The following is a 137,028-nucleotide window of genomic DNA, read 5'->3' as shown; positions in this document are numbered from 1 at the left end:
TTTGTCCTGAAAAGAAAGATGTTTATTAATTATACAAGCATTTTTACACAAGGAGATCAGGCAAACCAAAAACTAAGGATCTACTAGGGACCTAAAGAAAAACTGTATTAAAAGGTTTTTAGGTATATTGTTCTCTCACCACACTCACTCCTCTTTTCATCACCACTTGGCCAGCCTTGCCTTTCTAGGTTTTTCAGAGTGTTACTGCAGGATATTAATCCTGTTTCCTCCACATACTAAATTAACAGGGTACTGTATTAGATGATTCCCCTCTCTGCACAAAAGCCAATAATTCATGCACACGTATAGCCCTCATCTATGGAGCTTCAAAGAGTTCAATACTATATAAATAAATAATGTATACATGATCAAATAGCCTACATAAACATGAATAAATTGTGTAAAAATATATAAATTAACCAATAAATTGTGGAATAATTTTAAGAAACCATACAAACTCAATCTAATTATTATGAAATATAATGTGTCATGAAATAATTTCATTGGGAATAATACCATAATAGAATAAAAAACTTTAAGACAATACTTTTTTAAAGACAATTTTTCATGTGAATATTTATTTCAATATGTCTTATTTATATATTTAATACTGAAGACTTTTGGGCTCCATACTCAGCCAGCATCATCCACACCTCAGAGCTCATATTTTTTGGCAACTTAGGGGCAGCATTACCACCACAACGGGGAAATTTACATTTCTACAGCATAGACAAGAAAGTAAAATAAAATAATATAAGTACACATGTTTCCGGTCACCTGATGCATGTAATTCCAATATTCACTCTCCTTATAGCTTGGTTTAGGTCTCAACCAACTGCTGAGAGCATCAGAAATAATCAACAGCAAAGGAAAACAATTCCCCCAAATTCAAGGTATTGCCCATATAAAATGTAATCATGGGGGCAAAAACAATGTGTGGCTTTCAAATTTCAGTCACCGGGGCAAGAAATTGCCCAAAATTGCTGTGAGAAAATGCCCAGAATTAAAGGGGGAAAATGTTCTAAACCTCAGAGAGACTGAAGAGGGATCGGACAGACGGCAATAGATGACGTGTGTACAGAATAAACAACATAGTAAAAATACAACATGATGTGACAGAAATGATGATGTGATCGTAGGTTAAAAAGATGGATCCAGGAGGATGTTAAAACAAGCTTCACAGGGCCTCCAAAAAAATATATTAATGTTGGCGTCAGGCAGGACCAGAGCAGCAGGCGCAGCCACGATTCATGATCCAGACGTAAACTTTTTCAACTGGCAATCATCTTACATTGTCATTTTTTTTCTAATCTATATTACTATGCTCCCATCTCATGATCACCAGCAGCCTCAGTGAGCAGTCCTCTACCCTCTGGTTTCATCATATCTGTCCTCAGGTCTCTGTCTCCACCTGCAGGTGTGTCTCTGCTCTACAACTCTTTACACTCATTAATGTAACAATGCTCGCAAAGCTGCATCTGAATAATGTCATAAGGGAAGTGGTCAAAGAACTATTTAGATAATTTACTGAAAGAAAAAACTGTAATCTGAAAAGTAGCTAAATCAGACAAATGGAGTAATAAATTATAACATTTGCCGTTGAAATGTAGTGGAGTAGAAGTAGAAGTAGCATAAAAAGGAAACGCGTAAAAAGGAAACACTCAGTAGAGTAGAGGTACTTCCAATTACTCAAGAACACTACTTGAGTTAAGTTACACCCCACATGTGATGCGGTCCATGACAGATGAAAGTACACGGTCGGCACAGTAGGTATGCTCTAATATTTGAATGGTGTAATAAATATATGAATAAATTCATCAATCATAAGAAGAGTACACTGCACACTGTGATTTTTTTCAAACAACTTAAACATAAATATAGCTTCAAGCAGCAAGTATCAGGATAAAAACAACCATTCATTATTCCCTAGCTTTTTGTCAAGCTACTGGGGGATTTGAACCCTGGACCTGAGTCTTCCTACACAAGGTGATATACTGACACGGTATCTCACACACTTTTTCACATGTTTAGCATTCTTTTCTCAAAAATTGTACTAATTAAAAATGACACACATTGATCTAATGAGGGTATTGTTGTCAGTGGAGATTACCACAGGCAATTGAAACCCTCTAATGTACATCAATTCATTAATTTATCCATTAATTAACCTCAAATTTCCATCTTAATTGAAAACGTCAGGTCCTTCAATATACAAATTAAAGTGTAGTTACCTGTATTGTTATTTTTTTAATTTAAGAGAAAAATGTAAAGAAAAAAAATATATAATTTTTTGGAGGCCCTGTGAAGCTTGTTTTAACATCCTCCTGGATCCATCTTTTTTACATACGATCACATCATAATTTCTGTCACATCATTACTATGTTGTTATTCTGTACACGCGTCATCTATTAGAGTCTGTCCGTCCTGGGAGAGGGATCCCTCTTCAGTCTCTCTGAGGTTTAGAACATTTCCCCTTTAATTGTGGGGTTTCTTTTAGGGAGTTTTTCCTTGTGTGGTGCAAGGGTCTAAGGACAGAGGGGGTCGTATCCTGTAAAGCCCACAGTCACAAATGTGTAGTTTGTGGTATTGGCCTATAGTTGGCTAAAACCTCTGGATCAAGACAGGGTCATAGCGGAGAAGAATTCGGGAGAGTTGCTTTCCACTCTTAATAATAATAATAACAATACATTTTATTTGTAAAGCGCCTTTCCAAGCTAAAAGCAATCTCAAGGCAACTCTCTGTGCAGCGCTCAACGATGTAATGGTCGACGCGCTGAACCCTCCTGCTCCTGCGCCTGCTCCTGCGCCTGCTCCTGCGCCTGCTCCTGCGCCTGCTCCTGCGCCTGCTCCTGCCCTGCTCCTGCGCCTGCTCCTGCCCTGCTCCTGCCCTGCTCCTGCCCCTGCTCCTGCCCCTGCTCCTGCTCCTGCTGGGCTGGACTTGGACCTGGAACTCCTCCTGGGAGCAGATACTGATTTGTTTGAGCTGCTAAGTCAGGAAGACATTGTGCAGCAAGGTCACCTGCATGGTCAGGGACAGGTAAGATACTCAGAATAGTTGAGGGATGTTATCATTAGGAGTATATCAATCATTTTATTGATACAGATACTTGTCAATGTAAATTCGTCTTAAAATGTTCATTAGACTTATATCTTATAGACCAAACAATCAATCAAACAATCGAGGCAATGTATCGTTAGTCAGCTTTGTAATTATAAAATTAATTATTATGGCTGGTTAACCTTCCCTCTCTCTCCACAGAAGACGTATCAGCCGTAGTTTGTAATACTAGCTTCAAATCAATTAAATTGTATATTATTTAAAATAGTTTTACTCTTAGTGCATGCAAAGGCTTAATAAAAACGTTCTCTTGATATGTGTGTGTGTGTGTGTGTGTGTGTGTGTGTGTGTGTGTGTGTGTGTGTGTGTGTGCGTGCGTGTCTTTGTGTGTGTGTGTGTGTGTGTGTGTGTGTGTGTGTGTTTGTGTGTGTGTGTGTGTGTGTGTGTGTGTGTGTGTGTGTGTGTGTGTGTGTTCTGAATGCACTTTAAATGATCACTTTTCTCTTCATTTGCCTTTGATATTTTTGTTATGGTAAAGTTTTACTTTCAGCTAATTTAATTAATGTCAGTTGCATTGTTTTATATTCTGTGTGGTGCAAATAAAAAGTGTTAAATATCTTTCTATTACATTTCTCAGTGTTGTTCTCCCACATAACTAAGACTATAGTGTAAAAAATAGGCTACGTCAAATTATTCCAAGGGACATACATAAGAGTGACAGGATATTCTCTGTCCTGTAAGGGCTTCTTTGCAAACAATTGAGACCATCTATGTGCGCTGCTGTGACTGCCGTCCTGACCAGGGTGTGCAGTCTATGACCCTCGCCCAATGTCAGCTGGGATCGGCTCCAGCACCCTGCCACCCTGTGAAGGACAGCACAGCAGCTGCCACCAGGGGGCGCTATTGTAGCAGGGTAGCAGTACTGCAGCTAAAGAACACCCCGAGGCTCTGTGAACCTTTTGAATGTTCATCTTTGTCTGTATAATGAGCAAATGAGCAAATACGAACAAACCTTTTGATATTTTGGCATCAAATAAATCCTTAAAAATTAGTTTTGAGGTAGTATTCTCAAATTCTGCCTCGCACAACTTAACTGTTACACATAGAAACATTTTAAAGTTTGAACTGTGAGTTAAACTTTGCTCACTGACACACAACCAACACAAACTCCATTAGCAGCCTCTCTTAGTGCCGTCGCTTTATTTGGCATCAAAGACTCCCAGGGCAGTAAGTATTTAATTTGCACGAGGGAGAAAGAAAGTGTGTGTGTTTGTATGTGTGAGAGAGACAAGTGGATGGAATGTACCTCCTCCCTCATACCCACAACACACACACACACACACACACACACACACACACACACACACACACACACACACACACAGCGTTGTGCTCCCCTCTCTATTTGGCCTCTTTTTGAAGTTCCTCCTGCAGCTATGAGTGGGGGGGAACAAGCAGGAAGTGTGTGTGACGGTGACTAAATGTATGTACTAAAAAATATGCTGCTTGTTCACTATTACCTGTGGATAGTGGTCAGAAAGGCTAAGTCGGAGGCTATGTGTATCATGGGGTCTGTAGTGTTAGATCAAAGCTGTGGTCTCCATGGCTACAAAGAGACATCTGAAAAAAGTTGAGCTGCTCTTTAACACCGACATTCATTTCACACACAAACAAATACAAACAGCTCAGAGTAACCTCAAATACACCCCATCATCTTTTCCTTTTACTTTACCTCGTTGTCCTGGAAATTAAAATGTAACGTATACAGCAGAGCTCTCCAATCCTACAAAGGCGAAGGGCAGACACTATAGAAACAGAAGTTGAGGGAAAAAAGGGTTTAAAGTTTGGTTTCAATACCTTCATGTTATGCCATTTCAGGCTAATTATTTTACCCCTAAGAATTGACCACAGAACCTATATAATACATAAATAACGCAGATATTGATGCTATTATTTGATCATCTTTTTGGATTGCAGGGAGAAAATGCATTATATATAAACAAAATGTTCTTTCAGTTTCAGTCACTCTTCACTATTGAAATCAATACAATAAATCCATCTACAGGCTATCTACAGTATCACACACACACACACAATACATAGTTAAAAATTAAAGCACATAACCGAAATAAATAAAACTATAAGGCAAACAGCGAGTATTTATAAAAAAGCTAACCTTTAGAAATTAGGTTTTCCTTAAGGCTGTTTAAAAGTTTAGGCGCTACAATCACCTGTGGGTGACAGGGAACAGATGAAAGGCCACGATCAGATTATCGGAGTAGCCGACAGCTAGAATAGAGCCTCAACTACTCTGCTATATACGCAGGGGCCGGGCCATGCAAGGCCTTGTGTGCAATTATCAACATTTTGAAATGAATTCTGTGTTTTACTGGAAGCCAAAACAGGGAGGCAAGAATTGCGGTGATGTGGGACCCATGAATAGTTTTTTTTCACAGACCAGCCGCTACATTTTGCACCAATTGAAGAATAGAGAGAAAAGAAAAGGCTATAATGCGTCAATTAATTATGGAAGCCTATTTCCGCTGGTTAATAAAAAATATATATCCCTATCGAAAGTCATCGAAATTATGAGATAAAGTCATACTAATGAGATATTATTACACAACAGACAAACTAGCAGCTTGTTCTCCTATTTATCTTGACACGGAAATGGAGGACATTGAGGACTACTTTAAACGTGGATTTACAACAGATGAAATACTTAATTTGCTTTCTGATTCACATGCACATGAACTAAGCATTAAGCAGGAAGCAGCTGTGGCATCGACAGAATAAAACCGACGTGGCTGAGGTGGCAACTTTCATTGAACAGCAACTGGAAACATCTGGTCAGTGTCACGGTTATAGATGTTGGTTACATGAAATTGTGACTCACAGAGAAAAAGTGTGAATACTGCTACAGTTACAGGATGGTGAAGGTGTTGATCTGAGATCAAGAAACAGACTGTGAAGGTGCGTTTAGCACAGCTGTGGCACACTATGTATGGCACATTGATGGCTACGACAATCTGAAGCCATTTGGAATTGCAATCAATGGATGCATTGAGGGGTTTTCCAGAAAGATGATATGGCTTGAAGCTTACAAAACAAACAATGACCCAAAGATCATTGCTGGGTACTTCATTGACTTCACTTTGTTTTTTCTCATGATGCAAACCTCAACCGTCATGGCGAAGCAGAAGCACAACACCGCCATGCAGAACACGCCAAAGTGAACCGCTGTAGCTGGCACTGTGGGTTACCATGGCAATCACAGCACAGCCCATGGCTAGCTGACAGAGGCGGGCAGCACCCAAAGGTGAGCACAGGGCCCTCTTGTTGAGGTATGGACCACCCTGTTAATCCATAACTTGGTAAGTATTGTAGTGTATTTTAAGGATATTCCTCAAAGAGATTCTGGATATCCAGTAGCAGCACAGAGGATGATGTGGAGTTTAAAGTGTTAAAAATATAATAATAATATATATATATATACATTACCCCAAGTGAAGGAGTTCAAGTACCTCGGAGTCTTGTTCGCGAGTGAGGGGACAATGGAGCGAGAGATTGGCCGGAGAATCGGAGCAGCGGGGGCGGTATTACAGTCACTTTACCGCACCGTTGTGACGAAAAGAGAGCTGAGCCAGAAGGCAAAGCTCTCAATATACCGGTCGATCTTCGTTCCTACCCTCACCTATGGTCATGAAGGCTGGGTCATGACCGAAAGAACGAGATCATGGGTACAAGCGGCCGAAATGGGTTTTCTCAGACGGGTGGCTGGTGTCTCCCTTAGAGATAGGGTGAGAAGCTCAGCCATCCGTGAGAGACTCGGAGTAGAGCCGCTGCTCCTTTACGTTGAAAGGAGCCAGTTGAGGTGGTTCGGGTATCTAGTAAGGATGCCACCTGGGCGCCTCCCTAGGGAGGTGTTCCAGGCACGTCCAGCTGGGAGGAGACCCCGGGGAAGACCCAGGACTCGGTGGAGAGATTATATCTCCTCACTGGCCTGGGAACGCCTCAGGATCCCCCAGTCGGAGCTGGAGGATGTGGCCCGGAGAAGGGAAGATTGGGGTTCCTTACTGGAGCTGCTGCCCCCGCGACCCGATCCCGGATAAGCGGTAGACGATGGATGGATGGATGGATATATATACATACATATATACAGTATATATATGTATTTCTGTATGTAGCACTTACTTACATTGTTTGGCTTGTTTGAAGCTATTGTTCTGAACTTAAAATTATTTCACCTACGGTATATGTAGCTAATGTACTGTGTTCGGAGTTGTATCCTCATGATTGTTTGCGCTTATTGTAAGTCGCTTTGGACAAATCCGAGAGTCCGCACAAGCCCGGAGTCCAGGGCATCAGGTAAGAATCAAATTTGAACACCTCATTACCACTGATAGTCCACACAGAACCTTATTGACCTGTCAGACTTGCGTACCAGCACGACGGGGCATCACCAGTCACTTGTTTAACTCCTGTATTATCCCCATCTCTGGCATGGCCTTTAGCTACGCCTGAACAATTTTCCTTTTGTGCTCAGGCAGTCACTAGGGACGTGACCGCACCACTGCGCCTGGGGGCGTCTCTATGTGGTGGTGTATAAGAGTCGTGCACCCTGGCAGGGGGAGAACACCTCAGCAAATCACCTTTGCAACAGTGAAAGATGGCCGTCACAACAGACCAGGGCTGGTTTGTCCGTTTTTATTACCTTCGATCCCAGCTCATCTTTCTCAATCTCCGTAGTGGCCAGATAAGAAGGTAAATTTGTGTTGCCCTCTCTCCCATCCGACCGCACCACTTTGTGGTGGAAGGTTTTAATCAAGTCCTTAAACAAATGACCAGTGAAGTCTATAATACTGAAATGAAGATTCTTGAGAAATAAGCTTGTCTTTGGAATATTTATTCTTTGCAAAGAAGGATCATCAATCATACAGAGTGCAAGCAGTCTGCGTGAGGAAGAACCTCGATAAAAGTGTGTTCATGTATTTTACAGACAGTAAGGAGGAGCGGTGGAAGATTGCCACAGTTGGCCCACAAAGATAGGGAGTAGAGAAGGGGTGTGTGTGGAGAGTTCACACAGTTGCAGGTAGACAAAATAAAACAGTGAGGGGAGGGGAAGAAGATTCACCCATTTGGGATAAACACAAGAAGAATATGGTGGGTTACAAGTTACAGAGATATGCTGGGAAAGACAGAAGTTAATTGAAACTAGTTTTAAACAATACAGATTTAACATAGACATATGAAATGTTCTATTACAAACTCATAAGCAACGCCCCCCACTCGCCGTGTGACCATGAAGAGCCCTTGCCACTTGGCGAGTAATTTGGAGCTAGAGGATGAGAGCAATACAAGTACTTTATCTCCCTCTGTTGTACAGGTGCTGCTGACGTGTCTGGGCCTGGAGCAAATTCTCATGTGATAACTGCCCAACACTCGTTGCTTGGACACTCCCAATTTTCCTGACATAAAGGATGTGCTTTGGTCAGTCAAGATGTCTTTCGACAGCCCGACTCGGGAGATAATATGAAACGAGGACCAATACAAAGCAATATCGCGATGTAGTGGGGAGCCATCGATGCTTACAACCTGGTTAAAGAAAACTGGAAGGAGGGTCAGAGCACAAGTAAAAAATAAATTCAATACGTCCTGGAACCGAGAGCAAAACTCAATTCACTGGGACAGTTATCACGGGAGAATTTGCTCCAGGCCGAGCTTTACAGCCAATTAGCTTCAAGGTGATTCATAGGCCGGGTAACCGGATGGTCGTGGCTGACTATATAAGCATGGTGATGACCTTGTTCTGGTCTCTTGCAGTAGGCAGGGTCCAAGGAGAGACGTGGAGGCAACACAGAGCTGTAGCAGACTCAGAGACAGAGAGAAAGACTTTATGTGCGAACGCTTCGAATTGTGTGGAAGTGTGGTGGTTTTGTTTTTCCTGAAAAGGCTACCGGGAACATCATTAAACTAGTTTTTGTTCACCGAACATCCTTCTCCTTCCGTCATTTTATCTGGGTGAGAGCAGGTTTGTGTCACACTCGGCTTTGTGAAAAAAAGTTCTGACTTGATCAGTGAGCAACAGGAATTCACTACACATACTGCAATAATTCATGAATGAACCATCATGTGCAGGATTCATTAGTTAAGCATTGCACAACATGGATTGTGTAATTTTAAGAGAAGTTCAGCTCTTGAAAAATACTAAGATCACACACTGACAACTTCACATCAATCATTGGCAAATAAAAGTGATTACAATCATGGCTTCAGGTTTCACACAGACATGAAACAGAGCTGACGGGAAAGTGTGAGTAGGCTGGACTGGGGGGGGGGTCAAGGCTGCTGCAAGGAGTGACACGCCACTTTCCCAGGCTTTTGACGAGCCCAACAGCTGAGATACCCCACCCCCACCCCCAAAACCCATTCACTGCTCCCACACACAGATGTATGCATATATGAACTGTATGTGTGTGCATGTAAATACTTGTGAAGTTTTGCAAGTGAGGGAGAATTCTGTAATGAGAGAGAGAGAGAGAGAGAGAGAGAGAGAAAGAGAAAATTGAGAGACAGTGATTTCTTTCCCATCAGCAGCATGATGCTGAGAGTAAAACAGCTGCAGCTGTGCGCTCTCTCTTCACATTTCTGTTTTCACTGTCTGGAAAAAACACAACTACCTCTTTCTTAATTTTCACATTCTTTATTGCCGTAGGAGTTTGAGAGAAAGAATGTTGCCAAAGCATTGATGAATATCACATTATTCATAATATGAATATGGTGTTATTCTATATTCTGCTTATTGTCAAAACATGTCATGAAAAGACCAAAGCCAACAATGTCTGTCTCACTTTTTCGTAACTCATTTTCATAACCTCAGGGGGCAGTGTACAGTGTACAGTGCAAAGGTGGTCAGTGTTGATGCAAAACTGCAGTGCACTACTGAATGGAACACCACTTTACCAACTGAATGAATACACTGTGAATATGTTATCAAAAGATATAAAAGTGCATTTGCAAACCTGTGGTGATTTCACTGATCATTAAACATCAAGACACAAGTTCAGTGACCTGTGAAATCCACTTTTGCTGATACACTCAATTTGCATATTTTGTTAATTAACAGGCCTAAACACTGATCTATTTCTGTGATATATAAACATACAGTCTATTTAATTTACATTAATTTTCTCCATTACAACCTTTGTTATTAAAACCCACCTGTGCTATTGTACCGGCTTGCATATTTGGTAAGGAAAGAGAGAAAAACCTTGCATACGCTCACTGAAATGACACACAAACTGCGACTTTAGTCTTTGATAAATAAACCGCAGGTGTTTGGGGCATAACACTTTGCTAATTCAGAAAATGAACATTTACATTATTTTATAAGTACCTGGGTGTTCACCTGAACAGCAAACCGGACTGGTCAGATAACTGCTGCTCTGTTTAAGAAGGGACAGAGCAGCTTTACCTGCTGAGGAGACTGAGGTCTTCTGGAGTGCAGGGGGCACTCCTTAAGACCTTCTTTGACTCTGTGGTGGCATCAGCTATTTTTTATGGAGTGGTCTGCTGGGGCAGCAGCATCTCGGCTGCTGACAGGAAGAGACTGAACAGACTGGTGAAGAAGGTCAGCTCTGTCCTGGGGAGCCCTCTGGACACTGTGGAGGATGGTGGGAGACAGAAGAATGACGGCCAAGCTGTCATCTCTATTGGACAACATGTCTCACCCCCTCCAGGACATTTTGTCCACACTGTGCAGCTCCTTCAGTGACAGGCTGCTTTACTCGCGGTGTCTCACGGAGAGATACCGTAAGGTCCTTTCTTCCTGCAGACTGTACAATCACCATGGCCCCTGGTAGGCCACCACACCAAGAACAGACTATTTCACCACTGTGTGCAATTATCACTGCCATGTGCAATATTAACTTTTTATCATTTATTATTGTAAATTACTGGCCACTAGTCAACCACTTTTATACATTCACTACCTTTTTAATAGTGGTACTTATTTTAACATACGTACATGTGTACTTATATTATTTTTTATTCTATTAACGTGTGCTCGCCACTTTACTTTATATGTTTCACTTGTTCATTCTTGTCTTTCTAATTCTGATAAAACTGCATGCTGCTGACAATGCTGTCTTTTCTCTTTCCAAAAGGGACACACAATCAGTATTTAGAAGCTCGCAAAATGAACATGTTTCATGAGTAGAAAAAGGGAAGCCTCTGGGCTTACATCAGGCACACTTGCACCAACCTAAGGATGTAGTTAAAATGTCTTAGTTAGTTTAGGGCATATCAAAGTAAAAAATATACAAAAAGCTGGATGGAGCTTTCCTGTGAATTACCTGTTTTTCTTTCTTCTCTGCATGTTTTAGATGTGGGGATTGTGCTTGCAATGTAGGCCACTCTTCCTCCAAAAAAGATGATCTGGTAAACTGAGATGATGGTGAATCTTGTCCTTGCTGATGGTCAGGTTAAAGGACACCCTTATAATAATAATAATAATAATAATAATAATAATAACAATAATAATAAGCTTTATTTTTATAGCACCTTTCATACAAGAATTGCAGCCCAAAGTGCTTCACAGCAAAAAACATAACAATTAGTACAAGGACAGAGTAAGAGCATTTACAGTACAATAATCACAGTGTAGATGTAAATGAGTTTGAAGTACCATTATAGAAATAGCCAAATTAAAATAGTATAAAATAGCAGATAAAATTGCAGAATTAAAATAATATAATATAGCAGAATTAAAATTGTATAAAAATAGCTGAATTAAAATACCAGATAAAATAGCAGCCTTTACACATTCTTTGACATTTTCATAATCCCTTTGTCTGTACTTTCATCTACATTTGTCTTTGCAAATAATCCACATACTTTCTTCCTATCCCTGTTCTCTACTTCCTTCTCCCATAACATAAACTGTCTTTATGTTCTTCCATTATTTTCAACGCTTCAGATTTAATCTTTCTCTTTGACATTACTTTTTCCTCTTGCTCTCTCAACCTTACTTTTAACTTTCTTACTTCCTCAACACTAAATGATCCTCCTTCAGGAAAACCAAGCTTTAAAATGTATGAAATCATTTAAATTAGTTTAAAGTGGCTAAGATAAAAATATATAAAATATCACTATTAAAAGGCTAAAGTAAAGAGATATGTTTTTAGCTTACTTTTGAAGATATTGAGCGAGCTTGCCTCCCTAATGTCTGCAGGTAAAGTGTTCCATAGCTTTGGTGCATAATTGATAAAGGCTGCATCCCCAATTTTCTTTTGGATGTTTCTGGGAACATTTCATAAACCAGTAGTGGATGATCGTAATGTTCTTGGGGGCACATCATTTATTAGAGAGTTGGCAGTGTAACTTGGTGCGTTCAGTTTAGGGCTTTGTATACAAGTAAACTTTGTAAATTTGTATAAAATCAATTCTGAAAGTTACTGGAAGCCAGTGTATAGTGGCTAACACTGGACTGATGTGATCTCTCCTCTTGGTTCTAGTCAGTAGCCTCGCTGCAGCATTTTGGATGAGCTGAAGTCTCTCCGTTGTTTTTTTTGGGAGGCCGGTAAAGAGTACATTACAGTAATCGAGTCGGCTTGAGATAAAAGCATGGATTTGTTTTTCAGGATCCTTTTGATTTATAAATTGTCTGATTTGAGCTATATTTCTAAGGTGGAAGAATGATGTTTTTGTCACCTTGTTTATGGTGAATTTAAAGCTTAGATCTGAGTCTATGATAACACCAAGACTTGTAACTTCAGGTTTAATCCAAAGAGTAAGTTTCCCCATGTTATTAAGCATCATCTCTCTTTTTGTTACAGGACCTACTAGTAGGATTTCAGTTTTGTTCTCATTTAATTTTAAGAAATTATTGCTCATCCATTTATTTATTGCTGACAGACAGGTGGTGATGGAGTTAATAGCTGTAGTATCATTTATCATTATCATCAACTTATGTCCCTTGATGGGTGTTGAGAACGCTGGTGAGAGTGTGAGCATCTGGGTCGCTCATCACAACAGTAGACCTGGTCACGGTCTTCTTCATCCCTCTTGTGCATTTTCATCTGCTTAATATTGGACTCAAGTTTCTTGAAATTGCTAGTAGGTCTTTCTTCAAAAGGGAGTTGTTGAGTGTTCCTTATGTGGTCCATCAACGCACTTAAATCTCTTTCAAAGTGTCTCTCTCTGTCTTGGCCTCTTCAATGAGCAGCAGGATACGGTTCATGAAAGACTTATTTTATATAGGTTCCCCTTTTTCTTAAAAGCTGCATCATCGCTGCCGAAGAAGGTGAATTTAGCAATAATAAGTCCCCTGGGAATAAACCCTAACATTTTTTATTTTACAGCATGTCCTGAAGACCATTTTAGTGTGCAAAGACAGACTAAATTAAAAGATAACATATGTAACATGTCAGTGTTGTAGAGTGATATTAAACCAAGAATACCTTTATAAAGTTTTTTTTAATTTGATCTGAATATTCTTTTTTAATGGCCACTAAAAAAAACTAGTCTTCTGCTTAACTGCTTTCAAAATAAAAGCCTGATCTATGAACATTGTCCATTCTGATCAAAAGTTTCAGTCCTTTGTTTGAATGTTTCCTTCCTCATTCTTCATTGTTCATTATGTCTTCCTCGCATTTTTAGCTGTGATACTCCTGGAAGCATATTTTCTGTTTTGTTGTGCAGGGAAACATCTTGCATTCTCCTGATTTCTGCATCTTTCTGCATGCTTGATATCCATCTCTGGCATGTGCACAGATGGCTCTGGTTGAAGGATCCTCATTTTGGTTGATGGCTTCACTGTCTTCACTGCTGTCATCAAGTTCTTGACTATCTATCTGTAAAGCACACTAATGTATAATTTATGATATTGGGCTATATGAATATATTTGATTTGATTTGATTTGATTAGGGTCATCTGGTCTGTCAGGAAGCCCAGGTAGCTGCTCACCTGAGCCTCCTGCATCTTCTTCCCCTTCTTCTTCAAGCTCTTCTATCCCTGGTGTAAATTCCTCATCTCTCTCACCATCTGACAGCTCCAAATCTGAATCTCCCTCAACTATCTTGTACAGAATACGTTCTGCTTCAGTTCTGTCTCCTGCAACAATGTTGAGTCATTAAGTACATGAAGATGGTCTTGGTGTCCACTAGAATGGACATTAATAAAATGGCGGTTATTTAAAAAAACAAATTATTTAACTGCTTTCAGAACTAACAATATAATTCCTATCATGTAAACAAGAAGATATTTGATTTTCATAGTAAAAAAACCCCCAATAAAATGTTGTTGTTCTCCTAACCCTGCGTACCTGTGGTAGGAGAAACCATGAGAGTGAATGACAGAGCCAATTGAGTTGGTGTACAGTGAAAAGACCTGAGATGTCACAGTCTTGATTTTTGTATATCCTGTTTTATTTTGAAGTGTTCACTCCCCCTTATGTCATGTCTAGTTGTACTTCCTGTCTGTGTGTTTCCCCTCTGATTGTTGATTTGTTCCTCCTGTGGGGAAGAGGAGATGCCTCAGGAATTACTGGTAAATCCTTTGAGAAAACCAGGCAGCTAAAGGAAAACAATCAACTAAGATGTCAAAAATACTTTTATCTAGATTTTAATAATTGTTTTTTTGTAAAAAATAATGATGTGACTGAAAGTAGATCTATGATGATGTCTGGGGATGATGGGAATTGAACTACAGCAGTAAACCAGCAAAATGTTCTGTCTGGTCTGTCTGGTTTCCTCAGTTATTTACATAATCAAAGATCAACCCACAACACCCCCCCCCCCCCCCCCCCCCCCCCGCCCAAACACACACACATATTAGCAATAATGATGAGCAGATGAGCAAGTGACTGCTGTCTTTTTGTGCACTTTGACCCCTAAATTAATCTTTTCCTTTTTATTACTTTTTATTAAGTCACCAAACCCTGGTAATCCTTTCTCTTGAAACCTCTCACTGCTTGAATGGGAGTGATTATCATAAAGGCCTGTGATCTTCAAAAATGACATTCACCTCCCAGGTCTGGAGTTTTCTCATCCCAGCTGGAGACTGCAGAAACCTTCTAAGGAGCCACAATGGAGGGTGGGGTCTCACCATCCTGATACAAGGGTTTGTAATCCTAAACTGTAGTGTACATGAAATCCCACTGTAATTGCCTTCCTTCCAAAGGCAAGTCGGTTAAAGCTAAGATATTCACCATTCTCAAGACAGCTCACAAGGACAATGGAGGGGATTTAGTTCCTATGCAGATACTCACACATGCTGAATGTTTTTAGTGGAGGTGCTTTAGAAAGTCTCTCAATATTCTCACACTATACGCTGAGCCCAGGTGTGTCAAGTTAAGCACGAAAATCAAATATGAGCTGAAACTCTTTAGAGGACAAACAAGCTGGAACTGAAGACTGAAGATATTTCGACGAGGAGGTGAATGTGGTGGAGGAGGGTGGCATCGATCGACTCTAAAATGACAGCTGAGAGCAGAAATATATAATATATTTAGGGCTGCCAAATTAACGCGTTAGTTTCAATTAATTAATTATAAAAATAATAACGTGTAACCCTTCCCCCCACAAACTAACAAATGTGATACTGTTTTTTACATTGTTATGTTAATTGTTGATACAGATGTTACGGTCAGTTATTGTCAGTCGGTTGGCTCTGCATTTGAATGCAGTGCTTCTCATTTCTAAATGACAAGAGAGCACAGACACCAGGGAATTTATCTATGCACCTCTGACATAGTGCATTGCACACTTCCAACTGGTCAGTTGTGCATGGAAATAGTATGTTAAAGAGCCTACGAAATGCTACACATGAAATTCTAATGATGATAATAAATGCTATTTGTGGTGCAAAATAATGTGTTATTAATGACACTATGCCCGCTGTATTTAATAAATCACGATTTATTATGTCGACCACCGATGTTGACATCGCCGCTACCGAGCAAACAGCCGCCGCCATTTTATGATGTCACGATACGTCACAAGTAGAACACGACTCCACTTGTTGAATACACAGACAGCATGGCAGACGTGGCGATGTCGGACTCTGGCTCGGATATTTCGACAGAATCGAGTGACAGTGAGTCGTCAATAGACTCGTTGCACTTTCAAGAAGAGGAGGAGTTTATTGATGAGGGTGCCGGTGTCATGGAATCAGATCATGCAGGCGAGTTTAACGTGGTGGAAACAGACCAGCTTGAGCCACAGTATTCAAGATGGAGACACAGACGGGAGCAAACATGCGGATGATGGTGACGGTGATCCTGCATTTGGCGGAGATCCTCTGCGGCAACAGAAAACAGATAGGTATATACATTTGACTATAGTTCATAGAACTTCTCAATATATAGTAAATATATCATAATAAAACGTAACATTATTCTCGATCGTAAATAGATCGCAAGCTATCCAATATCGATTCAATAGCTTGGCTTCCTTGAATTGTTATGGAACCCGATTAGTTGTCCGCAAATTGCTCGATAGCTAAATATTAAATTATTTCTCAACTTAGACACATCGACGTCTGTAAAGCTTGATAACTTGATTCTTTCTCGAAGATTCTGCGGTTGAGGTGGGGTTCTATCATTGTATCTGATGTCAAACATCATATATTACAAGGCTGTATATAAAGCATTTGCTATTAGCTAACACACAGACCAGGAGGACAGCGTTGCTTTATAAAGTAAGTAAGTAAGTAGGCAGACTATACTGACTTGCATCTTACGGCTGCTTATAGTAGCCGTAACATTTACCAGATTTTCATGGAAGTTACGATGTCGAATTACGTGAAATGCATAAAAAGTTGCTACTTGGTAGATACGACCTCCGTACGACCATAATAGGCTTATGAGCTCCTTACGAGTGAAACGGGCCCCAGGCCTATAAATAGTATGAAATTAAGATGACGTTAATATTGTCCTTTTTTCTGGATATTGCCTATTTTGTATATTTCTTACCACTTTCCTTATATTTCCTTACCACTCTTTTTTTGTACATTTAGGTGTACATGTGAAAACTGTACAATTATGGAAGCAATTGAAGAGTGCCACTGCTACCAGGAAAAGGATGTCATGGAGGCCAAAATGGATCCTTTACACAGTGAAGTTGAGAGTGTGCTGAAGTTCAATGGTGGTCTGTGTGCTCCTTTTATAGTGTGTAGAGGCGTCCGGCAGGGGTGTGCTCTCTCGGGAATGCTCTCCCTTGAACCTCTCCTCAGAAAAATCTTAAGTCTGGGTGCCTTTCTAACCATAAAAGGTGCCTAAAGTTTGACTCTCTGCACTGGTTGTTAAATGAGCCTCTAATTCACAGAGCCAGGCTGGACATCAGCAGCAGCACCCACACACCCGGCCTGATAGTGGCACTGTGCAGGTCCAGGACCTTGTGCTTACAACAGCTGGTGGATGCAGTGGGGCCGGCGCTGAGAGATGCCAGGGGCCTGGGCTCTCTGCTGGGTCTGAACTCTGTCCGAGTGGCTCAGAGGATCCTGCAGTTCTGGAACCAGAGGCTCACTGGAGAGGAGAGGAACCTCCTCATCAAATTCAGCCAGGGAAAGACTGATCCAGACCCAACGGACCCATTTCCAGAAGTCTACCTGAGCCCAGGGTTGGGAGAACTGTCCGGCCCCCTGCTCAAGGTCCCTAACTCGGCAAAACTGTTGCTGCACAAAGCAGACAAAACAACTTTCTATGCGAATGGTGTAAAAAGCATCAACAGAAAAGGCCTGTGCAGCAGACCCTCTACTGTGTGGAGCAACATAATGGGTGGAGGAAGTGGACCGGGCCCACAGTGGAGGATTTTATACAAACCTCCCCTCACAAAATGTCCGGCAGTGGCTCAGTCAGTAGGGGCTTGGACTGTGAGCTGTAGGGTTGCTTGTTCAAGTCACCGACCAGACCTAAAATATGGGGTGTGACTGCTACTTGGAGAGGTCCCAGTTCACCTCCTGACCTGCAGTGGTGCCCTTGAGCAAGGCACAGGACATCACCCTTCCCCCATTGCTCCCCGAGTACTGTCCTATGAACCCACTGCTCCTAGTACTAGACTCCTGGTACTAGGATGGGTTAAAAGCAGAGAACAAATTTGCTATGTGCTCTGCATGTGTTACCATTAAAAAGGGGGTTTCATCCCTCCAAATCTTAAAAAAAAGCAAACTACTACCTTCAGTGGGATATTTTACATGGTGCTATCGCTTCCAATGCTTTTATCTCTGTTATTAATCTTTTTAACAATTGTCTGTTTTGTAATCTACGTGAGACTGTCTTCCATGTTTTTACTGAGTGTAGGAGACTCACATGTTTCTTCTTTCTTTTAACATTGGTTTTTAGTCTTTTTAATGTAGTTTTTACTAACAGTATTTCTATCATCGGAGCTGCCTACAAAAAAGATAACAAAGAAAGGTAGCAGCTCCTAAACTTCCTCTCAGGAGAAGCCAAAATGGCGATTTACATAAGCAGAAAGAACAGAGTGGAAAACAGAGAAGGGCAGGAGGTGAAAGCAGTGTGGCTATGCAACATTAGAGCAAAACTCTGGCTTGAGTTCAGGTTGTATAAACATATAGTAGATATAGACACTTTTAAACAATGTTGGTGTTTTAAAAATATTATCTGTTCCATCAGTGATGATGAATTACACTTTGCACTAGTTTTTATTAGATAACTTTTTTATTATTTTCTTTTAACCCTTTGATACACAAGCTATGCAAATCCCTTTCTGGGAATCAATGAGTTGATTTCCGTGGGTGTGGCGGGATGGCATTGTGGGTCGATGCGGGTCATTTTTGGCCCATGTAGTGCCTTAGAAGGGTAGTGATACAAAAAAGCTTTTTTTATTCAAAAAGCTGAAAAGGAAAAATTCAAATAGGAATTTGTGATGATCAAGGGTTAAATATATCGATTTCTTTATTTTATTTGAAGCACTTTATTTTAATTAAAGTAATTGTACAAGTAAAAAATATGTAAAAAAAAAAAAATCTCTCTCTTTCTCTCTCAATTCAATTTGTAATTATTTAATTTGATTGTTAATGTGTGTGTGTGTGTGTGTGTGTGTGTGTGTGTGTGTGTGTATGTGTGTGTGTGTGTGTGTGTGTGTGTGTGTGTGTGTGTGTGCACCAAAGGGGGAAAATAAGCAAGACTTGACTTGAAAATGAAACCTCTTGGTTGAGAGAATCAGGAAGCATCTGTATTTATAGAACAATCTTAGTATTCCCAGTATCCCCTCAATATAAAAAATCTACCCGGTGCTAAATCGTTTCTTGTTGTAGAACAAAACAATCAGAATGTTCAACTGATCCGTAGTCCAGAGAGATGATGAGTATGAGTAAAGAAACACAGACATGAAATTGAATTAGAATTGATAAAAGGGTGTAACTTTATTTTCTTTTGCAGAGCTTACAAGACACAAGGGGGATATTTGGGAGAAGCAACTTTGTATCTAAACCCTCAACAAAAGACATTTTCACCACACCACTTGTGTTGTCTGTAGTGGCCTGTTTTGTTTCCAGAAATAACTATTTTGTTTCTAGAAACAATAACAATTAAGTCTATAAGAAATTATAAATCTGTGTTGCCTATCTATCCATATATATATATATATATATATATATATATATATATATATATATATATATGTATATATATATATATATATATATATATATATATATATATATATATATATATATATATATATATATACATACATACATACATACATACCTCCTTCTCATTTTATCTGAGTGAGAGCAGGACTGTCTCACATTGGCACCTGAATAGGGACATGACGGAGGGAGAAGCTTCGTTAAGCCGGCTGGGGCAGGCACTCCAGCTCCTCGACGCAATGCAGGAGGGCACCGCCACCTTACAATGGCAACAGAGCCACGTCCTAGTGGACACCGCTGCTCCTGAATGCAACTTTACTGTGATTAGGGACAGGTTGTATCGTGTTAGCTGTGACACACAGACAGGAGAGGAAAGCACCCAGTTGTTAAAACCAAGGACTGCCCTACCGTGCTGTGAATGGATCAGCCCCTTCCTACATCCAGGCCATGGTCGAACCATACACCCCAGCATGTTCACTTCGCTCTGCATCTGCCAATCGGCTCGCCTCTCCCTAACTACGAGTGGGACCCAGATTCCCCTCAAACAAAGCCCGCCTGTTTGCTATCCTGGCTCAAAAATGTTGAACGACCTCCCCATTGATGTCAGGACAGCAGACAGTCTTCACACCTTCTGCCGCAGACTGAAAACTCACATGTTCCACCTGCACCTTGGCGAATGAAAAAAGAAAAGAAAAAACTGTTCTTTGTATGTTGCACTTATATTGGTTTAGTGGGAACTATTAAGGAAGAAGGTTAAGTTATCCCCCTGTAAATGTATAAAATGTATACATAACAAATACATAAGAGTTGTGGCAGTGCATGAACAATAGAGTTCCACCAAACCAAACTCTTTTGTATTGAAGCTGTTGACATTATGTTGCACAATGTTCATTGTCTTTAAATATTTCCACAATAAGTATTAATAAGTACTATATTCTTTAGGGTGCAAAAATGTATTTTTTCTTTGAGCACTGAAACCTGCTGCAAACACACCAAGCACATAGGTTTCCCATTCACCTCTGTGAATGAATAGGAAACGGTCCATTTTTCTTGGAAAACTCTACACTCTGTGTCCACTTTTCTCCTTTTTGACAAAGACATTTTGGGTAATGAGGGGGCCACAGAGTGTAATGTTGACAGCAAAAGAACACGTAGAATAGATTATAATAACGGCAAGATAAACTTGCCCTTTATGGAACCCCCCAGCTCCAGACATTTTTTACTTTCAGCATGAACAGTGTGCTTGCTTGACAGTGTTGTGTTCGACCCCCAGTGGACACATTTGAAATTGTAGTTACTTTTATTGAATAATTGCAGTTAATGACTTTTTTCTGTAATTTTGACACTATTCAAAGTCATCCCACGGACCCTCTGGCGGGCCGGTTTTGGCCCAGGGGATGTATGTTTGACACCGCTGGGTTAGACCCTCTGTAGTATGCCTGAGGTTCCCCAGGCCTCAACTTGATTTTCTTCCTTTGTACTGTTGTTCGGTAGGAAGCCACAGGGAGTCTTGGATCTGGTTAATGAAAACTGGGAAAAGGGTCCGAGCAAAAGTAAAAATAAAATTCAATACATCCTGGACCTGAGAGCAAAACTCCATTCATGGTTGTGGCTGAGACAATTTGCACCGGGAGATAAAGTACTTGTATTGCTCCCATCCTCTAACTCTAAATTACTTGCCCAGTGGCAATGACTCTTTGTGGTCACACGGCGAGTTGGGGACGTTGATTATGAGGTGGTGCAGTCGGACAGGGGGGCAACACAAATTTACCAAAAGTGACTGGTGCTGCCCTGTCGAGCTGGTACGCAAGTCTGACGGGTCAATACGATTCTGTGTGGACTATCGCAGGGTAAATGAGGTGTCTGAATCGATGCTTACCCGATGCCCCGGGTCGACGAACTCCTGGATCAGTTGGGCATGGCTCGTTTTTATACGACACTGGATTTAACCAAGGGCTACTGGCAGATCCCCCTGTCTCTACATTATTTCTCTACATATATTATTTCACATTATTTGTCTATATACAATATTTCACATTATTTCTCTATATACATTATTTCACATTATTACACAGTATTTCACATTGTTTCACATTATTTCACATTATTTAACATTATTTCACATTATTTAACATTATTTCTCTACATAAATTATGTCACAATATTTCTCTATATACCATATTTCACAGTATTTCACATTATTTCAAATGAATTCTCTACATACAGTATTTCCGATTATTTCAAATTACTTCTCTAAATACATTATTTCACATTATTTCACAGTATTTCACATTATTTCTCTACATACATTATTTCACATTATTTGTCTATAGACAATATTTCACAGTATTTCTCATTTCTCATTATTTCACAGTAGTTCACATTGTTTCACATTATTTCACAGTATTTCCCATTATTTCCCATTATTTCATAATATTTCTCTATATACCATATTTCCCAGTATTTCCCATTATTCCCATTATTTCCCAGTATTTCACATTGTTTCACATTATTTCACAGTATTTCACATTATTTCTCTGTACATTATTTCACATTATTTCGCTATATATATTATTTCACAGTATTTCACATTAGTTCTCTATATACAATATTTCATATAATTTCACAGTATTTCACATTATTTCACATTATTTCTCTGTACATTATTTCAGTATTTCACATTATTTCAAATTAATTCTCTATATACATTATTTCACATTATTTCACATTATTACAAATTATTTCACAATATTTCTCTATATACAATATGTCACAGTATTTCACATTATTTCACATTATTTCACATTATTTCTATACATACATTATTTCACATTATTTGTCGATATACAATATTTCACATTATTTCAAATTAATTCACTATATACATTATTTCACATTATTTCACATTATTTCTATACATACATTATTTCACATTATTTGTCGATATACAATATTTCACAGTATTTCTCTATATACATTATTTCTCATTATTTCACAGTATTTCTCATTTCTCATTATTTCACAGTAGTTCATATTATTTAACATTATTTCACATTATTTCACAGTATTTCACATTATTTCACGTTATTTCTCTATATACCATATTTTACAGTATTTCCCATTATTTCCCAATATTTCTCTATATACCATATTTTACAGTATTTCGCATTATTTCACAGTATTTCACATTGTTTCACATTATTTCACATTATTTCACATTATTTCAAATTATTTCTCTGTATACATTATTTCACAGTATTTCTGAATATATACCATATTTTACAGTATTTCCCATTATTTCACAATGATTCTCTATAAACATTATTTCACATTATTTCACAGTATTTCACAGTATTTCACATTATTTCACAGTATTTCACATTATTTCACAGTATTTCACATTATTGCTCTGTATAAATTATTTCACAGTATTTCACATTATTTAAAATAATTTCTCTTTATACATTATTTCACAAAATTTCACATTATTTCACATTATTGCTCTGTATTAATTATTTCACAGTATTTCACATTATTTCAAATTATTACTCTTTATACATTATTTCACATTTCACAGTATTTCACATTATTTCAAATTAGTTCTCTATATACATTATTTCACGTTATTTAACAGTATTTCACATTATTTCACAGTATTTCACATTATTTCACATTATTTCGAATTATTTCACATTAATTCTCTATATACATTATTTCACATTATTTCACATTATTTCACAGTATTTCACATTATTTCACATTAATTCTCTATATACATTATTTCACATTATTTCACATTATTTCACATTGTTTCACAGTATTTCAAATTATTTCACATTAATTCACATTATTTCACGTTACTTCTATATATACATAATTTATTACAGTATTTCACATTATTTAAAATTATTTCTCTTTATACATTATTTCACAAAATTTCACATTATTTCACATTATTGCTCTGTATTAATTATTTCACAGTATTTCACATTATTTCAAATTATTACTCTTTATACATTATTTCACATTTCACAGTATTTCGCATTATTTCAAATTAGTTCTCTATATACATTATTTCACGTTATTTAACAGTATTTCACATTATTTCACAGTATTTCACATTATTTAACATTATTTCGCATTATTTCACATTATTTCACAGTATTTCAAATTATTTCACATTAATTCTCTATATACATTATTTCACATTATTTCACATTATTTCACATTATTTCACAGTATTTCACATTATTTCACATTAATTCTCTATATACATTATTTCACATTATTTTGCATTATTTCACATTGTTTCACAGTATTTCAAATTATTTCACATTAATTCACATTATTTCACGTTACTTCTATATATACATAATTTCACAGTATTTCACATTATTTCAAATGAATTCTCTATAAACATTATTTCACATTATTTCACAGTATTTCACATTAATTCACATTATTTCACAGTATTTCACATTATTTCACATTATTTCTCTATCTACATTATTTCAAGGTATTTCACATTATTTCACAGTATTTCACATTATTCCATATTATTGCTCCATAAACATTATTTCAAAGCATTTCACATTATTTCACATTATTTCACATTATTTCACAGTATTTCACATGATTTCGATTATTTCAATTGAATTCTCTTTATACATTATTTCACGTTATTTAACAGTATTTCATCGTATTTCACATTATTTCACAGTATTTCACATTATTTCACAGTATTTCCCATTATTTCACAATATTTTTCTTTATACATTAATTCACATTATTTCACATTATTTTTCTGTATACTTTATTTCACAGTATTTCTCCATATATATTATTTCACATTATTTCACAGTATTTCTGATTATTTCACAGTATTTCACATTATTTCTCTGTATACATTATTTCACAGTATTTCACATTATTTCACATTATTTTACATTATTTCACATCATTTCTCTGTATACATTATTTCACAGTATTTCACATTATTTCACAGTATTTCACATTATTTCACGTCATTTCTCTGTATACATTATTTCACAGTATTTCTGAATATTTCAAATAATTCTCTATAAACATTATTAAACAGTATTTCACAGTATTTCACATTATTTCAAACTAATTCTATATATACATTATTTCACATTATTTCAGAGTATTACAAATTATTTCACAATATTTCTCTATATACAATATGTCACAGTATTTCACAGAATTTCACATTATTTCACATTATTTCTCTCTATATATTATTTCAAAGTATATCACATTATTTCACAGTATTTCACATTATTTCACATTATTTTACATTATTTCACATAATTTCTCTGTATACATTATTTCACATCATTTCTCTGTATACATTATTTCACAGTATTTCTGAATATTTCAAATAATTCTCTATAAACATTATTAAACAGTATTTCACAGTATTTCACATTATTTCAAACTAATTCTATATATACATTATTTCACATTATTTCAGAGTATTACAAATTATTTCACAATATTTCTCTATATACAATATGTCACAGTATTTCACAGAATTTCACATTATTTCACATTATTTCTCTATATATATTATTTCAAAGTATATCACATTATTTCACAGTATTTCACAGTATTTCACATTATTTCACATTAATTCTCTATATACATTATTTCACATTATTTGACAGTACTTCACATTATTTCACAGTATTTCACAGTATTTCACATTATTTTACATTTTTTCTCTACATACATTATTTCACAGTATTTCTGAATATTTCAAATGATTCTCTATAAACATTATTTCACATTATTTCACAGTATTTCACAGTATTTCACATTATTTCACAGTATTTCACATTATTTCACATTATTTCACAGTATTTCACATTATCTCACAGTATTTCACATTATTGCTCTGTATACATTAATTCACAGTATTTCACATTATTTAAAATTATTTCTCTTTATACATTATTTCACAAAATTTCACATTATTTCACATTATTGCTCAGTATTAATTATTTCACAGTATTTCACATTATTTCAAATTATTTCTCTTTATACATTATTTCTGATTTCACAGTATTTCATATTATTTCACGTTATTTCATATTATTTCACATTAATTATCTATATATATTATTTCACATTATTTCACAGTATTTCTCATTATTTCACAGTATTTCACATTAGTTCTCTATTTGCAGTATTTCACATTATTTCACATTATTTCACAGTGTTTTACATTATTTCAAATTAATTCTCTACATACATTATTTCACAGTATTTCGCATTATTTCACAGTATTTCACATTATTTCAAATTAATTCTCTACATACATTATTTCACAGTATTTCACATTATTTCACAGTATTTCACATTATTTCACAGTATTACACAGTATTACACAGTATTTCACAGTATTACAAAGTATTTCTCAGTATTACAAAGCATTTCACATTATTTCACAGTATTACACAGTATTTCACAGTATTACAAAGTATTTCACATTATTTCACAGTATTTCACATTATTTCACATTATTACACAGTATTTCACAGTATTACAAAGTACTTCACATTATTTCACAGTATTTCACATAATTTCACATTTTTTCACAGTATTTCACATAATTTCACATTATTTCTCTATATACATTATTTCACAGTATTTCACATTATCCATCCATCCATCGTCTACTGCTTATCCGGGATCGGGTCGCGGGGGCATCAGCTCCAGTAAGGAACCCCAATCTTCCCTTCTCCGGGCCATATTCTCCAGCTCACATTATTATTATTATTATTATATTATAGAGTATTTCACATTATTTCACATTATTTCACATTATTTCACAATATTTCACAGTATGTCACAGTATTTCACATTATTTCTCTGTATTAATTATTTCACAGTATTTCACATTATTTCTAATTATTTCTCCATTTACATTATTTCACATTATTTCACAGTATTTCAAATTATTTCAAATTATTTCAAATTAATTATCTATATACATTATTTCACGTTATTTAACAGTATTGCACATTATTTCACATTATTTCACAGTATTTCACATTATTTCACATTATTTCAAATTAATTCTCTATATACATTATTTCACAGTATTTCAGAGTATTTCACAGTATTGCACAGTATATCACATTATTTCTCAATATACATTATTTCACAGTATTTCACTTTATTTCACATTATTTCACAGTATTTCACATTATTTCACATTAATTCACATTATTTCACATTATTTTTCTATATACATTAATTCACATTATTTCACATTTTTTCTCTTTATACATTATTTCACAGTATTTCACATTATTGCTCTGTATACATTAATTCACAGTATTTCACATTATTTAAAATTATTTCTCTTTATACATTATTTCAGATTTCACAGTATTTCATATTATTTCACATTAATTCTCTATATATATTATTTCACATTATTTCACAGTATTTCTCATTATTTCACAGTATTTCACATTAGTTCTCTATTTGCAGTATTTCACATTATTTCACAGTGTTTCGCATTATTTCACAGTATTTTACATTATTTCAAATTAATTCTCTACATACATTATTTCACAGCATTTCACATTATTTCACAGTATTACACAGTATTTCACAGTATTACAAAGTATTTCTCAGTATTACACAGTATTACACAGTATTTCACAGTATTACAAAGCATTTCACATTATTTCACAGTATTACACAGTATTTCACAGTATTACAAAGTATTTCACATTATTTCACAGTATTTCACATTATTTCACATTATTACACAGTATTTCACTGTATTACAAAGTACTTCACATTATTTCACAGTATTTCACATAATTTCACATTTTTTCACAGTATTTCACATAATTTCACATAATTTCACATTATTTCTCTATATACATTATTTCACATTGTTTCACATTATTTCTCTTTATACATTATTTCACAGTATTTCACATTATCCATCCATCCATCGTCTACTGCTTATCCGGGATCGGGTCGCGGGGCATCAGCTCCAGTAAGGAACCCCAATCTTCCCTTCTCCGGGCCATATTCTCCAGCTCACATTATTATTATTATTATTATTATATTATTATTATTTCACATTATTTCACATTATTTCACATTATTTCACAATATTTCACAGTATGTCACAGTATTTCACATTATTTCTCTGTATTAATTATTTCACAGTATTTCACATTATTTCTAATTATTTCTCCATTTACATTATTTCACATTATTTCACAGTATTTCAAATTATTTCAAATTAATTATCTATATACATTATTTAACGTTATTTAACAGTATTGCACATTATTTCACATTATTTCACAGTATTTCACATTATTTCACATTATTTCAAATTAATTCTCTATATACATTATTTCACAGTATTTCAGAGTATTTCACAGTATTGCACAGTATATCACATTATTTCTCAATATACATTATTTCACAGTATTTCACTTTATTTCACAGTATTTCACATTATTTCACATTATTTCACATTAATTCACATTATTTCACATTATTTCTCTATATACATTAATTCACATTATTTCACATTTTTTCTCTTTATACATTATTTCACATTATTTCACATTATTTCACAATATTTCAAATTATTTCAAATTAATTATCTATATACATTATTTCACATTATTTCACAGTATTTCACATTATTTCACATTATTTCACAATATTTCAAATTATTTCAAATTAATTATCTATATACATTATTTCACGTTATTTAACAGTATTTCACATTATTTCGCAGTATTTCACAGTATTTCACAGTATTACACAGTATATCACATTATTTCTCAATATACATTATTTCACATTATTTCACAGTATTTCACTTTATTTCACATTATTTTACAGTATTTCACTTTATTTCACATTATTTCACAGTATTTCGCATTATTTCAAAGTATTTTACATTAGTTCTCTATATACAGTATTTCACATTATTTCACATTAATTCACATTATTTCACATTATTTCTCTGTATACATTATTTCACATTATTTCTGATTATTTAAAATTAATTCTCTATATACATTATTTCACGTTATTTCACAGTATTTCACAGTATTTCACATTATTTCATAGTATTTCACATTATTTCACATTATTTCACAGTATTTCACAGTATTTCACATTATTTCACAGTATTTCACAGTATTTCACATTATTTCTCTATATACATTATTTCACAGTATTTCACAGTATTGCACAGTATATCACATTATTTCTCAATATACATTATTTCACAGTATTTCACATTATTTCTCTATATACATTATTTCACAGTATTTCACAGCATTGCACAGTATATCACATTATTTCTCAATATACATTATTTCACAGTATTTCACTTTATTTCACATTATTTCACAGTATTTCACATTATTTCACATTATTTCACATTATTTATATAATTATTTTCACATTATTTCTCTATATCCATTATTTCACAGTATTTTACATTATTTCAAATTAATTCTCTATATACATTATTTCACAGTATTTCACAGTATTTCACATTATTTCACATTATTTCACATTATTTCACAATATTTCAAATTATTTCAAATTATTTCAAATTACTTTCAAATTATTTCAAATTAATTATCTATATACATTATTTCACATTATTTCACAGTATTTCACATTATTTCACATTATTTCACAATATTTCAAATTATTTCAAATTAATTATCTATATACATTATTTCACGTTATTTAACAGTATTTCACATTATTTCGCAGTATTTCACAGTATTTCACAGTATTACACAGTATATCACATTATTTCTCAATATACATTATTTCACATTATTTCACAGTATTTCACTTTATTTCACATTATTTTACAGTATTTCACTTTATTTCACATTATTTCACAGTATTTCGCATTATTTCAAAGTATTTTACATTAGTTCTTTATATACAGTATTTCACATTATTTCACATTAATTCACATTATTTCACATTATTTCTCTGTATACATTATTTCACATTATTTCTGATTATTTAAAATTAATTCTCTATATACATTATTTCACGTTATTTCACAGTATTTCACAGTATTTCACATTATTTCATAGTATTTCACATTATTTCTCAATATACATTATTTCACAGTATTTCACTTTATTTCACATTATTTCACAGTATTTCACATTATTTCACATTATTTCACATTATTTATATAATTATTTTCACATTATTTCTCTATATCCATTATTTCACAGTATTTTACATTATTTCAAATTAATTCTCTATATACATTATTTCACAGTATTTCACAGTATTTCACAGTTTTTCACAGTATTTCACATTATTTCTTATTATTTTTTTCTTCTCTGCACTGTTTTTTGTGTTTTAATAAACCAGTAATGCGTGAACCTTACTCTTGTCTCTGACTCTAAAGTGACGCATTAACCTACAATATAATAATAATATTTTAAAAAGTAAAATAAAATTTTTAGCAAGACAGTTTTTTTTAAAGGATTTACTTTGCAAGCCAAAATATGTTTCATACTGTCCGTTTGAGCTGATTTCATCATAACACTACATTTATGGAAAAGACACTATTTTTTGACATTTCAGCTGCACAGTTATTTATTAGTGTATAATTTCTTTCATTATCACGTAATTCTGCAGAAAAACGCACTATTATGTATTATCTTTCATTATTCTTTTTTTGTAAAACACCAATACAGATTGTTGTTTTTATGCATTATTTTCTGCATAAAAACAACAATCCGTTTCGGTGTTTTACAAAAAAAGCTTCAGCATAATATTGTCATGACCTGGTCATTACGATATGATCATGATATGATAATATTGATTAAAAGTATGTTCTGTGTTGGAAGCACATTTCCTCATGTCAAATATGATAAGATTATTTCCGCTGGAGTCAACTACATCAGCTACCATCACTGCTCCACCTGGTGGATAGTGAAGCCGTTGCAACTTATTTCCACATAATGCGCCATAGGAGCGTTACCAGTTGCCACGCGTTCACTATGTCATCCGCAGGGATTCCTTTTCAGCCAAGTACCTGGCGTTGCCCCAGCAGGGACCCCTTACGGACCTGCCAAGAAACCATTCAGGAGGGAGGAGAACTTCTAGGTGTCTGTACTTGTATAAGATGTTGTAATTTGGTTTGCAGAGATAACAGTGGGAGCTGGCTCAGGCAGAGCAATTTACCTTTGTTTTTTCTACTTTTCTTTCTACGCCTTTTCTTTCCTTTCTTTACTCATCCAATCCCCAGAAGGTGTTTTCAAGCTTTGAACAACACTAAGCGATATATCAAATATGTATTTAATGATAATTACATATAGTTTCATGGCCTATGTGATGTATTGATGCAATGTAAGAATGCTGAATAGAAATATTTCCATTGATGATATACAATGATATGTAATGATATTCTATGATATGTCATGCTATTATCTCAAAAATGCTCCCTGGGCCTTGATCCATGCCGATACTTCATGCTTATTAGAAAATGACTTCTGCTAAATGAAAGGTTGTATTGCCAATATTGAATACATTATCAGTGTTCCATTACCACATAATGTCCATTAACTGATCTGAAAGGGTAGCACCATTTATGGCAAACACAACAGTCAATAAGAAATGTACATAAACGATTTATCTGCATGTTTTTGCTTTGTGGAACCAGTTGGGCATCAGCAAGTCGTGTTGCTTTTTAAAGCCAAGGTTTACAGAGCGGCTGTCAGCTCAGACATGTTGACTCAGACGTGCTAAAGAATTTTTCCACAATGAGGCTGATTGAGGGCCTGGTGTCGGAGGAGAGAGGTTAGTAAGACACCCAGCCTCCTCCCAGCTTAATTTCAAAGTGCTACTGGCGTGAGGAGATTAGAATGAGTGGGATGCTGGGAATGAGGGGGCAGGGAGTGAGAGCGCGGCACCAAACAACAGAGGTTGCTACAGTAATCGTGCATTCAGGAGACTGCAGCGATAAGACATAAAAGACACCAGACTTAAGGAAAACCCTCACACTAAATGAAAGACGGGGAAGTGGTTACAAAAAAATATATTACCTCTCACTTTCTTTTGTTGTCGGGGAAAATGAAATCGACAAGGTAAAGAAAAGAGGGAACGCTAAGACCAACCACAGTGCAGATGGAGGTAGAGAGGATAGCAATTTATTTTATATTTGTCTTTTTATTCACACTGCTTAAGCACACTACTTACTGTAAAAGCTAATATTATTAGCCAATCATAGCAATCTGTCTCCTGTAAACTGACTGTAGAAAGTGCAATCCCATCACCGCGTGATCGGACAGCTGGGGCCCAGGTACATAATGTATCCTGGAATAATTATGGGATTTAGGGAGATATTAGGCTTTGTAAGTGCTTTCATTGTGACAGGGTTGAGCGTTTGAAACAGCAGCGTACAATACCCTGGGCTTGCTGCAGAGGGGGTATCGAACTTCTACAGACCTTTAATCACTGCATTCCTCACAGCACTCACTCACAGAGTGATGCCATTTGTTCTGACTGATAACGATCATTACTGATCGTGTAATCTTTCAATTGAGGTTAGATGCTCATTATGTTTTCCAAATGTTTGCCACTACCACTATTTCTTCTATTTTAACTGAAAAGTGTAAAAAACTAAATGTCTTATTTTAGTCCAAAAATAACATACTGCTGTTCATTGTTGCTCCATGAAATTACTTTGTGCACCTTCTCCTCTCCCACCACATAAGTATAAAAGAGGATAAGTTTACCTTCAATGTGTTTGAACCCTTTCTCACTATGAGAAGGTATTGCTACCATACATTTTCTGTGAAGAAATGTAAAATGAATCTGCATCGATCCTAAAATTGCAGGGAAAAAATGCACAGCTAAGCGAAAATATGAAGACGAACATAGGACGTTTTTAGTAGAGTGGGAGAGTTCATATTCATATAAAAATGCTGCCTGACCTAGTGCAAAGTGTATTTGCGTTTGTTAACAAACTGAAACTGTTTAAGACACATCTTCAAAAGGGAGAATTAGCAAATTTTCATCTCTGCTAAAAGCAAGCGGGCAAGCCACCGGTGCCACCCTGAAAAAGCAAGCAGACAAGCCGAAATGCAACATTGGTTGAAACCCTGCACGAAAACTTTGCGACCCGGTTCCATGATCTACAGCTGAAAAGGTCACAGATTACGTTCCTTGTCGACCCTTTTAATGCTGAGACGGACTGTTTGAAAGCCCCGCTAGTCACGGACGAGGCTGTAGCCAAGTTGGAGATGATTGAACTTTCTGAGGAAGACCAACTGAAACCTGTTCTGAGGGAAGGGACCCTTGAGTTCTGGAATATGTGGCAATGGAAAAATATCCCAATGTCAAACGAGCTGCGCTCAAGCTACTTTCAATGTTTGGGTCAACATACGTCTGTGAGTCGGTGTTTTCTACCCTGAAACACTTTTTCAAAAGAATTTACTGAGAGTTCGTGTGTGAGAGTGCACACAATGTTCATTGTTGATAATAACTGGCCTCTGAATACTGGTAGGAGAGGTTTAATTCAATTTCTCTCAATATTATGGTGTGTGACATTTACAATAAATCTGTCTGAGCAGAACTGTGTCTGTCTGTCTGTGTGAGGGTGTGTGTGTTTTTTGGGAGGGAGGGTGTGTGTTAGAGTTAGTGTTTTAGAGCAGGCCACCCCTGCTCTACAAGCTAACGTTCTAACATTCTGCACTGTGTGCGCTTCACATCCAGGTCACTTATGCGTATGAATGAGGGACTTTGTGCTTCCTTGATGACGTCTGCACAGCCATCATAACAAACACCAGCTTCATGTCAACAATCTGCTACAAGCAATTCTCACTACACTTATTCTGAACTTCAAGTGCCTCGACCACCTCACAAAACAGGAACAGGCTCATCACACGTATTACGCTGACCTCCCGCAGCTCCTGGTCTACTTGTCTGACAGTATTTTGACAGGTTGAAGGTAAATGTTAATGTTTACCTTGCACTGTCGTTGAAGAGCTGATCCTCAAAGATATCAGCGCCTATGTGGAAACTGGGATGGAGGTTGACTAGACCACTGATGTGTAGATTAAGAAGCAGCTTCATGTTCACGTATAATTGTATTCAGAGAATGAACACTATTAAGACTTAAAATATTTTTGATTTACATGTGCTTGTTTGTTTAATATGTCTCTTTGTTCATCATATACATGCACGAGGAGGGGCTGGTTTGCAGATACTTCAGGAACAGTGCTGCACAGCTGTACTCCAGAATGCAGCAGAGTGCTTGGGCCTGGATAACCTGAAGGTGAAGGTTTTATAAAGCTATGTTGCCTGTTTAGTCGTTTGTACATGGACCACAAAGTTTCAGTTCAATAATGTGTTGTTGCTGTGATTAGATGAAGGATGCATTTATGTAAAGCCTGCTGGAGAGGCTGGAGAGGAGGCTCCATGTTCTCAGTCCTCCGGGAGCGGCTGGCGATGAGGCAGTTCACCTGGATCCTTTGCAGGTGCTCGCCAGCACATTGGACAAAGTAACGTGGTGCTGCCAGAATGTCCTCTTTTAAACAGCAGATGCTAGTTGGGGCTTTCAATGTATAATGAAATTAATTGCAGTGAGTAACATTCTGTTTCAAGAGTTGTCTATCGATTGATGTTGTGTGTAATGTGTTTCAGGACATGGATGAGCAGCACCTGAGGCAGGGCCTGGCATTAGAGGTATTGAATGGGGCAGCTCATCACTGAGCCAGCTGGTTTTCATTGACCGGACCATCCCAGTCTCCAGCTTAAACTGTGAAAGGGATTGTGTTACAATTAAACTAACAGGGTAGGATACATGAGCAAGTAATGCCATTATTTGACTTTAGATTCAGGGAGAGAATTGAATAATCTGTTGATTACCATCTTGTATTTACAGGTGAGCATCCATTGCCCACCAATATGAGTCTCCTTTTGAGATTCTTCCGAGCCCTCACATGCTCTCAGGCAGGATGCCAACTGTGCCACCACTGAAGCTTTTACATTTTTTGGAGGTCAGAATGAATTGGTCCTTCTTCCCTCTTCATATTAGCCACTACTGTTTGTTTACATAAACTAGGCTTATTTATTACTGTGCATCTTGATATTAGTTTACATAAACAATCACAACCCAATTTACATAATTATGCACCTGAACAACTAGCACAACAGTAGAATGAAGTCCTTTCTAGTCCTGAATAAGGTTCACATTTAATATGTTTTTTCCCTCTTTCTTTCTACTGCCTGCAAACAACAACACGAGGGTCTGTTAAAAAAGAGCATCCAGCACAACCCTGTGGTCTTGGTCCAGTTGTAGAGCTTTAATGAACAGACAGTTACGCCAGTGTTACAGTTAACACACCAAGGGGCAGAGGGGGTAAATGCCAATACAAATTTGGCACTAGTCTAATACTTCATACAGGTAGAATAAATTATACTATGGTAACATACACACATGCCAAACAGAAAGCAGAACAAAACAAGCAGAGAAAGGACCAAGAGGTAAACAGGAGGGGTGAATGAGCATAACTGTACATTTGATTGTTTGCTGTCAGTAAAAAAAAAAATATATATACACAAGGTAGAAGGTCAACACAGCCAACGCCTAAAGAATTTCCATGGCTCTTGTGGAGATATGAGATTATTTAAGCCTCTGTATGAGACAGTGATTATGGCCCTCACCAGAGGCACACATGGACACCAGCATCCAGTAAACATGGAAATAAATTCATCAAGCTTGGATCAGTTTAATTTCATGGCATCATCTTTATATTCATGATGTGAGCGGAGGATTTAACACTGAGCGTCTCTTTGATCGGTCATCAAACACAGAACAAAGAGTGAATAAAAAAAGAAAGACAACTTCAATAATGCAAAAGCACGTTTAGATTGTTCAAGTATTTTTTTTGTATGGAATGATGCGATAGAGGGAATGATTCTCCGTTTGGTGTCTGTTTATCCTCCGAACCTTGAAGAGGTTTCCATCTTTGCAGCATTGTTGTTCCTCTCTGGAGCAGTGCAGTCGCTCTGTGGAGAGCATGTGGGAGGAACGAGCCCTTTGGTCCGTGATCGGAATCTGTTATGTTTATTTATCTCTATATATATTCTGAGTGGTAGATTGTTTGGATCCATGTTGTGACGCATAATCAGTTTTGATTATTTCACACATAAATTATATATATATCTCAAATCTCAAATGAGAGCCGGTATTCAAATAATGGCCAGGTTTAAACACAAATACTGTGTCGCTCAACAATTATTTATAGTCGCCTCGACTGTGCAACTGCTGTTAAGCTACTGTAAATGAAACAACAATTTCTGCAGATATTTTACATTAAGCTGGAGGATTATGCTCTTTGCTGGTAAATTTCCTGGAAGGTTTTAATTTGAAACATCTATGCTGGAAGTGAACTAAACTCTAACCTGCTTGGCGTCTCAACACATCAACAGTGGACTCAGGGGAAACTTTAGGATTTAAGACACAGGCACTATAGCTAATCTTTGCATCTGTAATCATCCTAAACATTTTAAATATTTTAGTGGTCATGGTTAGATGACATGAAAACATTGAGAGTAAACAATTTGCAGGTGTGCTCAATATGAACATTCACTTTGATATGTGGAAGAGAAAGATACTCCACTACACAGCATCATAATTCCTCAAGTAACACATTTAGCAAAAATGAAGGAGTTTCTTATGAAATTAAACAACACTGTTAATGTTCAGTTGGTAACTTTAATAAATATTTATATAAAATCTTTAATAAAAATCACTTTTTATCACATCTTCTGAAGATCTGTGAGAAACCTCAGGTTCCTCTGCTTCCTCGGCGCTGCCTGGCTGGACAGTTAGATCGGGTGTGTTTGAGACTCCTCGCCTCTGATTGGTTGTTTTCCTTCGGCCGTGGTGGAATCTTGCAAAAGCCGTTAGGCCACAAGGGGAGGCAGAGGAACAGGATGTGTTCACAGAGTATCTGTCTCATGCACTACTCAGGATAAAGTGACACTTTGGTCAAATGTGATGAAAAGTTATTTTTTATTAATTTACCAACTGAACCCAGTCCAATTGTAATTGCAGATATGCCTCATTAAAATCCATGTATCATCTAAAGAGTCATTAAGAACAGTTACACATGTTGGTGTGTCATAGTACAACCCAGTGGTTGTTTCCATAGATAAATGCAATGAGTAGACGTTAAACAAACTAGAAGAAGATATGAAGAATAGAAAGGTAAGGATCGGCACTGAGATGTCTGGCTGCAACCAAGTGGGAAGTGAAGGTCACACTGGATGTCAGTCAGGAGCTTGTCTATCGCCAAAGATCTGCAGGAGGTCTTGTTGTTGATAAGAGACAGCAGTGTCCGAACAGAGACATGTCCCTCACACACTAACACACTCAGGTTCCTGCAGGCGGACACATTTGTTTTTATTTTTAAGCTGCCAATATCTTGTGCTGATATTCAGTATCTATAAAGTTGACCAGTTTCACCTTAAAAATACAAAGTATTATGGGTTCTCCCTGCATTAAATTTTTCTCAAGGTGAAGAAAAAGTTGAAATAGGAACAATCTGTCTATTTAGGTCGCTATTTTTTAAAGATAGCAGGTCAACATTTCGCTGACCTAAGTGATTTAAATTCTCCCCGCCCGTCTGTGATGCTGTGTGTGGTCAGAAGTACAACACACTTGAATTTGAGGTAGAATTCATGATCCGTTATCAAATCACACGTGCAGTCGTCTTACAACCACAACATTTGTCAATGATTGAAACTCAGTATTATTGATCATGGAGGTGACGGAGCAGAGTAACTGGGCTGTGTTCACACAAGGGTTTACATAATCCGGTAATTACCGTTTTTGTCCCACATATTTAAATCTCTCCAGTCATAATGTCCGGTGAAAATGACTCCCTCTAAGCACAATTGGAATAGCATTAAAATAGGCATAAATGAAATGTGCACAAATCTTACGGTTTAAAAAAATGAATCTTCTTGAACACATTGGTTGTATAACGAGAAGATGTTTGTGAGTCTGAAGCTGATGCCTTGTGTAGCCTGCCTATTCGTTGTTTTGGTGACACTTTATATTAAGCTGATTGTAATAAGCATCATAATAATGTATTATAATAATAGCATTATAAACACATTTATTTTTAGATTCTAAACATTTAGAAGAAACTTGTTGACAGTTTATAGACTGCTTGGGAATGTTAATAAACGCCTTCTGAGTTTCTTATAATTGTTAATAATAGTATTACAAACATATGTATTGAGTTTAACTAACAAACCTTTTATATCATAGGTAAACCTTAACTTCTGAATGAAAACTGCATGTTGTCACGGTTGATAATATGTGATTAAAGAACTACATATTAATACATTGTTTGAGCGGTTAAGCACAAAATCACTTTTGTACTGTTAATCCTTTTCATGTGAATGGCCACAAAGAAATTCTATAAAACATAACCCCAGACAGACCTTTGAAAATAAAATACTATTATTTGTACAATTACAAATTAAATTGAATGTTGTAAAAACTAAATGTTACAAATATGTTACAATTACAAAAAGTTTTTGTTGATGATGTGATACGTGGTGTTTTACATCACGTTTTCAAAATGTCTTTTACAATCTCATTGTTTTTTACCTCAACGTTGAAAGATACTGTAATTGTACTTTTTTTTTCTCAATGAGGCTGCCATTGACGTCAAAATGATGGAAAGTAAAATTGGAAAAAAACGTCTTTATTCACATTTATCAACCTTGACAAGATGTAGTGCAGGAGCTGAGAGAAGCACAGCTCACGGGTTCCATCCCGGCCTCGGGACATTTATTGCATGTCTGATTTTAAATCTTAAGAAATCATCTTAACAAAAAGCATGCAAGTTAACTGCTAAAAAATGCAAAATAACATATGTATTAATGTTAATAAAGCAAAATAACTGTTTAGTAAAGGTTAAATAATTATAGAATAGGTAAGTTGGTTAGAATCAATAAAAGTGTATGTAATGCGGTTGTAATGAAGTATTATAACTCATAAGGCTTTCATTAATGTTCTTTGGCAGTCTAGAAACTGTTAACAAGTTTCTTATGAATGCCTATAAATGTCTTAAAATCTAACAATATTTGTGTTAATAATGCTATTATTAACACTTATATAGTCTTTATCAACACATAATAATGTTGAAAAGCAACTTATAAAGACTCAAAAGTGCCTTATTACCTATTAACTAACGCTTATTACAAGAACCTTATGTAAACCGATGTCTTTAAGCTCCATACACGCAGATACTTCTCCTTTGGTTCAGACTGAATGTGAAGGGAGCTCTTGACGTGAACAATTGTACTTTGTGACAGTTTAACGACACAATGGATGTAAACCATGGATCGAGACACAAGCGCATGCTGAGCATTTGGTCGGGATGCAGCATTACAGGCCGACCGTCATGCAGCATGTTGTGCTTTGCTGACCCACAGAAGAGCGGTTTGTGAAGTATATTTTAAATAGCATGTCCCAGGTTACACCCAGTCCAAGAGGATTGGCTCAGGGTTCACACAGTGGTTGCTTTTATCACTAGTTTATACTTATCCAGTAAAGTTATTTTATATCAATGCTGTGTACAACATCTAGAGCAATATGAACAACATTAAAAAAAAACAATTTTCCTAACAGTGGTCCCATGGGAAATGTTTAAAGCTTGGTCAGCTGCATCATTCATTCCTTAAACCCTGGATAACAGTAACATGAATAAAGTATAAAAAAGCTAAATATCAGCCCAATATACTGTATAGTCAATCTATGACACAAATGGTCTGTGGGAGATTTGTATGGAAGGTAACAGGAGATGCGGGTTGTGCTGGTGACAAGGTGTCATGTCGCATGCATGTCAGGTGACTACTAGTAGGCCTGGCCAGTTTCCACCTGCAGCAGTCCCAATACAGCTGAGTGGTCGGAAAGCTTCATCCTGCGCTGACTGGATAGGCTGACGTTCTTTGCCAGGTAATCCACAGCAGCTGAAGAAGATCAGAAGACAGGAGACAGAGTTAATGATGTATATAATATGTATATTTATATCTGTCTATATGTGTCAGTTTCTGTTATTCCAGTTCTTCATTGAAGCTAAATGTTGTTTACACTTGGAATATTTATATTGATGCTTCTCCTGATATTGTTGCATTGCAGATGAAAATAAGGAAGAAAATGGAGCTTTATGACAATTCTGACAAGGCACATGACATCTCCAAAGTTTTGCCAAAATCTCATTAGTTTCTGAGTTATTGCCTTCTACTCCCCTTGTGATCTCTGTGGGACTCGCTTGTATTGTATAGGATCACAATAGTTATTTTCAATCACTTAAGCTTCAGAAACATTGCATCCTACAAACAATAGCATTGTTCATTAGCCCTTCCCTGCCAGCTACATCTTTCCTTACCTAGCCCAAGCTCAGATAACGATGACATCACTAAGACTGGGCAGCCTACATGATACAACTTTTTTCACAGGCTCAATAGAGCTCTAAATCATGGCTATTTAACTGTTCTCTATAAGTCAAATCAGTGCAATGCCCATTTAAAGCTTTGGACCATTGTTCAGCCAACTGATCACTGACTTCCATCCACAGTTCTGAAGCTGGTTGCATCAACCCATCATCAGAGAGCATGGAGGATGCTGAGAGGCTGCGACAAGAGTACATTCTAGTCGTTCTCCAGCATCAGCATGACGTGAACCAAATGGCACTTTTCCAGCTCCGTTGGCCAGACGCTCTGATACGTTTTGTATAAGTAAGTGATGCGCTATCAATAAGTTTGACATACGTATAATAATTTGTTATGTATTCATTATGTATACGTCAGCTACACCACCTGCTGTGGAAAAGTTGGACATATTTGGACTTTTTACGCCGGCATACGTTTCTGCCATACGGAACTGTGTGACAGGGCCATATGTCTGGCGTGTTCGGCGTATCATCTGCGTCCTTCGAACGATCACAACTAACTCTTAATTTATATCAACGTATTGATGATATTTCGTATACGCCAGTATACATTTCTGCCATACGGATATGTGTGACAGGGCCTTTAGGGAAGATTCTTACTGCATGTATCTGCAACATGTTGACTAGCAGGATGTGTTTACTTTCTCTATATTCAACCAAATCCTACAGTTTTTCACTTCCCTTATCCAGCCTGATGCTAACTACACGCAGGACTCATGATATGAGCCTTTAGTGAGTATGTGGCAGCAAAATGCTATATGTGGGATTAAATGAAAATAAATGACAGAATGTCACCTAGTGCAACAGTGTGGCTCATTGATGTGCTTTAAATCGTTTTGGGACAACAATGGTGCTCTATGGCATAGGGGAATAAGATATATCAGGCTTTGGATACACACACAATACTTGTTAGTAAAAATATTGAATATTGCTAGACTTTAAAAAGCATTATATTGCTGCAGAATTGTTTGTTTTATGTCCAATCATACTGACTAACAAGAGAACACAATTTGACAGACAGACAAAAGGAGCCAACAGTTTGGCTCAACAGACAGAAAGACAGAGAGACAGTTAGTCATAGAATAACTGTGGTTCTTGGAAAGCTGGCATTAAGGCGTTGTGAATGTTGTCCCTCCCTGGTTCAGCTGGTGATAACTTCTCTTTTATAGGGCAGGAGAGAGGAGGGCTGACAGCAGATGGGATGTGACATGGTGTGTTTGGGTGTGCATGTGTGTGTTTTGGCTATCGAGGGGAGATAAGTAAGGCACGTCAGTTAGGATGCTTGCGTGCACAGAAAGGAAGCTGTCACTCAGTGCCGAGGAATGAGAGAAAGAAGAGCACCTATGGGTGGGCAGGTCTGTCTGCCAAGATGCCAGTCACCCAGACAGCAAGTGGGGGAGCATTGTGTGTGTGTGTGTGTGTGTGTGTGTGTGTGTGTGTGTGTGTGTGTGTGTGTGTGTGTGTGTGTGTGTGGGTGTGTGTGTGTGCGTGTGTGTGTGTGTGTGTGTGTATGTGTGTGTGTGTGTGTGTGTTTCACAAGGGTTTAGTAAGGCCCTCTAAAGGAAGCTGTTTTTCCTGTCAACCAGCTTTATACCTTAAATCCCTGTTGAGCAGTCACGGTGAGAGTCCTCTGCCTCCAAGATTAAGCCAATCTGATAACACACTAACACACATACACAAACATACACACACACACACACAGACGCCTCAGCTATTTTGACAGTATGTGCTTTAATCTGTCAGGAGCTTCCTGCACTAGAACAAGAGAAGAGTCAAATGTCTGAAGTAAACTGTTAAATCTGTCAGCAGGAGGGAGAGGTCGGGGTGGAGGCCACAGCACAAACTTCACATCCCAGAGGATCAGTTATAGCATCAGAGATGTTTTCTTATATGAGTTATAACGTGAGCAATCATATTGGTTATGAGACCTGAAGTAAGATCTCAGCCATTACTGTGGTGAGTACAATGTTATTATAACTGCTCAGAAGGATGTGTGGCAACATCGAAGGAATCACAGTCATATTGGACAATTTCACACCTCAGGATTTACACCCAATGCCAACATTCAGTGGCAATGCAGGGAGTCATGTGGAGCAGAGTGGTGCTCGTTCTTACGTCCAAATAAGATGGTTACAGATGCGAAAGCCACAATGTCACAAAGGAAAGCTTCATCCTGGGACTTTTTGCTACTGTGCTTTTCCCTTTGATATGGTCCTTGAGACTGTAGCTAACACTTGTATATAATAAAATAACATTTATTTATAAAAACCTCATCACAAAGTGACATGTCATGCTCTCGCAGTTAGTACCAGTGCACCGAGGATCTGCTGGCACACTTGGTATTTGGTATTTCTGCGCCACAGTGCAGGTTGGAAGCACTTGCTGATATAGGATGGGATAAGGAATAACTCACTGTCCTTGAATAAATCTAGATAAAAAAAGAACTCAGGACTCACTCTGGCCATACTGACTGTACTGGTAGCCGGCAGCAGGCCACAGCTGGGTCCATGCTGTAGCTGGTGGTGCTGTATGTGGGAGGGCAGTAGGACTGGGATGACGAAAGGCTGTCCACCGTTTTAATGGAGGCCTCAGCTGAACGCTTGGCTGCAGCTGGCTGAGATGGCGTTGGATGGAGAGGAGTCCAAGGCACTGTGGAGCGGTGAGATGGAGAAGTCATGTTGTGGCTGTGAGGAAACACCGCTGGGGTTACTCAGGATACTCATCACCTGCAAACACAGAGGAGTAGAAAATTGCTGTCAGACAGGCTTCTTCTGTCTAACATGTTGGAACAGAGCAAGATATCCCAACCACCACTGCTCTGAATATTAATCACAATAATTTTTCATCGCTTTGGTGAGTACCTGAGCTCTCCATTAGTGCCAAAATGTCAACATTTTCAGATGATGTCTCATAATCCTAGCAGGCAGATTACTCTAAAATGTTAAGAGAACTTGGATTCACCCCAGAGAACCTATCACAAACCTAAAACTTTAGCCACACATTCAACCAAGCTTTAATCATTATGTTGTTGATACTGTGGGCTGTAGTTATAAAATCAGCCAGTTACCTGATGTCACTGTGTTCCCAGATCTCAGCAATTACTTGAGTATAATATAATCATAACAGATAAAAACCCAAATCATCGTAAAGTCGGTTTACTGGAGAAGTTGAGTTCCAGGAGACTCGACAAGCTGCTACAACCTCCAGGTCAGCGACAAGGGTAGCAGAGCTATCACTACCACTAATGAGCTAATCTGCTAGCCCATTGAATACACTTCAACTTTATTTATATACATTTCATACTTAATAACATAAAACACAATGTGCTTCAAATAAAAATGGCATATAATAATAAAACAAGTGCATAATATACACAAATGCCGAAGTATATAAGACACACACACACACACAAACACACACACACACAAGTTCACACACATACAAATAAACAAACAAACACACAGACACACAAAAACACCCTCACCCACATATAAAGACACATACGCTAAAAAGGTTAGCCAAAGACTGTTTTAAAGAACATATATATATATATATACATATATATATATAAATATACACTGTATATATACACTGTGTGTGTGTGTTAAAAAAAGCATGACATCTGTAGCCAACATTCTTGTCACACATTGTGAATTGAATCAAAATTAAATATAGACCTATAAATTGTCATAAACACTGTTATGCTCATCTGACAGATGGACAGCTGTGCCACACGTAATATTTAATGGATAGCTTTAAAATGATTGCTCCGAGGAAAGGATGTCTCATTTTGATAAATGCCTGTTGCTTGGTCTCCTTTCTCCTCATGTCTCTTCCTCACCTCCTACACATACATCTCCTGTGGGCGGGATTAAGACGCAAGGGGCTTTTTTTTCCTGGGGGTTTTTCTGTGTTTTTAGTTTTTCTGGGTGCAATGTTGTCAATGATATTTCGTATCTTTGAGTTGATGCTGTTCACAGGATCCTCAGTTGACGATACTGTGAACAACTCAACTAATTTACAGTATTCATATAGGTTTCATAGTATTATTATTAATAGTAAGTTGTTGACACTGTTTGTGCACTCTTTTGTTGTAAAGTTAAAGCTGACACTTGAAAAAAGATGTATCAGAGAAGAGAGCAGCTATCCCACCACCTCTCTTATCGGATCTTGTGGTATGGATGTTTCCAGACATGCTTGTCAACATGATTTGGACAGATTGAAAGATTTGTTCTACAATTGAAATGTGTTTTGCTTATTCATTGAAGATATAGTTATTACAATTGTTCATGACAACTGTCAGAAATAATATTTGAACAGCCTTGTTTTCTTTGTTTTGGGACTGGATATTAGTTTTTAATTGAATAAGGGTCATCCTGGTAATGATGGTTCAGCTTTAGACATAGAAGTAAAGAGAGAGGCTGGGAAATGTCAAATCTTGACTTGGGCAAGCAGGTGAAGCGTTTTCAGCAACCTGACACTTCAGGACAATAATGACGGGGTTCCTGTCACTTCAGGGGCGCTCATTGTTGTGCTTGAAATAGAAAATTATTATTTATTTTTTTTCAAAATATTTTTATTCACATGAAAAAGTGTAACAGTGCATTACAGCAAATAAGGCATTTTCTTTTTTTTTTCTTTCTTTTTAACAAAAGAACCCTTACCCACTTTCCCTCAACCTAGCCCCATCCCAACTCATCCCAACTCATCCCACCGACCCCTCTCCCGGAGCAATAAGACAACAGTACATTAATTACATACCAAATGAAAGATACAATAATATACATGCACATATATACACATACCTGCATACACACACACATGTAAACCTACACATACTAACACATATATCAAGGGATGTCACATGGGCTGCATGTGTGGTGGACAGGGGAGTAAAAATATTGGAATTATAGGCGGATACAGGGAGAATCCCTACAGCGACACTCTATCAAGGGGGAAGACGGTCTACATTACTGATCAGTGGTCTCCAATGAGCATAAAACTTATCTGAAGAACCCCGAAAAGTTACTTTAGGCGAGACATAGTATCGCTCAGCCACATTTTAAAAGAGGGTGGTAAAGGAGATTTCCACAAGAGAAGGATTTTCCTATGAGCAATCAAGGAGGTAAAGGCAATGACATTGGTTTGGGTGTTTGTCAAGTTGATTCCATCTGGGGGCCTACCGAAAATAGCTACATGAGGGGATGGAGAGATTTTTAGACCTACAATTTCAGAAATACATTCGAAGAAAGATTGCCAGAAGGTAGATAATTTAGGGCACAACCAGAACATGTGAGTAAGGTCGCAGGGGGCCTGGGAGCATCTATCACACCTGTCATCCAATCTATCTGGATAAATCCTGGAGAGCTTAGCCTTGCTATAATGTAGTCTATGGAGAACTTTAAACTGTATTAGGCTAAGTCTAGCGCAACTGGAGGATGAGTTGACGGCTCTCAGGGCCTCCCTCCAAAAGTCATCAGAGAGGGTGATCTGTAGTTCCTTTTCCCAATGAGTTCTAATCTTATTAATGGCAGATTCATCAACCGGAGAAAAAAGATCATAAAAATAAGAAACATGGCACCTAGATAAAGTTCTTGCTTTAAGTACCAGATCCACTCCACTGGGAGGCAGAGTTTGGGGGAATTGTGGAGAGTGGGTCTTAACAAAATCCCTTAGTTGAAAGAATCTGAAAAAATCAGATCCTTTTAAATGAAAGGCAACCCGTAGTTGGTCAAAACTGGCAAACAGGCCATCAATGTATAACTCCCCTATGCAGCGGAGGCTTTCCCTCGCCAAGTAAGAGAATCGGGGGTCAATTGTGGCTGGTAGAAATAGATGGTTATTACAGGCAGGAGTTGCTTGAGGAAGAGTGAGCCAACCAAAGTGATGTCTAACTTGTGCCCAGATCTTTAGAGTGTTAATTACAACGGGGTTAGATGTGAACTGTGAGGGGGAAAGGGGCAGAGTGCTACACGCGAGGGCTTGAAGTGATGTGGATCGACATGAGTTGGCCTCCACAAGACACCAGTCACTCTGGGGCGAAGTGAACCAGAGCATGATCTTATGTGTGTTTGTGGCCCAGTAGTAGCCCATAAAGTTAGGTAAACCAAGCCCACCTAGGGACCTGTCCCTCTGCAGTAATGGTCTACTAGCTCTAACATGTTTACCAGCCCAAATAAATGAGGAAATAATATTATCAATAGCAGTGAAAAAAGATTTAGGCAAAGAAATAGGTAGGCATTGGAAGATGTATAGGTATCTGGGCAGTATGTTCATTTTTATCGTCTGAACTCTTCCTGCTAAAGAGAGTGACAGGTGGCCCCACCTTTGTAGGTCAGATTTGACTGTTGCCGTCAGGACAGTAAGAATTTGATCTCGTAACGCACTAAAAGACTGCGTGATTGCAATGCCTAGATATCTAAACCCTGAGTTGGATATTCTAAAAGGCAACAACAATGGAGGTAACTCTGTAGCCGATTGGTTGATAGGGAAACATTCACTCTTTTGGATGTTTAATTTGTATCTTGAAAATGAACCAAAAGTAGTCAAAAGTGAGAGTATGTGTGGATTACTAGCTATAGGATCGCACACATACAGAAGCAGGTCATCAGCATATAACGAGACCCTATGTTCGAAATCCCCCCTCTGTATCCCCTTAATTCCTCTCTCTGCTTTTAGAGCAATTGACAATGGCTTTCCCTCGGGAAAGAGGGAAGAATTTGGAGCGCTGGGTGTTCGTACATACAGAGGAGTGAGGAGAAGAGTACAGAAGTCTAACCCAAGAGATAAGGCCAGGACCGAAGCCCAGATGTCGAAGGACAGAAAACAGATAGGCCCACTCAACCCTGTCGAAGGCCTTCTCAGCATCAAGAGATATGACAACCTCCGGTTCGGCAGGAGAAGGCGGACTATGGATGATGCTGAGAAGTCTTCGGACATTTGTGAAGTAGTGCCTCCCCCTTATAAATCCCGTCTGATCTTCAGAGATAATGGAGGGTATAAAAGATTCTAACCGACGAGCAAAAATCTTCGCGAGTATTTTCACATCTACAGACAGGAGCGAGATTGGGCGATATGATGCACAGTTCAATGGGTCCTTGCCCTTCTTAAAGATCAGAGAGATAGAGGCTTGCATAAGGGTGGGTGGCAGTGAGCCTAGGTTGTACGACAAATTAAACATATCTAATAGTAATGGGGCCAGTTGATTTGAGAATTTTTTGTAAAATTCTACCGGGTATCCGTCTGGACCCGGTGATTTGTCACTATTCATGGCCTGTATTGCCTCTTTAATCTCAGCGAGCTGCAGGGGGGCATCTAGTATCTGTTGGTCATTAGTCGAAATCTTGGGCATATCTAGTTTATCAAAAAATGTAAGTAGCTGATCTTCGCTATCAGGGGATTCAGACGTGTAGAGACGAGAGTAGTATGATTTAAAGATGTTATTAATCTCTCCTGGGTTGGAAGTGTGAGAGCCCAACTCATCCCGAATCTGGGTGATTTGATTCGAGGCCACCCTAGCCTTTAATTGGTGGGCCAGGAGACGGCCAGCCTTATCTCCATGCTCATATATAGACCCTCGTGAATGTAGAAGGAGTCGTTCAGTCTCTCTTGTTAGGAGAAGGTCAAGTTCTGTTTGGAGCCCCATCCGTTCTTTAGATATATCAGGTGATTGAGTGGAAAAGAGTTGGTTGTCTAGATTAATGATAGCCTCCTCCAGCTCTCTTTGGCGTGCTCTACGAATTTTATTAACATGAGACGTATGCGGGATGATCTTACCCCTAAGAAAAGCTTTAAGGGTTTCCCAGAGTACGGACGCAGAGGTCTCTTCATTTTGGTTGGTCTCACAGAAGAATGCAATTGATTCCAAAATACACTCACAAAAGCCTGCATCAGATAGTAAAAGAGGGTCAAGACACCAGAATCTAAATTCCTTGGGTTTATGATCAAAGTGCAGGTCCAAGATTACAGATGAATGATCTGATACAGTTATCGGTGAGTAATGAACTGAGACAATCGACGAAATAAATGCTTTATCGACAATGAAATAATCTATGCGCGAGTATGAACGATGTGCATGGGAAAAGAAAGAATATTGCCTAACCGAGGGGTGTAAAAGTCTCCACGGGTCGACGTAGCCATAGTGATCCATAAAAGCAGAGAGTCTGTGCTATTTTAGAGGGCGCAACTGATCAGGAACTAGATTTGTCTAGTGTTGGGTCTATAACACAATTCATATCTCCTCCCAATATTAATAGATGGGAATTCAAATCCGGAATGGTGGAGAATAGCGATTTCACAAAATTATGATCATCCCAATTGGGAGCATACACAGATACTAAGATGACCGGCTTCTGATAGAGTATGCCAGAAATTATGACATAACGTCCATTTGGATCTAAAATTGTATTAGTAGGGGTGACATTTACATTTTTTCTAATGAAAATGGCTGTGCCCCTTGTCTTTAGGTTGAATTGCGAATGAAACATTTGTCCAATCCACGGCCTATTCAGCTTTCGCTGATCAGAGTTACAAAGATGTGTCTCCTGTATAAACATTATATCCGCATTCAAGTTTTTAAGATGGGTCATAATCTTTGTGCGTTTCACCGGAGCATTCAACCCACCAGTATTCAGAGATAGTATCCTGACCCCGTGTCCACCACCAGTCCCTGTACCAGTTACATTAGCCATGACACCACATATAGCATCGAAAGTGACAGGTCAGCCCTATAACATCCATAACTAAAAATGGAGAAAACAGTGTACATAAAAATGACAAAACAGAATGTAAACGAAATAGCTGCCTCCAACAAATGGATATCCATAGCCCCATCAAGATCAATGTCCCACCCTTTCCCGCCCTCTCCCTCCCATCCCGTACTTCACCTCTCTCTCTCACCTTCTAACATGGCTAGCTGCAAAGGCTACAGCCTCCACGGGCGAGGGAAATCTTTTATTAGCCCCATTTCCCAGTGTGATCTGCAGGCGAGCAGGGAACAGAAGAGCCGGTCTGAGGCCTAGGTTGTACAGCTTTGAAATGATGTCCCGATGCGGCACTGGTGTCCCGCGGTAGCGGAGATCCCCTCGTCTCTTGCGGGCCTCCCGGACAATCAGATCCTTGACCTGGTAGCGATGTAAACGCATTATCACAGGTCACGGCCTCATCCCCGGCTGCGGCTTAGCAGCTGGCGCTTTGTGTGCACGGACCAGCTCGGGAGGGGATTGAGAGTCTCAGCGCCTAGCAGCTCGACCAAAAGTTCTGAAAAGAAGGTTGTAGGCCGGGGTCCCTCAATAGACTCAGGAAGTCCAATGATTCTGATATTATTTCTGCGGCTCCGACCTTCCAGATCTGCGGTCTTCGCAGCTAGTTTGGCATTGCTATCTGCTAGCAATGCACACTTCTCCTCGAGTGACTCAAGAGAGTCAAAAAAATCAGCTGAAATGCTAGCTCTGTGCTCTTCAAGCAGGCTAATTATGGTAGCCATGTCCGGGCCAGCAACTGTACTGGCAGCTGAGACAGCAGTTTCGGCCTTTTTTGCCTTATTAGTCGCAGTTTTCGATGCAGTTTTCGACATCACATCGGCCTGTACTAATTTAGAGTCCAAATTATGTTCACAAATACTGTTTTAGCTCAAATTCGGTGGTTATAAATGAAATGTTCATAAAGTAGAGTCGTGGGAGAATGAGACAATGCTGCCCTCACATGTTTGCCCAACCGGAAGTCAAATAAGAAATTATTAATATTTAGCATGAAGTCAATTAACATTTTTTGGATTTTTGGATTTGGGCATCATTGTGGCTACAGAGACAATAATGGGCTCTTAATTTCTGTGTGTACAATGTACTCAGTAAAAAGGACATAATTATGTACACAAACAACAAACCATGTATAACTAGAAGGGCATTCATTGAGCTCAGACCATCATCAGACACCGTCTTCCATGATATGCAAATCTGCAAGTGAATATGTTTGGATATATTTCCTAAAACATTTCCCTTAATATCTCCGGTGGAGTTTATTGCAGACAATTCACATTTGGATGTGTGAAAAATAGTAGGCAATCTTTCGCTGCGTCTAGCTCAGGTGTGTTGCATGATGGCAGGAGTAGGACTTTGCAGCAGTGGAGTTCTTCTTGGTTGGTTTCAGACGCAAAAAAAGTGATCTTCTAAGTGCAGCAGAGATGATAACCTCATGTCCGCATCTTCCGACCACCCAGCTAGATCTACCGGACCAAACACCACAATATGAGTAGGCAGAAACTGTGTTTATATCAATAATATTTGATGCTAAAATGTCAGAATTGATGGACGGTGTTTCCCAGATGGCTGTACTATGAAGCAAGTTTGACAGAGCCAAAGTTTATTTGCCTTAGCTTGCTTGACAAAGCTTAAAACCCTAATCAGAGTGAATGGGTACCACAACAGTGGTTATCAACTGTCAACCCAGGCTTTTGTCCTCAGCCTCTGTACACATTCTTATAAAGTGGGTGTTTGGTGCATCCTTTTACTCTTCTACCGCACAAAATGGACCGAAAATGTGTGGAATACATCTCTCAATGAAGAATATGAAAAGATATTACAGCAAAGAGCAACACTATTGCTGCAAATAAGGTGATTTACTAATTTACTAATGTATAATGTTAATATGTTTATTTTATCACTCAATCCACTCTCAATGCCTACTGTTTAACTGCACATTGTGCAGCTCTTACATGCAGCAGTTTAAAACATTATACTAAGGAAGTCTATTTAGGTCTGGCAGCTAATGAAAGAAACGTATAAATCGCTTTAGTTTTTGGCCAAATCAAAGTGAAATTCATTTTATTGATTGAATATTATTTGTGATGAATTTCAATAGACTAATCAATTTTCTAATCAGTGTTCTATTAGCTGCATTACCAGCTGTGTTAAACAGACTTAGCATAAAGCATACAAACATAATACAAAGTGGTAAAATTATGGTATAGTTTGAAGGAATTAGACGTAAGTAAACGTCAGAAAAATTAACAATATAGAAAACTATTGTTGTCTGCTTTAAAGCCAGCATGGGCGAATGGCCGGCAAATACAACGAACAGATTCAGTTGTTCAGTTAAAGCAAGAACTACCTGACAAAACAAATAAAACTGTATTTTTGCTCAGATTTTGTGCATCACTGATATAGGTTGTGGTGGCAAAAAAACCTATGCATACAGTATGTGTACTTATACTGTATAACGTGTTCCCTCAGCTGAGATTCTGTATCACCTACAGATTGACTCTTGACTTGAGTGATGCTATTTCCAAAGAAGTTAACTAGTGGAAGGCGTTTATTAGCTGATTTCAATCTGAAACTCACATACATAAATTGGTCCAGGTTAGATAGGTCCAGACTTGAATAGTAGGGTACGCCAGCAAAGCGAGGCTACCACCGCATGAAAAGTGTGATTTTCGTCATAAAGCAGCTCTGTAAATTGCCTGTTGACTCCTCACTACTCACCTTAGCTGGTAAGAGTGACAAGTGAGCAACAACAACTGCTACAGTTTGGTCTGTTTTAGAACTGGACACACACTGCTCTGTACATTGCCGCTGCTAAGCCGGCAGACAGACACACAGACTGCGGGGGAAACAGCATGGCACATTTATTTGGCTCTGTTTGGCTAACATAGTTATTCACTTATCGGTTATCGAACTAAAGTTACCGATCCATATAAATATGTAGTAATCAGTCATCTGCAAAGAAACAGATGCTAGTTAGCTCCGCTAGCATCTTTAGTACTGAGGCCCAGCGGCTGCTCTGTACGTCGCTGCTGCTAAGTGGGCAGACAGGCACACAGGTAGCGGGGGGAAGAACTATTATTTTCTTTATTCCTACTCCTATTCATACTGTTACAATCTCTAAAGTTACTTATTCTATTTATTTTAAATTAGTTGCTTACGTCATTGCGTTAGGAGGACCTCGCAAGACAAGAGGATTCCAACACAGTGGGCTGTATCGCCAGATGAGTTTGCCGCTGAAGTAAAACAGCAACTGACCGCAGTGAACAGCTGTTTACTATCCCTGAAATAGAGAATGGCTGCTTTGGAAGCCAAAGTAAACTGGGTCCCGGATGTTAAGGGCGTTTAAAATATGGGAGCACAATCCCAAAATTGCGGTAAGAATATGTACTATTAAGAATATCTGAACTACGTTAACTGCTAAGCAAAAGTAACTAGCAGATCTGAATAGTGTGTAAACAAATGTGGGATTAGCAAGAAAGTCACTAAAAGAAGAAGAGGGCTTGAGCAGGACTAGTGCAACTTTAAATCTATAGCGTGAAGCAAAAGTCAGCCTTTACACTATGTGACATTACTAATTGTCTGCACTGATTGTGTTTACAGCTGCTGGAAGTGCAGTGCACTAGCAGCGACATGGGTTTCTGAAGGGAGAGGCATCACAATGATGTCCGATGTCCATCTTTTCACAGCCAGGAGATCACCAACCTGAGTGCCACACCCGGAGTACACGGCTAACCATCACAGTTGTATATCTACAAGTGTGCAGGTGTATGCTACCTAAACCAAATGTACCTGGCATCACAACAACAGTTAATCAGACAAAGATATGAGTTTTTGTATTTGTTTTTGAAAAACTAAAAGCGTGCATTGTTACTTTGCCCCCTTTCTATGCCAGCAGGCTTTTTGCAGCACCTTTGAGTATGGCCATTCAGAATAGTTACTTAATACTAGTAGTTACTATAGATCAGTGGTTCCCCCCTATCCATTATCCAGGTCCCTTACCCCCCCCCCCCCTCAAATAAAATGTAGACTTCCTGTTTGTCTCCCTTGAATTCTAATGTTGATTATTATGCTGTTTGTATTATTCTAATTATTATTAGTATTTATAATTTATATTACATATTGATTATATTAATTTAGTATATCAATTCTTATAATATTTTTCTTATTATTATTATGTTATTATAAAAACTCAAATTCTCTGAGATTGATGTTACATAATAACATTTCATATTATAATCAATATTAATAAATATTATATTATTAAACAAATGTTTTGTTGTTTTTACCTTCAATTGCCCTGATAATAAAATGTCTTTGTTAAGGAGTGTTAAACAAATGCAACGGTAAGAAGATTCAAACTTTAATCTGTGCCATAGACTGCACCCAATCAGGGTCAGACATTCAAACTGTAACCGGTGTTAAACACAGCAGCCTCAGAAATGTGAAACAATTTGCACTCTCGATAAACGAGCACAAAGAAACAAGTCTGATGCGCTGCCCCCCCCCCCCAACAGAACCCCGTGTTTTATTTTATATAAATATATAGCGCCAAATGTGCTCTTTTATTAAATAAACCAAACGCTTATGTTATTTATCTAATTTATGTGCACATTTCCGTGTTTACGGCGTTGCTTTGCGCATTCATATTCTCTCCGTTTCGCAAACAAACGAGAGAGGAGAGGAGAGAACTACAAAGTGCAAAAAAGTAAAAAATCCAACACATTAATTATAAATGGAGCGACGTCGACAAACTCAGAAACTTAGGCGAAAATATCCGCGTTTTTTAAACACACAGCCTGAATCAGCAGCAGTGATGCTGGTGTTAGCTCTGCTGGTGTTAGCTCTGCTATAACGTTAGATCTGCTGGTGTTAGCTCTGCTATAACGTTAGCTATGCTGGTGTTAGCTCTGCTGGTGTTAGCCCTGCTGGTGTTAGCTCTGCTGATGTTAGCTCTGCTGGTGTTAGCTCTGCTACTATGAGCAGCCAGAGTGCAGCTCTTCTGCTGCTGTTCCAAGTCCCGACCAGAGTGTTAGTGTTTTGACATTAATTCAGATTAGTTTTATTCATGGTGTATCTTTGGAATAACATTAATGCTTTCGAGCAGTGGTGGCTGAGGGGGACGGCGCTTGTTTTTGTTTTTCAAGCAGCACTTTATCGCTCAGCAAAATAAAAATAAAAATCTAAAAACACAAAATGTTAACTTTATTCAAACGCACTCGACTCATCCTTTCAGCTCGTGCAGCTTGGCATGTTTCGTGCTGTAATGCAGCTCGAGAGCCTTTTCCATAACCGCAAGCGTATCCACACAAACACTGGCCTTTTACTTCCACAAAGTTCCCGTTGAGAACCCCAGCTATAGATATTTCTGCATTGACAAGAAATGTAAGTGCAGAAATACATGTTTACAGTAATTTAGAAACAGAGTCATAGTCATAGTGGCATAGTTTGTCTACCAGAGAGCAAGGACAAGAACGGACAACCGAGGATTAACTCATTCTAGATGTCAATTTATCTTCCACTACATAACTGTATAACATTTGAACTTAAAGCATATGTTGCTTCATTATGATTTACCTCAGATGGTTGATCTTCTGTTGTGGGCGGATACAGCGACTGGGATTAAGCCAGATGTTGGCATGTCGCTGGTGTCACATCTGATCCGTAAATCAGACAGTAATTTGCTAAGCACACTGAGCCTGTCAGTGTTGCATGCAGAATATCTGATGCAATCAGAGGTTAATATGCAATCAGCTTTTGCTATTTTACTATTTAGGTCTTTTTACTTTAGGTCATAATCCTGAAAACCCCACTACCCCTTCAGTGATGGACAAATACATCTAATTCCATGTCATGAAAACGTAATATACAAATAAACAGATGCAACAACAAGTGCATTCAGAATGTGATTGAACTTAAAGACACATGTCATAAACACCTTATCTGAGGAAATAAGATGAAGAGACAAATGACACTGACCTTGGTGTGTGTCTGTGATGATAAATACTAGCAATAATATGGAATGTTTTTCCACTGTCTTTGAACATGTTAATTACTCACGAATGCAACATTGGGCAATGGAAAGATGGACCTTGAGTTGAGATTGTATCTCGTAAACAGAAAAAATCATCAAATTCAAAATCGTCTCTCCGACTACAAAGAGGAACCAGGCCTTCATTTGAAACAGTTTTATATACAGTAGGTGTATTTAATCATATCTAAGTAAGACTTATTCCTGTTTTCTGACCTATTCTTGTTTTAATTTGCTCATAATCCAAACACTTCCTCCATGTTTACCTAATGTCTTGATACATTTAGCATGATGTACATTTCCGTACATTCTACATTCTACATTCTACATTCTAACCCATTTTCTCATTCTCACTACTTATACTTTCTATTTTTAACTAATACTTTTTTTCATTTGATCCAATGGTTTATACTTTGCTGTTTTTGGTTTGCTTTTTGGTCAATCAACACATCCTGCACTGAAGTTTCACATTAGATGCAATGCGATGGCTCAAATGGCATAATCTCTCCTCTTCCCTGTAGGCTTTTATGTGAAGCACTTTAACACTGCGCACTTGCAGCGCGATTCTGTAGTCTTCACGTCCACAAACTGAGCCCAACTTCAGAGACTGGACCTTTGCCCGCCTCCGACGCTTCTGAAACAACCAAGGCTCCTGTGCTCCCGGCTTCCTCTCCAGAGCCAACCACCAAATAAGATGGTAAAATGTGACTACTCAACGACAGGCTGTTTTCCCCTGATGTTGCTCTCTTGTGCAGCGGTTTTAACTCGCTCTTCGGGGGGCAGACTGTTAAATTAGCAAAATAAATTACAAAAATCGTCAAAAAAACCCAAGAAAAAACCCCTTTAGAAAACACAGAAAAAACATTAGCGATGTATTCAGCCAAGTCTAGCAAAAAGATAAAGATAATTTTCAAAAACTATAACAATACTTATTAATACAATAAACCAGGGGTCTTCAACATTTTTCAGGCCAAGGACCCCCAAACTGAAGTAGCGTGGTGCAGGGACCCCCTACTGCAGGGGTGTCAAACAAAGGGTCCAATCCGGGGGGACTTTACAAAGTGTAAAAATTAGTTGTTTTATTCATAAAGTAAACTACTGTTCCAGATACCTGTGACAAAATGTTTTGTGCCTTTGTAGATACAATGTGATCTGTAAGTGTAAATGATAAACTGAGGCATAATATTGTTGAAATTGCACCTTCTTTTATTAAGAAATTTCAGGTTGTTCATAATGTTTAGTAAAAAAAGATAGTTTTCAGAATGTACTTTCTTGCACTAAAACGAAGGAAAAAATGTGGAGTTGTCGTTATTTATAGGTTATTATGCTCTGATGTTACTGGTCCGACCCACAACAAATTTTGCTGTATGTGGCCCCTGAACTAAAATTAGTTTGACACCCCTGCCCTACTGTATATATTGTATAGAAGAGGCGTGGCACAAATTTATTTTAGTTCACCCCTCTCCTTTCCTCCACTCTGTCTCTGACTGTAGGTGTGTGTCACCGCCCTTCGTGAAGTACAGCGGAGAAGAGAATGTGGCCAACAAAGATCTGACCCGTCGAGGCATGGACTCCACTAGACCTCTGAAGGTGTGCTGTGGTATCTGGCACCAAGGTGTTAGCAACAGTAACTTGCGAGGTGGGGCCTCCACGGATCGGACTTGTTTACCCAGCACATCCCACAGATGCTCGATTGGATTGAGATCTGGGGACACACGCACCCGGCCATCAACATGATGTAAACAAAAATGTGATGCTTATGATGCTCACGTGCCCATTGTAGGCACTTTTGGTGGTGGACTGGGGTCAGCATGGGCACCCTGACCAGTCTGTGGCTATGCAGCCCCATACGCAACAAACGGCGATGCATTGTGTGTTCTGACATCTTTCTAACAGAACCAGCATTAACTTGTTCAGCAATTTCAGCTACAGTAGCTCTTCTGTTGGATCGGACCACACAGGCCAGCTTTTGCTCCCCATGTGCATCAATGACCCTGTCGCCGGTTCACCGGTTTTCCTTCCTTGGACCACTTTTGGTAGGTACTGACCACTACAGGCCGGGATCACCTCACAAGAGCTGCAGTTTTGGAGATGCTCTGACCCAGTCGTCTAGCCATCACAATCTTTCCCTTGTCAAAGTCACTCACATCCTTACACTTGCCCATTTTTCCTGCTTCCAACACATCAACTTTGAGAACAAAGTGTTCACTTGCTGCCTAACATATCCCACCCACTGACAGGTGTCATTGTAACGAGACAATGTTATTCACTTCACCTGGTCATAATGTTATGGCTGATCAGGGTACATACATGTGCAATGCTGTGAGGCTGCAAGTAATGCAAGAATATATATTTGTTAAATTAAATCAGAGCTGTCAGAGAGATTAAAAGCACAAATAAGGGGATTGTAAACAACAAAACACAAATGACTCAGAAAGTACACAAGGCTGCCACCTGATTGGTACAATCTCTGCCAGCAGATTCTATCTGCTAACTACGTAGATTACCCAGCTCATTCAGCAATCCATTATTGACACTAGTCAGCCCAGGGACATGCAGACTAACCTTGGTTCGGTAAAGCTTCGTCATCCATTAGCTTTCAGGTCTAAGGACTCACCCTTGCATTTCATTTACTCCAACATCATCTGTTCAGCCTTTCGGTCCGGAGATCAGAGTTGGTGACCACATTTCTATGGCGCTTGACATGACCTTAAGTTTTGGAGAGGACGGGTTTCTACAGTTACCATGTTCACTTCACTGGATACAGCAATTTAACCAGGGAACATGCTGAGACGCCCTGGACTCCGAACTCACTACCTCATCTTCACAGCCGTATGCCCCTCTCCTACTCACCCTGCCACAGCATGCAGTCAGTCCACAGTCACTTCCCATTATCCATAGGCATACCAATAACTTCAACTACCTGGGTCGTGCTTTTTCTAACATCTTGCACGTCTGCTCTTTCCGCAGAGATGCTCATGGGCTACCTGCTCCCACAACCAGACCACACATGCAGACTGACGAGCACAGCACCTCGGCACACCTGTTAAGGCACAGAAGTACTCCCCGACAACTCAGTCATCACTCAACCTAAGGATGTCCAGCTTTGCACAGATGCAGCTCCCTCCATAGCTTTCGGCGGCTACATAGAGGGAAACGGTCAAACCATGTCAGTCGTCGGCCGCTGGTCATCCCAGGCATGTTGCTCCTACATCCGCAACAGTCTGAATGATCTCCGTCAAGTCCATACGCTCATTTTAAATGTGATTCTTTTGGGGGTTTGTATTCAGATCAGGCAGAAACACGCCTGAGACAGAAGCCCCACTCTGAGTCTCTCTCTGCCTAGACTTCAGCCTGACAGACGACATGCCTCTTCCTCCTTCACCCCTCCCCCTCACAATCCTTCATCAGTCCTCAACACCCCTACGAAGCCATTACATCTTTAAACAAAATATTGTTGTGGCGTGGTCCTTGCAAGTGAAATTAAGTTAATGATTTAATGAGATCAGTAATTCAGAGCAGGAGCATGATACATATGACATGACTCTGTTGACATATGAAGTTAGGAGTGTGTAACCAGAGTAAAAGACTTACCATTTTAAATTATAATCATTTGACAAATTAATCAATTAAAAAAAGCTATAATAATTTGACAAAATACATTTTCACTTTAACAATAAAAAAAAAAAGTAAAGTATGAAAAGATTAAACATGTATTGTAATGTAATTTAAAACAGCAGACACATTAGTAAACAGACTAACAAAAATAAAAATTCTGAATGCTTACCAAAATATATTTTACAATTACTTTTGTATATTCTTTGAATAGTAAAATGCATAATTTCAATACAAATTAATTTGTTATAATAACTGTTCAGGGCTCGACATTAATAATAATAACAAAAATAATTGTGATCTTTATCAATTTTTCAATGTTGAAACATTTTATTTTGCTTATTTAATGGTTTGCCTCTGAAGAGTGCAAGCCACTGCTCAACGAAAGACTCGTTCAGCGAGCTATTAACAGCAGAAATAATTATTTTTATCAAAGCAAATATTTAAATAAACATAAAATCATTTATTTCCTAATCATTTGAATTACTACTAACCACTTTAGATAAACTAGAGTAAAATGATAATATTTAGGACAGTTTACACTGAATTCCGGATGTTTTAAATTATTTTTTGGCAAGGTGTTAATCTGGAGTCTTTCTAAATGTTCCTTTTCAGACGTGACTGAGTCTATCTGGTGGTAACCCTAACCCTGTTGTTGTAAACTTAATTAAAAAAGTTATTTTGTTTGTTTAAACATTTTTTTACTTTACTTTGAAAATAAATAAAATATTGATATTCAGTTCCTAAAGCGACTAAATATGAAATTCATAGAATATCTATGATTAATTTAAGGGATTGCGTCCACGAGCTAACAGTGTTAACATGAGGGGGTACCGGAGGGTGTTTCTGAAACTACTCTGTGGCTCGTATGAGAGCAGTGCAGCGCAGCAGCCATTAGCTAGCACACACAGGGACTCACATGCACTAATATGCACACGTGGCCGGCCGGCTATTGAAACACAGCACAGAGAAGCTTGGATTACAACACAAACAGAGGGAGAGTGACTTCCATCTCTGCTCGGGTGATTATTATGTAATATTAATGCTCTGAATGCAATGACAGATGATAACTGCTGATAAATGTCCATCCACGTATGGGCTTATTCCTCCTGTGGAAACAGTGTGCAGCTAAACTCTCCCGTTCTTGCAAGGCCTCACACTGAGACTATTTATACCTTTCTCTCACCAACACCACCCACTACTATCCCAAACTAACTGGTAACCTTCAATGATTTCAGACAAACAGGTTTGGGTTGAGTCAGAGGATGGAAGCGCAGAAGCTGTTTGCTCAAGCAGCAGGAAGATGACCTTTTGAGAGATGTCAGGTCAAATAGCTGCTGACAGTGTTAATATCTGCTCCTCCTCACCATAATGAAATGTAAATAAACAGAGATGGCTCTCAGCTGGAGGCTGACAGACAGAGTTCTGCCTCTAACAGCAGACAGCTGGGTCCTGGATGCAAAGCAGAGAGCCTGACAGTAATATGCCTACAGACTGACAGAAAGTGCAGTAGGAATATCTGTTTGTAGTGAAGGGAATATTACTTTGCAATATCTTTACATCACAGTAGCAAGCTATAATAAACAGCATCATATCTGTGAAATAGACATTGTGGTCATGCATCAGCACAGGAAACAGAGCCACTCGTGGTATGGCTTTGTTGAGTTTGGTGCAGCTTATTTTGCAGGGTAATAAAAGATTGTGAGTGTGCCTGAGATGTATTAGTTGCCGTGTTTGCACATCACAGAACATTTGAGTCCGTTTATTTCATCACCAAAAAATGATTCCTAATGATTCTGGTGACCATGACATTGACCTGCAGTGGAGAAGAAACCATGAAGGTTTGGCACCTGCTTCCATTATCAGAAGGTCCACTTGTACAGCGCTTACTTGTAAAAGAAAGATAATGACAAAATCTAAACATGCATGACCTTGTGTCTAGTCAAGTGCCTGCCCATCAATTAAGATACCATTATCCATTTTATGTTTACTCTTTGATAGTGTGCAAATTGTAAGTAAGTACAAGTACTCCATTTATCTTAAAACACTAACAATTGCAGGTAAGGACAAACTATTTTGTGAGTTATATGCGGCACATGGTCCTATTATTTTCTAATATTTAGTTTCACTCAAAATGTGTGCTCGATCAGTTCCTTCAGCCTTCTTTAGCCTTCAACCTTCTGTGATAACCTTTTTTCTGTCTGAATCTGTGTAGCCATTTCAGCTGTATTCACTTTTATTGTGAATGCATCAGAGGTTTTCATTACTCAACGGTACGCGACGTCAGAGATGTGAAGGTATCTGAAAATAATGCACACCCTCAGGCCTCCAGTATTCACTGTGGTTATGGTACTATCGTTTGTAAAAGAAAACTAAGAAAACTGATCACATAAAAAGACAGGAGATATTAGTTTCAGGTTGTAGTGTGCTGCAGCCAGTCAGTCAACACCTACATTCCATTCAAACCACAGGAAGTAGCCGAGCTTAACACTTTTCTACCCACTCAGTCAGTCACACAGCACCCTGGGCTCTGTTTCGTTTCCTGAGGGAGGAGGAAAAGAGAGAAGAACACTCTGAGTGATAAATAAATAAATACAAATATATCCTACAAACATTCCATCAGTGGGTATGATTTAAAATCCTTTTCTGGCAGCTTTCTTGAGTAGGTCTTGTCTTTTTTTTTTGATAAAAAGCTCCTTGCTTTGCGGCATCTATTTTTTTAGGCGCATTCTAATTAACATCTACCCTCCTGCCCCCACACTATTCCTCATTATGGGTGATGTAAATATATGTGCTCATCCTTTTTGATTTGTTGACAGGAGAACGTGCCAGTTGACAGCATGCCCAGTCAAAGGGCTTAGAACTGCTCATTTTAATAGCAGCTGAGACTAATATTAGGCACCACACTCATTGACATTCAGGTGCAAACAGCCGTGTCAACACACTGAGGACTGGGGGACTACGGGAGGACGGGAGGACGGGCACAAGAATGGGGGTGCTTCTATTTGTATCTTTTTAAGGGCGGGGTCTCTCTGCTCAGCTTCTTGAATATAATGCAACACATTTCCTTCTTGTTAATGTTAATGGCAGTATATGTGATAGTGATGCAGTGCGGGGTGATGGGGGGGGGGGGGTCTGGTAGAAGAGGCCCCCCACAACCCCCCAACCCACCTCCTTATCTCAGGCCGACAGTTGTCAGGAATCACGGGCAGAGGCCTGAGTTAGCGAGGCAGCGAGGCAGGCCTGGGGATATGGATCAAAGAGACAGAGCTGGAGAACCAAAGCAGCTCTGATCCCCCAACACTGAAACCCACTCTGTTCTATCCTTACTCGCCCCAGTCGCTCTCTCTCTCTCCCTCTCTCTCACCCCGACATCAAATAGCGAGCCAGAGAACTCCACCATTCCAAAGCAGGCTAAATCTTCCTCTCACAACAAACTGAAGAGAAAATGAGAATGCAAGAGAAATGTGTTCTTCTTTACTCGTGTGATGTGTTGATGTGTTGGGGTCACTGTGGAAAGTAATAGTTTCATCTTCAGTGGCAAGTCACTAAGTTGTCTGACCTGACAAAAACGGATTAGTGGTCTAGCATTACTGACGGTCTGACAGAAGAAAAAAAACTCCTAACCACTTAGAGGGCTCTAAAGCTAAATTCATGGGAATTTGTCAAAAAATATGGTTGAAAAAAAAAGGTTTATTTTTGCAGGCTTTCTGAGGGGGGAGGGGGGGTAACAACTCTGATGGTGAAGCTGTGAAAAGGGTTTCTATTTACACATGCAGTGCCACCAGAGGGATGGAATTCCATACTGTCATTTTGTCTTTCTGTCAATAAGACTTGGAATTGGCTGCATACTCCATCTCCACATGAAAGTCAGCCTCTAATTCTTTCCCATTCAATTTGAGAGGAGGAGGCACAGAAATGGCTTGTGTGAATTACATTCCAAATGCAATATAGCTGTTTCAAATTGAATTATTGCCTGTCAGACGAACAGCATATGGTCTTTCTGTAATTTTGAAGTGGAATCTTAGGAAATTCGACCTCCATTGTTATCTCATGTAAATGCCTGGGAGCATGATGAAAGGGTCAATGGCAGTGAACCCATAATGGAAAAGCTTCAGCTGAGACTCGGAGCCATTCAGAATAGAATGAGAGGACCATAAACACATGCAGCAGCATTCACTTCAGATGCATTTCCTGTCAGGAACGAAGACTATTTCAATCAAAGGAATTTACTGGAGCTGTTTTTATTTAAATGTGATGGAATTCCTTCCACAGTCAGCTCCTATGTTGGCTCTCTGTCCTGGCATATAACAGTGGATGGTTAGAGCAGTCCTGCTTCATTTCAATCTCTTCAAACCTGATTTTCCCTTCACATTTCCCTTTTAATAGCTTTAAAGTTATAAACACTGTGTGTGGATATAAATCCTCATATGTATTTGCTTGTTGCACTGCATCATTTAAAATAGTGTATATTATGCTTAACAGACTGTATTATTAGAACCAATGACAACATTTCCTTAAAGGCTGCACCGTCTCGTTTTACTGAATTTACCTGACACGGCGGCATGTTGCCCTTCTCGTTTGGGAGGGGGTTTCTTCTGCTCGAACTAGTCATTAAGTCCACTCACAACAACCTGTACAGCTGCATCTATCTCATCCACATTTATAAACCTTTTGATTGTAATTTTTCTGCCGCTGTTTTTGTGCTCTGGCACAGAATTGTGATTGGCTGGGGATATTTTGTTTTATTGTATTGTATGAGGTCAGGGGCAAGGGCAACCTCTCACTCCTCCCTGTGAGTTCGACACACACACTCACCCCCCCCCCCCCCCCCCCCCCACACACACACACACACACACACACACACACACACACACATACACTGCTGCTCCCTTTGTGAATGAGTCATCTAGCAATGAATGTTTTAAAATGAATATTCAAGACACTGCAGTCAGACTTTATCATTGCAAAAAAACAACCCTATTGGCAGATGAGACCATTCATTTGAATGTTTCTGTATTACACTCAATGGAAATCTTTATAACCAAAAACAATCACTGTCCCTGACCTTCACACCCTCACTCACTTACCCGGTAGCTCACTACATAAAGGACACACTCTGTCCTGCACTGGCACCAAATGTTGCCATTAGGCTTAAATTGTAAGGTGCACAATCATCCAGTATGCATGTAATTCTACCTTCATTTTGCATAAAGGAAAACTAATCAAATGCAGAAGAGAACAATGACGTTATCAGTCTGCTTTTAAACAACGCTAATGTTGAGAAAATCTCACTCAATCTGGCAAGGTATTCCAGCTGAGACCACAAAAAACAAAAGTTTAAAAGCAACTTTAACCCTCAGAACAACTAGAGGGTCTGGACATAAATGGTCTGACGGGTTCATAACAAATAAGTGTGGAGCAAGGCCATGTAGAGTTTAAATGTTGTAATGAATTCTGGAACTGGGAGCCAATGCAGAGATTGGAAAACAGGTGTGATTTTAGAATTCTGGATTCTGGCACTTTTAAGTGCTTTATAATTTGCCTTTCATCCCCCTTTTCACACACACACACACACACACACACACACACACACACACACACACACACACACACACACACACACACACACACACACACACACACACACACACACACACACACACAGATAGCATTGAACTACCATGCAAGGTGCAATTTGGATTAGTGGACGATCCGCTCTACCTCCTGAGCTACGGCTGACCCATACAAGAAGCCTCTTACTGTGAATATATTCATCGAGGGATAAAAAGCAGTGTTTGTGATGTTGGTGAAATGGTTCTGGACTGTTAGGACTGAATCAACGATGACAGCCACATTTCAGTCCTGTGTAGTTTTTTCCGGAAAGAAAGATGCTAAATGGGAACATGCTTAGCACCAATTACAAGGATTTCTGTCTTGTCACTGTTAAATTACAGGAAATTGAGGGACATCCAGTTGTTTATGCAAACTTTAAAACTAGCTTAATTAAACGTGACATCATTAGGAAAGGCATTAGGCCATTTACCTAATTAAATTAACCCGTAGAGGTTGTTTTATGCAGACCTGGTAGCCAGGTTTGCAGTGTTGGAGATGGAGCAGTTAGCTCATATAAAATCTGGATTATTTGAATATAAATCCTAGTTTGTCTCTATAGGGCTAGCAAAATAAATATAATTAGTTTTTATTAAGTGACTATTACTAACAACTGTAGATGATAACAAAGTAGAGAAACAACATTTGGATTTTGGGACAGTCCCAAATCGCAAATTCACTCTAGGACAGTTAAAAGCTTTTTTTGGGACTGTTCTGTGACAGTGGTGAAAATGTTTTGTCTGGAGCCATGCCCCAGTGTGAGACAGAGCCACCGGAGATTTGCACTATACTGAGTGCACTTTTGTAGCTTGCTGCTGTTTTTGGTCAAAGATCCCAGTAATTGTTTTCAAAAGGCCCACTATAACACCCAGATATCAGCTGAATAAATATATAAAAGGTGCCTCAATCAACCTGATGTGTAGTTTTCCCCTCATGTTTACTTGTGTTCTTCCCCTCCCGGTGTCTCCTGTGTGTTCCTGTGTGTCTCTATAGCTGTTTCTCAATTCAGGGGCTGCAGCCTTCAGAGGACGCGGCCTCCGCGGTCTTTAGAGGCCGGGTCCTCCGTATAAATCGTGTGCATGTGACATCACGCTTATTTCCCAACCCGGAAGTCAACCATGTTGGTTGGTATACACAACCAAGACTGCGGCCGTTCACGTGTGAGTTGCTGAAACGCTTCGTAATTTTCTTTGTATTTAAACGTCTAAGATTGAAAGAAAATGCTAATCTTGTGCGCAGTGTATAATTGTGTTATTAACGCTACTCGTGACCCAGAGAAACGGTTCTTTAGATTTCCTAAAATCATCAAAAACAATGATCCACAAAAGAGGGATGAATTACTGTCTACCGAACGCCGTAAACTGTGGTTTAGCAACATAAATCGTAAGGATTTAACAGATGAAAAAGCACAATTCACCCGTGTGTGTGGCGTCCACTTTATATCTGGTAAGAGCTCATGCTAAAGCTATGTTTTCAATGTTTACGTTAAACATTTGTGCTTATGATATACCGAACACTGTAACACCTTACTTCTCGTCACTAGGAGAAGCGGCAAAGCTTTATGATAGCAGCCATTTGCTCTTTTCTTCTGTGCATGTTGTGCATGGACGAGCACCCTGACATATTTCACTGGTTTGGTAAGAAGACTACCAACCCAGCCAGAAAGAAAGAAATTATAAGCATCTAAGCTCTTGTATGCCTTCATTTGTGCGTTGGTTGCCCACAGCGTTTGTAGCACAAGGTAGTTCACAATATCCGGATATTCAATCGGCGGTAATGACTCTAATTCCTCAATATAATCCGACGGCTTTAGCGTGTACGGGTCAAGGCCGCAAATTTGGACTTTTTCCTCTGAATCTTGCCTTTGCAGAGGAACTCCAGAGAGTCACAATACTTTGAAGAAGTCGGACTTGTATTGTTGTTGTTGTCCGCTTTAGACGCCATTGTTGATTTGTATACCAACCAACATGGCGTCGCACGCATACGTCACACAGTTTTGTCACGTGTTTGCACACGAAGAATACCGTTTTTTTTATTTTCACTCTTGATTGAAGATATGCTTTATCACCGGCGCATAATGTATTTTACATGGTGGAGGGGCATCTCATACACACTCTGGAGACCACCTCAGATGATGCATCAGGAGACAATAGCCCATCCAAGTCCAGCAGCAAACTTTATCTGTGTATACTGTAAATGTTATATTGTTTTATTAATATTTTTCTGTTTATAATAATCATTCAACCATTTTCTTTGTTCGATCATTCATTTCCAATCATTGATAGGTAATTAATAAATCATATGTACAATATAAATCCTTCTTGAACCTTGAAATCAATTACGTTTTCATTTATAGTTCATGTAAATTAAATACACAATATATTCATCATTATATATATTATTTATTTCAATTAATTTACATTTCATTTGTCAACAAGTTTCTCCAGCAGAGAGAAGAGTCTGTCCATCCTCTCCCTGCTCTGCTCTCTTCTGCCTCCGTCTCCTTCTCCCTAAAACAAAACTAAATATTAGAGCAAGTTTAGCTGTACACCGCCAAACAAAAGCAGATTAAGTTGCAAAATAAGTACATTATAAATAATAAAATATGTATAATCAATCCGAAAGATTTTTTAAGTGATATTCAACTGTCAGAAAACCAAGCAGGTAATATGAAGTATAAATTATCTATACAATCGCCACAATCTATGTAAAATATAAATCAACATTTAAAACTCTTAGGTTTGAAAGTTAAGGTCTTAAAAGTTCTACTTTCAAAGGATAACTTGCCAAGCTGCATCATACAACAGCTCCTAGCAGCTAGTTTAACGTTTAGTTTAAGCGTTATAAGCTATACGGTTATAGTTTAACGTTAGGTTATAGGTTATAGTTTAACTAACGTCCCGTAACTTAACCTATCATTTTAGCGAACATTTTATGTTATAATGTCCTTTGATTTTATAACATTAGTATCGTTAGCTATTTGAGTGAGTTGAAACCCAATACTTACAATTAAAAGTATATCCATTTGCCGTCACTGCTGGGATACCTGAGACCGTGAAGGATACATCAGATGTATCCTCCAAATCCGGGAAAAGAAGGCCGCATTTGCTGTGACGTAATCGGTCTATAAATGCGTCCTCCGAAGGCTGCAGCCCCTGAATTGAGAAACAGCTAATGTGTCTGTGTGTGTGTGTTTGTGGCATAGGCGTGGCGCTCCTTCATTTTCTACCTGCTGATTACGCACACCTGCCTTACATCAAGCTCATCACCCTGCAGTATAACTACCTGTATACTGCACCCTGGTTGTTCTTACTCTAATACTTCTCTTGTGAATCTAGGGTGCATCCCAAGTCCCTTAAATTGCATCTGCGTTTCCCACCCTTGTGTCTTTTCTTTGCGTCTTAGTGCCTCCCACCTACGATGGAGAGACACAGGAAACCATGCGAGGAGAGAGGGAACATCCACACATCAATATTGAGCATGAGTTTGGAGCAGCAGAGCGGTACCCAGTAAGCCACACCATTCCCTCTCACTCAGAAGAGCCGATCAGACACATCAATTTTGAATTTAAACATTTTCAATACTTATTTGCCTGCTTTCTTGTCTTGGCTCTTGCAGCAGCTACACACACACACACACACACACACACACACACACACACACACACACACACACACACACACACAATGGACTCTGGACCACAAAGGGTGTTAAGGGGGCTTAGTCCCCGAGTTGTATTTTTTGTCCCCTCTGCTTGTCTATGTCTGTAATGGTCATGGGCTTCCTGGGTTGGAAGGAATGGGTAAGTCGTACTGTTTTGTTTCTGTTTTTTTCCAAGACACACTGCCTTGGTTTATCATGTCAGGGCTTAGAGCAGGGATGGGAAACTTTGTGGATAGGGAGGGCCACAAAAAGTGTGTCCTCACTGCCAGAGGGCCATTTTGATTGATTTTGCAAATGGAACACCAATAATAACAGTACGTCTCTTTGTAGCCTCCCAGGATGATTTGGTCCAACAAACATCTAAACAAATTTAAGTCAAGCGATCAAGTTCACCACTGGTCTAAAAACTGTGAGAATTAAATCACACACAAACAGAAGGACTACAAGATATAGTACTTGGATATCAGCTACACTTCATTAGAGCAGCCTGCATTGACGGCAACATCTGTTAATTACAAAAAGAGAGACACTCTCTGAAATTAATGATCCCAGTCACTAGTCAATGAGATTATTTCTATTCTATTTTTCCCCCTGAAGAGTGAAAAGGATTCTCTTTCCAAATGAACATCTTTGTGGTTGAAAGTTCAAGCCAGAATCAATTAAGAGCCATGGAGTCAAACAATGTAGTTAATTGCACAGACTGAGGAATGGAGAATACAATGAATCGTAAAATGTTATTGTACTATTTCAGCCGTTAGCAAAGCGGTGTGTGCAGTTAATTCAGCACATCTTCCTAATGTAATAACTTGTAATACTCAAGTGCTTAATTCCACTAAATCAACACAATGCATTCAAATACTATTAAAAAATGCTAGTGATTATCTGGGTGTACATGTTCACACAATACTAGAAAGTATATCCATGATACCCGGGATAACAGCATTACAGGTTGCACATTTACTCACCACCTCCGTTGTAGTGATTCGGTGAAACAAGGGCTCATCAAGTCTCTGACATCTTTGATAAGGACACTGACATCATGTCTAACACCGAAATTGGTTGACAGGTTGTAAGGATTGAGTGAGTGGCCACACGGCCCTGTGGTGCACTGGGGGTTTCTCATTGCAGCACTGCTCCTCCTCTATCTTTAGGATTCTCCCAGGTCACGTCTGTGGCTCAGGAGGTAGAGCAGTCGTCCTCCAATTAGAAGGTTGGAGGATCAATTGTAAAGTTCTTTGAGTGGTCGCAAAGACTAGAAAGAGCTATTTAAATGCAGTCCATTTTACAGTAGAATCAATCATTTTTTTCATTACTTCATCAGCCCACCTCCGTCTTAATGACATGTGTAGGAACATCATGATTTAATGAGCAACCAGCCTACACTGAAAAACCCAGAAGATTTACCAGATGCAACATGTAAATAAGATATGTTTGGAGTTACCAGAATAAGTGTATCTTCCCTCTTTTTGTGGAGGCTAGCCACATCTACCCACCTCCAGCCCATGTGCAAAGCTAAAACATCCCAGGCCAGTGAACCAACCACTGAACACAACGATGAAACTGGTATGGATCCTCCTATCCAACTCTCAGCAAGACAGCAAACAAGCCAACCCACCAAAATGTCAGCGTAACAGAGCATTGCTTGCAATACAGTAATGCATTACACAACAACAATGTTTGGTTCTATCAACTTTGCTTGGTCCACTGCATGTTATACATCCTCATGCAACTTCTATAAGTTACAGTAGTCCAGCAGGTCTTACCTGGGGGGAGAGTCCGTTGCTGACAGGATTGACGTGGTTGCTAGGTGCTGCAGAGCTCATAAAGGAGTCAGAGTAGCTGGAAAAGCTGTGGCGGTTGGAAGCGAGACCGTAGGCAGAGCTGCTGTCGGTGCTGACCAGACCGCCCTGGTGCATGGTGGACGGAGGTAACGGCTGGGGACGGTGAAGTGTACCGTTACCGTCTGAAGGGAAAAACACAACAGCACATAGCTGAGCAACTGAAGATACACAATCTAAAACCTTCCTGTACCCCAGTCTATTTCTTCAATTGATCAAGCAGCAAAATATTCTGCTAGCAGCTTCTTCTGCCGCTTAAAATGACACATTTTACTGGTGTGGGGTCAAACTAGCTGTCACTAATGGCACACATGCTCTAGTGCTCTCCACCACTACCAACACACCAAATGTACCTCATTTTGTGGTTTTGATGTTTGTTTTGGAAGAATGATTTTCACACCTAGAGAATCTATGACAAGCAGCACTGAAGCTGTTGAGGATGCCCGTGGTGGAACTATACATTACTAACTTAAACTCTAACGCTGCACGATAGAGTTTAATTTAATTTGTCATCTATGTTTATATTAACAATATAAAAGTGATATCTTCTCTACCTTGGGACAGAGTGTTGGTTGGATAGCTGGACTCTGGCAGCTGGTATGTAGGAAGTGTTGGCATCCCTGTGGGAGGAAATCCACCTGGCAAGAGGTGGTTGAAAGCTGCTAGCTGATTGGCTCCTGCTTGTTTTCGCCACCTGGCCCTTCGATTGCTGAACCAAACCTGGGGGGAAAAACGTTCATTAGTCATTTAACTATCAGATTTGGCTTTCCTGTTTCATTGTAATACAATACAAATGAGCTGGAAGCTGAAGTTGTGTTACATGCTATGTGTTAATTGTTAATTGATGCTTCTTTGTAACTGATTTATTTTGTAAGTAAAACCCTTTGACTTATAGTTAGTGAACAGTTTAATGCAACTGGAAGTGTGTATCACAGCTGTGGAGCTATCTCTGGCAGAAGCACTAGCACAGACATCGATGGATACGCCTAACATGCACCCAGGCTCACTTATGGCTGTGGTTGGATGTACTCAGTAGTGTGCTCTGTGACAGCATACCATACCCAACAGTGGTGTCATGGTGTACTGACACACCGGAATATACACTTTTACATCACTGCAGCTAGGTGATAGCTTAAACCACTAGTAGTCAGCAAAATATATTTTCAAATTCTTTTCAGATTTGCTACAACAGAAGAGCTCAAATAAGGAAGTTTGAAATGCTAACAAATTGTAAAAACAAAAAAGAGATGATTCATCTTCGACATGGAAGAGAAAGGAAATGATAGTTGATGTGGTGTGTGTGCACTTCATTGTGTGTAAATGGAGTGAGTGTATGTGGTTAATCATGCGTTGTTCCTCATAGACTTCAGACAATACGTCAATAGGATGAATAAAGAGGAGATCCTACCGCTTCACACGTGACTGATCAAAGCACGGAACACACTTACACTCTTATGGTTTCTCATTCGGTATAAAGGCTTTGCAAATCTAGATTCAATTTCATCAACTAGATTTAATTTTACAAAAGCACACAAGAATAATATAGCAGGTTTCTGTGAGCCAAACGACCCCTTCAAAACCATCTCTTGATAAGATTTAAGCCAGAAACTTCACTGCTGAGATTTTGCAATCAAAGTAAGAATTCCACTCATATTGCTTGATTTTCCAGTATACAATGCATGTCCAATACCAGCTTTCAGGGGTCTTTCCTTAATGTAGTAAGTTCGTAAGTAACCGTGTGGAAGTGGAAGTGGGGCATGTGTCTGACTTTCAGGAAGGAACCAACATTTGGCGTATTTATGTATGGCATCATTCATTTAGAAAAAGCTATTTAACTTGAATAATTTCTTTGTTGGCTAACCTTAACCATACCTGAAGCATAATGTAGTAGTCATGGATGTATGCTGTAGGAATACATGTGAATAAATTAAACTTGAAGTCACAGGATCTTCAAACAAAAAACAACAAACCAATGACATGCTCATTGTAATTCCTCTGTAAGTGCCCTTCCAAAGGAATTGGAAATACTGCGTTAGTTTCTGTGTTTTAACATAATGTTATTTAAGTGTAACTGATAATGGAATAAGAATGAGAATAGTTCTGGTTGAAATTGTGATATACATTTTATGACTTAAAAAAAAACAAAAACAGAAGATTGCAGGTATTTTTTCACAAGTCTGACAGTTGCAAAGGCCTGTCAAGTAAAAAGTAAAAAGTCAAAGTCCATCAAACATGGCTGTTGTTTCAGTTGTTACCTTGAAGTGCACATCAATGTAATACGAAGAGTAATTGAAAGAGCACTGCATGTTTTTACAGAGATGAGGTAATTACCTCGTGACTTATATCACAGCTGACCACCTGCATGATGCACACAAATCACATAAAGAGACCATGCAAGACTCAAACAATAAAGGAAATAAACTAAAACTACATTACAGCCTCATATGTATCATGTAGGTGCATTTATTTAGTGTTTCAAATTAAAAGGAAAGATGTCAAACATACACACACACACCGCTACTCCCTATTCCAGTAAAGTGATCCAAATCAGGTAGATTGTGAAATGACAAAGGGGTGTGTATTGCCAAAAGCTAAACCATTTTACTTTTTCAACTTAGCAGGGCACTCAATTCCTAGTTCTTAATTAAAGCCAACAGAAAGACAGAAGCTCAGGGCAGGTTTCAGCCTGTCACTCGGCAGAAAAATGCACTCAGAGCCTGAATGTGTCTCCTCCTCACACTCACTCTCCTACATTAGAACATGCTGCATTTTTATCATTTGAATCAAACCTTACAATACCACACACACACACACACACACACACACACACACACACACACACACACACACACACACACACACACGCATGCACATCCAGAGCAGGAGCAGGACTCTATGTATTGCCTTGAGCTCTTTCTCCAGGAATCCTCCTTTTTCATTTGGAGCAAATGGAAACATGCCTTTCAAGTGGAGAAGATCATTTGGACTCCTATTTCTGTAAAGGAGACTCGAATAATTAGAACAGGTGTTGTCGCCCTGAGGTTCTAGAGAAGCAGAAGAAGTCTGACTGATCAACTCAAGAGTCCAAAGACATGACTGTGGAGAGGAAAATAATATCACCTCTCATCCAGTCACATCCTCCTGACCAAAGCTACAGAAAACACTGTGTAACACTGTGTTAATGCAATAACAGAAGTTGCAGCCCTAATAGTATGCACACTAACTCTGTCTATAATACTACACACACACACACACACACACACACACACACACACACACACACACACACACACACACACACACACACACACACACACACACACACACACACACACTCGACATACCTCTTTCTGTTAAAAATTCTTTCCTCAGTAAAAACTTCCCTCCATCACTCTTTTCACAATTTGTACAAAACAAAATCAATTATTTTCTTTTTTGCTACCACTAGGTGTGTTGACAGGAGAACAAACTCCCTCAAATATCTGCATTCTATAGTGTAGACTGCCTCACCTGACACTAACATCAGCATCATACATCATGACTGCCCCGCCAAGATCTGCCTTTTAATTTGTGTATCATCAGCTGAAACTAAGAATTGTTGTATTTTCATTAGCTTAGAATGAGCTCTTTATCTTTTACATAAAGTGCGGATCCTATTCACGGAGTCCACCATGTTGCACCGCCATGTTTCTACAGTAGCCCAGAACGGACAATCCAAACTAGAGAGGGCCTTTCACATTTCACGTTAGCTGAGGGGAAACCGTAACTTCTCTACACTCGTGGAATGGGAAGGTTGAGCAGGGGCGTTGACACTCGTCACAGCTCCTGAGCTGTGACTAGTGTCACTTTCTACTGGTCTACTTTCTCTTTCCACTAAATAGGTATTCATCAGCTGATTGAGTTTGTTATGTTGCCATGGAATTGTAGATGTTTAAAAATCTTAAAATGATTCTAAGCAATGACAGTTCATTCTTGACAGTTGACAAGTCAACATGGATAAGGACCATATGGTACGGTCAAAAGCTCCAGAACAAAAGAGAAAGTGGACCTTGAGTTGGGATTGTTTTGTCAATTGTACATTAACTGTTCCTTTTTGAAAATCAGTCTGACACCTGTGCTAGTGAAAGTAGAGGTGCGTAGATCATGAAGGTCTGAAGGTAAAATAACTAAGTGACAGAGTGTGGACTGCTTCCATGCACACTGGTTTCTCAATTTCGGTTTTTCTGGGTTTTGATTGACCCACATGGCTGTTGGGGATTAAAGCTCCCATGAGACAACCCAGACCCTTCAGTGATCTGCTTGAAAGTGGTGGGAAATACAGATTCCAGCCAAGATGTCAGGGATTGAGACATGGATGAGGAATGCAGAGCCCAGCCCACTGCTGAAAAGCAACAGCTGTTGTCAGAGCTCTACAGTATTTTCTCTAGCACTACTGAGGTGCTGTCAAAACCTAACAGAGACCAAAGACAGGTTCCTTGTTAAGATGTGAACAGCTGTTAGAGTCTCCACCATTATACTGTATGTGTGTGTGAATAATAGTTCAACTCAGTGGGAAAATATGGAATTTGGTCTGTTAAGTATTCCAATAATGTGACATCTTGTTCAACAGTACAAAACAATCAAATCATACAGTTTAACAAAACAGAGTGAGAAGAACTGTGTGTGTGCATGTATATCAGAGCAGAGTGACAGTTCACATTCAGCACCTTGCTCAGGATGTAGTAGTAGGAGTGTGTGGATAATGGGTGGATGATGGATGGAGGGATGGATGGGTGGATGGATGGATGGATGAGTGGGTGGATGTTTGATGTTAGTGTATTACCTGGACCCTGGCCTCAGTGAGTTTGGTCCTCTGGGCCAGCTCCTCCCTGGTGTAGATGTCGGGGTAGTGGGTTCTTTCAAAAGCCTTCTCTAGCTCCTCCAACTGCTCTGCTGTGAACGTGGTCCGACTCCTGCGCTGCTTTCTCTTCAGGGGGAGGTCAGGCTCTGATTCCACGTCCGACACTTCATCCATCCGACTGCCTGAACAAACACATGGAGGGGATTTACATTTTGAATAGTAAAAAGATGCCTATTGGATAATTGTTTATTCCTGGACGTCTATTGATTCCATTAATAATATACATTATTGATCAAACTGATCCTTTGAAACTGAATGTAATACACTTCTTTTGGATGTTAACTGAACATACAGTACTTTAACCAGGGGTGCCCAAAAGGTCGATCGCGATCGACCGATGTAGTGCTGGTAGATCGCGCACCGTTAAAAAAAAATATATATATATTCTTCCAACGGAACCCCGTGCCCCTTGAAATTCAAGTGTTTTGTTATTTTCTTGCCTTGCGCGTTCACATTATCTCTGCTCGCTCCCACACACTCACACACCTACAGTCAGAGACATTGCGGAGGAAAGGAGAGGAGTGCACCAGCACCACCAGCACCGTCCACCCCCCCCATCCGCCCCCCCATCACACGAACCTCAGATAGCAACCCCCCCGTCGCAGCATTTTTAACACAGGTAGATCACTTGGACCTGGTCATTTTCAAAGTAGTTCACAAGCTGTAAAGGTGTGGGCACCCCTGACTTAAACTAAATGTGTCTTTATTGTAAGCTATCCTGTGGCTGGGAAATATATATGAGCTGTATTGTATTTACAAGGTCTGTTCTTCAAAATGAGGATCCACAAATGGCTTCTAATTACACTCTCCGGTACGTGTATTGCTTTTTACTGCTGCAAAGCATGACCATATAGTAAATCACATCCTCACTTGCTCAAAGCTGTTAAAGTGGCAAACATCTAAACTTAAAATGAGACATGTCATGAGACGTGTGCATTACAATAATATACAGTATATTTAGTTATTCAACTTTACATTTAAAAAGATAGCTATATAGTCCCTGACCAAGGTTCTGAGAGCAGTTTAATGTCATCTAACGATATCTGTATTTAATCTGCGAGTATCCAGTTACTTAAGGTGTTATTGTCCATCATTAACAAATGAAGTGGTTCACTGTTTCAGAGGCAGTGATGAAGACTTACTCAGAAGCCATGTTCACAACTTCCTACAAATACAGAGAGAGGCGAGCAGATGAAGGAGGGACAAATGATGCTTCAAACAGCACAGCCTGCAGTGATTTCTCTGTGTGGTTATTTTTATGACAAAACAATTTTCTTGTGCTTGGTAAGTACAATTCTATATCAAAACCTGCATATCCAACTATCCCCTGGGGCACAGTGCTGAGAGTTGGAGTGGAATGAGGGGTGCTAATCTCTCCAGACCACCTTGGTGATGATGTGTGTAGCACCATTCTTCCACGTTGGGCCTCAGGGCAGCCCAGACAAACACACTGGCAGGTTGAAAATAGTCCAAAAATATTTATTGTGCAGCTGATTTCACTCACACACAATGTGTCCATGCTGCTGTTCAGAAGGAGCCATGCAAGATTATCTGACGCATGCAGATACCCATTTCAAATGAGGCTGCCTACTGCTCACCAGGATTGGAGAGCAGATATAATGACATAAAATGATCTACTCTATGTAGAGGAGTATAACATCACAGTTCAGGTGAAATCAGATCAAATGTCATATGGAAGGTTTGCAAAATAGCAAATGTATATATTTTTTAAACTTCCACAACATATGGAAGAAATCTAAAATCTGAACACAATGAACTACCTGATAGCCCTTCACAGTGAGAGAATATCACACAATCATATACTGTATATGCTACATCAATATTCTCTCCAAAAGGAAATGGTAATGTCACACCAGCTGGATAATTTAGTAAAGGTTTTGTAACGACAGGAGAGGATAAAAACTGTGAATACATTGAATGACTATGTTGCTAAAACAAATACTGGCCATATAACATATTAAATCAAAATCTTTAAGTTTATTAAGGCCACTGTGATTTTGGGCTTTGTAATAAAATATTACAATCCCAAGACAAACATGGTGAAATTGTTTGTCCAGAACAGTGTTCCTATATCTCACTATGAGGCACAGAAAATGATGGCCTTTGGACACCAAAAACACATGTAACACTAACATCCTACAATGCTACCCATGTCTACAAACTACTCAATAAAAATAAGGCATGTCATTACACAAAATACACCAAGGCAACATGGTTAGCATGTTTGAATTTAATATGAAAAAGCATGGAGCATGTATGCTCTATGGCTTTTTAATTTGGTGCATTTTAAAACCGAATGTGCGGATGTATGATATGAGTTAGTCATATGTCGCCCAGCTTGCAGAATGCAAGCTGTTTTTATCATTTACATTGTAAGTACATAATGGACCAGGCCTTTTTCTCACAATCGGACGGACTGAAAGCAGGATTTTAGATACATCTCATACAGTGGGACATGTTATGGCACAGATGCTTCAGCTTGTGATGATTTAGGTGAGTAAAATCTGTTCGGACAGAAAAGATGCAAGGTAATGTATTTCTTAAATAAATATATTGTGTTATAGTAAATTCTCGACGTTGACTATAGCAAGTGGAGGGCAGATGTGGATATTTTCAGTTTGTTTGTTTGTATGAGTGCAATCATTGTGTTCAGAAGTTGGTCATGTGCTGGTGAAGTAGGAGAGAAAAGGCCCGTCAAACTGCCTTAGACAACTACAGGGTTGGCTCTGTAGTTTAATTAAACAAGGAATTAAGGGATTAGTGTGAGGCTCCTATTACAGGCCACTGGAAGAGTCTCAGGGAGAATATATTTTTGTATTCCCCCATAGTTGCCCCCCTTGAAAGCTCCCGCTAGAGAATTCTCAACGGATTACATGTGGCCGCAGGACATGCTGCTGCATTAATTAAATCAATTCTTTCACCATTTAGTCCCTGCAAAGATTTGTTTTCCTAAATACTAAGGTAAAAACATATATATTTACACACATCTTTAAAGAAAGCCTCCATGTAAAGTCTACGTCTTGTTTGTTGCTCGTCGGTTGGTGCAGGGATGTGGGGGGGTTGCTGCAAAGCAATTTGGCTAACTTAGTGTGACAACACTTGAGGCCGCTGCAGTGGGCAGGGATCACTTTCCAAAAGGCACCTCCGAGTCCTCGGGGTGCTGCTGCGACAGGATGGACTCTATTTGTTTTCCCTCCACATGCTGCTAGATTTAAGGGAGGAGAGAGCAGAGGTTGGAGAGAGTGAGGGATGTGAGTGGAAATGAAGCTTCTTCGCCTCACAGTGTTTTCTTTTTCCTCTCTGTCTCTGTCAGCCCACACTTTGTGGATTTGGCATTCAAATGAAAGAAACGTCCGTAAGACTTGTTGTTCTTGTTTGCCTATTTTTTTCTTATATTTAACAATCTTACTACCAAACCAGTCTATTTTCCCTTCCACAGTTTTAGGACTGATGATGGCAGTTAACATATTCCATATTCAGAAGGCAGATTGTGTGTACAGCAAACACAAGTCTGGAACAGGTGCAGCATTTTACAAGCTATTAACTATATTGATGCAATACAGTACTAATGTTAAAGACAAGTGGACTATACAGTATATGCACATTAAAACATATCTTATATCTTGATGTGCATACATGAGACTTAGTTACTCTTCAGTTCTAGGCTTCGCTAATGTATGTAATAAAACATGTCTTCTCTCTTTCCGCTCATGCTATCTGTTAGCTTTTGTTTGTCATTCAGATTTCTACCTCCAGACAGTGTCCCTGTTTCTCTGAATAATCCAAAGACCTCTATGTGAAATGTTTTTAACGGAACTACTTTTTATACAAAATAATAATAATTATAATAATTAAGTGTTTAAAGTGTATAGGGAGAGTCAGCTGTTTTACCATCATTAATAATTAGGTAACATCTGATAGCAGATGAGAGTGAGGAACCCTCTATGTGCCTGTGTTTTGACAATAATATTTAATTTGCACTTGAATTATTTTTGCCCTTAAGTATGTCTTGCCAGAGTAGCGACTTTATAAAAAATGGGTCACCTGAGAGCTGTTTTTAGAAGCAGAGCGAAGAACGAAGCTCACGATAATTGGACATGTAAATGGAACAGTGTCCCCGGCAGGGTCTGGGCAGTCGCATTGACAACCTGAACACCATCGGTCCACGCTCGCTTTGGATGGCAGCACAATAAGGATCCCCAGGATGGAGGGGAATAAAGTTTGACAGGCCGGTGGATCAGGAGGGTCAGCTCCTCTCTCCAGCTGATAATGGAAAGCAGATTATGGTAATGAGCCAGACGCCTAGAGCCGATAGAGCGGCTAAACCTGGACTTCATCTTTGTCTCCACCAGATCCCTCGATTGGCATGCTACGTCTTATCGGGAGAATTGGAGCATGGTGCAGTTACTCACACACACACACACACACACACACACACACACACACACACACACACTCACACACACACACACACACACACACACACACACACACACACACACACACACACACACAGGGTTTGTAATTGTGTATAAATAACAGCATGGTTTTGTTACAAAGAGAATACGATTAGTATAGAAACACATCAATGCTTTTATTTTTATCAGACCACTGGCATCATGTGCAGGAACTATAAACACACACGCACAATTGCACACACACACACACACACACACACACACACACACACACACACACACACACACACAAACATATCTGATTAAACAATTATGGTCCAATACCATCCAAGGCTAGTTATTCATTGTTGCGGTTCTGATTACTTAATAATAATAGCTTTAATTCCATAGTTATGTTCTAGGGAGAGTGATTTATCACCAAATAACACCCAATTATGTTTTCCAGAATGTCCCTCTGAGTCTATGGCTTTCAAATGTTTTAATTTGACGTTCACTGTTCTGAAGAATCAATCTAAAATTGAATCAACTCGAACACGTCCAAAGCTTTCGGTCAGCTGACGGTTTGTAACTGATTTGATTAGCAGACTTTGCTACAGGTAGCATGCCTCACGTTCTCAAACCAGCAACTGGCGACTTGACAAGCTGAGTCGAAGGCGACAGTACCCGCCGGCCTGAGTGGGGCTGTGGTGAGCCGGCTCACACCACTGCAACGTCACCTCACAAGTCTTTGGTCTAAACCGGGCTTTAGGTCCCAACACAAGACAATTTTAAACAGACACCAGATATTAAAGCTCTACTTTATTTTTTTATAAATAAATTCTATTTATTTTGTTAATTGTTAATTGACTGTGTATATTTTCTGTTTATTTTATTTCCCATCACAAAGGTCTAAATGCTGTTTTCAAAGCCTCTCTTGTATATACGTATACATACGTATACATACGCATACATAAGCATATACATATATATATATATATATACACATATATATAGAGAGGCTTTGAAAACAGCATTTAGACCTTTGTGATGGGAAATAAAATAAACAGAAAATATACACAGTTAGATAGATAGATTCAGGCATCCAGTAGCTTAAAACATGACATACAACAATTACCCATCTAAACCCCCCCCCCCCCCCCTCCCGCCATTACAAATGTACATTTCAAATAAGACTTAAAATAAAATTAAAAAAAGTAAAATTAAGTGATAAAGTGATAAATGCTAGAAATACAATAAAACTGTTATAAATAAAACCCGTTATAAATACAAAGTGAAGGTAAAAGTACATGCTGTTGAGATTTGAAATTGAATTGAATCTGTATATATACATATATATATATGTATATATATATATATATATACATATATATACAGTATATGTACTGTATGAATATATGCTCTGAAGAGCTGGGTCATTTTCAAAATCATATTAGTTCCAGTATAATTACTCTCAGGATCTGCTTTCAGTCTGGCTCCATAGACGCTGACCAGTCAAACAAACATTGGCTCAACAACTCATACATATATTAGAGCAAAACCATTTTTTTGCAAAATGGCATGTTGATGCTGCACAACAGCGTACACAGCTGTTGTGTTTGTGTATGTGAGAGATGAAAGAAGGGTGCTGTCACTGATAATGATCTCTTTCTCTGCTATCTGCTCAGCCTGAGGGCAGCATTTAATCCACCTGCCTGCTCTGCTCACTGCCTACACTCTACATTGTCACACCATCACTAGCTGCACACACCTTCCTTCAACATGACAGACTGTCAAGTGAAGTCAGTTTTATTATTATCACCCAGAATCACTAACATCACACACCAAATATTTAGTTTAAAAACGTTGTTGGTGTAAATTCAAATGATTAAAATCTGTATCAAAGTAAATACTGTGGAACTGGTTCTGGTGGTAAAGCATTCTCCAACACAGGAACACTTCAGCATTTGTGAGTGTTTGCTCATTACAAAGATGGAGCAGGACAAGTTAAGCCTTGCTTTGCACAAAGAATGGAAGCAGCAATCCTCTCTCCTTGTGGTTGTGACAAGTTCACCCCCCCCCCTCTCCCCCAACTATAAAATAGCTTTTAGTTCATTCAACACTTCATTTCATTGGCAGCATTTCTTGGGTTGAAATGTAATTGCCGCCTGGATTTTGTTCACTGGCATATTTTTTCGAGTCCAGTTTTATATTCCAACATTCCAACATATTTACCATCCATAACACAGACCGAGTAAACAGAGAGGGTACAGACTCCCAGCAGCAGGACGACATCACAATGTCAACTCTGGGGCTCTTGCTCCACCTCAGGCTGCAGGTGTGTGAGATGATGGGGACCCCGTGACTTCGAGAGGTGCTGGCTGTGGCTCCTTCTGCTGTCTAGTCTGGGTTGCGAAGGCTCTTTGGACGCCTCTTTCTGGTCAGCTGCCTCAGTGACAAAGTGAGCTCACATTAAACAACGGAGGCCCGGGAGCCTCCCAATGCCTTTCAGGGCCAATAGTGGCAGCACCTCAGGGGGCTGCTGGCCATGAAAGACCCCGGACAGCCCTGCTGCACTCTACAGGACTTCAGTAAACACTTCCAAACTGAGTCACTAAAGTTGAGCAGTCGAGCAAAGTGCCGCCTGCATATTTAGGAGTTAAAGAGGTCAAATGGTGCTGAGGCATGAAATGGAACAGATAGATGGGGGAGGTGGTTGGATCATAAACCAGATTTATTCTATTTAGGTATTGTTTTTAAAATATTATAGTTTCACATTCCTGAGCAACAGCATTCATCAGCAAGGTTCAAATACAGCGTCTCAGTGTAATGGTACCTTTATGTGTTTATTACAATACATTTACTGTGTGCCTGCCACTGCAAATCAAACGTTTAAGTTCATGTATGTCACCTTTTGAAAGGGGAGTTAAATAACATTTCCTACATAATTCTACTAAATGTTTTCTTTGGATAAACAGTTCTCAGTTGTTCCTTGAGGTTTTGATTCAATAAATATGTATATTTGTTACACAGCTTACAGTAATATCAGCTACAGGTTCATTGAATCTTTGCTGCAATGGCATATTTTCATTTGACTTGCAGATTTTTATGGCTGTACCAACAATACAGAGCCTTGAATTGAAGGTCTGAACATTCCTCTAATTGAGGCCAAAGCCAAAGTTTTAAAATGTATTCAAAGAAAACAAAAGAAAGTAAAATAAAATCTGCCAGTTGGCACCAGGAGCCGCTCCGTCAACAATAGCCTCGAATTCAAGCCCAAGTGAGCAAAACTGAATTGAAGCCGAGACCAGCGCTGCGACACCATCGCTGCCTCTGCACACGCTCCCATTCACACAGTTCAGCATTGTTCCTGCCTTTGTTCCAGTACAGCTCCAACATAATGGTATTTAGTCACAACAAATCCAGCAAAAGTGTATAGTAAGCAGCAGGAGTGGAGCGTGTGCAACGTAGGCAGTTTTACAATGATGAGTAAAATATTTGCCAAAAGATTTAGGAAGTCTCTAGCATACTCTCTGTGCTGAAAAAAAATAGTGGAAAAATCCCAACTTCTGTTGTTTCACTATGAAAATATTGACTTCAGCCACAAACATATGGTCTCACAGAAAGCTGCAGGATCTGTGCGAGGCGAGCTGCGTGCTCTTAGTAAACGCTACACAGAACTGGCACTGAACTCAATCTACCCCACACAAAGATGCTGGCTTTATCAGGGCATTATTTCTTAGCAAACTGCTATTAATGCAAAGTATTTATCTTCTTTCCTCCGCAGGCACTGGCATGCATGTGTCTTTATTTAGTAGATAAAAAAATAGCCATATACTAAAATTGCCGACTGTCAATATAAACACTGATAAAGATTAGAGCTGGGAGCAAATATAATAATAAGAGGCACTCTTAAGATATATTCGACACAGCAAAGCCCTCAGTGGACAGCTGCAGGCTTAAAGAAAGCAATTGCAGAAAGTTTTAAAGAGCAATAGAATAATCTTATTTTGGAAGAAAGTAGATTAACAATCAGAGCAGCGCAAAGAAAATGAAGTGATTTGTTGAATCTCTTCACAGACTCTGGTTAAAAGGTTTATAAATACATTTGTAAGAGATGGATGGATAGGTGAGCTTTCTGTCTGCTTCTTGTTACTCCATCCCTATGCTCATGTCACTCTCAGGCCTCTAATATTCAGTATGTGTAACACACACAGTGCATTATGTGGTCATAAACCAGTCATCTGTGTAAAAGCATTAACAGTGTACTGTACATTCCAGGTGCTATTTCAAATTATTCTAATTCACAGTAAAAGCTGTCAATTGATAGTTGCAGCAATAAAACACGTTACATTTTACAGAAGGTTTTGTTTCATTAGGGTTGTGATTGGTTAACAACAATGCTAGTTTGAATTGGACCAATGTGTGTTACAGTTTAAGATATCCAATACTTGAGTACTTTACCTTGTCATGTTATACTTTATGGACCATTAGAGCATATCAAGAACAAAAGCATTATAGTAGTTGTAGTGTTTGATGTGAGAACGTTTTAAAGGACAGTCTGAGGCTTTCAGCTCTCAGCACATTGGTTCCTACAGAAGATGTTTATCTATAACCTCTTAAACCCTAACACCTAAAAGACTTCCTCAAAGTAACTCAGGAATAGCAACCATGAAGCTGCTAATGTTTGTCATCTTTTGAAAGGTGCCTGGCAAGGCAATATCACCATTACAACCAACGGAATATCTTCTACTACTCATACTGACTATACATTTGATGAAAATATACTAAAACACATCCTTTATGATACCATTTATAGAGATGTACTCAGGGGGTCTCCTTGTTTTGACTGTTATATTTGGGGGGTTTAAATAAAAAACACTATTTATATCCATATAACCATTTTACAAATAACATACATTTACTAAAGACATTGAAATAGTAATAAACACAATGAATATTGATCAATATTCACACATGACTGAAGAGCTACAAAGGCAGGTACATGTATAATGCCAGGCCGCCCGGTGCTGTCTGAGCTATGCACAGATGTGTTTAAACTGGGGGATTGTATTGTGTAAACCTCAGTGCTGTCACTGTGTTCATGCAGCCACCAGATGGCCACGAACAGCCAGAGCTGTCCAGAGATCCTCACTCTGGCGGGACTAAAATGGCTGCTGACTCCCTGAGGCTAACTCTGACTTCCTGTTAGCCACAATTTGACTGTAGATCCGTAAGTAACTCAAATCTGCCATTTTAGAGAGAAAAAACATACGTCTTGGTGAAATATTTTGCCAAGGACGTAGATTTATGCCATTGTGAAGTTGTTCTCTTTGTTTGCCCGTTCATCTTGGACGCTGTGAGTTTCGAGTCATAATGCGTTTAGCTGCTTTAGCCAGCTTGGAATTTAACGTTTCCAGCAATACCAAACATGTTATTGAAGACAGACGAGAAAACTATCGGATCCTTTGAACACAACTTGCTCTTATATTCACAAAGATTATATTTGTACGACTTTATTATTAAAAATACTTCATAATAAGACATACAGTAGGTTTACGGATTCTGAAAGATCCCATGTTTTCAAAACAGTATAACTTGCATATCTTGTATAAATAAAGCATCTTCCATCTCAATCACAGAACATGAATCATGGACCTGGTACTGGGCCTGTGGGGCTCACAACACCTCACAAATATAAAGTTTCACTTCTAAAACAAATATCAAGGTAATTTCCTAAAACATACTTGAAAGTTAGTCAAACAGGAGGAAATCATTCATTTGTTGGGAACTATTTTCAGCGGTGGAACTACTGTGCATTTGGTAGCATTTGGTATGTGCTGTACTATGAATTTAATCGGGTAAAAAACATACACGGCATTAGTCTCCTTGTAGCACTCGTACAAACTACGTTGTGGGTCTGACAACAGTGTATTTTAGCAACATGTGAGGTATGTTGATTGAACGGTGCATTGAAGAGTGGGGTTGGGGGAGTATGTAGGTGTAGTAGAGCAGAGTATGCTTAAATCAGCTCCGTAGTTTCCAGTGTAAGACAAACTCTGCTCTTTGAAGCTGAGTTCTCCCTTTTGCAACTGGCTGCCCCAAAATGGTTGCATTCAGAACTGGCCTTCACTCTCACAGTTGGTGGACAAGCACATTTTTGATTTGCAGCACTCTAAGGACATGGTTATTGTTTTTGTGTATGAGAGCAAAATAACACAAAGAAGGCAGTGAGAAATATTTCAAGGATGGCTAAGGGCTGTTTCCCATCCACCATTTGGGGAATAAGACCATGCTGCCATTTTCCTCATTCCAAAATACAAACAGAGAGTACAACAGGAAGTCAAACCCTGTTCTGACCAATCAGGAGCCCTGCTGCAGGACACATGTGGAATGGGAAATGCTTTGGGCCAGAATCAACATGTTTATGGAAGTTGCCCTGGGGTTCAGTGCAAATTATAGTCATGGTTAAAACCTTCCCCAATAATACCACACTGAATAGGTGCACTACTGTATACAACTCAGGGATGGCTTCCAAGATCGTGGAGAAGTACAAGACAGCCTCTTACGACCTGCGGAGAGGGGTGAAGGAGGCTAAGAGGTGATATGGGGACAAGGTGGAGGGCCAATTCCAGCAGTCGGACGCCAGAGGCATGTGGCAAGGACTAAGGACAATAACGCACTACAAAAGGGAAACCCCACGGACAGTGAGCGCTGGCGCCTCTCTGGCAGACAAACTCAATTACATTAATGTTTTGAGGCTAACAATGCTAGTGCTAGCCTACTGGCCCCAGACAGAGAGGAGAGTGAAATCAGAGTTTCGGAGCATTTCAAGACGGAAAAACACCCAGATGGCAGCTGTGGTGTCTGGACAATTGCCTATCACTAAATGTCAGTGAAACCAAGTAGATGATTGAGGACTTTAAGAACACAAGAGGAACTACACCCCCCTACACCCCCCTTCACTTCACCGAGGACCTCACATGGTCTGTCCACATAAACATCCTGGTCATAAAGGCACAGCAGCACCTTTATCACCTCTGACGCCAGCAGAATTTCAGAATACCCCCACAGACTTTTAAGACATTTTAAAGCTGCAGAGGTTTAAAACCTGGAGAGTATATGTTGTCAGGGATCACCACCTGGCAGGCAGAGAGTGGTATGGTCAGCCAACTTACTACAGGGGACATACAAGACATTTACACTAGCAATACAAATTCATATTGATTTGAGTTCACACAGTTCTAGAAAGAGCAACAGCTTTGACGTAAACTAATCTTTAAACTGACACTTGTTAACCTTATTTCTGCACTCTCATCTTATTTCAGTGTTTCATCTTCAGGTAATGCTTCATTTACTTCAGTATCTTCCATACAAACAACTAACAGAAGCTCCAAAGACTCACCATGTTAGGACACGTGTGTGAGCATGTATGTGTAGCCTTTCCCAGAGTTCATCTGTTTTCTTATTGATTCATTTTGTCTCTCCTCAACATTCTTTTTTATGAAATGAATTGAAAGCAGTTAAACATTAGGAAACATGCTACACTTCAGTTCGGAAAAGAGCAACGACTACAGACATAATAGTATGCTGTCGGCTTATTTCCCTAATGGTATGAAGACACCCGCTGTTTGGAGTGGCTGTAGTAGGCACAAGGTTTTACTTCCACCAAAACAGAAGTAAAAATGTGCAGTGAGTGGACCACAGCAAACCCTGCCACTGCAGATGTACATTCATTCAAAGCAGGAGCATTTGAAACGCCGTTCAGCTCGGCAGCACCGAGGAGAAGCTTTCCTTTCAGCGTTTTGCTGTTGTCTAGCTCAATCGTGTCACTTTGAGGGAGTCTATTCAGAGGTATTCATGCGTCTGCGTTCAGGCCACAATGGCCGCCACTTTATAAACTGTCAGCCTGCTTGCCACAAGCCTTTGGTTCATATTGTTTTCCTTTCTTTAATAAACTTGGAGGAGTTCATCAACTCTTTCAATGCCAAATGCAGGCACTAAATAATAGACGGGCCTCCTAGTCTATTTTAGGTTGTTTTTTTTCTCCTATTTTTCTTGTTAGCAACTGGTTGTGTATCAGCAGTACAGGCATGAAAGCAGACTTACATGTTGTTTTGTCGCCACATGCTCAACATCTATGGCACTCTGAACAGGGCTAAACATGCTACACTATGCTGACTTTAAGGCCAACGTGGGGATGGGTAAATTCTTCATACCAAGTCTTATATTTTCAAACGTAAATCTCTCAATACTTCCTGCTACAATCAGGCTGTATCTCAACCATTACTATCATCACCATCCCTGAGGAGAGTAATGACTTAATTCCAGAGACACATCATTTTGATACTCTCACCATTAATATTACACAACATGTGTTCACCTGCACATTTTGGAGAAAATCACATTAATCAGTTTTGATAAATGACATGAATTTGAAGGGGTTTAGATAATTAAGAATACATTGAAAATCAACACATTATTTGTAAACCGATCATGTTGTTTTAAAGGAGTACTTTAGTAAAAAAGTGGATTGTATTTAGAAATGTACTGCTGTTTTAATATCTCAAACATACAACTGTACATAATGTTGAAGTATATTGTCACCATAGACCAGGGGTGTCAAACATGCGGCCCACGGGCCAAAGCAGGCCCGCCAGAGGGTCCAATCCGGCCCGCGGGATGACTTTGCAAAGTGTAAAAAGTTGTTTTGATCATAAAGTTAAATACTGTTCCAGATACCTGTGACAAAATGTTGTGTGCCTTTGTAGATACACTGTGATCTATAAATTGTAATTAAAAACTGAGGCATAATATTGTTGAAATTGCACCTTTTTTCTTAAGAATGTTCAGGTTGTTCATATGTTTTGTAAAAAGATAGTTAATTAAATATGAACATTTTCGGAATGTACTTGTACTTTCTTGCACTAAAACGAAGGGAAACATTTGGAGTTGTTGTTATTTATAGATTATTGTGCTATGATTTTACTGGTCCGGCCTACTTGCATGTGGCCCCTGAACTAAAATGAGTTTGACACCCCTGCCATAGACTGTAGACAACTATTAGACGTAGCCACCGCTTGGCATTTTGGCTGTCGCCATCTTGGTTGGAACCACAAGACGGTTGAGCTGAGTACAACTGAATGCTAAACAAGACACAATTAATGCTGGACGAGCGCCAGAAAACAAATCTGACTTCATTTTGCAACCAGTGGAGTCGCCCCCTGCTGGAGACAAAGGATGCAGGTTTATTGAACTTCAATGGCTTCACTTTTCCGTTTGATTGTCACGCAATTTCCATTTCACTGAGAGATCCTGTAGTCTGTTTCTGGACTTATCATTAAGATTTATATCAGATTCAAGTGCACAAGTCCACACAAGTGCAATGTGGATTGTTTGGTTCAGTAAATCCAAAGCGCATATACAGTCATTATAATTGACTGTGGTCAATTAGACAAGTATATTTACTTTATTTAACTACACTGGGGATATCAGAATGCCGTGCGGTCTCTAACAAGGATCACGAAGGATTACTAAAGACTATTTCTGAGTTGTACATGTTGAGTGTTGTCCCATAATGCAATGTTCAACAGAAACTTTGGAGCTGCTCCCAACTGGAAAGGCTGTGGACTGTGGTGTGATGGCTAAGATTAAGAATAATCCTGAATATGATGATTGATGCAAAAAAACCTGTTAAATCAGTCTTTTTCACTGATTTGCAACATTCCTTATAATGGCCTAATACAATCAGAAATACAAATGTGATAGATTATAACCATCATAATACATTGTAAATTGATAGTTAATTAAACTTTATGTATAATATATATATTTTTTTAATTCTATAGTTTCTGTTATTTTATTATTAGTTTGTGTTATATGAAATAATTTATTTATAAAATAAATATTGTATCATAGCTGATAAGAGACGATAACAAGAGTTTCATGTAGCACACATTATAACATTTTATATATTAAGTACTTCATTAATTATTACCAAACGATTTAAAAGCTTTAAGAAATGGTTTGTAACATCTACAGACGTGACAGATGGATGGACAAGAAAACAATCATTACCCATCGACAGAGTATTTACTCTCTGTATTAATAATGTTTGTAGATGCTTCACGAAAGTATTTATTTAACAAGGTATTATAATCCTCCGTTTATAATAGCATCAAAATAATGTTTGTAGATGTTTTACAAATCATTAGCAAATACTTAATATAGTAAATATAATGTTAAAATAACTTAAATTATAGAATTTCTAATATGATCAAACATTATTAATTATCATTCCATTGTTTGCTAACAGTTAAATAACTATTACCTAAAGTTTAAATTACTCTTCATTTACCATTTATTATTGATGATTGTATTAAAGTGTTACCGACAGTATAGCGCATTATTGTTTATTTTGCTGCTCTCAAAGACTGTATTACACATTATTATTATTGTTATTATATAATAGTATTATTATTGTTGTTATTATTATAAACTGGTATTCAGATGGGTAATTTAATATAATAATTGGATAAGGGCTCACTGCTTGAGGAGTATGAATATGATGTGCTTCGAACTTCAGTCACCAGACCTCCACCTCACTGAACACGTCATGTTTTGCAGTAACATGTGAGACGGTGCTCTCCACCACCATTGTCAACACACCAAACGACAGAATATGTTTAGTTTCACACACTTAAAGAAGCTGGTGGTGGAACGACACCTCACACACTGCATGTTGGCTTTTACCTTCATTTGTCACCTGTCTGTTCATCAAGATATTTGTTCACAATATTCATTCATAATACTGCCGAGGTCTAATTGAACATGCATTCTCATAATTCCAAACATAAAAGACAATACAGTAAAATACAAATGTCTCACTAAGCCAAGGTAGGTCCTGTCCAGAGCGCCGGATCTGTTTCCACAAGGCTGCAGAGTGAACAACGCTCAGCCCCCATTGTGAGAGTGTGTTAAATATGTGGCTCCAATCATTTTAATGCAGTGGCGGAGAAATGGCCATTAATCCACTTTCATACCTTTCAGTAGCGTGAACATTTACTCTACCCCAAAAAATTGCTGGGCCTTTATGCCACAGTAATCTCTGTATATTTAAGGTCATTTTCTATCCAATTACACTGGATGGTTGCATTTGGTGAATGTGATTTCCTTCATGGATTGATGGAGAAATCAATGAATAAGCCTTCTAATAAGCACAAGCCCTCTGGATGGGACATTCAAACAGGATTTCAGAGATGCATTTAGTCACTCGGTAAAACAAGTCCTTCAACCATTCTCCCAACAGCCGATCTTTACGTTTACCGATGATGTGAAGAGTCAGTTAGCTTTATTTACACTCTGTCTCTATGATCAGATTCAGCCCATTCTTTAAAATATTAAATGGGAAAAGCAGTTTCCGATATTTTTCAAGGACCAAAGGCTATATTGGGCTGTCCTGTTGAAAAGCAGGAGGCAGCATAATCAACATGTAATCTACTGTCAATGTTAACAATGTGCAGATCATCTTATTATATTATTATATATTATTTGAGCCACATATGTGTGTGTTTGATCCTGCAGCTCGCAGTGACAAAGACACCTCCATGTTTTGCTGGACAGCCAAATGTCTTCCTACTAAATCCTGACATACTGGCAGCTAACAGAGCAATCAGGCATGTTGACCTCTTCAACCCTTCATTTCCCCCTTGATACTTTTCTTGCATTTCTTTTTAATAAGAAAATGAAATATGAAAACCCCAGGATGTGTTTTGTGACTGGTTCTGTGTGTGAACAAACCGTGAGCACTAAATAAGTTTGTTAAAAAAAATTTTTTTGAATAATGTACATAATAACAATGTAACATTTTTACTTATAACGTATAATATATATATATTATGTAGAATAACAGCATGCGTGACACACATTGTAAATCCAACTGGAGCTGCACCGCTGCACGACCGGACCTCTGGGGGGTTTACCTCGAGACTCACCGAGGGCTCAGTTACAGACCAACCAAAGTGTCAACGTTTTATTAATTAGTTGTTGCCATATTGTTTGTGCCATGTTTTGTGATTCCTCTGTTTGCCATTGTCGTGTGTATATCCTTTGCAAATTGTCTGCTAATGGGATGCCCGAGGCTTCTGACTGCCCTCCACCCCGTTTTGACTGTTTTCTCTTTGTGCACTGCTCCTCTTTTGTTGGCTGATCAGCTTCCCATTGGGTCACCAGAGAAGATTCTTGGCATTTGTTGGCTACATGAAAGGAGGATTAAGGGATGGCTACTGAACACTCCATGGCAAAGAAGTAGGCTGCTATTGTCCTATTCAAAGCCCCCTCCCAGTTCAGCAGCTCCCCTTTATATATATTGGTTTACTCAAAGACATCCCTAAGAGGACCAAAGTGCTGCGAGAAATAAAAGAAAATCAACAAGTAGGTCAGCCCCGACAGAAATGCTAATGGCTGTTGGAAAAGAGAAGAATCTGTACAATTAGCTGTTTCTAATTACGACAATGTAGTAAACTTTAAAACGATTGTGTTATTATTACTATCATTGTTATTATTGTTATTATTGTTATTATTGTTATTATTGTTATTATTGTTATTATTGTTATTATTATTATTTGTGACCTTCCTTTTTATTGTATTATTACTATTATTATTATTATTATTATTATTATTATTATTATTATTATTATTATTATTATTATTATTATTATTATTATTATTATCATCATCATTTAATATGTGACATTTCTGGAAACCACATGAGCTGCTAGAGTTGAGAATAAATTCAGTATCCTCATTAATCATCTTTCAGCACAATCAGATTATGATATGACCGTAGCATGTTATTAATGAGTTTCTGATTATTGATTCAATTAATGATTCAGAGCAAGCTGTGAGGAACTAAATGAGTGACTGAGATTTTTGTTTTACTGCATATGTTGTTTGGTCTTATGTTATAATCATCATCAGATTGATTATTTGATATGTGACTTTGCATTATCTTGCCAAATTGTGATACATCTGGATATTATTAGGAATCACGGGACATGGGCTGCTGCTCAGCTGGTAGCTAGGGCGACCCATATACAGGCTGAGTCCTCGCCGCAGCCTCTCCCCGTTCAGGATCTGAAGCTATACTATCATAAAGGCAGAACAGCCCAGAAGATAATCATGGTACACATATTTAATGTGTGTACATTTAGCAAATATATTTCACATGAAATGTACACAAACACATGTGATAATTCACAATTATGATTCATAATAATGGTGGTTCCCATGTGAAGTCATGAATTTCTGGTTTTTAAATGTGATGTCTTACATTTCATGTGAAATAGCTAAAAATGTGACACATGTGAAAGTGTTGTGCTGGATACATATGTAGAATATCTTTCCCATGTGAAACTTACACATGTGCATTGTTATATGTTTAAGCAGCTGAAACCTCTTTTACATTAATTGACTCATTCAGTTATTACCTTATTAATTGTGTCCTTATGCAATTGCTGATGTAATGTTAAAATTCAGTCTGTTACACATATAACCACATAAAGTGTTCTACCTCACATGTTCCAGGGCTGCTACTCCGTCTTTATTTCCAACTTTTCTCAATTCCGCTCCTTTATCCTGTTCCTCTGTGCTGCCACAGTGACCCAGTTTCCCCGTGGGGATCAGAGTGTGATCTTCTAATGCTGCCCCTGCCAGCTTCCTGATCCAAATATTCACCCCTTTATTTTACAGAAGGAGAGGGAGACATCCTGAAGTGATGAAATATTCAAAACAATCATCTGGCCCTCCGGCTGGATTTTGTTACGCGTACTTCAGGCGCCCTGGAAGCTCACCTGGCAGAGCGGCGTCCCCTGTACTGAGTCCTCACTGCAGTGTGAAAATATTGACTCATTAGTTGTTTAACGTTCTGTCCAAATGCTAAATGATTTCCCTCCAATATTCCAGGAAGAGAATCTGTTCCTCTGAACAGAAACAAAGTGATGGTGTTGGGGGGGCACAGAGGCCCAGACAGGTCCTGCCTCATGCGGCAAATGGGATTTAATTAATAGACAGGCAAGCCTGAAAGCAGCTAATATGGTAAACTCTCATTTTGTCAGTGCCACCACAAATGTTTCTGATAAGCAAAAGCAGCAGAGGATCAAAGCCTCTAAGCTGCTCACTTTGCTCTGCTCTAGAAGTGTGAAACACAGTGCGTGAATCATGTCCTCAGGTCTGCCTCAGGTCAGCCACCACAGCTGCAGGAACCAGCAACATTAAAGCCTCAGTGTTCAACGATCTCCCTTTCCATATTCCAATGACAGCATGTCTTCGTACATGAACCACCATGCCATGTGTCACTGCTGTTTACACAATATTCCTAGGGGAGTCCAATTTCACATTCATTCCATGTGATAAGGCTGATGCCCCCAAAAGGGAAGACTTCCATTCTTTAAACCCTAAACCTTTATAAAACACTTTCTTCCCCACAGCTACTGGCCTCATCAGCACGGCCCGGGACCCCACTGCCAGACTCTCATCTCCCCCACAGACACCAGGCTTTACACCAACGCTCATCTTTGTCCCTGTATCTCTGTACACTGCAGACCCTTCCTCGTACTCCGAGCTGTCAACCTTTGCATATTCCTCTGACAGTGTCCACTTTCAAAGCAGCGCAGCTCTTCCATTTATATTTGTTCACAATAATTTGTTAGTTTCTTGTACACATTTTTTACATTATTACTAACATTATTTAGGGTTAGAGTAATTTTTAGAATACCTTTTTTCCTCTAATATTTTCTCTTATCTTACGTTTTAATTTTCTCTTACTGTATTTGTGTATGCATCATTATACAAAAGCAAATTCCTTGTATGTGAAAAATGACAAATGCCTACACTAACTGGACATTATATAAGTGATTTGGAAGAGTGCATTGGTTTAGGGTAGTGGGACATTTCTTTGACGAAAGACCTGACTTGAACTGAATTATTATTATTATTATTATTATTATTATTATTATTATTATTATTATTATTATTATTATTATTATTATTATTATTATTATGTGCTCCTGAAGAAGTATTAGATGTAAGAACGGGATCAACCATAACTAGATGAATTAATAATTGCATGTAACCAAACATTCAGTTTATTAACATTTAGAGTTATGATGATTTACATACCATGAGCTGATATGAATTTGTCCTTTCAATATTTCTGGCTGCATCCGGCCATTGTGAGAACTGAAACGAATGATCAGGGCTGATTTATTACTGAATATTGCATCATTGTAATAGAGTACCTTGACTTGTCAGATATATTTTTGATTGGATTAATTTTACCATAGCCTAACACAATACTTTATTGTATTACAATTGCAATACTGTTGATTTCTTTATAAATGTTTCTAAAGATTATGGCTACAGTTAAAAATGTTAAGTAAACACAGATTCCTCGTGTGTACATTAATTATGTGTATAATCATTACCATTCAGTCTGTCCGTCAGTTTAAAGAGAAGCAGCAGAGGCTCAGATTGGAGAAGATGGAATCATTTCTGATTCCATTTTCCTGATTATTATTTCTGCTGCACATGTGCTTCCAGCCCCTGTGACTTGTTTTATATGTCTCTTAAAAATGTGAATGTTTGGTGTGAGGCAGCAGGGGAGAAAGGGGAGGTTAATCCCAGTTTAATACACTGATGCACAGCCCAGGACCGAGGCTGTGATGATTGTGTTATCTCCAGCCAACATTTGGGTCTCCCTCAATTTCAACCCGGCAAAATAGCTGAGAGAAAGTGCAGATGGAGTGGAGTAAGTGCGGATGCCCGGGGAAAAGTGTTATTAATAGCTGCAATAGAACTTCCAACAGCCTGTGCTCTCTGTAAAGCTGCCTCTTGTCACTTCCACTGGATTTGTTTGAAGTGCTCTCTCCATCCTCACTGTCAACCTTTTTTTCTTTCAACCAGGCTTATTCTAAAATTGATACTTTTTCCCCCTACATTAGGTTATGCATATCTTTGTGAAACAGTACATTGACAGCATGCTCCCTAGAAGTGCAGAAGAGTGTGAGTCAGTGGTGGGTAGAGGGGAGCTCATCACAGATTGTATATGTTGTAAAAGCAGAGGTGACTATTCATTACACCTGCCCTATAAATTAAATGTGTTGTCCTACTAGAAATACAAATGTTTACAGTGTATTCTGGAAACTATCATACATAATGTGGTAATCTACTGTATATGATAATTATGTTGTAGCTTTTTATATAGTTTCAACCAAATATGATCAAAATAAGATCTACAGTCATATCTTGTTGCAGAGATATGATGTAAGTGTTATCATTTCTTCTATGGAAACGTCCGTTGTGAAGAGTAGAGCCTGCTATTCAGTAACTGGTTCATTCTAAATATTGAATTATGTAGCTCTTATAATGCATTTTATTGTTTTATTTTCTGTGTATTTGTAAGTCATTTTGTGACTGGTTTTAACGGTTGCATAGAAATTAAGTTGACTCATTTGCAGCTAGTTTACTTTTAACTGTATATTGCATATCGTATGGAAAAACAGAATGTTATCTAATGAAAAATAAAAAATGTAAATAGTACTCATCCATGTGTCTCAGTCACAGTAGCCCACAGTCGCACCTCTTTCATTCAGTCTAATACTGCTGATCAAATTCACTCTGGCTCTCCCTGAGATTCTGCCAACATGCCACCAAAAACAATCCCATAAAAGCAAATAAAATGAATATTTAAATACAATCTAAAAACACGAGAAGAAACCTTAAAATCTTATGAATTTGCGCCGCAGGCACCACACCTCGAAGTGAGCCGCTGAAAGATGAAAGTGAAAAGAAATAAAAGGCTCAATTTAATCTGCTTTAAAGCCCTCAACAGAATGCATATGCCTGGAACTGTGAGAGTGAGGGCTGATAGGGGATAAATATATTTCTTACCATGCCTTGGAGCTATTACACCCCTCTCCAACACAGACGCCTATTCAACAGACACCGGTTTCATTACTAGCTGTAATAGGCTAAGTCTTCAAATTATTAAATGCCAGGCCCGGATGACAGAAAGACACTAGGCTGATCTTTTGAAGAACATGAAAAGGAGGACAGTTGTTAGCGTTTGAAAAAAATGTCCCCAGTCAAACCAGTGGTCAGGAAACACTGGGAGCTGCAGGCTTTAAGTGTAATTAACAAACGGCCGTTCCTGGCAAAGTGCTCCAAACAAGCCGGACTACAGGACAAACAGCACGGAGGTTATTCTAGAGCAGCCGCTCAACTGTGTGATGAAGTGAGCCAGCATCCACACTTTGTCCCTAGCTATCTCTGACAAAACAAACACATCATATAGCAAGTTCAATTCACGATGTGAAACTTCTCAAATAATTGTCTAAGTATCTCATAGAATATATATATATATATATATATATATATATATATATATATATATATATATATATATATATATATATATATATATATATATATATATATATATATATATAACCTGTAAAATCGACAGGCCAAAATTCCATCTTAATCATTTGGCAAATACTTTTAGATAGTATTTATCATCTATAAGTATTATTTCATATTATTATGTTCTAATATTTATAGAATCCCTTTGGACTATTACCCATCGGATTTGCTGTTTTGCTCCTTAAAAATATTTATTCTGTGCATATTTCATTTAAAAAAAAAAAAAAACGTTTTAAATAGTTGTTACTTTAAAGCTAAATCCATTTTGTATATTTATTTCTCCTGGTGGCATTCAATTGTATGAATTGAATACATCTTTATATTGTCAGGTTATCACATTTGATAAACGTTTCTGTTTTAATTTTCAAACGTTTGGTTTCGCCCGCCGATACAAATCAAAGATTGTTTTCGGGTGAACTTGACGTCCACACACAACCAGCCGCTGTGAGGTCACTAGCCCCCGGTGGGTGTGCGGGGTGTCCCTGTCAGGCCTCCTCTAATTGATTTTGACTGGCACATCGGTCATCTGTCAGCGTTGCTTTCAAGGGAGCGTTTAAGCAGCGCCACGGGAGTCCGATCCACTCCACCGCGCCCCATCATAAATAATGAAGCGGCCCGATGTGTGCTGGGAGATCAGCTTAAAGAAGCAAACCTCGACTCGACAAAACGCCCGTTTAGGCCCAATTTGTAGACAATTCATTGCGTAGACAGTAGTCCAACCTGCAGCTGTCAACACAGTCTGCCCAGACATGCCGGGCTGTGTGTCCTCCTCGGGCCTACCTTTGTCACCGAGGATGCCGTCGATGCTGTGTTTGGTTTTCTTTTCTCCGTCTTCATCCTTTTTATCACACTCGTCCTCATCTTCCTTTTTTCCAAATCGAGCTCGAAGTACACGGCTGATCGAACTCACTGCGAACACAGAGGCAGCTTCAGTATGCTTATAATAATAATACCCTGAAGATAATAATAATAATAATAATAAAAATAAGCACACAGTAATGATGATAATAATAATAATAATAATAATCTAATACTAATAATATACACACATTAATGATGATGATGATGATAATATTAATAATAATAATAATAATAATAATAAGCACACAATAATGATAATAATTATATAATAATTATATAATAATTATATTCATTTGAATCGGAAAATAGCGGAGAATGAGAGATTTAATTAAATGCGGCTTACCAGAGGAGGCCTCACCTGAAGGGACTGTGCTTCTGTCACACACCCCGTCCTTCAGCAGCTTATCCCGGATCTCCCAGCTGAACATGCCGGGGTTGTCCCGCTTGTACTCCTCTATCCGCTTCTCCACGTCCGGCGTGGCTACCTGCTGCAGGTGGGACAGCATGACAGACAGAGGAACAAGAAACAAGGACACAATGTAGGATAATGAGTACAGGCTGCAGAAATGCGCAAACGTGTAAAAAATAAAAATGTAGTATGTAAATGTATTATTATCCGGTTCTTCACACCCTGGGCTTGCTGCCTCCTATCGCTCCGGGCCGGATGGACCCGGTCTCCTGGTAGCGGCAAAGGATCTTGGAGACACAGCCGTGAGAGACCCGCAGCTGTCGGGAGATGACGCAGGGCCGGATCCCATGGTGTGCCATCTCCACTATCTTGTGGCGGATGTGGTTGGGCAGTGGCCGGCCGTTAATGAAGACCCCGCCAAGCTGGTTGACCCGTCCCTGGCCCAGAGGAGTGGACACTGTAGGCCACACAAAGTCACAGATGGAGCGTTCTTACTCTAACATTTAATCATGAAAGACAGTCAAAGGAAAAGTTGCGTTTCCTGTAGTCTACGTTTCCTAATTCAAATTAAATGTAGGCCTAAACATATTCAAAGGACCTCCTATTAATCTATCAGGTATTCAACAGTTCACGTCTGAATTGTAGCAACAAATTAACATTTTCGTTAAGAGATTGCCATTAACGGAGGCCACTTCACAGTTCCATCCGACCCCTTTTGTTGTCTTCATTATTCACCATTGCTTTCCTAATATTGGAGGAATCCTCTATTGTTTTCTATTTCATAGATTTGATTTCCAGGTGTAGAAACGCACATGTCTTGTTCACAGACTCTGTCTAGGTTTCTGTCAACACTTTAAATGTGTTGACAAAATAGTCCCTGGGTGATAATTAGCCTAAATGAAGTGCAGCCGAGGACCTTTAATATTTAACCTAGCAAGCTAAAAATATTACCATTTCAGTGAGATTACACAGACATTTTCAATGTGTTTTTTTATGCGAGTTCTTCACGAAAAATAAAAAGTTTAAGTAGCCTACTTAAGTCAAGTCAAGGATACAAGGATCAAGTGTTGTCATTCTGTAACACAGGCGTGCACAACGAAATGCAGATGTAACCCAAGGCATCGATGCTACACAAGAACAACATGGAAACAGAACAACAACAGTAGTGCATTCCTGTAGTGCTTTTTAAATTAATTTGCATCAGGATGTCTTTGCTATTGTAAAGCATTGTCTTTCATGTTTAGCCTTTCAAATTGAGCTCTTAGGTCTTCCGTCTCCTCACAAGATCTACAAGGCCCATCAGGCTGCTGTGGAGCCGTGTCCCCCAGCTGCTCCCACTGAAGCCTACCTTCCAGAGGGAATCCAGTGCGGGGATAGTTCTGTCCGGGAGCCGGGCGCATCATCCGCGGTACCGTTCCTGGCAAAGACGACATTGTATCATTAAAAAAAACACAAAAAGAAAACAAAAGCAAAACAAAAGCAAAAAAGACGGGCACGTTTTAAATGTCCAGTTCAAGTGTAGACTTGTTAGTACACTTGTTTTGAAGGAGGAAATGTCTGACGGATCCAGTGTGGGGCGGAGGAGAAGACGGAGATTAAACAGGTTTATCAGTGTGAAAGCCCCAAAGCAGTCAAGCGAGCAGGACTCGTGGAGCAGGGCGAGGAAATTCGGCGGCAAAGTGCACTAAGGGAGTCCTTACACTTTTAATTTGCTTACAATATAGAAGTGCTCTGTTTCTGACATGAGCTTATTTAACCGGTGTAAAGGCTGGACTACTTTGACGATCTCCCGGACATGTCTGGACCAGGCGGGCTCGTGAGGGGGGACGGGTCGCGAGCACCGATAGGTTCTTGGAGCTTTCTCTTTTTCCAGAGAGAAAAGCTCCAACAAGTTGCAGCAGCCAATGGGAGAGAAGGAATAAAGACACACACATACACACACGAGCTCTATTTTGATGCAATACATGTCTTAATCATTGACTAATTTAAATGTGTAAAGTACCTCAAACACTGTTATTTACTTTCCAGATTAATTAGGCTATACATTATGATGTTAGAAATATTAGTAATATGCTATTCGTTGAGTAGAAAAATCATAACCATCATAACTGCTATCCTTATCATTTATTTAACATATTTTGATATGTTGTGTTTAGTTTGTAAAAGTTGGAATGTTAGTGTTTTCTTCCACTCACTCACTCTCTCTCTCTCTCTCTCTCTCTCTCTCTCTCTCTCTCTCTCTCTCTCTCTCTCTCTCTCTCTCTCTCTCACACACACACACACACACACACACACACACACACACACACACACACACACACACACTCACATACTTTTCAGATTTCATGCTGGAAACTAAAGAATAACTTTCTGATCTGTCATGCCAATAAAGCTTATTTAATTCAAATAAGCTTTATTGGCATGACAGATCAGAAATCCATATTGATGATTAGTAATTAATATACAATACTATTCAAATGTCAACAATCGTATCAAATACAATATAAAAAAGCCATTAAATAATAACATGTTGTAATAATCTAGTTTTAAAGATGTAATCTCGCTCTTTCGCTCTCTCTGTCTCTCTCTCAATTTAGTTAAATTTAAAGGGCTTAGGAAATGATAAACATGAAATTCTACTGATGATAGTAAATGCTATTTGTGGTGTAACATAATGTGTTATTAATGACACTATTGAATAAATCACGATATATTATGTCGATAACCGATTTTGACATCGCCGCTACCGGAAACAGCCTACGCAGTGTTCTGACGTCACAAGTAGAACACAGTTCACCAGTTGAATACACAGACAGCATTGCAGACGTGGCGATGTCGGACTCTGGCTCGGATATTTCGACAGAATCGAGTAACAGTGAGTTGTCAATAGACTCGTTGCATCTTCAAGAAGAGGAGTTTATTGAAGAGGATAGATCATGTGGGCGAGTTTAACGTGGTAAAAAAAATAAAAATAAAAATAATATATATATAATATATATAATTATTTTATTTTATAGGCACCTTTCATGGCACTCAAGGACACCGTACAGAACATAAGGTTAAAAACAAGGAACAATAAATAAATAAAACTTAAAAACAACAATCAGTTAACAAATGGCTCTGGGCCCCATGGTGATCAGGCGGGCAGAGGGAATAATGAGTTGGGAGGCAGAGGAAGATCGGAAAGAGCGAGAGGGAGTGTAGGTGTGAAGGAGTTCAGAGAGGTATAAAGGCACAAGATTGTGAAGGGCCTTGAAGGTGAGGAGCAGAATTTTAAAATCAATGTGGTATTTAACTGGGAGCCAATGGAGTTGTTGGAGAACCGGAGTGATATGATCTATGGAAGGAGTTCTGGTGATGAAACGGGCGGCTGAATTTTGGACCAGTTGAAGTTTACGTAGAGATTTGTGAGGAAGGACAGAGAGGGTGGAGTTGTAATAATCTATATGGGATGTAACAAGGGTGTGGATGACAATGGCGGTGTTGGGTATGAGTGATGGGCAGAGACGATTAATGTTGTGGAGGTGGAAGTAGGCAGTCCGAGGGATGTTGTTTATGTGAGCTTCAAAATATAGGGTGCTGTCGAGAATGACACCCAGGCTCTTTACTTGGGGGGAGGGGGGGACTGTGGCGTTATCAATGGTAAGGGAGAATTTATCAGTTTTGGCCAGAATGTACTTAGAGCCAACTAGAAGAACCTTGGCTTAATCACTGTTAAGTTTGAGAAAGTTGGATGAGAACCAGCATTTGATTTTCAGTAGGCAGTCAGAAAGGGAAGCGGGGGGGGGGGAGAGCAGATGTGGGCATGGTGGAAATGGAATTGGATACCGAATTTCCTGAAGATATGGCCGAGAGGTAGGAGGTAGATGATAAATAGGAGGGGGCACAAGACAGAGCCCTGAGGAACACCAGTGAGGACAGGAAGGGACTGTGATTTGAAGTGTTTGTGTTGAACAAATGGGTACGGCCGGAGAGGTAAGATCTGAACCAGGTGAGGGGTGTGATACCAATGGAAGCTAATCTGTCAAGAAGGATGTGATGTGAGAGGGTGTCGAAGGCTGCAGTCAAGTCAAGGAGGATGAGTATGGATAGGAGCCCAGAGTCAGCAGCCACCAGGAGATTGTTTGTGATTTTGACCATGGCCGTCTCTGTACTGTGTGAGGAGCGGAAACCAGACTGAAATTGTTCGAAAAGATTATTGTTGTTGAGATGAGTGTGGACCTGGGCTGCAATGTTTTTTTCAAGTATCTTGGAGAGAAGGTTAGAGATTGGGCGAAAATTATCCAAATTATTGGGGTCCGCACCTGTTTTGAGGGATGAGGGGACGAGACCAGAGGTAAGGGAGAAATGAATTATGTCGGTAATTAGAGGGGAGAGGGAAGGCAGACATGCTTTAACTAGGTGGGTAGTAAGGGGGTCAAGCTGACAGGTGGATGATTTGGATTTACGGATGAGATTAGAAGTCAGTGACAGTGGGAAGTTCAAAGCTCGATAGTGGAGAAGAGAGGGGAGCATATAGAGTTGAGTGAAGTGATATATAGTTAGAGGAGGCCAGTTGCTGATGAATATTTATGATTTTGGCATTAAAAAACGTCATGAAGGTGTAACATTGAGCAGTGGAGTACAGATGGGGTGCAAGAGAGTCCAGTGGTTTCAGGATGCTGTTGACTGTAGAGAATAGTGTTCTAGTGTTACCTTCACCTGACCTAATTAAGTTGGCATAGTATAATGATTTAGCAGAGCATCCTTATATTGAAGTATGTGGGTGTTATACATGTCCTTATGAACTACAAGGCCAGTTTTAGCAGACGTTCAAGACGACGACCTTTAGCTTTGAGCTGGCGTAGCTCAGGTGTAAACCAGGGGGCAGAGCGGGTGAAAGAGATAGACCGGGTTTTCAGAGGTGCATGCATGTTTAAAAGGTTATGGAGTCCATCGTTGTAATGGGAGACTAGCTCATTGGTGGTGAATAGGCAGTCTTTGCTAGGTAGGTTATTTATTCCATTTGAAAGTGCTGATGTATTGATATTCTTGATATTACGGAATGAGATGGATCTTGACACATTAGCTTTGGGTATTGCTAAGTTGACATTGAAGGTCACAAACTTATGGTCAGAGATAGGCAAGTCAAATGCAGAACAGTTCAGAGGAGTTACACCAGAGCAGCAGATCAGATCAAGTATATGACCTTTGGAGTGTGTGGGAAAGTCAATATATTGCTGTAATCCGAAACTGGCTAGGCATGATGTAAAGTCCTTTGTGAGATTATTGTTGATATCGTCCATGTTAATATTAAAATCACCCAGTACTATAAGGTTAGGGGAGAGAGAAGATAGGGAAGTAAAAAAAGCAGAGAGTTAATTTATAAAGTCGTTATTGGGCTTGGGTGGAAACAGGCGAGCTCGAGACGGGACGGGAGCGAACATGTGGATGATGGTGACGATGATCCTGGATTTGGCGGAGATCCTCTGCGGCTACAGAACACAGACAGGTATATATACATTTGACTATAATTCATAGAACTTCCCAATAAATAGTAAATACATCATAATAAAACGTAACATTATCATCGATCGTAAATAGATAGCAAGGTATCCTATATCGAGTCGATAGCTTGGTTTCCTTGATTTGAACCCGACTAATTGTCCGCAAATTGCTCGATAGCTAAATATTCAATTATTTCCCAACTTAGACACATTGACGTCTGTAAAGCTTGATAACTTGATTCTTTCTCGAAGTTTCTGTGGTTGAGATTCTATCGCTGTGTCTGATGTCAAACGTCATATAATACGAGGCTGTATATAAAGCATTTGCTATTAGCTAACAAACAGACAGGAGGACAGCGTTGCTTTATAAAGTATAGTCTGACTACTGACGAGCGTTACTAGGTAGATTCGACCTCCGTACGACCATAACAGGCATATAAATAGTATGAAATTAAGATGACGTTAATATTGGCCTTTTTTCTGGATATTTCATATTTTGTGCATGTCCTTACCACTATTTCTTTTGTACAATTAGGTATACATGTGAAAACTGTACAATTATGGAAGCAATTGAAGAGCTGCTGCCAAGAAAAGGATGTCATGGAGGAACTCGATGAATATGAGGGACATGGTGCAAACATAACCTGCATAACCGATCACCCAGGATTCCAATCAAATTGTCTGGATGTTTGGGTGTTGCAGACAGCCTACCAAAGGTATTCGAAGAGGGACAGACAACAAGCAGGTGATCAGCCACGTAATGAGTAGGTTACTTGTGTTCACAAATGTGTAGAGCTCAGAAACTTTGATGTATTTATGGGAAGTCGAATGGTCACTCTGGCACAGTCACAGAATAAATAGATAAATAAGCAAATAAGGTTGAAGCAATTACCATTGACATTTATTATCTTGTATTTTACAGAATGTATCGTTATGTGGCATACCGCCAGCTAGGGAGATTCTGCTGGGGAATACTTGGTAAGAACCACAGAATGCCATCATGTGCCATACAAAAGATCTGTGCTACGTTTCCATCTGACAACTACACGTCGTTCAAGTATCCAGCACTTTATTAGAGTCAATAACAAAACACAATGTCAGTTCAGTGATTGAATCTGCTTCTATACAGCACAACATCATCCCTCTTGTTTGGTTCTTCCTACCGACTGCTGAGTGGATCTGGGACTTCGAAAGGTTCCTCATCAACATTGTCTTGGCACAAGCGTAGAGTCTCGGTCAAGAGTTCAGTAACATACTCTGCAAAAAAGATGTTTTATAATCAAGAATTATATATAATATACGTGAAAAAAGATGGTGATGGTGCTCCAGTAAAGGCTCCATATTGGATTTCCAATATAATAATTAATATAGGAAATATAATAATAAATCAATTGACTAAACTTGGTGTAAACTGAATATCTATTGGGATAACAAAGATACCATTTTTACTATATTGAAATTAGTAATTTGGCTTCTACACAGTGCTCAACACTGAATAACTTCTGTCTCGTGCATATGCAAGTCGAGTATTTATATCTACAAAGTCACTTGTGTAAGTGTAGGTAATGACGTTGGCGATCCAGTGCGACAGGCAATGTTTTAAAAGAGCACAGCCCTTCTTAAGACCACTGTAACAGACAAAAAGCGGTTCTGTACACAGTGTGTACATGGTAGCTTCTACATAGGATCTAAGGGCCCGCACCGAGCACAACAGTCTTGACTATTCCTCCCCTTCTCAAACTGTGCAAGTTTGATAGACCAATTAAGATGTCCTCCTTAGGGAGGAACGCTGTAATCCATTTCGGCTACAGAGTGACATCTGAGATCTACCTCCAACATGAATCTTTCACAGACAAGAAATTAGTCTGGTCTTTGGGTATTTTGACCGGGGAAAAAATGGTATAAAGATCCAAAATCCGCAAAAATCCCCTTTGGGGAAAATGTTTTTTGAGTGTTTGAATATTTTTACATGTTTTTGTATGGAAAAGGTAAAAAAGTAAGGATTTTATGGTGACTTTTGTCAGTTCATTCACCTTCATTGTAGAAAATGCAAAGTCTAAGTTGCTGAAAATTGTTACTTAACTATTAACTATACTAATAGTAATAGTCATTACCGCATTACCTCTGGTATAAGCACAATCCCCCCACCCCTACTCCCCGGCAATGGTAGAGTCCCCTCAAAATTGTAGAAGTGTGCTAAGGGCAAAAAATAGAAATTAAAAAAGGTGGAAGTTTACTTTTAATTAACTACTGAAACACAATTTCTTCATTAGTGTCAACATTGTCTTCATCGTCAAGGGTAACCTCCTCTGCATTTTGACAACTTTCTCCTCTGCAGTCTCCACAGGCTGTAAACACATTTCAGTCCATGTTTACGACAAGAGCAACCAGTTATTGCCAAATGGATTTCTGGCAGAAAGTTTGCATTTACATCTTACAAACTTCAGTAAGCTATCTGGTGCTGCATCCAAGTCTGTCAGGACTGGTGTTAGTATGGTATCAGCAAGTTTCCAACCCCATTGCATCGGATCCAGGTCATTGCTTGTGAGGATAAACAACATAGTACAAATACAACATTTGACAGAAATGATGTTGTGTTGAAAAAAGAGATGGATGGATGAATCCAAGAAAATGTCAAAAAGGCTTCCCAGTATCCAGCAGGACCAGGGCAGCAGACGCAGCCACGATTCCTGATCCTGACGTAAACTTTATCAGTGACAACCTGCCACATGAGAGACAGAAACTCCGGGGATGATACCCCGGATGATGAGTTAGTAACATACATTTATATAAATGCATACAGATAGAGAGGGAGAAGAAGAGAAGGAAGAGAGCAGGGAGGTGTAACCCGGCAGTCTAAGCCTATAGCAGCATAACTAGGGGCTGATCCAGGGCAAACCTGAGACAGCCCTAACTATAAGCTTTATCAAAAAGGAAAGTCTTTAGCCTACTCTTAAATGTGGAGAGGGTGTCTGCCTCCCGAACACAAACTGGAAGCTGGTTCCACTGGAGAGGAGCTTGATAGCTGAAGGCTCTGGCTTCCATTGTACTCTTAGAGACTCTAGGAACCACAAGTAACCCTGCAGTCTGGTAGCACTCTGGAGCGTAATGCTCTAGTTGGTTTATAAGGTACTATGAGATCTTTAAGATATGCTGGAGCCTGACCATTAATTGCTTTGTAAGTCAGGAGAAGGATTTTGAATTCTATTCTGTATTTTACCGGGAGCCAGTGCAGAGCAGCTAATACAGGAGTAATATGATCCCGTTTCCTTGTTCTTGTCAATACACGTGCCGCTGCATTTTGGATCAACTGAAGAGTCTTAAGCGACTTTTTGGGACAACCTGATAACAATGAGTTGCAGTAATCCAGCCTTGAAGTAACAAATGCATGGACTAGTTTTTCTGCGTCATTTTGAGACAGGATGTGTCTTATTTTTGCAATGTTACGTAGATGATTTGTTTTATGTGGGAGTTAAACAACAGATCTTGATCAAATATGACGCCAAGATTCCTTACAGTGGTGCTGGAGGCCAAATTAATGCCATCCAGAGCTTCTATGTCATTAGAAAATGCGTTTCGGAGGCGTTTAGGGCCAAGTATAATAACTTCAGTTTTGTCTGTGTTTAACATCAAAAAGTTGCTAGACATCCAAGTTTTTACGTCCTTAAGGCATGCTTGTAGTTTAGCCAATTGATTGGTTTCATCTGGTTTAATTGATAGATATAATTGGGTATCATCCGCATAACAATGAAAGTTTATAGAGTGGTTCCTTATAATATTGCCCAAAGGAAGCATATATAAGGTGAATAGAATCGGTCCAAGTACAGAACCCTGCAGAACTCCAAGACTGACTTTGGCATGTCATGGAGGATTTATCGTTAACACATACAAATTGAGATCGCTCAGATAAATAGGACTTGAACCAGCTTAGTGCGGTTCCTTTTATGCCAACACAATGTTCCAGCCCCTTAGTAGAATGTCATGATCAACAGTGTCGAAAGCAGCACTGAGGTCTTACAAGACAAGAACAGAGACAAGTCCTTTGTCTGATGCCATTAGAAGGTCATTGGTAACTTTCACCAGTGCCGTCTCTGTGCTATGATGAACTCTAAATCCAGATTGAAAAACCTTGAATAAACTATTAATATGTAAAAAATCACATAACTGTTTTGCAACTGCTTTCTCAAGGATTTTAGCGAGAAAGGGTAGGTTGGATATCGGTCTATAGTTGGCTAAAACCTCTGGATCAAGACTAGGCTTTTTAAGAAGTGGTTTTATTACAGCTACTTTAAAGGATTGTGGTACGTAGCCAGATAATAGACAGGTTGATCACATTTAATAACGAGGTGTTAATTAAGGGTAAAACTTCTTTAAACAGTTTAGTTGGAATCGGGTCTAAAAGACAGGTTGATGGCTTAGACGATGAGATTGTTGAAGTTAGTTGGTTAAGGTTGATTGGAGTAAAACAGTCTAGATATATTTCAGGAGTTACAGATGTTTTTAAAATTCCGACGGTTGAAGTTAAGTCATTACTAATTGAGGTCAGGAGGAGATTAATTTTGTCTCTAATAATTATAATTTTATCGTTAAAGAAGCTCATGAAGTCGGCACTACTGAGAGATATAGGAATAGAAGGTTCTGTAGAGCTGTGACTCTCTGTCAGCCTGGCTACAGTGCTGAAAAGAAACCTGGGGTTGTTCTTATTTTCTTCTATTAAGGAAGAGTAATAAGCTGCTCTGGCATTACAGAGAGCCTTCTTATACGTTTTAAGATGTTCTAATCAGACTAAACGAGATTCTTCCAATTTAGTGGAACGCCATTTACTTTCAAGATTTCTCGACTTTTGTTTTAGTTTGCTGATTTGTAAATTAAGCCATGGAGCTTTCTTTTTCTGTTTTATGATCTTCTTCTTTAGAGGAGCGACAGATTTGAGTGTTATTCGCAGTGAGGCTGCAGCGCTATCAATAAGATGATTAATTTGTGAGGGACTAAAGTTAGCATTGGAGTCCTCCATTATATTGATATTGAGTCCTGCTATTGAATCAAGTGCTGATGGAATCACTTCCTTAAATTTAGTCACAGCACTTTCAGATAAACAACTCTAGGTTGTCTCAACTCTGGGTTGTCATGGATTAGGTCCACTAATAAACTTTGTAATATTATTGGATATGAGATCTGCTCCAGCCAAAGTAGGATGGATGTCGTCACTCCTAATCAGACCAGGTTTTCCCCAGAAAGTCTGCCAATTGTCTACGAAGCCCACATCATTATCTGGACACCACCGTGAGAGCCAGCGACGTAATGATGACATGCGGCTAAACATGTCATCATTCAAAAGATTTGGCAGAGGACCAGAGAAAACTACGGAGTCCGACATTGTTTTGGCAAATGTACACACCGACTCCACATTAATTTTAGTACACTCCGATTAATGCAATCGCGTGTCATTACTGCCAACGTGAATAACATTCTTACTGTATTTACGTTTAGCCTTAGCCAGCAGTTTCAAATGGGCTTCTATGTCGCCCGCTCTGGCCCCAGGAATGCACGTGACTGTCGTCGCTGGTGTCTCAAAATGAACGTATCTCAAAATTGAGCTACCGATAACCAGAGTTGGCTTCTCAGCTGGTGTGTCACTGAGTGGGGAGAATCTGTTAGAAACAGCAAGCGGTTGGTGGTGAACCACGGTAGGATATTTTGCCAGTAGTAGTCCAGTAACAGGACTTCAAAAGTTATTAAAAAATGGTCTGATAAAAGAGGATTATGTGGACACACTGATACACTTTCAATTTCAACACCATATCCCAGAACAAGGTCCAGAGTGTGGTTTAAACAGTGAGTTGGTTCATGTACATTTTGACTGAACCCAATTGAATCTAACATTGAGATAAATGCATTATTAAGGCTGTCACTATCAACATCCACATGAATATTAAAGTCACCCACAATAATTACTTTATTTGTTTTAAGGACTAAACTTGATGCTTCTGATAACACTTCTTTCGGACAGTCACCCAGTCTCCCGGCTGCTCGGGGGACAGCTAACAGGAGATACCACTGGTCGGCCCGCACCGGCTACAGGGGGCTTGCTAACAGCTACACTTGCTAACCGCTGACTAACCATGGTGCGGAGCCGCTCATCTATCCCTCTAAAACTTGCCTCCAACCCTGCGTATAAACTACATTTAATACACGTACCATTATCACTAAAGGAGGCCGAGCAATAGCTAAACATGAAACACACCGAGCAGGAGAGAGTAGAAGAGGGAGATGCCATCGCTAGCTGCCGAGCTGCAGCAGCTAACGTTAGCAGAGCCGAACGGAGCGTAAAGAATTGAGGATTTAGCGAGAGTCGCTAAGAGAAGGAGGATAAGGAGAGAGTTGTAAGTGCTTAGGAAGTACAAGTATAGGTTTAGATAGATGAAAGGTAATTAGCCGATGTAATCAAGAATATAACAACATTAACTGGGTCAAGCTGGAGCTGTCGAAGTATGCTACCAGCAACACAGAAACATTAACAACCAGAAATGACGCGCTTAACGTAAACTAGACTACGTCTGTCTTAATCACGCCAAGTGGTGTTTTGCTTGTCGACACCATCTCCATGTATTTAGCGTACCTTAGACTGTTCAAAGAATCATCTGCTCTGCCTCCATATAAGATAACATATAACCGGATACCAGCTTTGCCAATCTGTTCCACTGTCGCCTCAGGATTGGTCATCAAGAAGGACATCTGCTGCAATTCTTCCGATTGTTTTATCTTCTTCAAAAGACTGGTTTTGCCATGCCCATATGTTGCAGAGGTGGTGTTGCAACCACTCCTTTCATGGATGAACAGCAGATGGGATGTAACTACTTTGCCAGCTTTGTTAACAAGGTCTTGAATTTTCAACACCTTCAAACCATTCTTTGATCTCTTTGCCTCTGAATGGAAGTATATATCAGCCATATTCTGGTTCCAGTGGTATATCAAGAGGACAAGTACATCTGTGTCATCTGCTACTACACTTACTTCCCTTCCTTGTCTTGCAAATTGATGGGCACATTCCACTATCATTGTGTCAGCATCTCCAGTACTGTTGTTCACGATCTGACCATCAGCTTCCAAGCATTGACTCAGCAACGCGATGAACTGACTTTTGTTCTTTTCATTCGAGAGAAAGGTTTGCTGGTCACTGTGAGCCTTTGTAGATTCACTAAGCTGAATATCTGCACATGTTTTTCCAACTCTTCGCTGGTGCTCGTGATCTTTGATTGACGGACCCTGTTCGTAGCCATCAAACACGATGCAATAGTGCACATAGTTGGCATATTGTATCGTTATGTCTTTGTATGTCACCTTCTTCTGCCATTTCACTCTATGAATAAGGGCCCCGCCATCAAGAACATGCATAGCTTGCACCTTTTCCGCACACGGTTGCACACCATTTCCTAGGGATTTTGCTAGTGCCTTTACATTTTTACGCATTAAATTGTCCTTGAATAGTGAAGTTGGCATTGTTGTAAGCTCATAGCCAAAGTATGGAGCCATGTCTTCCTCTCTCTGTACAATAGCTATCAGGCGATAAAACAGATGATTTGGGTGGACATGAACTTTCTGTTTTTCTACCTGGATTCCTGGATATAGATGATCTAAAGATCGAACTTGATCACTTCTTATAATAGATGCTTCGACGACGCTCACATTGAGTAGCAAAGTAATTTAGATCCGCTCAGAGACAGAAAATATTTAATTAAAAGTACGCTTATATTGATGAAAAAATGTTATGCCCCACACTAATGTATTAATGCCGGAAAAAAATATATTTAAATACATATTAAAAAAGATTTTGGATATGTTGTTCTACTCAGAATTTTGCTTCGTTTGACACCAAAACCAGCTTTATACCTTTTTTTTCCGGGTAGCACCTAATTTTACTCTTCAAAGACCAGACTACATGCTGATCGCCCATGCGCTTTATTGAAGTGATGGCAAGGAGAAGGCTGATAGCCACCTCAGCTCTGCCTGTGCAAAAGATTCAAAAGGGAGTCAAGCATAAGCCCCTTTTAAGAAAAGGAACATAAGCCTGTGGCTCCTTTCTGTGTCATTATCGACACTAGCATGTTGCTCTATAAAAGCAGCCACATTCCGGACTCCGTTTAGGATAGCAGGCACACAGCAATGTAGTGGGTCTTCGTACCAAACTGTACACACGTTAGAAAACAGGTTCCACCTGTTCTCGCAATTCAGATGAGTAGACTGTGCTCTGACATTCAAAATAGTCTTTTTTTGATGTGCTCTCAGCAGCAGGTCAGGCTCTCCAACGGTCAATCTCACTGCTGATGGTGGCAAAAGACAAAAGGTTCTTCTTGGATCCGCTCTCCTGGTAGATACATTGCCTATCGCGCTAAAGTGACGGACAGGCCCTCATAGTGACTGTTTTGAGAGCCACATCAATGATGGTTAAGTTCTGAGAGGGGCTTAGAGAGCTCTTCTCCAAGTTCACCTTGAGACCCTGCTGGGCCACGTTAGAAGAAGGAGAGCCATGTCCTGGGTCGACTGCAGCTGGGATGGTGCATAAATTAGCCAGTCATCTAGGTACGGCAGAATCTGTGAAGAGAGAGGCAAGAGGGCGGACGTGACACACCTGGTGAGAATCCGTGGGGAAAAAGAGAAGCACTCTGAACATAAAATGACAGCCTTGTTAGGCAAAACAAAGAAACTGACAGTGGTGAGTAACAATAGGAACATGAAAATAAGCATCCTTCAAGTCGACAGACAGACGTGAACCATCCTGACAACAGCAGGAAGTACTTCTGCTGTGCTGAAGCATGTGGAATGGCAAGACTTTCAGGAACTTGTTGAATCCCCTTATATCCAGAACATGACAAAGTCCGCCGCCCATATTTTGTACAAGAAAATAAGTCAAGTCGAACCCCCTGGGCCTTGAAAGGGAGTCCACAGGTAAAATTGGCCAGGAGGAAAGATAACTCCTGTTTTGGGGGTAACGCTTTTCCCTGATCCCTGATGATGGTCATTTTGACCTGGCTGAAGGCTGTGGGGAGCGGTAGAAATTTAAATTGGTACCCTTGTATTAAGGTGGAAACCACCAAGAGTTTGAGGCTTCCCAGCTGCCCAGTAACTGAGCTGCTGCTGGAAGAAATAACCGATAGCCAGCCCCGAGGCCTCAGTCCGTTGCATGGGGGGCAAGTAAAGGAGGGTCGCACTAGCAGCGTACTGGCCTCTTAGGAGAGCACTGACACCAATGGTGGCCACGGGGGTAAGCTGGTGGCTAGAGTGGCCTCGGAGGGCAGACGTGATGGTGCCTGGTTTGATTAGCTTGGACAGTCCGCTTGAGCACTCATAGCTATAACCTGTGTAAGAAAGAACAAGAAAAAAGATTTAGATTTAGTGAGACAAACTGTTTTGAGATCAAAATCACAACAGCAAGTACAGTAGGCATCTCACACAAGCAAGCAAAATCACAATCAAACCCATAACTTTGAGCCAACTTACCTAAAAGTCTCTTCATTGTCCTGTAGTCAGTAATAATAATAAAAATATGAAATATATGACGGAAATATGACGGAATAAGGCCGGCATAAAAACAAATATAAAGTGCATAAAAAACTCACCATTACGCTGAATTAGTGGGAGCCCTGAGCTTCTGTCACTGCAACGAGCTGGTCTAATATAGCGGTATACATTTTTCACCAATAGTAAAAGGTTTCTTCTCTTAGCAATACGGTTAGTCACTAAGTATGACGCTCTCAGTGCACTCGTATTTGTTGATGTGGTGGCCATCAGTAATTGTTTATGTCCTTCTTGTTCATGTTTTTTTCTTTCAAAAAACTCCAAGTGCTTGTCTTTTAACCGAAGTCGGTAACAATAGGAACATGAAAATAAGCATCCTTCAAGTCGACAGACAGACGTGAACCATCCTGACAACAGCAGGAAGTACTGCCGAAGCCGTTATTCATTGCCTCATTTGGGAGCCTGTATATTATGCAGCGCGGCGCATGAGAATCACCTGTAGTGATAAACACAAATTTTAAGTATGACTCCTGATATTGTCTTTTAAATGTCTCCTCATTGGGTCTTTTCCCTTTTCCAAAAAATCTCTTTAAAGACGTTTGTTTTCGACTCATTATTGCTTGTGGGCTTAATGTTTTTGAAGTAAAGTATCACTTGACTGAGACAAACGTCTTGACATGTGTCAAGAGATATAGACACACAGACAGATGTATCCGGTGATTTTTCAAAATAAAACTTCTTTCAAAATAAAATATTTTTTTATTCAATATTGTGGTGGTGTGTGGTGGTTGGGGACCACTGTAGCCAATGAACTGCTCGACCTTTAGACATGTGACAAGCTTGGTTTTATTTTTTTAAATGTTTTTTATTTTTTTCATAATTGTATTTATTAATTTCAAAATACAAAGAAAACACAAAAATATTTAAAAAAATCTGTTTGTACTTCCCTTACTTTGTGTCATTACTACTGGCAGGCATAATTGGGTATATAATAGTTATTTATAGTAAAGGCCAATAATTATTTATGGCCTTTTTATCAATAAATATTATAATATCTCCAAATGCACAGCTTGTGAACGCCTGGTGTTATTCTTAGAAAAATCAAATCAAATCGTTTTATTTATATAGCCCAATATCACAAATTATACATTTGTCTCAGTGTGCTTTACAGACTGTACAGCATACGACACCCTCTGTCCTTAGACCCTCGCATCGCACAAGAAAAAACTTCCTAAAAGAAACCTCATAATTAAAGGGGGAAAAATGGAAGAAACCTTAGGGAGAGCAACTGAGGAGGGATCCCTCTCCCAGGACGGACAGACGTGCAATAGATGTTGTGTGTACAGGGTAAGCAACACAGTACAAATACAACATTTGACAGGAAGTATGGATGAATCCAGGAAAATGTCAAAAAGGCTTCCCGGTGTCTAGCCTACTCTTAAATGTGGAGAGGGTATCTGCCTCCCGAACACAAACTGGAAGCTGGTTCCACTGGAGAGGAGCTTGATAGCTGAAGGCTCTGGCTCCCATTGTACTCTTAGAGACTCTAGAAACTACAAGTAACCCTGCAGTCTGGGAGCGCAATGCTCTAGTTGGTTTATAAGGTACTATGAGATCTTTAAGATATGCTGGAGCCTGACCATTAATTGCTTTGTAAGTCAGGAGAAGGATTTTGAATTCTATTCTGTATTTTACCGAGAGCCAGTGCAGAGCAGCTAATACAGGAGTAATATGATCCTGTTTCCTAGTTCTTGTCAATACATGTGTCGCTGAATTTTGGATCAACTGAAGAGTCTTAAGCGACTTTTCAGTTGTTCAAAAACTAAAATTCAAAAACCTGTCTAATATGTTAAGTCTTTATCTCTTTTATCTGAAATTTGAAGCTGAACTTCACAACACTTGGTGCTATGTTTTTGTTGTGTTTTCTAGTCCATACCTACCAGCTATACCCATCTTCAGGCATCTTTTTCAACAATAAACTTCAGGCGGAGTGTATTTTCTTCAAATTCAGTATATTCAGACCACTATTACTCAGTGCCAGAAGCACTTGGAGTGATTAATCAACAATTTGCAAGAATAATAAGAGAGTTATCTTTTGAATGAGACCAAAATCATGCATCTGGTACAAATGGTTGAAGAGCAGCTTATAATATACTTTGGGTATGTTGTTTGTAGGTATTTTTGTATTTTCGAGTAAAGTCCTCCACCCCTTAAGAGGTTAAATTATTGGTGACATAATCTTTAAATAAGGCCATATGTTTATGAATAATATCTTAAAACCAGTTCCGGAAATGGGTTTTGCCTTATTGCGGTGTCTTTTAAACAAATAAGATAATTTACAATGTTCAGTCCCCCACAAGACAGACTTTCCCGAGGAGGGATTCAAACCAACAATCCTGCGGTTCTCAACATGTGTGTTTATGTCATGATCCTTGATTCCAGTTTTTCTGTTTTCTGTTTTACTTTGTAAAGTACACTCCTATGATACACTATTATGTTCTCTGGTGGGGTTGGTCATTCTGTTTTTATCGCAGATACACCCAGTCACCTGTGGTGTCCCTCAAGGGTCAGTTCTCTCTCCCTCTACACTCTGGCCCTTGGCCGTGTCATCAGCCAGCTTGGAACACCATTCCATTGCTACGCTGATGACACACAGCTATATATAAAAACCGACCCGATGCCACATGCAGCCTCCCTCTCGACATCTTCATCATCATCATCATCATCATCATCATCATCATCATCATCATCATCATCATCATCATCATTAAACACCTTCCTTGAGGAAATAAATCCTTGGATGAAAGAAAACTTCCTTCAATTAAATAGCTCCAAAACAGATTTTATTATTTTTTAACTATTTATAAATTATTTTAGTTGGCACACCACACCAGGTCGAGTCTTCCCCCATAACCCACATCACCTTTTCTGGCCAAGACATACCCCTATTACCATCAGTTACCAACCTGGGTGTAAGATTTGACCCTCATCTGACCTTTGACACCCACATCAAACATCTGTGCAAGACCTCCTTCTACCACCTCAGGAATATTTAAAAACTCTGTGCCACAACTCGTTCACGCCTTTGTCTCCTCAAGGCTGGACTACTGTAACGCTCTTCCTCATAGGGATTCCAAGCGGGAGCCTTCAGAAGCTCCAATATATCCAGAACAGCGCTGCTAGGATCCTGATGAGGGTGCGAAAATATAATCACATCACACCCATTCTCCACTCCCTCCACTGGTTTCCTGTCTCATTCAGGAAAATCTCCTTACTCGCACATCAGTGCATCCATGAAAATGTTCCTCTCTACCTCAAGGAACTCCTCTCACCATAAACCTCCACACGCAACTTTACTCCAACCCAGCCGCTCCTCACCAGTGGAATTCCCTCCCAGACCACCTGAGGGCTCCAAAGGCCACAGACTCCTTCAAGAAGGGGCTAAAAACCTTTCTTTTTTTAAAAGGCTTTTCTTAAAACCTTGTGTTGTTGTTGTTGTTGTTGTCTTGTATTCTGTAGCACCTTGACATTGCTTTTAGCCATGAAAGACGCTTTACAAATAAAATGTATTATTATCATTATTATATCCTGGTGTTCCCCATGCTGTTTCTTTTTATCTTAACCTGCTCCCTTAGTTTTTGTTTTATACCTTATTTTTGTATTCAGCTATTGTTAATTAAAGCTCCCTTTTTGTTATCATCTCTGCCTGTGTGTAATGCATTTGGGTCCTCCTGTTAACCGCACCCTGACAGTTTACTATTGCCAAAAGAGCACTCTTTACACTTGGTGTCTTCTTACTTACTTCTTAGTTACTGAAGTCTAAAAACAGGTTAAAAAAGAATTCACTGGAGACAAATAGAGTCGGCTGCAAGAGAGTTTTATTCGTCAAATAGAAGAAGAATAAGAACAGGAGAAAAGCGTCGAAAGAGGAGCCCCTCTGGAGGACGAAGTAGGTGACAAGGACGAGGACGGAGGCCGAGGCGAGACCACCAACAAAGTTGAGAGAGTGCAAGAGTCTCTTTCTGCTCGGTGGGGAAACAGGAACAGGGTACCAATGCAGCTTCTCCCGCAGCTTGGCAGCAGGAACTGGGAACTGCTTCAGGAGTGACTGCAGCAGCTACCGAACTTGCTCTTCCGACACCAAGCAAGTTCAAGTCCCTGCATCGGCCGAGGAGCTTCGGAGACTCAGGCCGAGCAGCAAATACGAAACTGACAAGATGCCGTGGACCTGGAACCTGGAAATCTGATGGAGACTTTGAGAACCTCCCTGGGCCAGGCGAGTTCCCAGGAAAGGGTTTGGGGCTGGAGTCGGATGATCGGCGGACTGCAGAGTTGGGAACCCAAGGTTCATGGAGTGCTGGCTAGCCTGCTGAATGCTAACAGGATGGCGGCGAGGTGATTTGGAAGCAGGCTGGCAATGGGGACTGTTCAAAAATTATTTGAGCCACTAAGGCAAAAAACTCCTCAGCCAGGGCTTATCAGCCACTTCCCTGCATTCCATCCCGAGAGCAGCCTCTTTGTATCCTGTACTAGGGGCTCTTTTCCATTCACCATACAGGCATGTGAGTGAATATGATAGATCATAAAGATCACCCTCAAAAGAGTCCTCTGGGTTCATTTTAATGGCCAGACAGTCCTGTTCCTATCGGTCATAAGGAACAGATAGTCAAGACCCTTATGACCTCCACGGTGGAGGACCACTCTACCTCCAGCCACAGCCTCCTCACGGAGAAATGTGGTGCGGTTAGACTCTGCTGCTGGGACCGCTGCCCTCTCAGTCTGTAAATTTGTTTGTAGGCTAGTGTCTAGCGCAGGGGTAGCCACTGCACTTAGTTCGCCCGCAGGGACTACTTGAGTCGCTCGCAGGGCATGTTCTAATAGTAGATCTAGTCACCATGGAGCTCCATCTAAAATTTGTATTTAATTGTTTTGCTGATTTACTTTTTTTAATCAATAACACTTTTATTATTCTTTATTTAAAATGAAAATATTGAATGTAGAATTTAAAAAACAAAAATGTTTTATGTATATATGAACTCTGACCCTGTCTGGGGTAGAAAACTAACTATTTTCACAATGATTGCGAAGAATAATTATTTTTTACAACAGTGAAAGAAAAGTGTGTATGTCTCATTTGTGGGGCGACGGCAAAGTGGCACATTGTGGAGAGACACTTCGGTACGTGTCACAGAAGCTACCATGCTAACTACCCAGCTGGCAGCACTGCGGGCAGAACAAGCCGAGAGTTAAAGGCAGCTTTGGGCAGCAGCAGTCTCCTTTCACAAGGCCGGTGAACAAGTCACAAAAAGCAAGGGAAGCTTCATTTAGAGCTGCACGTTTTAAATAAAGTACAAGAAAGCCTTTTCGGACGGAGAGGTCTTGAAAGGTGCAATGATGGTTATTGAAAACACTGTTCTAAGATGTGAAGAAAGGTTCCGATGTCATCTCCACTCTCTGATGTTACACAGTTAGTGCTTTATACAAACAGGATATGATTTGAAGATGTGGCAGTTAATGATTTCCTAAAAAATGTTACAGAAATGATACTTTGTACAAAAATATAACTGCTGTGATTTTGAACAAAATGCTACAAATGTACTCATTCATACAAAACTGTCAATAAAGATATTTACAAAAATATCAGAGATGTGATAACGCTGACTTTCAAATGTTGAAATAGATTGAGAACATAAATAGATAATGTTGCATGTTTAAATATATCTGTGTTTCCTACCATGGTAAATCATTGTTAATAATCATTGTGAGGAATAATTAACATTAACATATATTAATATTTATTATGATTATTATTATTAATGATAATATTATCATTAAAGGTGAACCGTGCAACTATGTTATTCAGGAAGTTTGTATCAAACAAGTAGCCCTTCGTATTATTCAGTACCCTTGAAGTAGCTCTCAGTGTCAAAAAGGTTGGTGACCCCTTGTCTAGCGACAACGGCACAGCGCCACCAAAGAAAACAGAACGTGTGCAGTTCAGAAAAGGTGAATTTTTATTTGTGATTTAAACATGGATAGATTGGTCTTGAATGTGTTTGGGGAGAGAGTGCCAGAGGGAGGGGGCAGCTATGATGAAGGCTCTGTCTCCCCAGGACCGTTGCTTGGTCCTGTGTGGTCGAGACAGGAGGTTGGCATCAGTGGAGCAGCGATTGCGGGAAGGAGTGTGGTGATGGAGAAGCTCAGTAAAGTATGAGGGGGCCTGGTTGTGGAGGGCTTTGTGAGTGAGGAGGAAGGTGGAAAAATGCAGTTCTGGTGATTTGATTGACATGGTGTTCGAAGGAGAGATTGCTGTCAAAAATGATGGGTTGCGGATCTGTGGGGTGGGAGTAGAGTGATTGACGGTGAGGCAGAAGTTGTGAGGGATTTGGGACCGATGATGATCATGTCAGATGTCACAGTTGAGTTTGAGAAAGTTGGCTTGCATCCATGATTTAATTTCAATGAGGCAATTGAACAGTGGTGATAGATTTGTTTTTCAAACTGCAGAGTTATGAGGAGAGGAGGAGGCCGATGTTGACTTTGAGGAGGGCTGTGCTGTACTGTGAGCGGAAACCATTTTAAAATGGTTCAAACAGGTCGTTGGAGTTTGAGTGTCAGCTGCCAGTTTGAGTGTGGGGGACTGAACCAGAGCTGAAGAACAAGTTGTTGATTTCTGTGATGAGTGAGGAGATAGCTGGGAGTCAGTCCTCAACAAGATTGGAGGGTATCTATAACACAGGTGAAGCTTTTTATCCCGATCATGAAGTTGAAGAGCTCCATTGGGAACACAGGAGAGAACTGAGACAGGGTCTGAGGGGTAGAGGGGGAGGGGGCGATATGAGCTGAGGTGGAGAGGATGGGGCAAGTAGTTAGGTTACTGTAGATGGTGTAAATTTCTGTTTGGAAAAATTAAGATGTTAAGATTGAGGCTGGAGAGTTGATGTATCAATAGTCCATGTTGCAGAGCAGATCCAGGATGTGACCACGACTGTGAGTGGGTAACTGTTTCAGGAATTATGGCAGGATTACAGTAAGTGTCATCAATGTGGATATTGAAAGCTCCCAAAAGGAGAATGGAAGGTGAGATGGCTCATAGCTGGGTCAGAAAATGTGAAAGGTTAGAGAGATATGAGAGGTTTGGCTTGGAGGAGGCGGTTGATAACTGCAGTGACCAAGGGAGTGGAACCTGAAAGTCTGAAGAATGAGTGGCAGGATTGGAAATGGTGTTTGTTTAAATGGGCTAGGGTCAGGTGCACCAGCATCTGCCATCTTTTTCAACTAAAGCACTAAAACTGTAAACTCCTCCCTCTCTTCTGGTCTCATCCCCTCTCCCCTAAGGCTTTCCGTAGCCACACCCATAATGAATCAACCTGGTCTCTACCCCAGCTCCCCTAACAACTATCTCCAACCTGACTTTCCTGTCTAAAGTCTACTACCTACCTCAACTCAAATGACCTCTTTTCAATTTCTAATCTGGTTTCCGTTCCAGACACAGCACAGGCAGTCTCTGCCCTCATCAAAGTGATAAACCCTCACTACGAGTGGGACCCAGATTTCCCTCAAACAAAACCCGCCTGTTTGCTATCCTGGCTCCAAAATGGTGGAATGACCTCCCCATTGATGTCAGGACAGCAGACAGTCTTCACTTGTTTCGACTGCATCTCGGCGAATGAAGAAAACAAAATAACTGTTCTTTGTATCCATCCATCGTCTACCGCTTATCTGGGATCGGGTCGTGGGGGCAGTAGCTCCAGTAAGGAACCCCAATCTTCCCTTCTCCGGGCCACATCCTCCAGCTCCGACTGGGGGATCCTGAGGCGTTCCCAGGCCAGTGAGGAGATATAATCTCTCCACCGAGTCCTGGGTCTTCCCCGAGGTCTCCTCCCAGCTGGACGTGCCTGGAACACCTCCCTAGGGAGGCGCCTAGGTGGCATCCTTACTAGATGCCCAAACCACCTCAACTGGCTCCTTTCAACGTAAAGGAGCAGCGGCTCTACTCCGAGTCTCTCACGGATGGCTGAGCTTCTCACCCTATCTCTAAGGGAGACGCCAGCCACCCGTCTGAGAAAACCCATTTCGGCTGCTTGTACCCGTGATCTTGTTCTTTCGGTCATGACCCTTCATGACCATAGGTGAGGGTAGGAACGAAGATCGACCGGTATATTGAGAGCTTTGCCTTCTGGCTCAGCTCTCTTTTCGTCACAACGGTGCGGTAAAGTGACTGTCACTGTTCTTTGTATGTTGCACTTATATTGGTTTGGCTTATTTATAGCTAATAGTTGAATTTGTATTCTATTGTTTCTGTATGTTGCACTTCAAACTGGCTTATTTGAAGGCAGTGTTGACTTAAACGATTGTACCTATTTGAAGCTATTGTACTTACAAGATTCTTGCTGTTCGGAGTTGTATCTCCATGATTGTTTGCACTTTTTGTACGTCGCTTTGGACAAAAGCGTCAGCTAAATGAACTGTAATGTAATGTAATAAACAACCTTTTGCTCTCCTCAACATCCTCACCCCTCTTGACCTTAGTGCTGCCTTTGACATCATTAATCATTCCATAGTCATCTCATGCCTCAAATCCATCCTTGACATCACTGGCACAGCCCTCTCCTGGTTCCAATCCTACGTCTCTGACAGACATGAATTCATCTCCATAAACAACTGCCAATCAGTCACAACTACTGTAATCCACAGGGGATTGGTGCGTGGTCCCCTCCTCTTCATACTTTACTTGGACAGATCCTTCGCCTCCATGGCCTCCAATTCTACTGCTACACCTACAATACACAGCTCTACCTCCACTCCAAAAACATCACTGCCAACAGCCTCTGCACCCTCACCACCTGCCTGCTTAAAATAAAAACCTGAATGCAAACAAACTTACTAAAACTCAACTGCAACAAATCTGAAGTCCTAATCATCTGCCCAGACTCCCCACTCTACACACTGCTTTTTGTTAAAAATCAATGGCTCCATCGTTAGTCCGTCCACCAAAGTCAGTAACCTCTGAGCCATCCTTGATCCCACCCTCTCCTTCCTGCCCCATGCCAACCAGATCGCCAAAACTGAATTCTTCCACCTTCAATACATTGCCTGCCTCTGCCTCAAATTGTCTTTCAATGCTGCAGAAACACTTACATATATAGCCGGTAAAATAAGTATTTAACATGTCACAATTGTTCTCAGTAAATATATTTCTAAAGGTTCTATTAACATGAAATCTTCACCAGATGTTGGTAACAACCCACGCAATCCACACATGCAAAGAAACCAAAACAAATACGTTCAGAAATTAAGTTATGTGTAATAAAATGGAATGAAAGTATTGAACACATGAAGAAAGAGAGGTGCAAACAGGCATGGAAAGCCAAGAAACCTGCTGAAATCTATCAGTAATTAGAAAGCAATCCTGCCTCTTGTCAGTGCAAATTAATATCAGCTGGTTCAGTCCCAACTGAAGGCCTATAAAAAGGTCTCTCATTACCAAGGTGTCACACAAGAAACATTTCATGATGGATAAAAGCAAAGAGCTCTCGCAAGACCTTTGCAACCTTATTGTTGCAAAACATAGTGATGGTTACAGAAGGATTTCTAAACTTCTGAATGTTCCAGTGAGCACTGTTGGGGCCATAATCCGGAAGTGGAAAGAACATAATTTCACCATAAACCAGCCACGACCAGGTGCTGAAAAGAATTATCAGAAGAGTCCAAGAGCCAAGGAGTACTTGTGGAGAGCTTCAGAAAGACCTGGAATCAGAAGGGACAATTCTTTCAAAGAAAACAATAAATAATGCGCTCAACCGCCATGGCCTGTATGCATGCTGAAGAAAAGGCATGTTGAAGATCGTTTAAAGTTTGCTGCACAACATTTAGACAAGCCTGTGAAATACTGGGAGAATCCAGTCAGATGAGACCAAAATTGAACTTGTTGGATGCCTTAATACACACCATGTTTGGAGGTCAATTGGCACTGCACATCACACCATACCAACAGTGAAGTGTTGGGAACATCCTGGTGTGGGGCTGTTGTTTAGTATATGGCACTGGCAAACTTCATATAATTGAAGGAAGGATGAATGGAAAAATGTACCGAGACATTCTTGATAAAAAATTTGCTCCCATCTACCAGAATGATGAAGATGAAACGAGGGTGGACATTTCAGAAAGACAATGATCCCAAACACACAGCCAATGAAACTCTCACTTTTTTGTGTCATTCCATTTTATTACACATAACTTAATTTCTGAACTTATTTGTTTTGGTTTCTTTGCATGTGTTTATTGCATGGGTTATAACCGACATCTGGTGAACATTTCATGTCAACAGCCCCTTTAGAAATATATTTACTAAGAAAATGGTGACGTGTTCAATACCTATTTTACCTGCTGTACATGCTTTTGTAATCAAGCATGGATGTAACAGTCTTGATTACTGCAACAGTCTCCTCTTTGGCACTAGCACTAAAGTGCTCAATAAACTAGAGTACGTACAATACTCTGCTACCCACCTCCTCAGAGAACACATCACACCAGTCCTCCATGAACTCCTGTGTCTACCAACTTAAATCAACTGTGGTGTGGAACTCACTTCCAGTTTATTATTTATTTATTATTATTATTATCATTATTATTCATTATAATCACTTTTCGGTTTACTTAATATGGCCTAAGGTATTCTAACAAACTAGCAAAGCAGAATGGCAGCTGAAATTAAATGTTTGAGTTTGTGCTGACAGCAGTGTTCCATCTGTCTAGCATGTCCTCCACTGATATGTGCAGCAGCCTCCATATCATGTGATAGGCTGGTTGTTTTTGTATTAATCAGTAATCAGATGTGCCTTTACAAATACAAAAAAGAAAAGAGTCTGTGTGAGCAACATGAAAGTAGCAGCCCCCATTTAGCACGCAGTGTGTCAATTGGTTTCACTTAATCGATCTTGGTGACCGAGCCATGAAAAGTGACATCTGATGCCCCACAATGCCCTAGTTCACTAAACAGCAAAAGTCAGGCCTGCCTGCTCCGAACAACATGATTTTCACCTCCTTTAAAAAAAACATTTAGAAAACTAGAGACTATCTTGCGATGGAATTACACCAGCAGCAACAACAAATCGGGCCAGGGACGTAAAGTGGGAGGCCCCTTCCTCACTTACAATCCCTGTACTTCCGTCACCACTTGCTTGAACCCATCGAACCTAACCTTCATTTTAATCTCAACTACACACCTGTAAAGTTTTGGGGCACCAATCGGACCTGGGGTGTAAAGCCCATGGCCCCTTCGCCCCGGTTTCCCGAACAACGCCCATCTTTGAACTACACATCTGTAAAGTTTTTCCTGTATCCGGCGCAGTCATATAAAATCATAAAATCATATAAACACCTAGCAAATTACTGAAACCTCCTCTGTGGTACTTCCTGCTACAGGAGGCGTCTCCAGGAGCACATGTTCCCATGATGACACAAACACAGATTTCCAAGATGTAAACAATACCAACGTCGCTGGTAACAATGGTAACAATAACAATAAATATACTTGAAATATACTAGTTCATTTTGAGATTTTAAAACGGAAAACATATGTATGTTGCTATATATTTATATTCACACAACATCCCTTAGGGTCAGGGGAAATTTGGCATCTACAAGTGTCGGGTTATACTCCTAATAAAACAGGATTTGTATTTGCAGAAATGTACGTTTCAAATGTAGCAGCATTTTAATTAGCCAATCCAGTAACAAAAGTGGGGGAAATATTAACATAAGCAAAGTTATCAGCCAACAAAACAGAAAATGTTCAATTACCAAGAAGTAAAAATATCTCAAAGAACCCAGGGATATTGTAAAACTAGTATGGCCAGACTGAAAACAAGTACATTTATCTGGATACAAAGAAAAGATTTACGTTTTGTTTAGCTCAATATGTAGGAAAATGTGCTCCCATAATCAAATATTAAAGCCATCATCTTGGAAATAAGATTATATTGCATCTTAAAACCAGTACAGCTACACTAAAAACATGTACATTTATTATCTAGCAGGGGTAGCAAACACGGCACAGCACTAGTCACCATGGAGCTCCATCTAAAATGTGCATCTAATTGTGCTACTTTTTTAATCAATAACACTTGCATTATTTTTTATTTTAAAATGACAATATTGAATATAGAATAAAAAAAAAAAAAACGTTTTATGTATGAACATTTTCACGCGCAATCCAAATCTCCAATTCCCTTTTCGCTGAGACAAGCTAGCGGGAGCAGCTGCGATGGGGCGCTAGGTGTGTTTTTACCCTAAACATGGCAGAAAAGCGAAAGAAAACTAAATATTTTCATAAAGAGGAAGAAATATTTTTTCAACAGTGAAAGAAATGTGTATATGTCTCATTTGCGGGGCGACGGCAAAGCGGTACATTGTGGAGAGACACTTCGGTACGTGTCACAAAAGCTACCATGCTAACTACCCACCTGCAGCACTGCGGGCAGAACAAGCTGTGAGTTAAAGGCAGCTTTGGACAAGCAGCAGTCTCTTTTCACGAGGCCGGTGAACAAGTCACAAAAAGCAATGGAAGCTTCATTTAGAGCTGCACATTTTTAAATAAAGAACAAAAAGGTCTTGAAAGGTGCAATGATGGTTATTGAAAACACTGTTCTAAAACTGTGTAACTAAGATGTTACACAGTTAGTGGTTTGTAAACAGGATATGATTTGAAGATGTGACAGTTAATGATTTCCTAAAAAATGTTACAGAAGTGATACTTTGTACAAAAATATAACTGGTGTGATTTTGAACAAAATGCTACAAATGTTCTCATTCATACAAAACTGTCAAAGATATTTACAAAATTATCAGAGATGTGATAACTCTGACTTTCAAATGTTGAAATAGATTGAAAACATAAATAAATAATGTTGCATGTTTAAATATATCTGTGTTTCCTACCATGGTAAATCATTGTTGTAATTGTAATAATTATTGTGAGGAATAATTAACATTAATGTGACCAGACAGTCTCTTCACATATGAATATTTATTATGTTTATTACTATAAATGATAATATTATCATTAAAGGTGAACCGTCCAACTATGTTATTCAGGAAGTTTGTATCAAACAAGTAGCCCTTCGTATTATTCAGCACCCTTGAAGTAGCTCTGATCTAGATGCTCATAAAAGTTCTAATCTTTTATTCTCAAACCTGGTTGGTATGGCGACGGCGGCACATGCAGCAGCCGGTAGCCCCCATTAACTTGGCGACATTTGCATGGCACATGACAGACATACACTCAGCAACATCGGAGAAGGAAGCATTGGAATTGGATTGAGTGTAGTAGACCTTAAGACGATCGCCGCCCACAGCATCTTCCCACCACCCACCAGATCTGCCGGATCAAACACCACTAAGGGTGAGTGACTGCCCCAGGAGGAGAGGGAGGCGAGCCCAGAGGGGAGCTAAGCTAACCCAGCTAGGACCTAAGGCTGATGTCCAGTTGCAGGAAAACTGTTCAGTAACTGAAGTGACGGGCGGTCCGCAGGACAGAGCACAAGAAATTGGTGGGACGATACGAAGCCGAATGTGTTCATCAGTGATGCTTAGTGCTCAAACATTAAAGTGGATGGACAATGTTGTTGACAACCCTGTGTTGCATAATGACAACAAATGACCATGTATTACCAGTCACAGGGCTTGCCTCATCAGGTCTGTTTTAGGCAAAATGGACACTCAAGTTGGGATCCAAATTGGCAATCCCTTTTGGTCATGTTCTGCTCTTAATATGTGAAGAGATACAAAGGATAAGATGCTTGAAATAAGAAATTCTGACTTCGACAAAGCAGTTTGGTAATTGTCAGTTTTGATCAAACAGCTTTATAATTCTGCTAATTCTAGTTTCAAGCATTAAGTTACACAGAACCAGTAATAAAATCTCAGTAACAAGGTATTCTTAATAATATCTTATTAAGATAATTAGGGAGGAGAAGCTAGCCGTATTTGACACTGGTTGAATACTGTAAAACTTCTCTCCTCTTCCTCTTATCCCGATGCCGTTGACAGGACGTTCCATACTCAGACAGAATTATGCTGCTAAATTGGCTGCTGTCCTTTTGCCTCTGCCTCAGAAAGCATGGAAGTCTCACTAAACAAGTGAAACCCAAACATTTGCTTAAATGCTAATCCAATTTCAAACGAAGGAAATTATTTTCATACAATTTCAATATCCTTTTTCGAGTTATGAGGGGGCTCTGACAGTTTTGGCCACCATAGCCAATCCCCAGTAATCAAGATTATGAGTGGGCATTTGATACAGAGACATGGTGTCGCTTTAGCAGGGGCTTCGGGTTTCAGGGTTCCACAGCAGCCAAACCAAGCCAGATATGTGGCCAACATCTAAGTTCCATCTGGTGTGATGTCTCCATGTGGGTCAGGAATCACAGTTCAGCCCCACAGATAATAACCCAGGGAGCCCTGAAGGCCCCCAGCAGCATGGATGTACAGAGACAACAGCACCGGATCCTTGTGTTGGTAAACACTGAGGTTATGAGGAATGAATGAGACTGGAGGTGAATAGTAAATATGTTCCAAACTGTCTATTCTCAAATCAGCGATTAAAGTGGATAGACCTCATTTCAGCGTCCCTTTGGTGAGATAACTATGTTTAGCATAAATGAAGATAAAATATACAAATCAGTCATAGTGTGCCCAGTGAGAAATACAAAAATAAAGTCCAAGATTTCCAAAAGTCAAAGCCGGCAAACATAGCTAATTTCTTACGGTTGGGTATTTTTCACTTTTGGCTGGCGTGTTACGGATCTGTCGAAAGCATCGCTAACTTGTTTTTCACAGGCGATTAGAGTGAGAACAAGACGGGCTCACAGGCCAGCAGAGCATGGGACCTTCATGAGGCTGAGAGCCACCTCCGGGATCAATGTTGCCATTTTGTTGATCAAGCAGCACAGATCCACCATGCAAGATGCATTTTGTTTGCTAAACAGCTATCTGAAGTGCCTATTCATTGAGCAATTTTTCACAGGAGTAAAAGTGGATAGCATGATGATGCTGAGCATTTGAATAACATCTCCAGTCTGCACGAGATCCATTTGGTACATTTGGTACAATGTTTGTATTATATTTATTTTGAATTAGTGGCTGAACTCGATGGTTTTCACTTTGTGACTAAGTAGGTCTGCACCACTGATGGTGCAGTTTTCTTTTCACGTAAACTGAACATTGTTTTTATTATCAATAATTATAATAATAATAATAATTAATAAATCACTTTTCATAGGGTTACAAAGTGCAGTCCTTAAAGCTGAATCAATGATGAATACAGAAAGGTAAGGAAGACAAAGGAACAAACAAACTACATTATGTACACACACATGCTGTCATAGTGGCCTCAAGGATCTTTGTGTCTCTTTCATTTCTGACTTTAGCTTAGTTTTGAGCTAGCTATCAGGCCTTGGGCCCTGTTCTTCATATGCTAACTGAGCTAGCGTGGATATGAATGATATGAATGAGTTGAATTGGAATTGGAATTGGAACTGGAACTGGAATTGTCAGTTCTTCAAAGCATCTTAAAATGTATCTATAACTGTCATCAGAGTCACGAGTCCTATGTATCCACATCTTGCTCATCAAACATGAACTATTTTTCAGATGAGAGCATGAAAATACAGAGAAAGCTCCTAAATGTGTTGGTATACTAATGTTCACAATGATGAGGACAGCATCTGAACAGGGTTATACACATATCAGATCAGGATACTGTGAACAAAATACAAATTACGTGGTAGTTACGATATTTGGGGATTATTAATACAAACACTACAAAAAGTGTACAAATTGTTGCATAGTGAATATAAACAGTTTACAACTCAAATTGCTGGATATTGGTCAAACAATTTAATATCTAAAGTTTAATGTGTAGTCTGTAACCATGACTACCATCCTGGTTTAGACTGGTATCTTTTTATTCTTCAGAGAACCCAGTGAGCTGGATGATGAAGGCTGGTATCATTTAATCCGTGTTTAAAGAATGGGACCCTGGTCACATGGATGAACATAAGGCAGCTGAAACTCTTTAGAAGATCACTACTTTTTATTTTTCAGATTGTCACAGCATCAAAGGGCATCGCCAGGAGTCAGTAGGCACATCCGGTAAAAGATGGAGGATCCGAGCTCATCAGAGCAGGATGTCCACTACAGGCAGGGTTCCCGGGGGAGGGGAATCAAACAGGAGCGTGTTGAGCCCCTGCTCCTCTTGTCCTTGGTGTCCTTGGGCGAGGCACTGAAACCCAAATGGCTCCCGATGGTCCGGCTGGCACCGGGCCTGGAGGTTTCCTGCAATCAGTGTGTGATAAGAACTGAGCCAGTGCAATCCACTCATGCAAACCATGAGATGCAGTCAAAAGTGCCTAAAAAGCCAGTAAGTGGACCTTGAGTTGAGATGCTGTAGAGATAGTATTCTCCTTTTCAGTAGCCAGATACATGTGTGTTAAATCTGGCATCTAAGGTATCAAATCAAATCACATAATATTCTGATCAACAAGTGTCCGTCCTGAAGAACAAAGACATGAAAGCTTACAGTGAATGAGTGGCGTGAAAAAGCTCAGCATGTATCTGATCCAAGTCATCGCATCTTCCCGCGTGTGTGTGAATGGGGTTCTTTGTGAAGATACAAATGGAAAGAGGGGAGCATGGAGACCCATGAAAGCCCACTTACTGAGGACTCAGACTGAACACTAAAGTCTTTTTGATAACAGAACATATCATGGCAGGGTAACACACACCTACAATGTGCTTGAGGTTTCTGCAGGTTCCTTATGAAAGACAAGTGAAAGGGCCTTTTTGGTGTTTAGCCTTGCAGGCTGAATGTTTTTCTGTATAAAGCCACTCAAGCTGAGTCGAAAGTGAATGATATGATCTTTTCATGAAGATCCCTTAAACTTGGTTATTAAAGAATTATGATTATCACTGAGAGGTTCACAGCATATGTAAATATACATCATAAAAACATTACAGATCAAACCTTCTCAAATCTGTCCATGAGTTGAGAAACAGCCTTTAGCTGAAACATCTGATGAAGACATGATGCACCTTATCAAAAGCTCTTTATATTACCAGCTTTATGTTAGCTGATGTGTGGAGTCTCCTTCCCCTGTGTATCGGACGGACATATACACTGACACTTCATCTCTATGATAAGATCATACTGTGTGATGTATCATCCATAAACTCTGAATGTGAATGTTTAATTTGTAGTTTGGCCCCTGGGTTAGACGCACTTGATTCACATACAAATGTTTTACAGAAGCTCCACATCCAAGTATCAAACATGAGCATCTTCATCTTCCCTGGTGCTTCAGGGATGTGGGGAACCTTTCCTTTAGGAAAGTATCTTGCACACTTGTGATGAAAATAAAGCGGTTGTTTTATAAACTATTCAACATAAGATAATCCTTTATTATTCCCACAGTTACAACAGCAAATGGGACAGGGCAACAGGAGGAAGTAAAGAAACACAATATATAATAAGTAGAATGCACAGAAATATAATAAATACAAAAATGTAGTAAAAGTTTGTAAAAGTGTTGCATTCAAAAGTAAAAGTACAAAGTATTTTCAACAAAATGTACAGTATCAAATGTAGTCCCCTTCACAGATTATATGTAGATTGCAGTATTATTACGGACGCATTCATGTGTAAGCAGCATCTCATCGCTGCAGCTGCTCAGTGTGCAGCTTCATGTTGTGCTGTTCAAACGTCGTCACAATAAGGCTTCAGCTTCCTCACAACCTTATTTACAAATGTGTGCATTTCAACCGGTGTTTAATTTACATGAGCCATCTTAAAACTGAGGCATGTCGCTGCACAAGAATTAAGAGAAAATAAAAACTACTTGATGTGAATTGAATTCCACTGCTGGTAGAGTTGTTCACATTTAGAGAAAATAAGGGGTTAGAGCTCAATTCTAAAATAAAACAGGAGACCCAACAGCTGATTGGTTAGGTCACATACCACATTGGCCCATGATCAGAACAGAAGTGAAGACATCACTCCCAACTTTAGTTCATGTTGTTTTGTCCCCTTTCGAGGAACTTGAGGAAAGGGGCCCTGAAAGTTGTGTCAGTTTGCTATAAACTGGCGACTTGGATGAAGGCAATTTGGTAAGTGATGTCATACTGCCATCTGCTGGCCAAGTTCTCAAATACACCAAACCTTCTGGAAACGTTGCATGCTGAGGTGAGGGGATGTGCTTGGATGGACAACGATGCCTTCGTCTGTCATAGGAGGATATCTAACTTTACTTTCTAGAAGAACATTCAAATTCATCAATCTAAGAAGATTTAGTGGGTACCATAGATGTGAAGCAACTTTTCTTCATCAATTTTAGTTTAAATAACAATTGTAAAATGTTACGCACGCACACACTTTTCCAGCCTCTTTAGACTGATCATCTATTGTGACTTCTCTGCTCACTCGCTGCCTAGTTTTCATGTTCTCAATTACAGAGGGCGTTCTTCAGGTTGCCATGGTATTTATTGCGTTAGCCTGACTGGTACTGGATGTATGAGGCCTTGCAGCTCCCACTGCAATCCATCTGGGCTACAAGCACGGAGACTAGGCTGGTTCTCAAACTGAGCATCCACCATCAGTCAGTGAGCGACAGACGCCAAGGTCCTGACTGAGGTGGAGCGGTCGGCAGGGTCCAGACCGGGAGGGCAGGAATGGGTGGGAAGAGGCGCCACGCTTCTGCTCCATGGCCAACTGGAAAGAGAGAAAGGAGGTCGCTCCACTTCCCCAGGGAGATCTCCACCGTGCCCCTCCGCCCTGGCAGTGGTGTGGTCCACTGTCTGATGTCTCAGAGCCTTTGTTCACACTTGGTAGACAGAAGTGTGTATGAAAGGCCGTCCTGCCTGAGCAACTCTCCTGTATAATGACTTTCTGTAGGAACACATGTTGTAGCTCAAACTGCTGACTCTTTCTTCAGCTTGCAACCGATCACTGGGGATGAACACCTGAACTCCGGCTTCACAGCACATTACAGTTTGGTCTCGAGTCACCAGTAACATTCTCAATACACAGGTTTCTTTGCATGATGTCACCTTTATTTTCAACCTACATACATGTTTGAATATTTTAACTGGACAACAAATTACAACAACCACTGCATGCTGATACTTTCACCTTCCTGAAGCCAAACATACAGCAACTACGTTGTGTAGAGTAGATTATGGGGGAAGACAAGAAAATGACTAAATAAAATCAGCAAATTGATAAAGTGCATATTTTCCCTCTGAAGGATGCGTATGGTCTAATCTGAAACCAGACTACTGAACAGGCTCAGGCACATCTGATCTGGGCTGTTGTTGCCTTCTTCAGCACGTTCCTATTGATTCCAACTGCAAGGCAAACTATTAAAATACATTATATTACACATTTTAGATTTAGATAGAGTACAATTTCATTTAAAACAATACATTTAGATGTTCAATTGAAAGGCTGTCGTCACTTCTTCACCCTTAACTTCTCTGGTTTGAGCATCTCTTCAGCTCGTGTCTGTCGTCTGTAGTACTTTTATTATACGTCTGTGGGACTCCTGGGCTGAAATAAAGTAACCCAACAGCATCACATGTATTTCAGATGCTCCTCTTTGTTTGGAGATGAAAGCAGACGGGAGCGGTGCAGAGTAGTGATGATACACAGCCATCAACAGTTCTACCAGCTCACATAAGGACTCTTGGTTTGGGGAAGGAGGATTCATCAGATATGTACGAGGAAGCTGAACACTCATTTTGTTTTAGTGTACCTGACATGACAAATCACACGGTTTTGAAACTCAAAATATTTTGCGGTTGAAAACATCAAAAGTAGTAGATTTTATAGGCTCATAATATTGAAATTTGATAGATCTATTGTTCTACATAAAGCATAACACTTCATTTTATTCATTAAAGAACAGTGAATGTGAAGTGGGACACTTGATGGAGTTAAGCTCCAGTGCTGCTCAGACTAAGCTCTGGCATGTCAGGCAGTAGATGACACATGGCGATACACCTCATACAGGCCAGAGATGTGGGGATGCTATCATTACCATTACATCGCAAGCGTGTCTTTAAAGTTAGAATCCCATGGAAAAGAATTCTGACCTCGTAATATTCAACTATTTGCATATGTCGTGGTCTTCTTCTGCAGCTATGCTATGGTGGCACTAAAGAAAATCATTCACAACAGGGGACCATCATCACAGAGAGACTCTAAATATTTATTTAACTTGTGCCGAGCCACGCAACACTGAATATATCCTACCAAGTGTTGAGTGCGTCTTCAAAGCCTGATCTCATTTCTGTGCCAGAGTTCCATTGTTGACGCTATAAATAGTCCCCAACAAATGCACTATTCCCTTCCCCCCTGTAAGTTTACAAACAGGAATCTTAGATTTGCTCCTTTCTTGTTGAACATGCTAAAATATATTCAATTACTTCAGACCAAACTTTATCCTTGCAAAAATGAGGATATAGGTTTACTCATGTAGACATCAGGCTATTCTACATATAAGGTGAGGGTTAATATTTACTACTTGTTTATCGGTTTGAATGATCCCATCAGTATGTGAAGTCTCCACATGTGACAGGTACGATCAGTTCAACTTGGTGCTCATAGAACTAAGCTTTAAAAGTAAAACAGAATATTCTTTCTTGTCATTTGAATGTCAATACGAGTTTCTTTTCCAGTGACAAACGGCAACAATATAATTTCTGACATTCATTCTCTGAAATATTTCCCAAATATACTAACTAGAAGAATAAATTATTTTTGCATTTAGGGATGTCACGAGAACCGATATTTCAGTACCAAGTCGATGCCCAAATTCTGTAAATGTGACAGTACTTGCTTTTCTACAGTACCGTACCTGACTTTGTGATTCATTAATTAAACTGACTGACGTTAGCTGTTAGCCGTTAGCTGTTAGCAGCCGGTATCAGTGGAGCTATTGACTTGCATTAAGGGGTGTTCAGGCTCCATTCAGTAACAATATGTATTGGGACAAAGAAAAATGTATGTGGTGGGTTCAAACGTGATCTTGTAAAATGCAGTTTTTGGTGAGAAACGTATTCAAGCTTACAGTTGTTTGAAGGAGATGTTTTCAAAGAAATATAAAATAGATATTAGAGTTATGACGTGTAAAACCTCCTGACAGTATTCCAATGTAATAAAGAAGTGTATGGGAGTTATTGTTTAGTTTCTTTAACCAAGGTATCGAATCAGTATGGAGAATGGTGGAGTTTCACTGGTATGGACTACTAAATGTCTGCTATCGGGACATCCCTAGTTTCATCATCCTACTAACATAAGACACTTTTTCCCAATCCCTCATGCTGACAGCCTTTTACTTCAGCGTGGCAAAATGTGTTCAAACACATTGTCCAGTGTTCAAAATGTATATACAAAATCACATCTACACAAGTTCAATATGGGATATTTAACTGGAATTGGATGCAGTCAGATGCTTCATGCTCATTTGCATATCACCACAACTGAACATGAAAGCACTCAGTGTATTTCCTGATTCTTATCTTCTGAGGGGATGTTCAGTTCTAGAGTCTGTGGTTAAACCTTTTTAATTTCATGTTGTGGCTTATATTTTCATTTTTGTGAGAGAAGTCCCCAGCTGACTACAGGACTCCCACCCTGAGCTCAAACCCTTATATCCATATGACAACCACCTGGTGGTTTTCCACTCAAACCATCTTCCATTCAGAACAGTGTGGATCATTTCTCTCATTATCTTCAAAGTTCAGAAGTTTGTCAACTAGAGGGGACACTTGAGAGGTGCAGCAATGTTCACCGGTGGTGCCGAGTCTCAGGTGGATGCTGTGTGCTTTACTTGCTGTGGTGCAGGTACTGCTGAGTGAACATGTTGAGCTCGCTGTCCAGCCAGCCCGCCTTGTTCCTATCACAACAAATACATGTTAAGAATATCTATACTTTATGTAACGAGATGCACGCCTGTAAGGGGCTGTACAGTAAATTGAGTAGTACAATTGGCTGAACTCACTTAAATAAGCGATCACTTTACCCATTTCCATTGTAGCACTTGTTCCCTCCAGCCTTTTGAATCAGTCAGCTGCAATGGCAGAAGGCTACTCTGAACATGTAACGCATGCAGCTGCTGCAACACTACGCTTTCTCTACAATCAATGAGACACCACCACCTTATACCTTACAGTGTAAGGTATAAGGTGGTGTAAGTGCTGTAAGCTATAAATAAGGTGGTGGTGTAAGGCTTACACCACCACCTTATTTATAGCTTACAGCGGCTTCTCTAACACCATGGGCTGTGTGAATACTCCATCCTGATTGGTTGCAGGGTGTCCATTCATTTCTGATATAGGACACCTACTAAGTAGTTTCAGTGAAACTGTTGGTTTGTAAATGAATGTGTTGGCTGTATCAAAAATGAGTAGCCATAGCAACAGGGACACAGTTAACACCTTAACCTGGAGCTGTTTTACAATGAGTGACTTCAATATTTCTTTTAACCTCTTTGGAGGATATGACAACTATGACTGTGAAGCAGATGAAGAAAGAGAAAATCTTGACATTGATTTGGGGACATGGGTGGCTAGTTAGCTTGTCTTGTTGGTAAACATACCGTCAAATGATATTTACTGTTTGGTCACCAGATGCATTGACTTTGAATCTTGATAGCAGAACGTTAGCTTTCTGGCTCATAGCATGAAATTGTAAAGGATTTCACTGCTTTGCTTAATATACATACGGTAGGTGGACTACAGTAATAACTGTACAGCCATATTTATATTGATGGAAATGAATGATGTACAGAAATACATCTGAACAGCTGGTTTCAGCAGTACAGTGACATGCGGGACAAACTAAATGCTTTTTAAACAAATACATTAATAGTTTTATGTATCATGTTTGCCGAATTCACTTGAAGGCACAATGATGCGAATATAATTATGCCTTACCTTACAGAATGAACCTTCTGGTAACACAAAGAGCCCTTTACATGAGATATAACATGTGCAGGCTGCTCATAATAATACGGAAGCTGTAAAACAGCAGCAACCAAATGGAGGCTGGTGCACCACATGTCCCAGAGCTGCTGGTGTCTTAGCCCCACCACCACCACCCAGGAGTCTGTCTGGCTGTTTGTGTATGTACTCTGAGTGTGGAGGTTCTTACCGCAGCAGCTTAGCCTTGCTCTGTAGGCTGTCCAACAGCTCGATCTTGCTGTTCATGTCAGTGATCTGATCCTCCAGGTTCTGACGGGTGACGTCTACCTGCTGGCACAGCTGAGCAAACACACCTGCCAACTCCCTGATGACCAGAGACCAGAGACAAACAGGTTTAGGGCCGCACACATGCTGCGTTTGTTGCACGCTTACATCCATTGTTGTCAAAGTAGACTCGCAGAAGGCGCCCAGAAACACAAGAGCGAAGCACAACCTGCCTCAGCGCCCTGGCACCCGACGCCTGACAGACGCAGCATTTGTACGGCCCTTTAGAAAACATCGTAATAACAGAGAGGTTCTTCACGGTCTTCTTTTTAAACTGACAAACGGCTCTGAGGCTTGATGATGGTGTTCAACTGTTAAACTTACTGCTGGACTTGGTGGCTGCAGTTGGATCCGGTGTAGCTGACGATGAGCTGCAGCTTCTCACTGGCGTAGTTCACAAACTGTCGCTTAAAAGTTCTCTCCTTGGCCTTGGTGGTCCAGGTGAGCCGCTCGTAGATGTAGAGGAGTCCGTACAAACCTACTGACAGGGCGATCAGACGCCAGCCCACTGCCTTCCAGACCTGCACACACAAACAAATTCATGTCTGGCCGACCCGTGCTCTCTCTGTGCTACATCTAAACACACACTGGGGCAGAATTAGAATTTTCGTGAGTGCGTGCGTGTGTGTGTGTGTGCTCACCACGCCTCCAACCACAAGGACACCCATGGAAGTACGTGAGGTAAGTGAGGCCAGACCAGTCACCATGGAGACCATCAGCTCTTCCTGGGTCATGGAGCTTTGTGGGAATGGAGGCATGCTGCTGCTGACTGGAGTCAGAGCCATGGACCGAGGTACCTGCAGGCAGAACACAGCTGAGAACAGTACAGCGCATGTACAAGTGACTGAAGAGAAATGGTCTTATTCACACTTAAACTGTTTTCTAAGACATGAACCAAATTAAATAATAAACAGCCTTAGTGGATACTGC

At 39.5% G+C, this 137,028-nt stretch overlaps 2 protein-coding genes and 1 pseudogene across 2 annotated transcripts in view; all 3 read right to left on the bottom strand.

Moving 5' to 3' along the window:
- Positions 1–39,615: 39,615 nt before the first annotated feature.
- On the bottom strand, positions 39,616–99,233 carry LOC115017711 (paired box protein Pax-7-like). The gene is given in 11 exon segments (XM_029446395.1): positions 39,616–39,731; positions 42,670–42,715; positions 42,717–42,803; positions 42,805–42,939; positions 69,655–69,854; positions 70,284–70,449; positions 74,552–74,751; positions 97,303–97,431; positions 97,727–97,871; positions 98,014–98,249; positions 99,141–99,233. Coding segments are annotated over 11 exon segments (1,545 nt in total). The 5' UTR covers positions 99,226–99,233.
- Positions 99,234–106,188: 6,955 nt separating this feature from the next.
- Positions 106,189–107,076, bottom strand: LOC115016666 (uncharacterized; annotated as a pseudogene).
- A 24,803-nt stretch (positions 107,077–131,879) lies between these two features.
- LOC115019720 (mitofusin-2-like) overlaps positions 131,880–137,028 on the bottom strand; it is a 29,046-nt gene continuing 23,897 nt past the window's right edge. Inside the window, exons 15-18 of the mRNA XM_029449252.1 lie at positions 136,740–136,895; positions 136,423–136,619; positions 136,004–136,138; positions 131,880–134,747 (exon numbers count right to left, since the gene is read on the bottom strand). Coding sequence (XP_029305112.1) covers positions 134,678–134,747; positions 136,004–136,138; positions 136,423–136,619; positions 136,740–136,895 — 558 coding nt within the window. The 3' untranslated portion in view covers positions 131,880–134,677. The remainder of the gene's footprint in view (positions 134,748–136,003; positions 136,139–136,422; positions 136,620–136,739; positions 136,896–137,028) is intronic.

The sequence above is a fragment of the Cottoperca gobio genome, chromosome 2, assembly GCF_900634415.1.
Source record: "Cottoperca gobio chromosome 2, fCotGob3.1, whole genome shotgun sequence".
NCBI classification, from domain to species: domain Eukaryota; kingdom Metazoa; phylum Chordata; class Actinopteri; order Perciformes; family Bovichtidae; genus Cottoperca; species Cottoperca gobio.
This window is presented reverse-complemented; position numbering and strand designations above follow the sequence as displayed.